Source organism: Hibiscus syriacus, unplaced genomic scaffold, assembly GCF_006381635.1.
Source record: "Hibiscus syriacus cultivar Baekdansim isolate YM2019G1 unplaced genomic scaffold, ASM638163v2 tig00001732_pilon, whole genome shotgun sequence".
Taxonomy (NCBI): Eukaryota; Viridiplantae; Streptophyta; class Magnoliopsida; order Malvales; family Malvaceae; genus Hibiscus; species Hibiscus syriacus.
Genome location: NW_024061886.1, coordinates 215,216 through 326,151, shown reverse-complemented (window position 1 = coordinate 326,151; position 110,936 = coordinate 215,216). Strand labels below are relative to the sequence as shown.

The 110,936-nt window shown below is 35.0% G+C and overlaps 7 protein-coding genes and 6 pseudogenes across 10 annotated transcripts; 9 read left to right on the top strand and 4 right to left on the bottom strand.

Annotated features, from left to right (window-relative positions):
• Positions 1-11,829: 11,829 nt before the first annotated feature.
• On the top strand, positions 11,830-20,209 carry LOC120133385 (protein PAT1 homolog 1-like). Of its 4 annotated transcripts, XM_039149992.1 has the most exons (6): positions 12,417-12,501; positions 12,962-13,893; positions 14,054-14,523; positions 15,270-15,326; positions 16,857-16,929; positions 17,620-20,209. In XM_039149992.1, exons 3-6 carry the CDS (start codon positions 14,521-14,523, stop codon positions 19,623-19,625), a joined length of 2,139 nt encoding a protein of 712 aa, XP_039005923.1. In that variant the 5' UTR covers positions 12,417-12,501; positions 12,962-13,893; positions 14,054-14,520; the 3' UTR covers positions 19,626-20,209. The 4 variants fall into 4 exon arrangements, with proteins under 4 accessions (XP_039005911.1, XP_039005923.1, XP_039005917.1 ...); XM_039149980.1 differs by lacking the exons at positions 12,962-13,893; positions 14,054-14,523 and adding an exon at positions 11,830-12,065 and having other exon boundaries at positions 12,353-12,501; XM_039149986.1 differs by having other exon boundaries at positions 12,962-14,523.
• Positions 20,210-20,579: 370 nt separating this feature from the next.
• LOC120133143 (60S ribosomal protein L27-3-like) lies at positions 20,580-21,017 on the top strand. The gene has a single exon (XM_039149795.1). The coding sequence runs from the start codon at positions 20,604-20,606 to the stop codon at positions 21,015-21,017; it is 414 nt and encodes a 137-aa protein (XP_039005726.1). The 5' UTR covers positions 20,580-20,603.
• Positions 21,018-22,050: 1,033 nt separating this feature from the next.
• LOC120133132 (gamma aminobutyrate transaminase 3, chloroplastic-like) lies at positions 22,051-23,501 on the bottom strand. The gene is made up of 7 exons (XM_039149786.1): positions 23,489-23,501; positions 23,357-23,458; positions 23,207-23,280; positions 22,984-23,111; positions 22,877-22,893; positions 22,527-22,588; positions 22,051-22,307 (listed from the first exon to the last, which is right to left on the bottom strand). Coding segments are annotated over exons 1-6 (336 nt in total). The 3' UTR covers positions 22,051-22,307; positions 22,527-22,586.
• A 573-nt stretch (positions 23,502-24,074) lies between these two features.
• LOC120133122 lies at positions 24,075-26,311 on the bottom strand (annotated as a pseudogene).
• A 3,018-nt stretch (positions 26,312-29,329) lies between these two features.
• LOC120133376 lies at positions 29,330-33,972 on the top strand (annotated as a pseudogene).
• A 4,522-nt stretch (positions 33,973-38,494) lies between these two features.
• On the top strand, positions 38,495-39,426 carry LOC120133246 (annotated as a pseudogene).
• Positions 39,427-48,965: 9,539 nt separating this feature from the next.
• LOC120133111 (choline-phosphate cytidylyltransferase 1-like) lies at positions 48,966-66,502 on the top strand. The gene is made up of 8 exons (XM_039149764.1): positions 48,966-49,084; positions 53,451-53,564; positions 64,959-65,054; positions 65,221-65,263; positions 65,352-65,507; positions 65,799-65,879; positions 66,079-66,219; positions 66,296-66,502. Exons 1-8 carry the CDS (start codon positions 48,966-48,968, stop codon positions 66,500-66,502), a joined length of 957 nt encoding a protein of 318 aa, XP_039005695.1.
• A 147-nt stretch (positions 66,503-66,649) lies between these two features.
• On the top strand, positions 66,650-67,795 carry LOC120133102 (annotated as a pseudogene).
• A 5,691-nt stretch (positions 67,796-73,486) lies between these two features.
• LOC120133237 (36.4 kDa proline-rich protein-like) lies at positions 73,487-74,153 on the top strand. The gene has a single exon (XM_039149871.1). It carries the CDS (start codon positions 73,514-73,516, stop codon positions 74,069-74,071), a length of 558 nt encoding a protein of 185 aa, XP_039005802.1. The 5' UTR covers positions 73,487-73,513; the 3' UTR covers positions 74,072-74,153.
• Positions 74,154-89,438: 15,285 nt separating this feature from the next.
• On the top strand, positions 89,439-90,766 carry LOC120133365 (probably inactive leucine-rich repeat receptor-like protein kinase IMK2). Its single transcript, XM_039149966.1, has one exon. It carries the CDS (start codon positions 89,453-89,455, stop codon positions 90,704-90,706), a length of 1,254 nt encoding a protein of 417 aa, XP_039005897.1. The 5' UTR covers positions 89,439-89,452; the 3' UTR covers positions 90,707-90,766.
• Positions 90,767-91,583: 817 nt separating this feature from the next.
• Positions 91,584-92,261, bottom strand: LOC120133093 (annotated as a pseudogene).
• A 3,297-nt stretch (positions 92,262-95,558) lies between these two features.
• On the top strand, positions 95,559-98,934 carry LOC120133352 (fatty acid hydroperoxide lyase, chloroplastic-like). The gene is made up of 2 exons (XM_039149960.1): positions 95,559-96,218; positions 97,784-98,934. The coding sequence occupies exons 1-2, from the start codon at positions 95,763-95,765 to the stop codon at positions 98,813-98,815; spliced, it is 1,488 nt and encodes a 495-aa protein (XP_039005891.1). The 5' UTR covers positions 95,559-95,762; the 3' UTR covers positions 98,816-98,934.
• Positions 98,935-99,503: 569 nt separating this feature from the next.
• LOC120133082 lies at positions 99,504-100,416 on the bottom strand (annotated as a pseudogene).
• Positions 100,417-110,936: the final 10,520 nt, after the last annotated feature.

Here is a 110,936-nt window from a genome sequence, read left to right as displayed (position 1 = left end):
TTTGAATATTATGAAGGGATATCGATTCCCTATGAAGGGGTACCGATTCCCTCTATTCTGGGCAACCATTTTGAGTATAAAAATCATCCCCAAACGGCTCCAAAACATCCCCAACGGCTATATACAACTTCAAACTCATTCCAAGCTATAAATACAATCTGAGGACACTTGAAGAAGTAAGAGAACAACTATCCAAGCAATCAAACACAAGAGAAGAATTTTCATTCTTATTTCATCTTTCTCTTGTATATATTTTGTTCTTGTGAGCTCAATCTTGTAAACACCTACCTTAGAGAGGTTTTCTTGTTTACTTATTTTATCATTTTGTAAAGGGGAAAAGTTCTAGCTTATCCCGTGTAAAAGCTAGGGAAAGGTTCTAGTTTAGCCCGGAAAAACTAGGGAGTTTGTAAGGTTACTCTTTATCCTCAAAAGAAAGAACAAATTAGTGAATTTGTTGGAAAATCCTTGGTGAGGAGCTAAGGTAGTGGACGTAGACTTTGTTTGAGAAAGTCGAACCACTATAAATCGCTGTGCAATTCTCTATCTTTCAATCTCCTTACTCCCTAAACACAAAACCGTTCCGACCCCTCTTTGCAAATCGTTCCGGTTGTCGTTTCGAGCTTCCAAAAATCCCAACAAGTTTTTAATAAGATATTCCTCTATTTTAAAATTTTGTCTGGACTAAGTCAATAATAAAATACCATAAAAGGTAAAAAAACTGTTTATTTGTATAACATAACTCTATATTAAAAGAGAGAAAAAGTATATTTTCTACTACAACAACAACAATAACAAAACCCTATTCTCATATGCGATGGGATAAAGGGGAAGTAGTATAGTAGGCTGCCCCAACGCCAGGTTGAGAGCAGCTTCCGTGGAAGACCTCCGACAGTCAGAAAATTTAAAATAAAGATACAATACAATGCATGTATAAATAAATATATAAATACATAGTTGAACATTATTCTTATGCAATCTTCATATGCGCGTCTGTAATGGGAAATAATCCTTGCAAATAAATCCCTGCATAAAAATCTTTGCATATAGACAGAAACGTAAGACCTGGCTAAATTTAAAAAGAGGAAACATGAAGATAATGATACACAGAAGTTAGCGATAGCAAGCTACGAGAAGGAATAAAGTCAAATGGGTTAAAACCTAAACTAAGGCAACACTATTCTTCTACTATAGTTCTAAGCCTTCATAAATTCCAATTACAGAAACGTATAAAAAGTAGAAGTCCTGGAAATTACTACAAAGGCATTACAAAGAAGACAGAGATGCTACACCCTATGGCTGTGACCCACACTACTCGGCTACTCTGGTCTTAAGTCTCCATACTTTTCTATCAGAGGTCATGTCCTCGGTAAGGGCTAAATCTTTCAAATCAGCTCTCAAGCAGTCTACCCACTTCCTCCTTGGTTGTCCTCTCCTTCTGGCACCGTCGACTGTAATCGACTCTACCCTCCTGACCGCTTTCGACGGTTGTCGCCTAAGGACATGCCTGAACCACCGTAGTCTTCCCTCCCTCAATTTTTCGGATACAAGCACCACCCCCAAGGACATCCTAATTGCAGAGTTTGGTGTCATATCCCACAGAGTCCTACCACATGCCCATCGAATCATTCTCATTTCTACGGACTCCATCCTCCTTACGTGATCCTTCTTGATTGCCCAACATTCTGATCCATACAGCAGCGCTGGTCTTATTTCAATTCTATAAAAAATTCCCTTTAGTTTTAGAGGCACCTTCTTGTCACACAAAACTCCAGTAGTAGCCCTCCACTTTAGCCATCCCTCCTTTATACGGTGTGTAACGTCATCATCTACACCCCCATCTTTATGTATCATAAACCCTAGGTACTTGAAACAATCATTTGAGGGGAGAACGTGTCCTTCGATGCATACTTCTACATCTTCATCATTTTGGTTCCCACTGAAGTTTGAACATAAATACTCTGTCTTTTCAATATTGATCCTTAGACCTTTTTCTTTCAAAACAGTATTCCAGGTAGCAAGTCTTCTATTCAGTGTTTCAGCAATTAGGACAATGTCATCAGCGAAAATCATACACCATGGAACACCGTCTGGAGTCGCACAATATATGTCATCCATAATCAAGGCGAAGATGTAAGGGCTAAGAGCCGACCCCTGGTGGAGTCCTATTTTCACCGGGAATGCCTCGATGTCGCCAACTGTAGTCCTGACATATGTAGTAGATCTAAAGTACATATCACGAATCGCTCGGATATAAGCAGTTGGGATCCGTCTCGTTTCCAATGAGTTTGAAGTTAAGGAACTTGGAAGATTAAAATATTTCCTTGGAATTAAAGTGACGCATTCACAGCAAGGGATTTTTATATCCCAACAAAAGTATACTCTGGACTTGTTGAAGGAGACTGGAAACTAGGGTGTAAGCCAGCAGAAACACCAATAGAAGTCAATCATAAGCTTGGAGATTCAAAAAATGATGATGCAACAGTTGATAGAAGTTCATTTCAGAGACTTGTGGAAAGGCTTATTTGTTTATCACACACTAGACCAGACATATCATATGTTGTTAGAGTTGTAAGCTAATTCATGCATAATCCTAAGGAATCACATCTAAGGGCTGTGACTCAAATTTTGCAATACTTAAAAGGGACACCAAACAAAGGAATTCTGTTTAGAAGAGGAGGAAATTTGACTCTAGAAGCATACACTGATGCATACTATGCTGAATCCATAGTTGATAGAAGATTAACCTCTGGGTACTGTACTTTCTTTGGAGGAAATTTAGTCACTTGGAGGAGCAAAAACCAAAATGTTGTAGCTAGACCAGGTGCAGAAGGAGTTTCGAGCTATGGCCTTGGGAATTTGAGTTATTATGGTTGAAGATCATTTTAGAAGATTTGTACTCTTTATGTGACCACTGGAGATCAAGTTGTAGATATACTTACCAAAGGTCTACCTAGTAAGTATTTTCAGAAGTTGTCAGACAATCTGAGGATGGAAGACATCCATGCCCCAACTTGAGCGGGAGTGTCAGAGATTAACTTCCTAAATTAGAAAGATTATATAGGATCTTTGTAAATATATTCTACTAATTAGAATCCCTAACTTTAAGAGAATATAATTACTCCTAGAATCAATTACTTACTTAGCTTAGCAATTTTCTAAGACAAGACATCAATATGTGTATTTAAATTTGTGTATTTTTCTACATAAAGAATAATTAATTATCGAGAGGCAAACCAATTTTGTTTCAAAGGTGTACACATGATGCGCAAATTTTGAACTGTGTTATTAGTAATTTAACAAATGTTACTTCCTACTTTTGTTTTTGGAATATTTTGTGAAGATGTGAAATTGATTAGACTTATATTAGCATTAATGTAGTTAGTGAGCTATTCATGTTAAATGAGTAGTTGGTATACTTTATAGTTGTGAGAATATATGAATATTTGATTCCTTTATGTAACGTTTGTAACACAAGGAAAAAACTTAATTGTTACACGAGTTATTACATTAATTTTAAAATAGTTTCTCATATTCAATACAAATTTATATAAAGGTTCGATGTGCTAATATTATGATCTCCTACAATGGTAGTTCAATGAGACTAATTTTTAGGTATATTATTCGTATTCTCAAAATAATGCTTCTCATCGATTGAATTTTTGAACAAACGTCCCAAACCCCTTAAATCTGAGAAAGCCCTTAAATCTCTAAAAATTGTGGGTATTTTGTTTTGTGTGATTTTGTCGACTTTTGGTGGAATTCGTGGAAAACCAATCTTATAAGAAGAAAAAAGAGTGAAATGAGAGTATTTTTATATTGATCTTATCGCGAAAGACAATCGATGACAAACAAACAATGATTGAGTGTTACCAGTGGTCAGAAAAGGGCAATACCAAAAAAATAATTTGTTTAAAAGTTTAGTTACAAAATTGATACACTCCTAAAGTTTAGTGTTCAAGATAATGTTATTTTAGGCATCAGTAACCGCATCAAGACAATTTTATAATTGAAGTTAAAACCAAAATTTAATGCTATACTTAGAGTAATTTAAAGTTCAATAATATATACGACACATCATGTAAAGTTCAATTAGACCGTTTTGTAAAGATAAAAATAAATTAAATTTAATGCTTAATTAAGATTTAATAAATTAAAATAATAATTGAAGAAATATAAAATTACATGTTATATATACGGTGGAAAGGAATTGATGGCACGTTGTCTATTATTGGAGTTTCTATTCCTTCCTTTCACATTCAATCCGTGTAATTTATGAAGGAATTATGACCGAATATTCCCAATATTATAAAAATAACAATTATTCCCAGTTTACAAGCACAATGATTATGCATAATATAATAAAATATTATGTAAAAACACAATTATTGAATATAAAGAAGTAAATGAATTACTTACAAAATAAGGAAGACAGTAGAAAATTTAATACAAACAATCGGAAGGTTCAAGATAAGAGCAAAAGAAGACGATCCATCGGATATTCAAAACTTAAGAGTTTTATTTTATAGGGTAAACTATACATATAGTATGTAAGCTATTAGTTTTGATCTGTTTTAATATCTAAATATTTTTTTTTAAAATTTTATCTAATGTTTAGGTTTTATTTCATTTTAATATCTAGTCATCAAAAACTTAACGCGTTTAGTACTTAAACTATCAATTTTGGTATGTTTTAATATCTAAAATTTTAATTTTTTTCAAAACTTAATGTTAAATTTTTGAACGGGGTACTAAAATGAAACATACAAAAATGAAACAAAAATTAAACTTTAAGTATGATTTTGAGAAAATAAAAGTTTAAGTATTAAAACGAATTAAAATTAATAATTTAAATATTAAACGCATAATTTATCCTATTTTATAATTATCTAAGACTTTTCAAGAAATTTGTCAAACTTCAACTATATGAAGAAACTTATTCTCTTGTTCTGATTGGTTATTGTGAAAGCTTCTTCTAGGCTACCAATGATTAATAGTTCATAGGGTGAAACAAAATCATCTTCAACTTTGATTAATACATATTCTCTATTCTTCTAGGTTTTCATGACACTATTAGTACAAGAGTTAAAGAATATATTCATTGTCGTTTTCTCTATTCAAATTTGTTTTTCCCTAAAGATGTAAAAATATTTTACACGTGATTTATTTTCTTTCCACAATGTATACAATGTAATTGACATTTTTAACTCTTTCGCATGACCAATGTAGATACAAATAATGTTTTTAATGGTGCATCTCTTTTTACACAAATCCTTTTAAATATTTGAAAGTATCAGATTTTGACCTGAGAAACTTTACTCGAAAAAATTATGAGTGACAAACATATACATTCAAAATATTTTACACATTTCCTTTTAATATTTGAAAGTGTCATATTTTGACTTGAGAAACTTTACTCAAGAAAATCGTGAGTGACAACCTATATATTCAATACCTTTACAGAATTCCTTTTAAAGATTTGAAAGTATCAGATTTTGACCTGAGAAACTCTACTCAAGAAAATCGTGAGTAACAAACATATATGTCCAAAATATTTATCAAAATTCCTTTTGAACATTTGAAAGTATCATATTTTGACTTGAGAAACTTTACTCAAGAAAATTGCGAGTGACAAGCATATCTATTCAAAATATTTTACACAATTCTTTTTTTTTTTTTTGAAGATTTGAAAGTATCAGATTTTGACCTGAGAAACTTTACTCAAAAAAATTGTTAGTGACAAACATATACATTCAAAATATTTTACACATTTCATTTTAGAGATTTGAAAGTATCATATTTTGACCTGAGAAACCTTACTCAAAAAAACCGTGAGTGACAATCATATCTATTCAAAATATTTTACACAATTTCTTTTGAAGATTTGAAAGTATCAAATTTTGACTTAAGAAATTTTACTCAAGAAAATCGTGAGTGACAAACATATCTATTCAAAATATTTACACAATTCCTTTTGAAGATTTGAAAGCATTAGATTTTGACCTGAGAAACTTTACTCAAGAAAATCGTGAGTGACAAACATATCTATTCAAAATATTTTACACAATTCCTTTTGAAGATTTGAAAGTATCATATTTTGACCTGAGAAACTTTACTCGAGAAAAGAAAATCGTGAGTGACAAACATATCTATTCAAAATATTTTACACAATTCCTTTTGAAGATTTGAAAGTATCAAATTTTGTCCTGAGAAACTTTACTCGGGAAAAGAAAATCGTGAGTGACAAACATATCTATTCAAATATTTTATACAATTCTTTTTGAAGATTTGAAAGAATCATATTTTGGCTTGAGAAACTTTACTCAAGAAAATCGTGAGTGACAAACATATCTATTCAAAATATTTTACACAATTCCTTTTGAAGATTTGAAAGTATCAAATTTTGACCTAAGAAACCTTACTAAAACAAAATCATGAGTGACAAACATATCTATTCAAAATACTTTATACAATTCCTTTTGAAGATTTTACAGTATCAGATTTTGACTTGAGAAAATTTATTCAAGAAAATCGTGAGTGACAAACATATCTATTTAAAATATTTTACACAATTCCATTTGAAGATTTGAAAGTATCATATTTTGACTTGAGAAACTTTACTCAAGAAAATTGTGAGTGACAAATATATCTATTCAAAATATTTTATACAATTTCCTTTGAAGATTTGTAAAATATTTAGAAACACTAACAAACATATATTCAAAACATTTTACACACCTTTTACGAGTTTCTTACATTTTTTTACTTCTTTGATTGCATCAAAACAAACTAGGTGTTGCATAAATCAATAACCAACCTATCTTAGACATTGATTCCAAACTTCAATATCAAAGTTTTAGTTTTGAAATGGTTTAATATAAAAATAAGTTCATGAATTTTGTCTCAAAATATGTTTTAGTGTCTAAAGAATTTTTCGCTAGAAATAAGTGCCTAGAATTTTCTCTAGAAATAAGTGCCTAGAATTTTCTCGATTATACATTTAGCTGCCTATTGTTTATTTTTTTTAAATTTTTTAATAATAAAAATATTATTTTTAATTAAAAATAAAAAATTAATTAATTTATTAAAAATCCTAATTTTTCATTGAAATTATAAAAAAGACCCTAAAAACTAAAATCTCTCATTTCAACCCTCATTATCAACCGTGGTCAACCATCTCCGGCCACCATCATTATCGACGAACGGTCACTCACCCGTCGCCACCCACCCACTGATCAATCGTCGTCCTTACCGTCACCCAAAATCCTTAAATGTAAAATCTCTAATATTCAAATCTCTAATTCCCAATTTCAATTTCCTAACCCAAACGGTCGCCAGCCATTTTCGATCATCATCGTCGTCGCTGAACGAAAGGGTTTTGATCGGAATAGCACAGTGGTTCAAATGGTGTCGGTGGTGTGGTTTATAGACATTGGAATTAGCCGGAATCGACGAAGAATGACGACAGAGGCTTAAAATTCGACTAACATTTGAACGCACCTCCACGATAAACGACGACATATTATGACAAAAGGCCAATAGAGGTTTAATCGGGGGTCGACGTTGGTGATGACGACTTTTGGAAGGGGGAGAAGGGAGGGGAGTTGCAAGGGGGTTTTGTTTTGGATTTTTTACAATTTTTTTTTAATTTTTAAATAAATTTTTAAAATTATCATAACACAACACTTGTCACTTAACGGAGGTTAACATTCGGATACTTAAAAGTATAGCGTTTAAAACATTAAACACCTATATAAACAAAAAATTCTTTAAATAATAAAACGTTTTTCAATGCATAATTTTAACACTTATTTTTGTATTATGCCTTTTGAAATATCTTATTATTTAAATGACTTTGTAATCATTGTTAAACGTTTAAGTTCAAGTTATTTATTTTTCCGTCTTTGAGAACACAAGAAATTTAAGTAAATGAACAAATATAAGTTGATTTAGTACATATACTTTCGGGATGAGTATGAGGCCCTGTCGGATGAGTTTTGACTCTACTCGATCCAAATAAAATCAATAATTTTTATAAAAAAATTGAATTTTGTTCAAGTCTTTTTTGATGATAATGTTAAATTATTTTAAGGTGAAAAATCTTTCATTTAACCTAAAATGAGATAATAATGATATTATCCTTTATATATTTAGGGATAATTGTAATAATACTCACTTCTCTTTATATTATTTTCAATTGAATTCCTATTTTATCAATAAAAATGAAAATTATACATATTAATCGAGTGAGGTCAAATGCAACCTTCCTAAACACGAATCAAATGATAAGTGGAGGATATAATATTCAGATTGAGTTTGGGTGGGTAAAACTCCGACACATGGTAATTAGGGGTGGGAATAGGCTAGGCTTTAAAAGGCCTAAGCCTGGCATACGTTGAATATTTTAGGCATGAGCCTGACCTGTAGCCTATCACAAGCTTTTATTTTTGGCTCGGTCTGACCTTTTTAAAAGCTTGGCCTGACCTGATAGCCTTTTTAAAAACCTGCTTAATTTTTAATCTAACGTTAATTAAATAATAAATACAATTATTTTGCTCTGCATGAATGATTTTAACTTGCTTATATATGGATTTGATAATAAATAAGATTATTTTGTGAATAAAAATAAGTAATAAATAATAAATACAATCTAAGATTAATGAGTTAAAAGAATATGTAATGTAATGCAATACTATGAGCTGTAAAAAAGAGCCGAGAAAATCGCCTCAGTGACCAAAAATGCCTTATAATATACGATTTTAACCAACTTTTTTTTGATTTGCCAAAATGACCAACAAAATCGCAACGCGATATCAAAACCGCAACGCGATTTAGAAAAGCGCAACGTTGAAAAGAAGATCGCAACACGATCTTCCAAGAATCGCAATGCGATTCATAAAATCGCAACGCGATCTTCCAAGAATCGCAACGCGATTCAGAAAATCGCAACGCGATTAAGAAAATCGCAACGCGATTCCAAGAATCGCAACGCGATCTTCCAAGAATCGCAACGCGATTAAGAAAATGAGTAAATTCTTTCAAAAGTTGTTGCATTTGTTTCTTTCTTAAGAATTTTCTCTAAAAAGATAGTATCCGCGCGGACGTGTCGAAGACACGTATGACCACGACCACGACCACGACCACGACCACGACCCGACCCGACCCGACCCGAGACGAGACGGCGGCGGCGGCGGCGCGCGAGAGTCCCCCTTGTTCTCTTTCACTCAACAAGGAAATGGAAAATCCAAGCCTTAAATACACTTCCCAATAGTGTTTCCAATACTATGTGGGATTGAGCATTACTCAACACTTCAAAGAAAATATAGCAATTTTTGTAGTATTTTCCCACTTAATCCATATCTAAAAATATTAAAACATTTTATCAAGAGAATTAAAAGAGTTGTAGATATCTACATTTCAATTCAAACTTATACATATAGTTTTAATATGATATTAAAACATTTTATCATATTAAAACTATATGTATAAGTTTGAATTGAAATGTAGATATCTACAACTCTTTTAATTCTCTTGATAAAATGTTTTAATATTTTTAGATATGGATTAAGTGGGAAAATACTACAAAAATTGCTATATTTTCTTTGAAGTGTTGAGTAATGCTCAATCCCACATAGTATTGGAAACACTATTGGGAAGTGTATTTAAGGCTTGGATTTCCCATTTCCTTGTTGAGTGAAAGAGAACAAGGGGGACTCTCGCGCGCCGTCGCCGCCGCCGTCTCGTCTCGGGTCGGGTCATGGTCGTGGTCGTGGTCGTGGTCGTGGTCGTGGTCGTGGTCGTGGTCGTGGTCGTGGTCGTGGTCGTGGTCGTGGTCGTGGTCGTGGTCGTGGTCGTGGTAATACGTGTCTTCGACACGTCCGCGCGGATACTATCTTTTTAGAGAAAATTCTTAAGAAAGAAACAAATGCAACAACTTTTGAAAGAATTTACTCATTTTCTTAATCGCGTTGCGATTCTTGGAAGATCGCGTTGCGATTCTTGGAATCGCGTTGCGATTTTCTGAATCGCGTTGCGATTCTTGGAATCGCGTTGCGATTTTCTGAATCGCGTTGCGATTCTTGGAAGATCGCGTTGCGATTTTCTGAATCGCGTTGCGATTCTTGGAAGATCGCGTTGCGATTTTCTGAATCGCGTTGCGATTTTCTGAATCGCGTTGCGATTCTTGGAAGATCGCGTTGCGATTTTATGAATCGCATTGCGATTCTTGGAAGATCGTGTTGCGATCTTCTTTTCAACGTTGCGCTTTTCTAAATCGCGTTGCGGTTTTGATATCGCGTTGCGATTTTGTTGGTCATTTTGGCAAATCAAAAAAAAGTTGGTTAAAATCGTATATTATAAGGCATTTTTGGTCACTGAGGCGATTTTCTCAAATGTTTCTTTGGTATACTTTTATTTAAAAAGTGTTCTTTGTCTTAGAATTCCCAAATGTTTGGTGTTGGGACTTGGGAATAACGCATGCCTTTGCTTTGCTTTGCTTTGCTTTACTTTGTTGTTCCCCACACCACACCATGCCCGACAAACAACGACCATCCTTTGCCCATGCTTTGGCATCACCGAACGCATGAAGAAATCAATAAAATTTCTCAGCATTTTTCATTTTTCTAACACCGATTCAAAAAATATAAAAAAGGCCTCCGATTCGAACTAAAAAAACAAACGGTTGTTAGGGGATTCTCTCCTCATTTTTCTGAAGAAATCAATATAACAAAGCAATGAGCCAATGACACATATTGATACCAACAAAATAATATAAGTATATATATATATATATATATATATATATAGGCCAGACTATCAGATTTATAAGGCTTTTTAATAAGCATAAGTCTGACATATTTAATTTAATAGACTTTTAAAAAAGTCCAAACCTAGCCTTTTTATTAAATAGGTCAATCCAGACCAGACTTTATGTAGGTCAGGTCGTAAGCCCCTGTAGGCCGGCCTGACCTATTCCCACCCCTAATGGTAACCATGAGGGTGCGTTTGGTTCACGGAATGTAAGATTACCGGTGAGAATAAAAGATTACCAGAGAATATGATTACTGGGAATGCTGTATTTTGTGTTTGGTTTGTTTAGCAGGAATGTAAGATTACCATGTTTGGTTAAAGGAATAAAAGATTATTGGAATGTATATTTGACCAAATTGTCCTTATTATATATTTGTATAATATTACAAGTTGAAAAATATTTATATATTTTCTTTAAAAAATTTAAATTCATAAAATTCATATAATTTTTTTACAAAATTAAAAAATATAAAAAATATTTAATAAAAGGGAAAAATTTTATTTTAAACCCTGAACTTCATAATAAAATTTTAATTATAGATTTTTTTTGTAAATCTAAAATATTTTAAGGATAAATTTGTAATTTAACCTTCGTAGAATTTTTATTATTCAATGACAGAAGAATGATATTTTTGAAGAAAAAAATTTAAGGGCATTTTAGTCTAAAACGCCGGTAATATTACAATACCTAAAGGAAGGGAGGTAAAATATACCAAGAAATTTACTATTAATAATAAAATATTACCGAGAATGACATTCACGGCCAAACTAAATGAGAAATATAGATTCAATTACAAGAGGAATCCCACATTTTTCCCATTCAAACACTTTAGACTTTATGGTTTTCAAAACTTGAAATTTCAATTTTGAGTCGTATAATAAAAAGAGACAATATAACTAAATTACATAAAATTATCAAATTGGAAAATAGGAAGTACAGTAAATTACTAGTGAAAGTGATGCAAGAGCGTGGTTATCTCAGCGTGCACATGTGTCTTTCTTCAATCTCTGCGTGCAAAACACACAAATTAATCGATCAAAATATCCCCTTTCCCGTTTACAAAGTAACCCCAAAACCAAAACCCCCCTTAGGCCTGTCTCTCAGAGAGATTTCTCTTCGTTTCCTTATGTATATCTAGGGTTCTTCTTCTTCTCTGCTATACCCAATCTTAGGGTTTTTCCCTTTCACTTTGATTTTGTAAATATGGATCGATCCGATGGCAAACTTTACAACAATTTCTCCTCTCTATCTTCCCCAGGTTTCTTTCCTCAATTGCTTCCTTTTATATTTTGATTCCCAGTTACTTAATAGCTAGCTTTTTTATGACGTGAAATGATATTAAAATTTCCTGGGAAAAGTTTGTATCTTACTTCTTTTTGTCACCTATTGTATTTGCTTTATTACTTGTTTTACTTCAATTTTTTTCTTTTTTCTTTTTTGATATTTGTTTTCTGTTTCTTTCATTTGATAGTTCTTAATCTACTATGTTGGTCGATTAGCATCTGTGGTCCTGTTTAATTGCCAAATGAGTTGGTGGTTTTGCAGGTAATGCGGTTTTTGATGCATCTCAGTATGAATTTTTTTGTCAAAATGATACGGAAGAAGTGGAGCTGGGGGGCCTGGAAGGTGATGAAGAGAATGATCCTGTCTTTGCTTCCACTGAAGATGATGAATACCATTTTGATAAGGGAGAGGTGAGATTTCATTCCTTTGGTTAAGCACTGTGCGGCCAACCCCATGTTTCATTTGCATTGGATTTCTTTTCTTTAGCCTTAGGTGTTCCATAACTTAATATGTGTCGAGCTCACTCTTTGTCATGTACCTTTTGTTTCCAATTACGCACACTCCACAAGTTGTCTATAAAAGTTCTATTCCGTGGTCATTTTGGAAATTAACTTTTTATTAAGTAGATTATGTCTGTCAATTTGAAGTTCCAAACTGCTACTTATTTAAGGTAGCCATACAAAAAATAGGTTTCAAGGTTTTCTCACTTGACGTGTTCCTATTTTGTTGCCAAGTGAAATGATTTATCTGAAAATTAGTTACTCTCTATCCATTTGAACTCTCTTCCCAAAGTTTGATCAATTTGATGGCCATAAGATGCATGAAACATACAATTTTAGATATTTATTTTACAACTATGTGCCCGTGTAGAAGCTTTTGGACAGGGGTTGCACCTCCTCGTGTAGAAGCTTTTGTTTGGCAAGTTGCACATCAAAGATTAGCACTTAAAGAGGAGCTGTTGAAGAGAGGTGTCGTTGGGATTGATCATCCTTTATGTCCGATTTGTGGGAAGTGTGAGGAGTCAATTTCACATCTGTTTCTGCATTGTGAGGTGGTTTGGTTTATGTGATCCAGATTTTTGAGGGACTGGAACGTTTCATTTGTGGTTCCTAAGAATATGACGGATTTTTTTGATTTTGTGGGATGATTTAGTTACGAGATCTAATATTTGGAAATTCATTCCAAGGGCGGTGTTGTGGGCAGTTTGGAAATGCAGAAATGAGATTGTTTTTCAAAAAAAGGTGGATTATGCTATGCTATTCTTTCTTGCTAGATACAAAACTGCTACTTGGTTCGGGGTGAATTTTAAGGATGTTTATATTCCTTTCGATTCCCTAGTTGGGAATCTAAAACTGGTAGATTCGAATGGTAATCAGAAAAAAGGGTGTTCTACTCCTTCTAAGTGGGTACCTCCTCCACAAGGCTTCCTTAAACTCAATGTTGATGGAGCAATGGCTAAGGGTTGGGACAAAGGTGGAATAGGTGGTTTGATTAGAGATGACAGGGGTTTGTTACTGGGTTCATTCTCAGAAAATATTGGAGGTGGTCCTCCAATTCTTGCAGAACTAATGGTGATCAAAAGAGGTTTGACTCTCATCGACGAAGTAGGTTTCTCTCCAAGTCGGAGGATTATTTTGGAAGCGGACTCCACCACAGCTCTGAAGTGGATTAAACATCCTGACCTCTCTACCCCACTATTTCAGAACTTGGTTAGAGGTTTAGCGTCTAAGGTGGAAGGACAGGGCATCATTTCAAGACATATATTGAGAGCCGCCAATTGGGAAGCAGATGAGTTAGCAAAGGTTGGTCTTGGTTGATCAAGTGGTATTCTGTTGAGGTTTCTGTGTTCTTTTGTTTGTCCAGTTTTTTAGGTTCTGGTCTTACTGCTGCAGGTCGTTTTATGTTTTTAAGTTTTATGTCAAGCTGTCTATGACTAGGAATTGGTTGTACGTTATGTTTCAGGGTAATAAAATTCAGAGGTGCTCTTGTCTTCCTTCCGATGTCCTTCATGTTACTGATATAACATGAAGGATATGAAGGGGGTTTTAATGAGGCCTACCTTCTATCAAAAAAAAATTCATTTGAACTCTCTTCTGGGACTGTAAATGGCTCCTCTAATGGACCATGGTGCATTCTATTTGCATCGTTTGTTTGGAAAGTGTGGAAACGACATAATACGGATGCCTTTGATGGAACTTTCAGCACGACAGCATCCTTCCTCAATACGGCCATCACCTGGGCGAAATTATACTCCTTGCCATTGTTGAATTCTGCTATGAATGGTCAAAACAGTGCAGGTGATATCACTTCTTCTAACTCACAGATTCAATGGCAGCCACCTCCAATGAATTGGATTTGCCTGAACTTGGATGCTGCCGTTTCATTAGAATTGGGCCTTGGTTCGGCAGGGGGTTTATTCCGAGACCACCATGGTAATTTTCTTTTGGCTTACAACAAGAATCTCTGTTCGTCCTCTTTCCTTCATGCTGAACTTTGGGGTGTCTTTGAGGGCCTTAAGCTCTCATGGTCACATGGTTTCGAGCGAGTTGTGGCACAAACCGATAACATCAATGTTCATGCCTTGCTCTCCCCTCCATCGGCTGACAGTCCATTCTCCTTGATCCGATCAATTACGTCTATGGTTAATAAAGCTTGGTTTGTTGATTTTGTCTTAATTCCATGAGAAACAAACTCACCAGCTTAGTTCTTGGCTAAACTCTTGCTGAGGTCATGTTACTTCAAGTGATCGAATCTCCTCCAGCTACTCTCTTTCCGATTTTACATAGAGACATGTCCGGTCCTCCATATAGTCGAATAATACATTAATCTCCTGGCTTCAGTCTCATTTGTATTAAGAAAAAAAAATAGTTGCTTTAATTGTTGACAGAGCATGTGATTCCTATATTGAAATGGATCAAGTGCAACAGCTATATATTAGTTCAAACTTGTTGCATTTCATTCTTCTTGTAAGGAATTTATGCCATTTTTTTCTGTATTCATGCACATTGATTTTGTTTTTGCCTTGTTTCTACATTTTAGTTGTTGATATTGTTGCCCGTCCCTTCACCTCTATTCAATAATCCATGATGTGCTAAATTCAATTTGGTTTCAACTTTTTCTACTTTGGATTTTGAATTATGGGCAATTCAGCTCTAATTTTCGTGTTATTCTTTTGCAGGTTTTAGGTTTAGGTTCTCCATCTGATATGGATGATCTAGCTAGTACTTTTGCGAAGGTTGGTTATTTATCTATTGACAAATCTTTTTCATCGGATGAATTTCAGTAGTTAATGTTTCTAACTAACTGTTTGTAAGATTTGGCATGCTAGTTTCCTTCATTTCAGGTGGTCTTTATTTTATATCGACTAGGTTGTGTATTCTGTACTGAAAATTGTGTGATTGTGGCTTACCTTGCGGTTGAGAATGCCAATTGTGAGTAATTTTGGATCTCTGTCTCGATTTTCTTGTATAAGGAAATGGCCAATAGCTAACCCTAAATAAATTTAAAATTTATCAAATGAAATTTGTGATCTGGACTATTACCATTCATGGCACAAGGATTTAGACATAGGAAAAACTAAAAGTATTTTAATGTGTACTTTTTGTTGGGATTGATTTTGACATGTTAATTAAAAACTAAGCAATCAGACTATTATTAATCATAATCCAAAAACTTAGGCATTAAGAAAATGTAACAGAATATTCTTGGATGTGGTATATGACCTCAATATTGGGAAAGAAGCGTAGTTCATCCAACTTTTTGGGCTAAGCGTTAAAATTTAGAAATGGAGGAGTAAGATTGTTTTCTTGGATATATTACATTCTTATTTTGGGATATCAAAGGATGTCTTAGTTCAGTGCTTCAAATCAACCTAATTTCAGTGTTGCTCTTGAACTTAGTTTGCAAATTTGTCAATTAATAAACAAAATTGGCTGAAAAATGTGATTTTCTTTTCTATCTTGTTCAAATTGTTTTGGAAAACATCGATCTTGAATCATGCCCTAGTCCATCAACCACAACTTTTTTTTTGTTTGACCATATCATGGAAAATAAGGGGAGAGTAAATGTATTAGCAGGTAAGAAGGAAGTGAAACTAACTGAAAAATTAATCTGCTGTTGTTTGTTTTATGAAATAATTGTCAACAATCATGTTATAAGAATGTGAATCTAATTGAAAAATTAATCTGATGTCACTTGTTATATGAGATAATTGTCAACAACATTGTTGACTGTGATTATATTGATTGACTTTTAGTTCCAATGATTAGTTTTTTAGGGTTCAATCCTTAGCAACCTCAAATGTAAAAGAAAAAAAGATAAGGAAGAGATTCATGAAAACATAGTTCCAAAGACTAGAAGTTCTCAAGGTAAACTAAGAGTTGATGAACCTAGAATTTCATAATATATAACATATTACAGCAAGACATTTATAGTTACTACTTACTAGTTAATAGTATTGAGATTGACGGAAGGTAGTTAAATTGTGGGTGGAGAGAAAGGTAAACGGAAAGAAAGAGTAAGAAATGTAAAAGGGAGGGGGTGAAGATTTTTCTGTTTTAAAGCTGGTGAGACTCAAAGTCAAGGATGGAAGGAGCAAGCAGATACAGACGTGAAATAAAAAACAGCCCAACCCAAGCTAAGCCTGAAATCAAACTGTCCGAAAATTAACTCGTTTAGCACTTACACTTTCTTGCTATTGTTGCTGTTGTGATTTAATTTTCTATTCATGTGGGTCGGGTTTATAATATTTCTTTTCTTTACACAGTTGAATAGAGTTGTTACCGGGCCCAGAAATCCAGGAGTTATTGGTGATAGATCTGGCTCTTTTTCAAGGGAAAGTGAGTACAATTATGCCATATTTTATGCTTTCATTATTATGATTATAATATTTATTAATAAATGATACTTGAAAGAAATAAATCTTTATCCCACTTATGTGCTTGAAAATCTCCACAACCACCCTTACTCTTTCTCTAGAATAGCAGTTCCACCCCTCATAAATAGTGTTCTTATTCTTTGTTTTCTGTAGAGCTAGAATCAAGATTTGTTGATGACTCTTCTTAGTGTTAAGAAATGTATATTTGCATCACTTTCTTTCTTTTCATATTTTTCTATCCATTTTTTGTGGTTTCTTGGACACAATGTATATTGGTTAAATTAGTCATCTCATTTTCTTGCTGCACTTCTGCAATTTGCCTTGTCTCCGTGTTGGTGCTATTGATGATATTCTTTGACTATGCCCTTTGTTCAGATGACTTGGTCTCAGTTCTTTTCACATGTACATGCTGGATGTATTGTTGGCGACTTTATTCTGTATTTCCTCTTTCAAGGCAATTCATGTAACAGGATAGAGTTTCTCGTTAATGCAAGATGCTTGAATGTTAATTAGAAATTCAGTATATGTGATGTACTGATTTACAGTTAATGAATTTGTGGGATTTTATCCATTTCAATGGTGTTAAGTGGTTGATGAACTCTTTTTTTATATGGGATTGCTTATGGTTCATGTTGTGAACAATTCTTTCCAGGTTCCTCCGCTGCTGACTGGGCTCAAGACGGAGATTATGCATACTGGATCGATCAGCATATTTTTTATGCAGAAGATGCTCAAGAAGGCAAGAGATGGTCATCACAGCCACAAACTTCTGCTCTTCTTACAGATTCAAAGCCTTTGTATAGAACTTCCTCGTATCCTGAGAAGCAGCCCATGCTGCATCGCTTCTCAAGTGAACCAATTTTTGGACCAAAATCAAACTTCACGTCTTTCCCCGCTCCAGGAAGTGGATCCCAGCCACCCTTCTCTACGGCAAGTCTCTCGCCCATGTTCAATTCTGGTCTTCATCTGGCTGGTTTATCTCATGGATTGCATGGTGGTGGTAACATGTCCCAGTTAACATCTCCTGGCCTATCTTTTAGTAACAGGTCACATAATCACTGGGTTAACCACTCTGGCCTATTACATGGTGATCATGCTGGTCTTTTGCATAATATGTTGCAACAGCAAATACCTCATCACAATGGCCTAATTTCCCCACAGTTAATGTCACCACAACAACAGAGATTGCACCATTCAATTCAACCATCTATAGCTCATTTTGCATCATTGCAATCTCAACTGTATGATGCCCATCCTTCACATAAACTTATGCTTGGACAAACTGATCTTAGGGATCAACGAACTAAATCATCCCAAAGAAAACGGCAGAGCATGCGTATTTCTCAGCAAAACTCTGATGCTGGTAGTCAGAAAAGCGAGAGTGGGTTGGTGCAATTCAGAGCCAAGCATATGTCTGCTGAAGAGATAGAGAGTATCCTGAAGATGCAGCATGCTGCCACACGTAGTAATGATCCTTATGTAGATGATTATTACCACCAAGCTTGTCTTGCCAAAAGATCTTTCGGATCCAGGGGTAAACATCATTTTTTTCCATCTCACCTGAAGGACTGGCATTCTCGGTCCTGTAACAGTGGAGAGCAACATTTGCATCTACATGTTGATGCACTTGGGAGGGTACCCCTTTCTTCCATTCGAAGACCTCATCCCCTGCTTGAAGTTGATCCTCCCTTTGGTTCAGGTGATGGAGGTTCTGAACAGATAATGGAGAAGCCTCTAGAGGAGGAACCTATGCTTGCAGCTAGAATCACCATTGAAGATTGTCTCTGTCTTCTTCTTGATATAGATGATAATGACAGGCTCATACAATTCAGTCCACCCCAAGATGGTGGGTTCCAGCTCAGACAGAGGCGGCAGATCCTGCTTGAAGGTATGGCAGCGTCACTGCAGCTTGTTGATCCACTTACCAACGGTATGCCTGCAGTTAATTGTGCTCCAAAGGGTGACATTGTGTTCCTAAGATTAGTCTCTCTTGCAAAGGGTCGTAAGCTGCTCTCCAGGTTCCTTCAGCTTCTCATACCTGGAAGTGAGCTTATTCGAATAGTGTGCATGGCGATTTTCCGTCACTTGAGATTATTGTTTGGGGGTCTTTCTTCTGATCCCGAAGTAGCCGAGACAACTACTAATCTTGCGATGACTGTTTCGACATGTGTTAATGCTATGGATCTTCATGCTCTCAGCGCATGTGTTGTAGCTGTTGTTTGTTCTTCGGAGCAGCCACCACTTAGGCCCCTCGGAAGTCCTGCTGGAGATTGTGCTTCTATCATTTTAAAATCAGTTCTTGAAAGGGCAACTCAAATTTTAAGTTATCCTTCAGGAAATTGCAGCATGCCTAATTATGCTTTGTGGAGGGAGTCGTTTGATGAATTTTTCACTCTTCTTACCGAGCATTGCATGAATAAATATGAAATGATAAAGCAATCAATGCAGAACGAATCTCTGCCAACAACAGAAGGGATTGCTTCAGAGGTTATAAGGCAAGAAATGCCTTGCGAGCTTCTATTTGCTAGTCTTCCTCACACAAATGAAGCCCAAAGGATGCTTTTAGTGGACTTCTTTCAGTGTTTTGTACCCATGAATGGAACCAATTCCCATGCTGGAAGTACCAGCCAAATAAATTCGGAATCAGTGAGGGGTTAAGAAAGGATCAGGTTAGTGCTGAAAGATGTCTGAATTGCAGTTGATGGATTGTGGAATGGGAGGGCAGAAGCCAGGTGCTGTGTTTTACTAAAGGCTTGGGTCTGGTTTAGAGGGAGCAGAATTAAGTTATTATGCGTCGCATTGCACACTTTGTTCTTTGTCCATTGTCAATTTTCAGTTGTCATTGCCTCTCTCAACTCTGCCCACCCCTTTCCACCTCTCTTGTATCTTTTATCGTGCATCGTTTTACCGGTTTTAAGAAAGGTTAAAATCCAGAGAGAGAAGGAACTGAAGAATGTGAAGATGGTGAAACCTATAGTAGCTGTGGTAAGTAGTAGTAAGGTATGAACTGTGTATATTAATTATAATGGGAGTTGTGGAGAGCTTTATTTTGGTGCTCTGTTGTGAGACTCCAGTACAAGTGGAAGGGCTACAAGTTAGAATATGTACAGCTTGCAGAAGCAGTCAACCTTACTTTTGTTTTTAATTAGTGGTCAAACAAACGTGTTATTGTTGTATGAAAAATTTATGAATCCTGTAATAAATTCCAACTCCTTGGCATAGGATGTGATACAAGTTGATGTTTTTCTCACCTACTTTTATGAATTTGAAATATTTGACTGCTTTTTTTATTACTGTTGTTTATGTCTACTAAAAAAGTTACAGGAGCCAACGAAAGGAAGAGTAAAATTAGATGTAAGACTATTGAATTGCCTTGATCTCTTTTATTAGTCTAGAAATATCACATAAAAAAATTTAACCCATTGATAATAATAAATATAAATATCTTCTAGATATTTGAACTCGACATCTTTAAAAGAATAATCATGAGAAAGAATAATAATTTCACTAAAATCACTTAAAGAATAATAATTCTAATATAATCACTTGAGTTCGACATCTTTAAAAGAATAATAATCAAGGTCAAATTCCAATAAGAAAATATTGACCCGAGGAGCAGTCGCGGCCGTCGTCGCCATGGTGAAGTTTCTGAAACCCAACAAGGGCGTCATTGTCCTCCAAGGCCGATACGCCGGTTGCAAAGCGGTGAACGTGAAATCCTTCGACGAAGGCACACGTGACCGCCCCTATGGCTATTGTTTGGTTGCCGGGATAAAGAAGTATCCCGGCAAGGTTATCCGCAAGGATTCCGCCAAGAAAACAGCCAAGAAGTCACGCGTTAAGTGCTTCGTCAAGCTCGTCAATTACCAGCATCTGATGTCCCCGCGCTACACCCTCGACGTGGACTTGAAAAACGCGGTTTCCGTCGACGGTCTTCAGACCGAGGACAAGAAAGTCGCCGCTTGCAAGGCAACCAAGGAGAGGTTCAAGACCGGAAGGAACAGGTGGTTTTTCACTAAACTTAGATTTCATGCTAAACTACATAAGTAAGGTTTGGGTCTCTATGACCACTGAATTATTTAAACGGTTTAAATATAATTAATATTTACATGATAGTTAATAAAATTAGTATAATTAGGATGTGAGTTCTTGTAAAGTTATATTTCGTAGCGTTGGCATCCTTTTTGTTTTCTTTCATTTTGATCACTACTTGTATATAATTTATTTTCTTGAGTTTTCATTTAATGTAATTTGATCTTGATTTTGTTTTTAATTTGTTTAATAATTTAATTTGAGCATTAACTTTAAAATATTTTACTCTAATCATGTATGAAATTTATACAAATTTTATTAACTGTCACATAAACACTTCCGTTAAATGTTAACAACAGGTGGCTATATTGAAATCATTTAAATAGTTTACTAGTTAAATTGACGTAAATTTGAAAATAGTGGTCATTTTGCAACCCGACCTTTAGTTACGTGGTCATTTATGTAGTTTACCCTAGATTTTAAGGGTCCCTTTGGTATTATGTTTTCGTTTTTGAAAAAGAAAAAGCTTGATGTTCAACCTAGTACTTGGAACATTTTGCATTTTAAGGAGGGATTTGAATCCGTTTCTATGATATGTTTCTGAGCTGTTTCTTATACGATGCAATGTTATTTACCCATTTCTCTTAGAAGGTTGTGATTGCTTTAGATTGATTGATGGAAGAAGATAATTGAATCTTTGTATGACAACATTTTTCAATTTTCGTATTATCATTACAGCAGTTAGGTATTAGTTGAACCATAAACCAATAGATCCGTTCTGACAAACGAGCAAGGGAAGGAATGAATAAACAAGAAAACTTAGGTCGTAAGGCTTTCCTAGAATAATACCGACGATCAAAGCCCTCCCAGGATGAACGGGCTTCCAATTTTATCTTGTTTTTCCTCTTTGATGGTGCTGTAAAGTTAATCCATCATCCCTGGATTTCTCCTCTACTCGCACTATTATGATGAGCTGATGTTTTATTCTTCAAAATTTATCTTACCATGATCAAGGTTTAGTCGCTTTATTCGCAAAAATCAAGAAACCAAGTTTGACAGAAAGCAGTTGCTTTATTAAGGCACCAAATATATTTACAGATATGTCATGAGTATGAACTCTACACATATCAGGAGAGTCCACCTCTATTTGCTTACCCACTTAATAGAGGTAGCTTTCGGCTCACAAGAAGCAGCAGTACCATTTTCACCATCATCAACAAAGTCTCTTCACTGTTTCTTCTGCTGGTACTAGAGTCCCTTCACCCTCTCCTCCGCCGCCTTCAACGCTTTGCCATATTTGCTTATCAACTGCGGGTAGTAATGGGTCCAGGATATTATTATTTGTTCTATTACAACCCTGCTTAACTACAGCTAGAACTGCTATTTCCATATGTCAACCAAGAGAAACAGATGAATAACATCGGTTATTATCATTGTTTTGCGGTTTCGGCTCCCAACACCATCAATACTTACTACAATTATGATGATGGTTTTTTTTCTCAAAGAGAAATAGAAAGTGGAACTTACCCCATTCAGGAGGGAACGGATCATTAGGTGAATTGTTGTCTGTAAACTCGGTACCATGAATCAAGCCAGTATCTCTGATGTGCAGAATCAGTGAAGGATAACAATTTCATGTCTCGACGCTCACTAAATATTGACCGAATAAAATGGATACCTCAATCAAGCCAGTACCTCTGATCTGCAGAATCAGTGAAGGATAACAATTTCATGTCTCGACGCTCACTAAATATTGACTGAATAAAATGGATACCTCAATCAGGCCAGTACCTCTGATCTGCAGAATCAGTGAAGGATAACAATTTCATGTCTCGACGCTCACTAAATATTGACCGAATAAAATGGATACCTCAATCAAGCCAGTACCTCTGATCTGCAGAATCAGTGAAGGATAACAATTTCATGTCTCGATGCTCACTAAATATTGACCGAATAAAATGGATACCTCAATTGCAGAACTTACCTCTCCAACAATAGGACTGTCAGAAAGGATTTTAGACCATCTTGAACCGTAGGTGAAATGCTCTTCACTTTCTCAACAATGTTGGAGAATCCTGCTCCCATCACAGGCTCAGCGATGAATGCAGCAATCTAAGATGAACAAACTTGCTAGGTCAGCTATACAAACCCCTTCAAGTTGCAAAAGGATTCCCATTTCATGTTTAAAACATATCAGCTGACATTACCGTTTCTGGACCCTCTTTCAGGATAAGATTCTCTAAATTGTTGGCTAATCTAGTTGAGAACTCTTCCGTCTCACCTGAGACATGAATAAAGATGCCTGTTATTTGAACGCTCAAAAGTATATCTCAGAAAAGACTGGTAAAATTGAAAACCTTCGTGATGATAGCGCCAATAATGAGGGTAGTCGGTGTGCAACACGAATGGAGCTGGAAGGTTAAACTTTTGATGTAAAGCAGGAAGTCTGTAATGGCAATCTAACTGTTACAAACTCGATTTCAAGAAACCAAGCATAAACATTTTGACAAAAAAAAAAGTAAACTTACCAGAAAGACTAGCTGATATCAAAGTTGAACCTTGGTATCTGGAGATATTTAGAGAATAGAAGGGAGGTAAGTACTCAAGAAATAGCACAAAGAGAAGCAAAGAAGAACAATATTGATTGAGTAGTTGAATTTTATGATTTTGCTCGAGCGATAAATTTCTTCTTATTTGGTCTTCCAAGTGCATTATTATAATACCAAACGAGCTTCACCTACATATAAATAATGAAGAAAGTCAAACATCGGCAAGGACCAACTTCACCCCCTTTTCAGTTTACACCTACCATCAAGATATGTCCATTGCATATATGAATGCTTGAAAAGACAATTTAAAATACTAATAATATACTATAAAAAACCTGAGTATCATTTGCTTCGGATCCACTGTTTGTAAAGAAGACCTTTGCCATTTTTCTTGCAGTAAAAGTTTCAAGAAGATCCTGTAAGATCAATATTTCTCTCTTTAAATTTGTTTGTAATGAACAGCTCAAAGGCAATATGAACAATATATATTATGCAGAACACAACATAACTTAATGAGAGAATGATTCTAAGGGAAAAATTTGCATTGGATGGATGAAACCATGGGGTTATGAACTCTGATGAATACCAGTGAAGGTTTTGTTGTACGATTCCAAAACGAATGGTAAAATGGCAATTTATTCAATTGAGCAGTGGCAGCTTCCACAAGTCGAGGCTCATTTCCTCCTACAAAATTTAGCAAACATAAGGGACTGAAATTCTTCTGCCATAAAATCACAGCGTTTAGGCCCATTTTTTCTGTTGATTAAAAATGCTTGGGTAAACAGGAAGATGCAGTGAACATTTAGAAAAGGCATAACTCCAATTTAACACTAATCCTAGAATGGGAACACCGTTAAGAAGTTAAAAGCTCTAACTCAATTTGTGTGGTGCATTTATGTTTCCACATGCAAGAATAATAAAGAATGATTGATCCAGATACAACACATTCTAGAAGGGGCAAACAACAAATATTTAACATGCTAGCATATATGATATACTACATCCCTGAATGGTCATCACAGATTGTAGTATAGACCAAGTGCAACAACAGAGACATCATCAATGGTAGAGAATATTGAACGAGGAAGAGAACGCAAAGAAACAACAGAGGAAGAGAGCTGAGAGATTGTTTTAAAATAACAAGACATCATCAATACCTAATGCCGTACACCATAAACCAACAAGAGCATCTAGATACTTTTTCCCATTGGCATCATAATCATAGTTTCCCTGTGCAAGATCAGTTTTACGTTGGTATCAGAGCAGAAACGAAGAGTAGCTTTAAAAGAAAAGATGAAAGAGCATGTCTTGAGGTATGTTCATTCACCTAAGCAATTTGGATTCAGTAAAAGAAAAGAAATATATCTTACACTCATACCTCAGACCTTTCAATAACCAGGGGATCACGACAGTGGTCTATCACCTTGCTGTAAATGGAGCCAGCATATAATGTCCCTTAAACCTGAGATAAAGGAGATACATTAATACATACCCCATGTGCATCTTCAAATATAAATTGTCAGACACTAAATGAATTTATTTGAAAGAATAATAATCAAGTTATATCTCCAGATTTCATTTCTATATGCATAAACAAAGGTATCCACAATATGAGTAACAACACAAACAAGGGAGGTACACTACTATATGAGATGAGACGAACATGAACATAGGTTTGAATATTGAGTTACCGATACATAAAATATACATACCCTTTACCATCCTTAAAATCTGAATCTTCTTTCTGCAAAGATGGCTCAGTACTATATAATCTTGCTAGCAATGGACCCTTAAGTGGGTGGTCCATAGAACTTCTGTATGCAACAGCATTTTTTTATGTAGGAACCAAGCTGTAAATGGGAAGGGGAAATAAAATAAATACAATGTTTGAGAATCAATACAAAAAACAAAAGGAAGACGAAAATCAAGTGGGCGTTTCTCCACTAAATTTGATATGATCATATCTTAAATGAACCAAATCAAATGCTGCTGCTTAAACCGGTTCCTCCAGGGAGAACAACATTCTCCTTTACCACTGGCGCCACTCAATGAGTAGGTAACGTGATCATTCAGATGTCATAGAAAGGGGTTTCACATTAATGGATTATAAACAAGACATGGCTATGTTATCCAGAAATAACTCTTGCGAAGGTCAGTATTTTCTCAGAAGCCAAGCAGAACCTCAAATTACAGCCAATGAAGTTGAATCTAGAAAATGAGGTAGTAGATTCAGTACAGCAAAACATTTATCAGTACTGAAGATTCCAGTCCATAATTTCCTGAGCATCTCCGATCATATTCCCTTTTAACATTTTTTACTAACAGATACTAAAAGTGGATCCAGGAAAAACAAGAAAGTTAATTTAATTTTAAATTCAAAATGTTTAAATGATGAGATCCATTAACTCTTGTCAGCAAAAAGTGATACATAAAGCCCGGAAACAGTGCAAAAAGTCCAACAAATCATGACAACAACAGTCGGAAAGAAAACACTAACAATTAAGCTTCTTCCTTTACTAACATTCTCAGTTCAACATGATGATCTACAAGTTTTTGTTTAAATCAGAAGAAACGAAAAAAGGGGTTATCTTGTCATCATCCGAACATGGAAGAGAAAACATGAAGGGTGGCTTCAACAAAACAAAAGGTCGATCAAACAGTAGACCAAAAAGAAAAAGAAACATCTGGCTATTGCAAAATTAGAACCTGGGTTTTGAGAGCTGATCGAAGGAGGCTGTTGGGCACCATTTTTCGTTTCCTCTTATTATCTAAAACAAAGACATGAGCATGCAGAGAAGCAAAAGACCAATGAGCGCGCTGGAGAGGAGAGAGTGATGTGAGTGTGAAATGAAGCACTTTAATTTATGGTCTGTTTTGTCCTTGTATGAACCAATAAATAGATGCGGACACATTTGAATGCAGGCCACCACCATCAACACCCTGTCATATTAACATTAAGTTTCCTTTTTCTCTTTTTCATTGAAAAAGAGAGATCTAAATGGAAGATGAGGTGGAGAAACTTGATGATATGGTAGTTAATATGGGCATTACAAATGGTAGGTTGGCTGTCTAGATATATCTCCATACATTTTCTCATGCACGAGGTCTTCCTGTTTCAGGAATTCTGAGCTCCAATCCTCTGTAACTGGCTGAGATACTATGTCTGTCTTCTCATCATCCACTTGGTCAAGAGCTGGTGGATCCTACTGTGGAAGCCTGACACATGAGAAATTAATGGCATGTGAACCAATAAAGCTATGGCACGTTATTACACCCAGCATCCAGGCTGATATGGGTGGATCAACACATTGCAAAGCTTCATACAAGCTTATTATTAACTGTGGTGCGAGTTTGGGTATAAATATGTTTAATTTTCTAAGTTTTCCACGTGTTTAGAAGATCCTCGTAGGGTATATCCTTGTACCCATATCTGCATTTGCATTGGACACAAATTGAAAGTATTTCAAGGGGGGAAAAAGAGTTGGAGCAACATAGCATACAATAATTCATATGTCTGACTCTTCATTTTTTTATGAAGTATCCATGTTCAATACCCATATATGAAGGACAATGTCAAGTCCCTTCAAATACGTAAAATATCTTTAAAATTTTCAAATTTGAACAAATGCATATGTATAACTACTTTGGTAAGTCATTCTTACCCAAATGGAAAGGAGAAAGGAAAGGATGTAAGAGAAATCACAGTCCACATGAAAATCAATACTTGGTTCTGGTGTTGCAAAGACCTAAGCACAAAGCATTTGAAAGCACGCCATACAAAATATTCAGCATGTCAGTGCAGTAACAGATAAGAGATGGGTAAACTTGAAACCATTGATTGGTGTATGCAGAATGTCAACAGAATGAAAATATTACTCCAAATTTTCAGCTACAACTGAGAAGTTCATCGGAACCATCAATGATGCACCACCTCCCATTGAAATTTCTTGGACAAGAGCAACCTTTCAAACAAGACACATTGATTAGACGGCTAGATTTACAGTGATGCAGATCTCACATTCCATGAAAATCCCTGTGCCATGGTATGAAAATACATTCAACGTCCTTGATCTTGTATAAGCTGACCTTGCTCATCTTTTCCCCATTTTTTCAATATTCGAATTTGCACACCCCTAGTTCAAAGTGATGATTCTTACGTGGTCTAATTCCTCTCCAACGACGACCTTAATCGATTAAATAATTCATTATTTCTGGTCTAGTACAATACGAAAAAAACATAACAAGTATCCTTAAATTTTGAAATTAAAACATCGTTCGATTATAAGATAGTAACATATATCATCATTTTATTGGTCTGAATAAAATTAGGGTTAACTACAGGTTCATCACTTGTCTTTATATTTTGTCCACTTTTACTCACTTATTTCATAAAACAAAATATGGTCATTTCATTTATATTTAATTAAGAAATGACACTTTTGTTGTTATTTAATTAAGACGTGGTCATTACAAGTTAATTGCCGTTAACAATTAACATATTAGGCGACGTGATATTTTGATATAATCATACATTTGGTCTCTGTTGTTTATATTTTCTCTCAATTTAATCTTACTTTTTAACAAATTAAACTAAATTTAATCCTTCAATCGAATGATACAATGTGCCACTGGTGCCACGTATCACCATTCGGTTGGAGGACTAACTTTATTTTAATTTAAATATTTATTTTCCACCAATACTTTGAAAAGTTAGTTCTCCAATCGAATGGTGACACATGGTATAAGTGACATGAGGTATCCGTGACACATGACATCTTTTTTTTGGATGAGTAATTTTGTTTTAATTTATTAAAAGTATGACTAAATTGAGAGAATATATAAATAATAGAGACCAAATGTGTGATTATATCAAAATATTTAACGACAATTAACTCATTGTGACCACATCTTAATTGATCATATATTATGTTTTTTTTAAATTAGTGAGAAAAAGTGGACAAACGCAAACATAAGTGATTAATCATGTAGTTAACCCATAAAATATTAAGAAAATAATACGTAAACAGTTGAGGGAAATCACATCTATGCTAATGATGCTTATACAAAAATATAATAATGCTATAAGATTGGTGACTTATAGTGTAATTTACTCTTATTATTATTAGGGTCATTTTACACTATATTGATTGAAATTTTCACTACATATGTATTTAATGTTTCCAATGTTGCCTTTTAAGGTGTTTTGTAAAGTCGTTAAATTTAATTGTTATCTGACATATGTCACACATATAAAATTTTAAAAATTATTTTATTTAAAAGAATTTACTATTAATTTAAAAAATACCAAAAACTTCAATTGTACATCTTTTGATGTCGGTCGATCACCATTGGTCAGTGATATCATCGTTGACACTATTAGAATTATTTCCCTATTACGACCAAAATCCAATCTCCTACCCACCGTGAAATTGTATTGATTGTCATAGAGCCGTTAATGATTTTTGAATTTCTAGATTTTTCGTTACTGTTTTCGATGATTTCGATGATTACATTTATTTGTACGTTACATAATCGCCACCATTGATTTCTTAATCTTGTTCCGAACAAAATCCTACTATTGATGACCTTTTACTATTGGAGTTTGGAGAAAGTAGATTCAAGATTTGATTATTTTAAAAATATAAATTTTATTATTAAAAAACTAAAATATTAGATACTTATTATTAACAAAATATTTCATTATTATCCAATTATATTTTGAGATATAAACTAAACACTAAAATGTGTATTAATCCTTTCATTTACGCAATAACGTGTAAACTTGATTTTTGAAGTTCCAAATTTTCTACTTGGTAAGGTAAAATTCCCAAATTAAAAAGCCCTAAGAACTCCTAAAACTCTCTGGCTCATTTCAGTCTGCAACATCTTGCTTAATCCACAGCATCGCCGACTTTGTGCTTTATTCTCCAGCAATTCCCTTCTTCTGGTATATGGCTTTTCCTTTCCTTCAGTTTATTGAAAATTTATTTTACTTTTTCCTAATTTTAGTTCCTTTAATTATGGGTATCCAGTTCATCAACATTTCTTGCTACAACGTCTAAATTTGTGACTGTTCAATCCATCTAGTTTTAGGTTATCGATCTTTTTGCGTAACTTTTTTTTTGTTAGTATTCTGTATTTTTTTTCTTTGAATGGTTCTTCATTAGAAAGAAGTTTATTTGATTAGCTTGTTGACTTTGTTGCTTTAGATAAAATTTTCTATTTGCTTTTATTTTTTCCTGGCCAAGTACGTTTGAGGCTTAAGCATGCCAAAGAACCCAAATATTTCAGGATAGGGTTATAATTCGTGGCAGTTTAGTTTTTTTTTTAATCAAATGCTTTATATTACTGACATAAGGTTTGTAAAAGTTGTCCTTATTTTGGGTTCACTAGGTGCCACTGGATTGTCTGTTTGAGGAGTGATTTTCTCATGAAAATAGAGAGGAATCTACCATTTGGTGATCATGATAAAGATTGGAGAAACCAAAATGCAATTAGTAATATGGTGGATTGTAGAGACTCCATGCCTTGCAATGATGGGGTGAATGAACATATGGTTGATATTGTGATGAAACGACACGTGGTAGAGATGGGGGATAGTTGATACCTCTAAAAGAGCTGTTGTTGGATTTGAAGGAGATGCAGAATTTGAGCCACATAATGGCATCGAATTTGAGTCACACGAGGCAGCATATGCATTTTATCAGGAATATGCCAGTCCAGGGATTTACTACGTCAATTAAAAACAGTAGGCGTTCAAAGAAATCTAAGGAATTTATTGATGCTAAATTTGCATGTTCCAGATATGGAATCACACCTGAATCAGATGTTGGTAGCAGTAGAAGGTCTAGTGTGAAAAAAACAGATTGCAAAGCAGTATGCATGTGAAAAGAAGGCCGGATGGGAAGTGGATTATTCATGAATTTATAAAGGAGCATAATCATGATCTTTTACCAGCCCTTGCTTACCACTTTCGAATCTATCGAAATGTGAAATTGGCTGAAAAGAATAACATTGACATTCTACATGCTGTTAGTGAACGGACAAGAAAGATGTATGTTGAGATGTCTAGACAGCCGGTGGATATCAAAATGGCAGCTTCCTCCAGAACAATCTAAAAATCAGTTTGATAAGGGCAGGCACTTGGTTGTGGATGAGGGGGATGCCCAAATTATGCTGGAATATTTTAAGCGTATCAAGAAAGAGAACCCTGACTTCTTCTATGCAATAGATTTAAATGAGGAGCAACGCTTGAGAAATTTTTCTGGGTTGATGCTAAAAGCAGGAATGATTATGCTAGTTTCAATGATATGGTTTCTTTTGACACCACATATGTGAAATTCAATGAGAAATTACCATTTGCACCATTTGTTGGGTTAACCATCACTTCCAGCCAATGTTACTTGGATGTGCATTGCTTGCAGATGAAACTAAGCCCACATTTGTTTGGCTAATGAAGACATGGCTTAGAGCAATGGGTGGACAAGCTCCCAAAATTATAATTATGACCAAGACAAAGAATTGAAGGCTGCAGTTGAAGAGGTCTTCCCAAATGCACGCCATTGCTTTGCTCTTTGGCATATTTTAGAAAAGATCCCCAATCTCTTGCACATGTACTTGGGCCACATCAGAACTTTTTGCCTAAATTCAATAAATGCATTTCAGATCTTGGACGGATGAAGAGTTTGAGATGCGATGGTGGAAAATGATAACTCGATTTGACCTTCAAGATGATGAGTGGGTTCAGTCTTTGTATGAAGACCGCAAAAAATGGGTACTACTTTCATGGACGATGTGTTCTTGCTGGAATGTCTACAAGTCAGCGCTCTGAAAGTATACTTTGAAAGAATTTGTGAAACAATATGGAGCTATTCTGCAAAATAGATATGAAGAGGAAGCTATAGCTGATTTTGATACTTGGCAGAAACAGCCAGCACTAAAATCTCCATCACCATGGGAAAAACAATGTCAACTGTTTATACACATGCAATATTCAAAAAATTCCAAGTTGAAGTTTTGGGTGTAGTTGGCTGCCATCCCAAAAGGGAAAATGAAAATCAAGGAACTATACCATTTAGAGTTCAAGATTGTGAAAAGGATGAAATTTTATGGTAATGGAATGAAGAAGTCGGAAGTTTCTTGTAGCTGTCGCTTTTGAATACAGAGGTTTCCTTGCCGGCATGCAATGATTGTTCTCCAAATGTGCGGTTCGCACAAGTATCCCCTCGTTATATATTGAAGAGGTGGACTAAGGATGCTAAGAGTGGCCAATCAACAATTGAAGGAACAGAACGAGTGCAAACAAGGGTTCAGCGATACAATGATTTGTGCAAACAAGCAATTGAACTGAGTGAGGAAGGATCACTGTCTGAAGAGAGTTAACATTGCTTTTCGTGTATTAGTAGAAGCTTTGAAAAATTGTGTCAATGTTAACAACTCTTGCATCAGTGCTGTAGAATCTACTGGCAATGTTCAAGGTCTTCGTGAAGCAGAAGAAGAAAATCAAGGGATTGCTTCAAAAAGTAGCAAGAAAAGCAACACAAACAGGAAACGGAAGGTTAGTTCTGAAACTGGAAAGTGATTGATGTGTATAATCTTATGTTGTAACTTTTGCCACTTGTCCTATGATAAAAATCAAATCATTCAAGATTTATGTTTCAGGGGCAATCAGAGCCAGCTCTCATGTTGTTGATACCCAGGACAGCTTGCAGCAAATGGTGTGTCCTAAGCTTAATTCTTTTTTCTTGATGGATTTATAGCTTCTAGTTGCATTGCAAATTGGGCTGTAAAAATGATTGTACTAATATTGTTCATTGCATGTGTACACTTCATCTATTATCTTTTTAATAAAGAAGTCATGGCTTCATTTAGTTGTGTTGAATGTATATGTTCTATAGCATGGTGCATTGGGTTGTGAAAATGATTATATTAACATATTCATTGCATGTTGTAAAATTCATCTACTTTTCTTTGGTAAAGAACTTATAACTTACAGATACTTATGTTAAGTGGTAAGTAGACATAATGGTTTAAACTTTAAACTTTCAAAATTTTACTGGAAAATGAATTATTGATATGATTCTGCATCTTTCTTTCATGTAGTTTGGTGTGGATGACTGGATTCTTGTAACAAGTTAATTTGGCTTTGTGGCATTTTGGCTTTATATGTGTAGGGGAACCTGAGCTCAGATGGGATAACTCTTAATGGCTACTATGGTGCTCAACAGAATGTGCAAGGATTGGTATTTCATATTTACTAATTTGAAAGTCTGTGGAGATTATAGAACTGTTGTAGTTTAGCACTGATTTTAATTTGGGCACAGGTACAGTTAAACTTGATGGAGCCACCTCATGATGGTTATCATGTTAATCAGCAAAGCATGCAGGGTCTGGTGGGTTTGCTGGACTTGCAACCATGATAATCAGTTTGATAAAATTAAAAATAGCTGATCCAACCAAACAGTTTCCCTTCAGAAACAAAATCATTACCGGAATTGATATGAGAAGTTAAAATCTTGAACTTGGTCTAATTTGAATCCAGCCCCTAGCTCAACTCTACAAAAATGATATAGCATGACCCAGATAAGCTAAACAAATCAAAGATCTAACCTTATTGACCTGAAGGGCCTGATGTGAACTGTTAATACTGTGGCTATGACTACTTATAAGTAGTTATCATTTAGTATTTGTTTGGGTTGCATTTGTAGGGACAGTTGAACTCTATGGCACCTGGCCATGACAGTTATTTTGGCACTCAACAAACCATGCATGGAATGGTATGAAATTTTGTTATTCCATTTTTTTTGTTATTAACTTTGGTTATATAATAATGGTTATGAAAATTTATTTTTATGCTTTCTCTTGTAGGGACAAATGGATTATCGGCCTTCAGCTAGTTTCACTTATGTTTTGCAGGTTAGTTTGTAAACCTTTGTCGGACAAAATTATTGAGCTGCCTTCTCTTAATGCATATTTGTTTCCCCATTGAAGGATGAGCCCCAATTGAGATCAACACAATTGCATGGTGGGGTGTTTCTAGACATCCATGATGAAGAGACACCAATGGTACCTGGAACTGACTTGGTGGATTTGACAATAGAGTCGGGAGCTGTACATAGTAAAGGAAAAGTGAATCCAAGATACTGTATTCAATTCTGCTAATTTCATTGAATTCTAAACTAAAATATTAGCATCCCACAGTTTTATGTGAGACTGTAAGCTGAAACCGGTAGTCTTTGCTGATTCTGATATTCCTCTGCCCAAAAGTTCCGGAGAAATAAAGCACGACTTGCTTTTTTGTATGTCACTTTTAACCGCAATGAAAGAATATTCCTTTTCCTTAAAACTCTTTCATTCAGACAGAAGAGGTTCTAAGGTTGTATCACGAATGGAAAACAAGATGAGGATGCTATTTTTAGATTTGACTTCTCCCCTTTATATACAGTGGAGTGACTAAGCTCTTCGTGAGGCTCATGCTTATAAAATCTGTATGATGTTCATGTTGCATGCACTTTGTTTACCCATGCTAATAGAAGTTTTAATCTCTTTAGCATAACATAGAAATGTCTGGTCCTATGCTCTAGGATATATTTCAGGAGAAAAGGAAAAGCTCAAATTGCTGACTCAGACTAGACAACAGGTACTTGTAATATGTTACTGCAACTTCTTACCCTTGCGTAATGTAAGTTATTAAGTTGAGAGCTTACATGACAAATTTCACCATGGCGATTTAGTGCTATTTTGATATTTGTCTTTTTCTATATGAGATTTGCTATTCTTGTTCCCACCTATTTGCCTGTGGTTGACTTCATGGTAAAAAATGGTTCTTATTATTTTGAAAATAACGTTACTTTATTAACAAATTATTGTGTGGCATTATCTACTTTTAAGGAAATCATGGATACTACTATAAACGAAACAGAGCATACAGTAGGGAAAACAGATGGTGTTTAAATCAAAGAATGCGTAAGTTTAGGATTAAAACTGTATTATATTATTTCATCAATGGTTAAACTCGATGATGAGGGTATCGAAATAGAAATAAATTTAACGTTATATATGATTTTTAAAGGGAAAAAATTAGGTAACCTAAATAAAACTTACGGAAATAAGTGAGTGAGATGCAAATTTTTGTGGGCTTTGCTTGTAATTGTTGGTCTCTGCTTTGGTGAAAGGCTTGTTTTGGTTCTGTTGTTTTCCTTTGCTTTTCTCTGTGTGTTTTAATGATATTCTTTTTTATATTGGTTTCATTGATTAGTAAAATTTAATGTATTGTTTCTGTCTGCTGTTTTGGTTGACCTTTAATTTGGTTGAGTTATTATAAAGTTTTAATAAGATATTCCTCTATTTTAAAATTTGTCTGGACTAAGTAAATAATAAAATACCATAAAAGGTAAAAAAATGTTATTTGTATAACAGAATCTATATTAAAAGAGAGAAAAAGTATATTTGTATAACAGAATCTATTAAAAGAGAGAAAAAGTATATTTTCTACCACAACAACAACAATAACAAACCCTATTCTCATATGCGATGGAGTAAGGGGGAGGTAGTATAGTAGGCTGCCCAACGCCAGGTTGAGAGCAGCTTCCGTGGAAGACCTCAGGCAGTCAGAAAATTTAAAATAAAGATACATACAATGCATGTATAAATAATATATAAATACATAGTTGAACAGTCTCTTATGCAATCATATGCGCGTCTGTAATGGGAAATAATCCCTGCATAAAATTTGCATATAGACAGAAACGTAAGACCTGGCTAAATTTAAAAAAGGAAACATGAAGAGAATGATACACAGAAGTTAGCGATAGCAAGCTACGAGAATGAATAAAGTCAAATGGGTTAAAACCTAAACTAAGGCAACATATTCTTCTACTATAGTTCTAAGCCTCATAAATTCCAATTACATAAATGTAAAAAGTAGAAGTCCTGGAAATTACTACAAGGCATTACAAAGAAGACAAGATGCTACACCCTATGGCTGTGACCACACTACTCGACTACTCTGGTCTTAAGTCTCCATACTTTTCTATCAGAGGTCATGTCCTCGGTAAGGGCTAAATCTTTCAAATCAGCTCTCAAGCAGTCTACCCACTTCCTCCTTGGTTGTCCTCTCTTGTGGCACCTTCGACTGTAATCGACTCTACCCTCCTGACTGCTTTCGACGGTTATCGCCTAAGGACATGCCCGAACCACCGTAGCCTTCCCTCCCTCAATTTTTCGGATACAGGCACCACCCCAAAGGACATCCTAATTGCAGAGTTTGGTGTCATATCCCACAGAGTCTACCACATGCCCATCGAATCATTCTCATTCTGCGGACTCCATCCTTACGTGATCCTTCTTGATGCCCAACATTCTGATCCATACAGCAGCGCTGGTCTTATTCCATTCTATAAAATTTTCCCTTTAGTTTAGAGGTACCTTCTGTCACACAAAACTCCAGTAGTAGCCCTCCACTTTAGCCATCCCTCCTTTATACGGTGTGTAACGTCTCATCTACACCCCATCTTTATGTATCATAGACCTTAGGTACTTGAAACAATCCTTTGAGGGGAGAACGTGTCCTTTATGCGTAACTTCTACATCTTCATCATTCTGGTTCCCACTGAAGTTTAAACATAAATACTCTGTCTTTTCTTCCAAAGCGTTTTCCAGGTAGACAATCTACTATTCAGCACAGTTTTTGTTTTAGCAACTAGGACAATATTGTCAGCGAAAAGCATACACCATGGAACACCGTCTGGTGTCGCATAATAGATGTCATCCATAATCAAGGCAAAGATGTAAGGGCTAAGAGATGACCCTTGGTGAAGTCCGATTTCTACCGGAAATGCCTCGGTGTCGTCAAATGTAGTCCTGACGTATGTAGTAGATTTACAGTACATATCACGAATCGCCGGATATAAGCAGTTGGGATCCATCTCGTTTCCAAGGTCTTCCAGATCGTTTCGCAGGGAACACTAAATTTTGTTTTATATTTAAAAATATATTTTTTAAATTATTTAAAATTTAATTTAAATTTTAATGTTAAATAAAATTAAAACAATATCTTTTTTATCACAATGACATAAGTGTTTAAATATATAATTTTTTAATTGAATTATACTTCAAATTCAAACGATAAGAATTACGAAAATATTTGAATTTTCTTAGTAGAGAGAGAGAGAGAGAGAGAGAGAGAGAGAGAAAGAAGTAGGATGCTGTTTTAATACATGTTTGGAGACCGACGAACAAAGCAAAAGTAATCAATGTCCACCAAACCACATAATAAAAGTCAAGAAATGATTTTGGTATCTTTATTGTTTTCAAATTTAAGATTCAAATTTTATGTACTAATTTTATCTAATTTAATTTATTATGTTATGTTATAATTAATTACTTTGATCAAAGTATTAATATGTTTTAATTAACAATTTTAATAAAGATTATAGTTTAATGAGTTGGAATAATTTTTTAATTAATTATTTTTAGTATAACGGGATGAGATATTGCATTTTTATTATTAAATTTGGTTTTATTTTTTATTAGTATGCAAGTGATTACAATATAATATATGTCAGAATTTTTTAACTTATTGATAGCACACATCTTGCAAATGTTGTTGTTCGAACTCGGACATCTAAGGAGAACTATATTCCCTTTTATCAGTAACACCACTTGATAGGATCAAATTAAGATATTATGAATGAATCAATTTTTCTTTGAACAATTTGAGTAATTACAAGGTAAACATACATTTTATATACTCAACTACCTGAACTCAAATTCTTTATAGAGAACAATATTTTTATATATGAGAAAATGAGTTAAATTAGGAAAATTACACTCATAATTGTTAGGGGTGTTCAATCGGTTGGTTCGTTTAATCGACCGAAGCAAACTTCTAAAATTTCATTAACCAAAATTTTTCTCTTTAATTGTTAATCAAACCGGAATTTTTTTCAAAAATAATTAACCGAACCAAACTAAGTTGGTTAATCGCTCGATTAACCGAAATTTATAAATATATATATTTATATTAAATAATTTTGGTTAATTTGGTCGGTGAATTTAGTTAAAATCAAAGTTTAAACACTCTTAATGTAAACATAATATATATAATATTAAATTTTGGAGAGAACATATTTTTTATATATGAGAAAATGAGTTAAATTAGGAAATACACTCATAATTGTTAGGGGTGTTCAATCGGTTGGTTCGTTTAATCGACCGAAGCAAACTTCTAAAATTTCATTAACCAAAATTTTTCTCTTTAATTGTTAATCAAACCGGAATTTTTTTTCAAAAATAATTAACCGAACCAAACTAAGTTTGGTTAATCGCTCGATAACCGAAATTTATAAATAATATATTATATATTAAATAATTTTGGTTAATTTGGTCGGTGAATTTAGTTAAAATCAAAGTTTAAACACTCTTAATGTAAACATAATATATATATTAAATTTTGGAAAATTTCAATTAAGTTAGTTAACCGATTAATTTCAAACCGAAATAACCGTAACTGAAGTTTGAAAAAAAATTTAAACGTTAACCAACCAAACTTAAAAATATCCAACCGATTAACCGAAAAACAATTCGGTTCGATCGGCTAAATCAATTTTGACCGAAGTTTGAATACCCCTAAACTGATTGTACTGAAAAATGAATTTCGTAAAGAAGGCACAAATTATTTTAACTGAAACAGTTAAGAATGTTAATTATTTGAATTAAATATTGAAACAGTTAAAAATGGTATAAAGATTATATCAAATTTATATAATAGAGAGACCGAAGCGAAATTTGGCCAAAAAAAGGGTAGCGAGGTATTACTATTTAAATGGCCTCGTGGTTTATAAGTTGATTAGCTGCTTCGACGAAACTATCCCCCGACTTCCAGAACCCACCATTTCCGCCAAACATTTCTTTTACCTTTTTTCCGCCACATCTCTCACGTGTCATGTCACGTGCCGTAAAATCTGTTAACCGATATAAACGGCCATGATTTTCCCAATATCTTCCTTTGACCACCATGAAAGCCACCATAAATACCTTAAGCTTACTCTCTTCTTCCCTTCTTACAGAAAGAAAACAGAAAAAAAAAAGTTTTAGCTGATTTTGCGCCATGGACATGAGCGAAACCATGTCTGATTGGCCACAGTTTTACGATCAAAATCTTTCCAATCAGGAGATACCGATCGCTTTCGTGTTCTGACATCGGAATCGGTGTTCGGCGACCAAGGTTCCGATACTTCCGCCGTCCTCAACACTTCCACGGTCACCGCGAGCACGGCTCCGGTGAGCTCGGGACTAGGTGGTGGTGGTCATTTGAGCCCCGATGGCCGCGTCGGGAAGCTAGTCCGAAGACGATCAAGGGCTTCAAGGCGAACCCCGACTACCTTGCTCAACACGGATACAACCAATTTCCGAGCCATGGTTCAACAATTAACTGCGCGCCCACTCCTCCTTTCGCGGCGGGAGGTTCTCACTCCGGTGGGCCGAATTTCGGGTTCGGGTTCCAAGTTAACCCTAGTAACTCCCGATGCTTCCTCCCACTGGTTTTCACTTGCAATCAACAGAATCAATCACTCCATCACCACCAAAACCAGGCGTTGATGTTTCATTGAACAGAAAAGATAACAATCCGGGGACGGGGGAGGCTTCTTTCAAATAGGGGGCGGCGGCAACCCACGGGCGACCATGGAAGGTGGCGGTGCAGTGGCGGACGGTGTTTCTGGTTTTAGAACATCAACCTCGTCCAATGAGAATAGGACTAACCCTAGGCTCATTCTGAGAATGTTAGGTACTGACTTCTCTTAGGGAGCACGTAAATGACCAATTAATGGGATGTGGGATTCTTGTTTTCTAAAACAATGGACCTAATCCAATTTCAGCAAAATAATATATAATATTGCTATATTAATTTTTCTTGCTTTTTATTCAAAAAAAATCTTCTTGCTTATAAAATAAGAAAAATCGATGTGGTTTTACTTGCAAATTAAACTTTCGGGGTACAATACGTATACTTTTTCTTTAGTTATTTATCATATGCTCAACGCAAATAAAATTCAAACTCAAAGAAAACGTGGTCAAATTATTAAAATACATTAGTCCGAAGAATATAATAAATACAACGTGAATATATTTAAAGAAATAGTAAATATGCAATCTATCATCTGATTTTAGTGATTAAAAATATTATTTTGTATAAATTAACTTATCTTGGTGGTTAAAAAAATTGTTGTTTTAGAAGTCACGGGTTCAAGCACGGGCGATTGCAACAGAGTGATTGAGCTTTCATGTCAAACGGTTGAGAGTATTTTTAGAATATACTAATTGTATTACCTTAGCTTCATTAAAATAATTTTAGATTTAAATAATATATTTATAGGAATAAGTATTGTTAATAACTAAAAAAAGTTTGAACATATATCTTATAATCATCTTAAATTATTAAAAAATATAATATATTTTAAAGGTATAGAATATGAAAAAGTCATATTCTTCATGGGAGTATTATTTAATGTAATTTGATAATTTTAATAAAAATATTAACTTGAGTTTTGAGTGTTGATAAATATTTTTATTCATATTTAAGCTCTTTTGAATCATAAATTGACTCCAACTGATGGAATTTGGGAGGAAAAAGTAAGCATTGCCGCTAAATAGGAATATTCCGTCGGAACATATGTGTAAATAAACAATTAATGGATAAGGTGGTCACTTAATTATTTTATTGAAATTCAATGAAAATAACAAATTAATCTTTTAAGCAATTCTTAACCAATGTTTATAATGCAATTTATAAAAAAAATTACAAATATACATATATGATAATTATTTAATATATTAATAAAAAATAAAAAAAAATATAAAAAATTTAAGACACTATTATATATCCTCTTCCACATTCTCACTTCAGAGAAATTCTATCTTAAAAGTCAACATCACTTGTGAAGTTCAATAAAGAATAAGTCGTTGGTTAAATGAATTTACATATAGAATTGTGGGGTAAATATATTAGGCTTGTAATGATTTAAAACTTAATCTTCACATTCTATGTCCACCATTATTACAAGATAATCATGTGGATATCAAATGTTCGAACTATATAATAAAGCACTCCTGAGATTTTTGAAGATAAAAACTAATTTATTACGTACTATTAAAATAAATGATCATTGACTCTTCATCTAAATCAGAAGGATGAATTATGATTTACTGACTTTACCATTTACTTTTCATCATTCAAACCTTGTAAATTACCACCTCACCTATCGTACATCAAATTAGTATGGTGAGACAAATCTTTCTTCCTTCAAAGAGTAATTAATTAGTTAATAGAAAACTCAAACATGCAATCTAGTTATCAGATTTTAATTGCCCATGAAAGCTAACCTAAGGAGAGTATTTGCTCAAGAAGGACAAGTTGGGCACATGCAATCCCGAACTAGCTTAATATAGCGTGAGATAAACACTACAGTTGACGAAAGGTGCATAGTTGTAGAAGAGGCATGTCCGTTCCAAAGATATTTTTTTTAAAACGAGATCCTTAAATATTTTATAATAAAATAAAATATAAAAATTTAAAATAGATCATATTACAATGAAGATGATATGCTATTTTGTTTTTATAAATGAGGCCCCGTTGGAAAGATTATTATGATGTGCCTTCGCATGAAGTTGCAGCTCTAGCTGCTAAGGATAATTTGAGTTCTTAATCATGTCCTCAGTATCATCGAAAAAAAATCCAAACATATGAATTTAAGTTTTCTTCATTCAATTTCTTCACAAGTGTGTATAGTAGTAAAAATAGTTTTTTAGGTTAATAGATTTTTTCAAAGTATATGGATCTTTTGCTTCTAGAAAGTCATGTTATGGAAATGAAAAAAAAAAGTTTAAAAGTGAAATTTGTGGATCTTTGTAAAGTCTTCCACAATTTATGGGAGATGTCTCCGTACGTTATGAGAGATGCCTATGATTTTCCTATAAGTTGTGAGAGATGATTATAAGCCAATAAATGTTGAGATACTACTAGAGACATCGTACTATATCCCATGAAGATGAATTACAATTAAAATATTAAAAGTTGTGAAATTAAAACTGAAAGATTGATAATTACAGTATCCCTACGAAAAAGAACTATTAGTCCTAGTGTCAATAGTCCATCCACTCGAAAATCCTCGTTTGAGTCAAGAAGATGCCCAAACATACTTCATCACTAGATTAGTGCCGAGGACACCCGTGGATGTCTCTAAATGAGATGCCTATGTTTTTACAACATGAGAAGCTCTTTGACCGGAGCCCCTAACTCATAGGGTAAGAGATTATATTAATTCCTTATGATCCCTCTGTAATAGTACAGGAGATGATTATGAACCCATTTACAATTTTATGGGAGATGGTTATAAATGCCTTTACAAGTTATGAAAGATGTCTTAGGTGAGATTTTTCTATTGCGATGCTAGTCATTGAGATAAATTTATAATTCTTATTCTAAATTAAAAAGATTAACCACCAAGTTTCTCATAGTTTTTTTCTTTATAAATACAGACAAAGATGCCCCTAAGACACCTCCATCACTAGTGGTTCGGTTTTTTACATTAAATGTTCTCCTGTCTGTGCTGTCTTCGTGGTCTACAGGTACATCAAGTTGATGTTAATAATGATTTTCTCAAGGGAGATCTGTCAGAGGAAGTCTATATGAGGCAACCAGATGGTTTTCAGCAAGTTGGCAGTCATGGTGAGCCACTTGTATGCAGGCTTAAGAAGGCTGGGCTTCGCCAAGCTCCTCGCAATTGGTTTAACAAACTGTGTGATTATCTGTGTACATTGGCTTTTGTCCCTTCTCGAGCTGATAACACATTCTCTGCTCGTATTTCATCTAATGATGTTATCTATGTTGCAATTTATGTAGACGATATCCTTGTGACCGGGTCATCTGAAAGTTGTGTTCAGCAGGTTATACAAATGCTTAATGCCAAATTCTGGTTGAAGGATCTTGGGCTTGTTCATTACTTCTTGGGTATAGAAGTTGTTTGAACATCCTCTGGATTATTTCTTAGTTAGAGGAAGCATGTTGAAGAACTACTGCGAAAATCTGGTATGGAGTCGGTTAGTGCGGTTGACACTCCGATCTCTGTCTCACCTAAGTTGAGTAAGATCAACAGTGGAGAACCTGGTGATGCGCATCAATATCGGAGTGCTATAGAATCTCTATTGTACGTTTGTCATACAAGGGCGGACATATCTTTTGCTGTTTATAAGGTGGCACAATTTAAGCAGCAACTGCGTGATGCTCACTGGTCGGGTGTAGCATATTCTCCGTTATCTCAAGGGTACCCTTGATTTTGGATTGTGGATAGCTCCACAACAGTTGCCTTTGGTTCTCAAAGGATTTTCGAATGCTGATTGGGCTAGCGACCCAGATGATCGTTGTTCTGTATCTGGGTACTGTGTTTTTAAGACAACACCTGTTGTCATGGAATTCTAAGAAGCAACGGGTTGTTTCTCGGTCCAATGCCGAGGCTGAATATTGCACAGTCTTGTCGACGTTACTTCTGAGATGGTTTGGGTTAAAACTGTGCTAACTGATATGGGCATTTAATTATCTTAGAAACCTGTCATTTGGTGTGATAACACTAGTACTGTTGCCATGGCTGCTAACCCTCTGTTCTACATGCTAAAGTCAAGCATGTGGACTTAGATGTGTATTTTGTTCGTGAAAAAGTGCTTGGTCACTATGTTCCTGCTCAATTCCAGGTCGCGGATGTGCTCACTAAGCCTCTTGCTGCTGTTCGTTTCTAGGAGTTGCGCCAACGTTTGAATGTTGTGTCCTTACATCAACTACAATAGCTTATTTTTTTTCCCTGAACGAAACTTTTAAAGCGAGGTGAATCTTTACATAATTTGGAAATTAAATAATAAAATTTTATACAGAGTGGTTCACTAAGATTACTTTCAAATTAAGTCCTTATTTGGTAAAAGAATCATTATTGGCGTGCTCCTTAATTTCAAAATTATTACGGCAAGTATGTCATGTCAAGCACGTGTATTTATACTATACATATGCTAGGCTCATTTTTCGATTTTACTTTCTTTCAGGTTTAACCCTATCTTAGGCGCAGAATAAACATTAGGATAAATTGCACAAACGACCACTCAATTATTAGTCTTTCATTTTGATCATTAATGTTTCGATTTTGTCAATCAAATCACTCAACTATTTAAATGCTTTAATCAAATCATTGGTCTATAACTTTTAATGGAGATGGTGATATGACAGTTAACAAAATTAGTATAATTATATATTTGGTCCTCGACACTTATATATTTTATCAATTTAGTTCTTATTTTAATTTAATTTTAAAAATTAACTCTCTAATCATGTGGTGGCATGTGTCATGTATAAATGTGTTATAATAATATGTTGATACCTCCGGATTGAAGGGTTAACTTTTTTAAAATTAAATTAAAATTATTACTAAAGTGATAGAATTTGTAAGTACCGACAACTATTGTAACATTATGCCAATTTCATTAATTGCCATAGCACCATCTCTTTTAATAGTTAACAGGTAAGAAGTTGATTGAATCATTTAAATAATTGGGTGGTCTGATTGATGTAATCAAAACATAAGTAATCAAAATAAAATGAGGCAATAGTTGAATTATAACTGGTAGTTTACCTTATACAATTATTCATACACATCTGTTAATGTCTTAAAATAAAAACTCTAATGAAATAACTATTTTGATTTAATGTTAGTAAATGTATTATTGTTTTAAATAATCAAAGGATTGCTCGACATTTCGTTTTTGTTCAATGGTGTTCTAAAGTGTGTGAAGTGATACACGTGTACTCTGTGTTCAGTATGCGATGTTGTCCGACGCCACACTCCGTCCGCCGTTCGCCGCCGTTTTTCCTCAGGAAGATCGTCTTCTCACTCTGATTCCATTTTTGAGATTAGATGTTTGTGATAGTCATTCAATTGGCGCAGGTCTAAACGGAAATGTTAGTCAATGTGGGGTAAAGTTCATTAATCCTACTGGGTCGGCCATAAGGCCGAGAAGCAACTTGATTCCGTCGGTGACGAAATCGAAGTTAATAATATGAGTTCTCAAGGTTTTCTTCCGGATTCAGTTTCTTTGTTTGTGGATAACCTACCAAATACTATTCATTGGAAAGGTTTATGGCAGATTGTGGGTCGTTTTGGTGAGGTTCTGAGTGTGTACATCCCAAAGAAAAGGGTCGTGATGGCTCTAGGTTTGGTTTCGTTAAAGTTGGCAATAAAGTAGAAGCTGAAAGAGTTAAGGAGCGGTTGAATGGTCTTATGGTGTATGGCAGTCGCATATCGGTGAGCTTTGCTAAGTATTATTTGAAGGTTCAGATGGATAAAGGTGCGCTTAGCAAGTCGTCATGGAAATCTAAAATTGTTAGCCCAACCTTTAACGTGAATTCTTTTTAGTAAAGGTGCTAGTAATGTGTGTGCTTCCAGAAAGGAAGTTTTTGGGCATGTTGACGAGGATGAAGTAAATAAGCCGAGGAGATGTTTGGTGGGAGTTATGGCAAGTGTATGCAGTGTTCGGAGCATCGTTGATAGATTACATGCCTGGAGCTTAGGGGATATTAAAGTCCAACGTTTGCGTGGGAAATCTTTTCTGTTTATCATTGAGGACAAAGATTTGTTTCTCATGCTTGAAGACCTTCAGTGGTCTTACTTGAAGGAGATTTTTGTGGATGTGATGCTATGGACAGAGTCTATTTTTCATAAAGAAAGAGTTGTTTGGTTAGAGATAGACAGTTTACCATTGCATTGTTGGAATGTAGTCACTCTGAAAAGATTAGTTGGCTTGTGGGGTAAATTTGAGGCTTTTGGAGAAAATGTTAGTCATCATCTAGATTGTGAGAAAGTTAACATGTTGATTTCTACTTCGTCGGAAGCTCGGATTGATGAAGTTGTTGATGTAGTGGTGGAGAATAGAAAATTTGTTGTTCGAGTTCTTGAAGTTAGGATGCTGGATAATTCGTTAGTGAATCTGTCGATATCTGAGGTTCGGAAGAAAAAAGAAATTGAGGTTGAGAAGGTTGGGGTAGTGGTTGATAATGAAGATGTTTCGCAGGCAAATTTGGACGCGGCTCCGTCGGAGGCTTCTGAGTCGGGAAGTTCATATGAGAAGATTGGGTCACCCTTTCCCGGTTGTGAGTCTTTCGATGTCGCATGCTTTGGGGATAATCTTGCTGATCGTAAGAAGGTTAGTGGTGGGAAGCCGATCAAGGTAGGCTGTGGTTTCGATGAAGGTAGAGAGAGTGCTGGTTTTCAAATTCCTAATCACTCTAACCACGTGGAGTTGCATTGTAGATTCTTTGGTGGTCAAGCCTAGTTCTGCCAGGGTTTTAAATATTGAGGTTGGAGTTTTGGAGGAAGCTTCTGATGTAGGTTCTCCAGATATTGGGCTTCTTCAAGGGTTGGGCTTACAGGCTGAAGAGTTCATGGATTCAAGTAGGGATAATCTTGTGGTTTCAGGGGGAAGTGTGTTGGTATTAATGTGGGTCCTGTGATCTCTACTGAAAAAGGTAATTCAATTATAAAGGAGAATTCTGGAATCGAGCATGTTGAGGGAGCGTGCGAAGATGTGTCGCTCTTTCCATATCAGTTCATGAAGAAAAAAAAGAAGGTGAAGAAATTTGGGTCTCTTTTGGATATTCAGGGGAAGGTTCTCTCGAAAGCTGAGAGAAGAATGAGAGATCGAGCGTTGAAGAGTGCCAAGGTGAAGAAGTCTGATCTTTTAGCCTCTGAATTATCAGGTACTTCTCTTTCAGACTCGGACTTAAAGAAAAGGTGGGATGCTGCTTATTTCGAAGCGGAGGAGACACTGGCAGCTGCTAAGTTGCTTGGTATTAAGTTTGCTGGTCATGATAGTAAAGTTATCGAGGAGTTTGTGTCATTTGAAATGAGTTGAGGGTAGCGACAGAGTTGTGGAGCATGCGTTAGGTCTTTGCAGTTGGTTTTTGAGGTCCATGTCGGGGTCTTTTGCGGAGGTCCTGGAGTAGGTTTTTAATGAGGATTTTTGTGAATCTGTGTTCGTCTTGTAGTGGGGGTTTAGGTTAGGGGAGGTTTGAAGTTTTTTTCTAGTGGAGTAGTCATCTAGTTTTTTTGTTTTCTCTGTGTTGGAGTGTGTTGAAGATTATAGCTAGGCTTATTTGTTGGGAAGGACTTGTTTCTTCGCTTCCAAGGCGTTTGGGTAGAGTCTGTTATTTTTTGGTTAGTTTGCTGTTGTCTAGGATCTATGTTCTTGATGAAAGAGGAGTGAGGGTGTGGTTGATGTGTTGAATCAAATGGTTTTTCAGGATTGTAAGTTTGTATTGTGGGAATTATTTAGAGTTGTAGGCGATTTTGTGGAGGTATAAGTCTGTTCTGATTGGAGTGCTTATGGGGTATTGTTCATTTCTTTTCTTTCATTGCAGTGTTTTTGGTGTATGCTAAGGATTGATCGAGTTAGGGATGGTTCATGGCACCTTAGAGTTTCTGTTCTGCTATTCTTTTTAGGTGGGTATTTAGGTTGTTCCTTGAGCATTTTCAATGCATTTACAGTTGCTGGATGTGTTGTTTAGGGATTTACTCTGGTGTAGGAGGATATTTTAGTATTAGTTTTGGCTTTTTATATGGAGGCATGATGGGTGGGTAGGTGTTGTTGACAGTGGAAGTTATTGGCTTGTGTTTCATTGTTCATGGTAGATGTGGTCTGATGGTGTTGTATTCGCTGGGTTTGGTGGTTTTTACAGTGGAGTGGGTGATTGGTTGGTGAGTGTTGATCTGTTGTGAACGTTTCTCTTGAAGGATGGTGCCTTTTAATAGAGCTTAGTGTTGGATTGTGGGTTGCATCGTTGTTCTAGTTTGGTAGCGGTTCCTTCATCAAGTTTTCTCTTGGGTTGTCCGCTCGGGATTTTTGGAAATCTTTTGATGCCTCTGTTCGCTTTTGGTGATTCTGTTTGCTTAGACATTGTCGAGGAAGCCTGTTCGGTTGGATCTGTTTTGTTGATTTCTAGTTTTTGTACGTTTACATGGCTGCTGTTTCTTGCTCGTTTTGGTCGGTAGTGCTAGTTTCTCTTGAACAACCTTTATTTAGGTGATGGCGATCTTTGTATGTCTGGCTTTCGTTTCTGGTCTTTTTGTGTGTTGTGTTTTCTTATGTTGTGCTCTTTTCCTCCATCTAGTTTAGGGAGGTTTTTAATGAGGCACATAAGTGTACGTCGACTCTTGATTGATATAAATCTTCTTTCATATAAAAAAAAAAGTATGCGATGTTGTAATGGGATTTCTAACTCCCTTGCAAAAGCTGGTTCGTATAATCTCATATGTTTTAAGTTTGATATTCTTTAAGGGATGAGTTTTACTATGGAGAATTGCAAAACGTCATCGCTGTCTCAAGCTCCCGATCTTAAGGCTCTCTATATTCATTTGAGTCAGTGATATTCAATTTATCATCTAGAATTATTGAGTAATCTCAATAATAAAAAAATATTCTTCTTTTTAAAGAATCAAAATTCGAACTAAATAGTTGACATTCGAATCATAAACCCCAGATATGTTACTTACTCTCGGTTGGTATGTTAAAGCTTCCAGCAAGTCCCTTGTATCGTCGTTTATAGCAGCTATGTCTAAGTCTCTGTCTTAGTAGCCAATATAGTCCAACCATGTATATGACTGGTCCAAGCCCTTATAGCACATGCATAAGATCAATGTTGATGAAGCCTGCTCACTGGCGGACAAACATCCCGCTATTGGCATTCTTGCTTGGCATAGCCATGGCTTGGTGGTGGCCTGTCACGTTATCCCCCTCACTGGTCCTAATGATCGTGGAAGCGGTTGAAACGAATTATTCGCAAGTATGTATTGAGAGTGATGCTGGGAATGTGGCACGTCCATTGCTCTCTCTCTGCATGTGGATATGTCCGTGGTTGGTTTCCTCCTTGATGAACTCGGACGTTTATTACGTAGGCAAAGTTCTATTAGCGTCCATTTCATCTGTCGTTCCATCAATGCTGTTGTACATGAATTTGTTCACTATGTTTTATCGCTTTTCAAAACCTCTTATTATGCATATGATTTCCATTCAGATATTTCGGATATTATCTCAAACGATGCCGACTAGATGTCTTCTTTAGAAAAAACAATTAAAAAAAGAGTTTTTTCTTAAGAGCGTGACATGAGAACCAACACAATAGTAAAAAAAGCAACAAATCGAAGAGTCAGTTCTTACATTTTGAAACACAACAAAAATAGCAGCGGAAGAAGCGCATATTCGAAGGCATAGAGGGATGTTTGAAACGGGAGCTCGCTTCTTTGCCTTACGAAGAAAAGATGTAATCCGAATTATAATTATGAGACGCAAGAAATTTTAAATTTGTCTAAATTCTATCATCTCCGTCATGAACAACGACAACACCAGTGATAATCCCGATCCCGATCGCCTAGACCGTGTCTATGATGGCATCTATGATCTTTTCCACTTCGGTCACGCTCGCTCCCTCGAACAAGCTAAGACATCGTATGTTTTCCTCCCTCTTTTATCCACTTTCTTAACTTTTAATCTACATATATTTCTGGGTATCTTTAAAATATTCCATCAGTCCCATTTTTCTGATGTTTCTAATTTCTGGGATTTGATTGGTTTTCCACACTACGGCAAAATAGAGATTTAGAGGCGTTTTATTACTCTTATAGCGACGTTTTTAAGCGCCGCTAAAAGCACTTGCGGCGATAGAAAAAATGCCGCAAAAAGCGCCGGCAATACCAGTGCCGCTAAAATTCGCGGCGTTTGAGAACAAAAAACGCCGCAATAGGTCAAGATCTATAGCGGCGTTTTTGTAACAAACGCAGCAAAAGGTCGATACCTATAGCGACATTTTTGTAACAAACGCCGCAAAGGGTCAGATCTATAGCGGCGTTTTTGGAACAAACACCGTAAAATGTTAGTTATATAGCGGTGTTTCCCGAACAAACGCCGTAAAATGTCAGATATATAGCGGCATTTTTGGAACAAACGCCGCAAAATGTCAGATCTATAGCGGTGTTTTTTTTAAAACAAACGCCGCTAATTATCTTTCTTTAGCTAAGATTAGTTGATTTTGCATATTTCATTTCTGCTCTACATCACCTAAATTTAATATCATGTAGATTTATCTAATTAACAACACAAGTTATGCAGAAAAAGACTTAACAAAATGAATTAAATTTTATAAACATTAAAATTAAATGTAACGTAGTTTTACATTGTTCTCTAGAATTTATTCTAGGTTCTTTCACCTTTAATTAAAAAAAATATTGTTCACTAGAATTTAGTCTTCATTGCTCCTTCTAGAGTTTTGATAATTCGAATGCATCTCTTGCTTATCTGTTCTATTGGATCAATTCCAGCAACTCTTCCTGCAGTGACAACATTGGCATTATGTTGCACAAACTTTTCCTTTTGTAAGGTATTCTGGCAATATCTACATTGCCAAGTACCAGTTGGAACGCGTGGTAGGGATATACACTCTGCAGCCATTAAAAATAGCATGAGCCCAACACGAATTTGTACTGATTACAAACTAACAACTAAAGTGACATTTGCGTGGTAGGGATATTTCACAATCTGTTTGTATGGAGAAAGCAAGAAAAATGCATTTCCCAAAATTCCATTGGTTCAAAATACGTGTAATGAAAAATGTTGCAAAATGCACAAATCATTCTAAATTGCCAAAAGCACAAGGAGATCATAACTATGTAAAAATAAGTCCCAAAATGGGTACAAGATAGTAACTAACTCTCAACTCTCCAAATTAGGTTCAGTCGCAAGTCAAAGAGATAGGGTAAAGGGGAAAGGAGGAAAAAAAACTCCTGAAAAGCAAGTTATGTTCACACATAAATCACTCCATAGAATTATTGCATCCACAAATAATCAATTTCACTTTGCAATAAAAAATATCATTAAACACATAGGTAATTAAACAACTAGAAAATGACAATAGAAAACTATTTTGCCTTCACTAGAGCCTTCAGTTAAGAAATGCATTATGGCCAACTAAGAGCAAAAGGCAAAAGTCTCAACTTGAGGCAAAAGATTCTATGTAAGACTAGTTACAATTTCACAAAATTTAGAAGTTCATGAGGGGAAAAACCAAATAAGTTTAGAATTTAGAATATGGTTTGGCATTCCCTAAAAAACAGAGGTGAGAGTTACTTTCTATACTGACATTGCTTAAATGCATCCAACACATTAATTATTATACAAACAATTGAATCCTGAAAAGTTGCCGATGAAGAGAAAACCCAAGAATAAAGTTGAAAACTAACCTGCGTGAAAAACCCTCGAACATGTATCAATTATTATACCCCATTTGATGTGTAAATGTTTTTAAAAACTGTAAACAAAGGAAATGTTAAAATAACACTCATGTTCATAGATACATACACTAAATGCACCAAGTCATTATTATAAGAATTACAAGATAAAAAAAGACCAAAAACAACGAGGTATTGACAACTAAGACTGAGCAGAAACTTACGACGACTAGAAAAACCAGCATGAGCTTCAAACAGTGAGGGGCTTATCCGTGCTCTTATAAAACAACAAAAACAAAAAATCAGAGAATTTATGATGCAACAAAGTCATTGGGAAAACGAAGAGAAAAGGGTACCTCTGAATTGCAGCAGGTGCACAATATTCCAAATCCCCTTTTATAACCAACAAGCATTTTCTGTACCACATCAAATAACCACTTAGTAGACATAGTTGAAATAGATAAATCTTACGTTTAAGCATATTCACACAAACCTGTCCACAAACAGAATAGCCTAATTCAGTCCCGTCTGGCAACCCATCTTCCTCAAATACCAATTTATGCATCCTCATATCCCTTCAAAAGCAGTATGAAGGAGATTAATTCATATACAGTATCAACAAAAAGATAATGCCAAACGTAACCACCTCAACTATAATCAGCAGAGTGAATATCAAATGTGTAAACACAATACATAAACTCAAAACTAAACTTACTTTCTAGTTACTCTACCCTAACTCTTAGCTTGTGATGAATTGCATTTTAAAGCACTCATTGGAGACTTTGGAAACACAATTGGCTTGGGTGATCTGAAGTAAACCCAAAAATAAAACAAAAATAAAATAAGCGGGTGAATGAGTTAAACTTCAATAGAAATATCTTATCTTTAATCATGCAGATAAGAGAAAAATGATACTAACAAGCAAGTAAATGCAATGTGGAGACTATCTCTTTACATTTAAATCTAAAAGCTAGCATGCAAATTTCATAAGCTGCAAATATAACTTCCAATCCACATTCATACAAATTTGCTACTCTTTTATCGGGAACAATCATAAACCCCCTCAATACTCATAAATTTGATGAAAATTTGCATTTGCATTGCAAAAACACAAGATGCCAGAGCCCTTGATTATTTCCCGAAGGCCATTACTCCCTGAAGCTCTTGTAATGAAAACATTACTACAAAAACAACTCGAAAGGGTTCAATGCCTATACAATTATGTATGTAAAAATGAAATACTAGTGCTTTTCGCAGAACGAAAACCCAATGCTCTGACAGTGAAAAAATCATTGAAAATCAAATTTTACCCAAAAATGAGAACCACTAAAGAAATTTGAAAAATTATTTTTTGGGGGTTAGAGGAAGACGACAACGTTAGGGCTTAGTTGAGGTTTTAGAAAGTAAAAAATGAAATGAGAAAAGAAGAGATAGAATATAATAGAATAGACATTTCGATTCTTCTTTCTCAAGCACCATAAATTTTCAAGTAAAACAAACTAAATAGGGTTTTCGAATGCAAGCTTTTCAAAAACAAAAACAAAAACCTGAAAAGCAAAGAGCGCCATTGGTTCAACATCTTGGTGTTGGTGCGTGGAGCGATGGTAATATGCTCGGCCTCTTGCTCACAATCAGTCAACTTGAAATCCAGTGAGTTTTCCGAATTCGCTGGACCCGTCTCATCTCTAACCAATACAACTTGCAAATTTGGCACAAGACATGCTTCTCTCCCAAAGACAAAATGTCAGCAGATAGTAACAAAAAACAAAAAAAAAACCCATAAAAAGGAAGTAAAAATTATAATCATTAGAAAAAGGAGAAACCCTAGCAATAACAAGAACAAAAACATTGAATGAACCGATCGATTTTCCTCCAAAGTTTAAACTGAACATATTGAACCCACGTGAAATCAAATAAACTAATAACGAAATTAGGGCCACAAAATGATTTAAAAAGAGTGCAAGAAAAGGAAAGGCAGAAACCTAAGTTTTCTAGAGTAAAAAAGAAACATAGAGAAAGTTCGAGCAAGAGAATGAAAAAATAGGTGAAGTGGGAAAAATAGGTGATGTGAGAAAAATGAAAAAGGGTTAAAGGGGTGTGGGATTTAAAAATTGTAAATTTGCGGCGTCTGTAAACAAAAACGCCACTAAAGTAAGACTCTATAGCGGCGTTTGTTCTAAAAACGCCACTAAAGTTATGAGTCTTTAACGACGTTTGTATACAAACGCCACTAAAGTACGATTCTATAGCGGCATTTGTTCAAAAAACGCCACTAAAGTACTAGTCTATTGCGGCGTTTGTATAAAAAAGCTACTAAAGTACTAGTCTATAGCAGCGTTTTTATAAACACGCCACTAAAGTACAGTCTTTGGCGGCGTTTGTATAAAAACGCCACTAAAGTACTAGTTTTTTGCGGCATTTGTTCTAAAAACGTCACTAAAGTACATTCTTTAGCGGCGTTTGTCCAAAAACGCCATTAAAGTTCAAGTGTTTTGCGACGTTTGTTCTAAAAACGCCGCTATAAACCCATTTTGCTGTAGTGCCATTTTCTTTTTTGATTATATATGTGAATAATTTTTGCGAAACTTTAGGTTTCCCAATACATATTTAGTTGTGGGATGTTGCAATGATGAAACAACCCACAAGAACAAGGGTAAAACTGTTATGACCGAAGCAGAGCGCTATGAATCCCTTCGCCATTGCAGGTATTACTTCTTTCCATAACTCTCAACCATAATACTAAATTGTGGTTGCGGCTGCAATGTTATGGTTGTGGATTTGCCGACTTTAGGACCAATTTATTTCTTAAAAATAACTATATTTTTAATTTGCGGATGCGGTTGTAATGCTACTATGACCTTGAAAAACAATATTTTGCAGTCATTATGTCGCATTGCAGCCGCAATTTAATACTATGCAGTTTTAACCTATTCTAGTTTCTATATTTAAAAGCATTAAAAGGAAAACCACAACTAGGATTAGCTCATTTGAAGAACACTTTGGTTGTTGTCAACACACCTTTTCGTCCTACTAGGATTCAAACTCCTAAAAATAGGATAGAATTTTGCTAGGATTTAAACTCCTAAAAATAGGATAGAGTTCTACTATGATTTAAACTCCTAAAGATAGGATCCACAAGCACTATAAATAGCAATTGTAACTCACTATTGTAAGACACGATTTACAGACAAAATACAGAGGAAAACACGGAAAATACAAAGGCAAAGCTATTGTAAACGATTCGAAGTAATAAAGGTGAAAGCTTTTTTTATCTTTCGTTTGTTTCTCTTTACTCTTCACTTGCATGCGTTGTTAATCGTGTTTTCCTTTGGAGAACCCCAAAGACAAATGTTTAAGCCGATGACCCAGAGGGAGTTTTTTCGAAACTTTGATTTCAGATCTACGCTCCCTAGAGGCTATTTCGTAAAAACAAATTACATTTTTGGAATGAGAGTACGAAAATCTATCAAAAAATGAAAACTTTTTTTATTTTTGCTGGTTTTAATTCAATGTTCTTTGACATTTACCCACTTAATTTACATTCCTTTCATTTTAATCCCTTAATTAGTTTTTATATATATATATATATACATACTTGCTAATTTTATTTTTAATTTATCACTTTTTTAATTTTTCTCTATTTATATACGTTATTACCCATATATATATATTTATTTTCTTTGCATTTTTATTATTACTATTATATTTATTATTATTTTTACTATTATATTTTCCTTTTATTCTACTTATTTATATTATATATGTATATTTTTTATATTTTATTATTATTATATTTTTTACTTTCTCTTTCTTTTTATTATTCTTGTATTATTACTTGTATTATTTTTATATTATTTATTTTGTTATATATATATATATATATATATATATATGCGTATGTTCTTTTTAAATATTTTAGTTTTTATACCTATTATTAATATATATTTGGTTTTTTTTTATTTTAAGTGTTATATTTTATAATATTATACATATATTTTTCTATTAATTTTCTATATTTTTTTATTATCATTATATTATATTTATTTTCTTTTTTTATTGATATTATTGTTGTTATATATACAATTTACTATTTATTATATATATATATATTCTACACAAGTTAATTATATCTACCTACTTTGTCCCCACCCCTCATCATTTTTTTCTTCCTGTCAATTATACTTCACCAAACCTTACTTTCTTTTCTTCCCTTTTCGGTGTGCTTGTTTTTTTAACTACTTATTATCATTATTAGTATTGTTACTATATATATATATTGTAATTATCTTTATCTGTTTTTTTACCATTATATGTGTATATGTTCTTTTCGTCATTTAATTTATTAATTTATATATATTTACTTTTTTATTTATTTTATATATATATATATATATTATTCGTACTTTGTTATTATTATTTTATTTATTTTCTTTTTCTTTTTCTTTTTTTATATATTTTTTTATTTGTTTTTTTACTTACTATTTTATCTTTGCTTTCTTCATTTTATCATTTTACTTAATTTGTTTTCTTTTCATTTTAATTTAATTAATTAATTTCTTACAATTTTATCTAACATGGCTTTTTTACTTTCTTAAGGGTACATTTTCAATCAATCAAATGTAAGTTTTGGATCGTTATTTTACCTTTCAATTTAAACTTTCAACTTTCTTAATTAAAGACAACTGGAAATTACATAGTACCGAAAGGGCGGTTCAAGGGTGCTAATCCTTCATTGACCGTAACCGACTCCCAATCCATTTTTCACGTCGAAGCCCAATTACGGGGCACAACCGAAAAACGGTTACGACAGCTGAAGACACTCAATTTCGACCGCATAAATTATAAATTATGATATGTATATAATATTATATAATAATTTATAATACACATTGTTATTTACATTTTATTATTTATGTCTACAGGCCTAAATGTTATAAATCCCAGCAGACACATGTGCAACCCACCACGTGGCCCATATCCAACAGCAACACACGGCAGCAAAACCCTAGAGCTCCATCAGCACCGTTTCCAAGCAAGCAAGTCTCCACGATGCTGTTTCCCTCAACGACTCTTCCTCACCCACGCCTCCAATCTTCACGCCGGTTTTCTCGGTGCCGTGAACTCCTCAACATCAAACAACCATCAACGACGTGACTCAGAGGGATTCATTCACAACCAACCAAGCAATGATTTAGTCCAAGTAAAATGCTAAGAAGTCGGGACTAAGACTAGTATTCTTAGACTATAAATATAGGTAATCAAACACACTGCAGGGGGGTTGTACACGATTTTGTAGTGGAAATACAAGAAATATACGAGTAAAATCCCAAAAATATTCAGAGCATTCGAAATCCTTTTTTTTTCTCTGTAAAAATTCGATTAGAAAATCACTAAGAAAAACGGTAGAGAAATCATACGAGCAGAGAGGTTACATACGGGATATACGACGTGGGATTTGAAGTAAGGCAAAAAAATACATACGAAAATACACAGGAAAGCGAAGAGGCGAAGACGAAACAAAGGGTAACCCGAAAACTTACCGTTTTCATTCACAATGATCGAAAACTATTCTTGAAAATCCGAAGATTCGAAGCACGCCCAACACGAGGAACGACATACTCCGTCCATAGCTCGATCCAACAATTCAAACTCACATACTCAAGGTAAAATTACCAAGATTTTCTTTCTTCTTTCTCGTGTTGAAGTTCGAAATGTGGCTACTGCAGAAAATGATGTTTATGGGTAAAAACCCTTTAAATTGCATTTCATATGGGACCCACGAGCTAATATAGGGGTATTTGAAAAAAAAAACATAAGAAGAGTTGGTCTTCTTTTGTGTTGACCCAGTTTAGCCCAACACTGAGCAATGAAAATAAGCGCCCGATGCAAGTTCCTTGATTGATTTTATAACTCTATCTATTTTAAATATTTATGGTTTAGTTCAATATTACCTCTGAATGATGCTTATACTGTTTTTGTTCTAATGAAAGGATTTTACTTGGATATTCATACTAAACCCATACTAAGAAAAAGCAGAACTGGAATTTTCATACCCATCACCCTGTTTTGGATTTTCTAAGGATTAATCCATGATTTAGCCATGCCATCTTTTAATATCATTCATTTTGGTCCTTTTATTTTATTTTATTTTATTATTTTATTATTTTACTCTTTTACTAACTTTTATTTTCTTTGGTATCTATTTTATTTTATTATTATTATTATATTAATATTTGTCTCTTTTTATATTTATTTTTATTTTACAATCTAATAATATTTTTGACTTTAGGGATATTTTTTCAACCAATCAAGGGTGAGTAATTTGAATCAGATAATTTAAATTTTAATTTTCAATTTTCGCAAATAAAGACAACCAACAAATTAATTGGTACCGAAAGGGCGGTTTAAGGGTGCTAATCCTTCCTTGACAGTAACCGACTCTCGAATCCGATATATCTCTGGTAAGACGCAGATCAGATAAGAAATAAGGTATCCTATCAACCCACTTTTCGTAAAATAAATGATCGGTGGCGACTCCAATCCATATTTTTCAAGTCGAAGCCCAACTCTAGGGCCCAACCGAAAGACGGTTACGACAGCTTGGCGACTCCGCTGGGGACAGGTAAGTGAGTCAGGCCGAAATTAATTTTCGGTTGTCTTTTTTTTAGCAAAAATTAAATTTAAATTTTTTTATTCGATTCCAATTATTTATCTTTGATTATTTTTTTTCAAATAAATAGTTGTACTAATATTTTTTCAATGATTTCATATTTTTGGAAAAAAATTTCATCTCAGGCTCTATACTCGAGCTCCAAACTCTTTTAAGTGGGGGGTGAAAGCGACGTCTTCGTGTGAATTTATTCACCGTGCGGGCCTAGCAAGTAGCCTTCAGGATTCATATACCTTATGTCTTCGTGTGAACTTATTCTTCGTATGGGCATAAGGGAATGTTTCCTCTCGAGTTTAACTTAGTCCACACAAGCTTGTAATGGGCTTAGGACTAAGGGTCGGCAAGCCCAAGGGGGCACCAGCAAGGAGAAATCGAGTACCTTTTTAGAATCTAAACCGGGAGAGTACAGGGAATTAGAGCCCACCCCAAAACCTCATTCCAAACCCTAGACTGTTTTGTTTCCTGCTTTATTTTCTATTCAAAGCATGCAAACTAGACAAATATGCGGTTAGGATTTGTTTAAAATTAGCATGCGGGATAGAAATCATGTCCGAGTAGGAATATTAAGCATGTTCGGGTAGATATCATGTGGGGTAGGACTTTTATTTTTCATGATTATTTTTTATTATTTTTACCTCACTATTTTTTTTCTCTTTCATTTTATTTTCATCATTTGCATCATTTAAAAGAGGTGTTGATCCACCAAAAGCGTCTTTGCTAAACATGAATAATCTGCATTAATGGACAAAGGGGTTGTAATACAAGAGATGAAAATACAGAGGACAGTCTACAAGGAGACTATGTGTCACATTTAATCCAGAAGATGTGGTGCTCGCAATTGAAGAGTACATCACTATATTGCATTATAAAGGACTCAATGAATCGGGTCTACATCAAGCATAATGAAAGTCTATCTTTGAAGAACTGACTGGCAGAAGTTACAGGGGCAAGATGAAGACCACTGATCTTAGAAGTCACTTCAAAGAAGACAATGGAAAAATGATAACTGAAATTGGAGACCATTGTTGACAAATTCAAAAAATAGACAAATGGACTTCACATAGTTCCTATCAATTAAGGGCTCCAATGATGTATTCGTTGGGAACAGGCTCAACAAAAGATAAATGCCGGAGGTGCAGTCCTTCGAGACTTTTTTTGGGGCAAACAACTCGTCATTTACACGGTTCATCCAGAGAAGCCAGAGCGGTTCGAAAGGTTATTCAACTGGTGACGGATGAAGGCGGAAGACTAGTCAACATGTCAGAATATTTTTTGTCTCTTAAAAGATAAAACACTTTTGTCCCCAATAAGGATTATTTCTAATAACAGACACATTTTTGGATCAATGCCTCGAACAATTCATGCATTTTTTGCATTTTGCATCTTAATTTTATGTTTAAGCATTTTCATAAACATGAAATTTCTTCATGGCGGATTCTATGAAGTGGTCTTAACCACATGACACCACATAGAAGCAAGTGAAACAACAACAAAAAACTGAAATCAGTACAATGGGAGCCCGATCAGCTTGTTGTATGACTAAGTCTGCCAGGATGATCTGAGAATAGAGTCCATATATCCTAAGGGCTACGATGTTGAAGCTGTTTGCAGTTGCCACATAGGATGCTCCAAACATTCCTCTGAGAACTATAAGGCGCTGAAGTGTAAGATCTAAAACCTGATGAATTCAGGGGCATAAACGACCGAAGAAGGGGGCATGGCATATACCATTTGCACTTAGAGGATTGTTTTGTTTAAACACGTCTCTAATCTTTCATCGTTTGCTTAATCTTTTAAAGGATTGAATTTATGCTACTTTCTAAGGTGGAGCAATTGAACAAATTCTAATCTTTAGTTCTTCGAATATTAAATGAATTAAGGATTCTTTTAATTCTTCAAGAATTATAGATTTTTGACATATGGCAAGGTTAGACCTTTCTTATCCTGTCTCAAACCCCAAAATAAAATACCTTGATTCTTTACCCAAAATAACTCATGGTCATTACCAAAAAGACCAAATTTTGACATTACCTCCCTTTGAAATTCTTTAACATTACATTTATCTTTTTGATACACCCACACCTTTCTTTGAGTCAATAAGATCACACCATTGTCTTTTTAGACTCAAAATTGACATTTTTACACCATTAAAATCCAAGGCATTGAGTTGTTCATTTGAACAGGAGCATTCTTCTAAATTGGGGCATTTCACAGATAGCCTGGACATTGAGACATCTGGGGAACAAAAAAAATCATTCGAAATAATTCTATCACGTATTAACCACAATGTTTCCATGTAAATAAGAATTAATCCTGAAAATCTATCCCCTTGGGGATACCTCTTCTGTGAAGACTTACATGTATAAAATGATGAACGGCTTCCTTTCTTTATCCCTTCACAACAGGAGAAAATATATATCCCTTGTGTCCCCTTTTGAGCCTATAGTATTTTTCTTCTGATTCAACCCTAACCAAGGATCACCCTCCACACTAGGGGGTAATGTGGAAGAAATCTGCTCACATGAGTGAAGACATCAATCCAAAGGAGATACCAAAAGGTGGACCAAATGGCAAGTGCGAAGATCCAATCAAGAACAAAAAAGAAAAGAAGCAAAAAAAAAAGAAAAAAGAGAAAAGAGAAACAAGAACAAAAGGAAAAAGAAATCAAAAAGAAAAAGGGACAAAAAGCACATGCAAAGATTCCCTAAAGATAAATAGCACATCAAGCTTCAAACTATGAGATTGATCAAGCACAATCATTCCCGAATCACTGAATCACTTCACTCGAAGATCATAGAGCATCAAGACAGAGAAACACATATGAGCAGATCCAAATTGAGCAAGACATGATTGAAGGCATAAAAATGAATTGATCCTTGGTTCAACACCCTGAAACACTTGTTTGGGCCTATTTACCCTTTTCTTTCATAACCATGAACCATGGCCTACATTACGTGCCTTAAAAGTCCCTTCTAATCATACATGGATTTCTAAACGCAAGAGACTATCTTCAGATTTCATCCCGCCCATCAGGATTAATCTTTGTTTGCAAAACACAATGTAATTAATGCATGGTAGAGAAAAATAACAAAGGGGGTTCAAGACGTAAATCCTGAATAACGTCTTGAAACCAAAGGAGGGTTCGAGTTGAAAACCTGAAAAGGTGGCTCGAATATAAAAATTGTGCAGCTGAGGGATCACACAAATTCCTTGATAAGGCATCTCACAATCCAAGTGTGACAACGAAGTTGGGAGTCAGAGAACACTTCCAGTAAAGAAGCATACAAGCTACCCCATCAAACCTTTGAGCATCAAATAAACAAAAATGTCAAACCTTTGACCAAACACGATAACCTGAGACTTTTTTTCCTTACTTGACCATCTCCCAAAGATAGCTTTGATCTTGGCACTTGTCAAATAGCTACAATTTATTGAAGGATTAACATTGTAATTAATTCATTGATATCCGATGAACTCTAGTTTTATGGTTCGTCTCAATTGTAAAATAGTGAAAGTGACAATATTTTCAAAACTTTGGATCAAACATTTTTCAAAACTCTTTTAATTGATATTTTCATAACTTTGAAAATAAAAGAGAAAGAAAAACATTTTTTTTCAAACAAGACAGTTTCTTTAGAGTGGATCTTGGTAAATGACATGTGACTCTTAGACACAAAACTCATGCTCATAATCAATGCTGAAGCAAGAAACGAGGAACATTTGGGGCATCTTTGGGGATTCAACATCCTAATGCAGATTATCAAACCTTTTTCAGGAGATAAAATATAACCAATTCATGTTACATGCATCTTATGCATACATTTTAGAGCATCATATTTATCATTTTTTTCACATACATTATTTTTGCAGCTTTTAGAGTCAAGTTTCGACTTCAAGACGAAGGATACTCGATTCAAAAACACCTTTTGATTGCCTAACTAAGCAGCAGGAAGCTATACTTCAACCAACTCGACAGATTGAAAGATCGACATTCATCTTCAGATTCAACATTTCCAATATAAATTTTATCTCGCTTGAGACATTCTCATTTAATGCATATGATTATCTCACTTGGGATTCCTTTTTTAAAACAGACTTTGTCTCACTTGAGACTGTTTTACTCGAAAGAAGATTTATTTCCCTCAAGATTGCTTTTCTTAAAAGAAGATTTTGTCTCGCTTGAGATAGTTTCCCTTGAAACAAATTTTGTCTCCCTTGAGACAGTTTCTCTTGAAAAATAAACTTTGAAAACAATTTTCCTTGAAACAAAATCTTTGAATATGTTTTCCTTCAAACAAATTTTGTCTCCCTTGAGACAGTTTCTCTCGAAACAACACAATTTGCTCGAGAGTATATTTCAACTTCACGACGGAGGATATCTAACTCGAAGCCAAACTTCACAATAAAGGGGTCTCCACGGTTTCAACTTCACGGCGAAGGGAATCGTGTCCACCCGCAACATACAATAATTGGATTTCAACTTCACGACGAAGGATATTCAAGTCAAGGCTCAACTTCACGACGAAGGGGCCATCCGCGATTTCAACTCCACGACGGAGGATATCGTGCCATTCAAGACAACACAAGTTCAACTTTACAACGAAGGGACGGCTGTTTGTCAACAAACAATTTCCCAATTTCAGAGCCAATTTCAACTTCACAGCGAAGGATATTGGACTCAAGACAACACAAGTTCAACTTCACAACGAAGGGACGGCTGGTTGTCAATAAACAATTTTCCAGTTTCAGAGCCAATTTTAACTTCACAGCGAAGGATATTGGGCTCAAGACAGTACAAGCTCAACTTCACAGCGAAGGGGCGGCTGACTGTCAACAAACAACTTCCTAATTTCATAGCCAATTTCAACTTCCCAACGAAGGATATTGGACCCAAGACAACACAAGCTCAACTTCACGACGAATGGGTGGCTGATTGTCAACAAAATTTCATTCAGAGTCAATTTCAACTTCACAACGAAGGATATTAGACTCGAGACAACACAAGCTCAACTTCACAGCGAAGGGGCGACTGACTGTCAACAAATAATTTCCCAGTTCCAGAACCAATTTCAACTTCACAGCGGAGGATATTGGACTCGGAACAATACTTAGATTTCAACTTCATGTCGAAGGATATCCAATTCTCAGGCTCAACTTCACGACGAAGGGGCCCTATACGATTCCAAATTCACAAACAGGTTGACCCAACTTCACGACGAATGAGTCATCTGCAACACATCAACACCAAAGTCTTCAAGTCGAGTTTCAGCTTCACGACAAAGTATCTTTGGCTAGAAGACGATCCATGAGCTACTTCCCAATACTCTGAGTTCGATTTCAACTTCACGAAGAAGGATTTCGTACACAGAATTTTCCAGTTTTGACTCAACCTCACGACGAGGGAGTCATTTCGTGATTTAAAAACCAGTTTCAACATCGAATTTCAACTCTACGACAGAGGATATTCGATAGGGACAAAATTTATGTCTTTTAATCTTTGCTCTATTGTCGTTACACGACAATGAGCAAAGAACGACAATAGAGCAAAGAGGGGTAGCTGAAGACACTCAATTTCGACCGCATAAATTATAAATTATGATATGTATATAATATTATATAATAATTTATAATACACATTGTTATTTACATTTTATTATTTATGTCTACAGGCCTAAATGTTATAAATCCCAGCAGACACATGTGCAACCCACCACGTGGCCCATATCCAACAACAACACACACGGCAACAAAACCCTAGAGCTCCATCAGTGCCGTTTCCAAGCAAACAAGTCTCCACGATGCTGTTTCCCTCAATGACTATTCCTCACCCACGCCTCCAATCTTCACGCCGGTTTTCTCAGCGCCGTGAACTCCTCAACATCAAACAACCATCAACGACGTGACTCAGAGGGATTCATTTACAACCAACCAAGCAATGATTTAGTCCAAGTAAAATGCTAAGAAGTCGGGACTAAGACTAGTATTCTTAGACTATAAATATAGGTAATCAAACACAGTGCAGGGGGGTTGTACACGATTTTGCAGTGGAAATATAAGAAATATACGAGCAAAATCCCAAAAATATTCAGAGCATTCGAAATCCTTTTCTTTTCTCTGCAAAAATTCGATTAGAAAATCACTGAGAAAAATGGTAGAGAAATCATACGAGCAGAGAGGTTACATACGGGATATACGACGTGGGATTTGAAGTAAGGCAAAAAAATACATACGAAAATACACAGGAAAGCGTAGAGGTGAAGACGAAACAAAGGGTAACCCGAAAACTTACCGTTTGGATTCACAATGATCGAAAACTATTCTTGAAAATCCGAAGATTCGAAGCACGCCCAACACGAGGAACGACATACTCCGTCCATAGCTCGATCCAACGGTTCAAACTCACATACTCAAGGTAAAATTACCAAGATTTTCTTTCTTCTTTCTCGTGTTGAAGTTCGAAATGTGGCTACTGCAGAAAATAATGTTTCTGGGTAAAAACCCTTTAAATTGCATTTCATGTGGGACCCACGAGCTAATATAGGGGTATTTGAAAAAAAACATAAGAAGAGTTGGTCTTCTTTTGTGTTGACCCAGTTTAGCCCAGCACTGAGCAATGACAATAAGCGCCCGATGCAAGTTCCTTGATTGATTTTATAACTCTATCTATTTTAAATATTTATGGTTTAGTTCAATATTACTTCTGAATGATGCTTATACTGTTTTTGTTCCAATGGAATGATTTTACTTGGATATTCGTACTAAACCCATACTAAGAAAAAGCAGAACTGGAATTTGCATACCCATCACCCTGTTTTGGATTTTCTAAGGATTAATCCATGATTTAGCCATGCCATCTTTCAATATCATTCATTTTGGTCCTTTTATTTTATTTTATTTTATTATTTTATTATTTTACTATTTTACTAACTTTTATTTTCTTTGGTATCTATTTTATTTTTTTATTATTATTATATTAATATTTTTCTCTTTTTATATTTATTTTTATTTTACAATCTAATAATATTTTTGACTTTAGGGATATTTTTTCAACCAATCAAGGGTGAGTAATTTGAATCGGATAATTTTAATTTTAATTTTCAATTTTCACAAATAAAGACAACCAACAAATTAATTGGTACCGAAAGGGCGGTTTAAGGCTATTAATCCTTCCTTGACTGTAACCGACTCTCGAATCCGACATATCTCTGGTAAGACGCAGATCAGATAAGAAATAATGTATCCGATTAACCCACTTTTCGTAAAATAAATGATCGGTGGCGACTCCAATCCACATTTTTCATGTCGAAGCCCAACTCCGGGGCCCAACCGAAAGACGGTTACGACAGTTGTAAATCTTTTATTCTTTAATACAAGAAGTTTGTTAGAACTTAGAATTGATATCGTGTTATTTGTTATTCATTTCTTACAGGTGCGTCAACGAAGTCATTCCCGATGCACCATGGGTTATCAATCAAGAATTTCTTGATAAACACAATGTCGACTACGTGGCTCATGATTCGCTTCCGTAAGTATAGACCGTGGTTGCTTGTTTTTTAGACTAATTTGTTCATTGTGAATGCTGCATTGTATTACATTACACATATAGGGCTTTTAGTTACTGAAAAATATACAAATACTTGGCATTCATCACATCATGTAGTCTTTATACTTTGCCACAATTTATTTTACAGCTACGCTGATGCCAGTGGAGCTGCCAATGATGTGTATGAGTTTGTAAGTTAATTGAGACATTTCTTTGTAGTTAATGCATTAGGTGCTCTATTAAACTTTTTTTTATATTAAAGTAAGCTCTCGTTCTTAGGTTAAAGCTGCTGGGAAGTTCAAGGAAACTAAACGAACTGATGGGATTTCGACGTCAGATATAATAATGAGAATTATTAAAGATTATAACCAGTATGTGATACGTAATTTGGACCGTGGATATTCAAGGAAATACCTTGGAGTTAGCTTCGTGAAGGTATGGTCTTGAATCCTAGTGAAAATGGAACTTTACCTTGAGATACTATATAGGCAGGGATGGACTGAAAGGGAAAATCGCCCCGTAAAAATTTCAAATTCTCATATATTTTAGATATGTTGTATTTTATATTAATAATCTATTTTTACTCCTCGAATTTTATAAGTAGCCACTTTAATATAAATTCTTGTATCCGTTCCTGTATATAAGGGCAAAACAAGTATAAGGAAGCTTGATTACCCTTTTTATTATCAATGCTTCTATATTGATGTTCCCATATAATATCAACAGGGAAAGAGGTTAAGAGTGAACATGAGACTGAAGAAACTACATGAAAAAGTCAAGGAACACCAAGAAAAGGTGGGAGAAAAGGTATATTCCCTCATTGCCATGACTATCTAGATCGATTATATTTCACTCTTCTTCAACGGTTAATGGTTGGAATCTAGTAGTTCACTGGAAGGTAGATGCACATCTTTTAATTTTTCATTGGAAGGTAGTAACATTTATGAAGTTTGTTGGAATAATAATTGGATGGAATTCTCTTACCTTTACCTGAAAATACTTGCAGATACAAACTGTTGCTATGCACCGTAATGAGTGGGTGGGAAATGCCGACCGCTGGGTCGCCGGATGTAACGAGTTGGTGGAAAATGCTTATCGATGGGTTGCCGGATTTCTTGAGATATTCGAAGAACGTTTCCACAAAATGGTAAGCAAAATCTAAGGAACTCTATTCTTATAGTAATGATAAGTGCATGCACATATAAACTTTGGGTGCTTTTCAGGGCACTGCAATCAGAGAACGAATCCAGGAGCATTTGATGAGGCAACAATCAAGGGGTTCCACATATCTACTGGAAATCAGTGATGAAGTTGAAGACGACGATGAGGAATATTATTATTATGATGATGACGAAGTTGACACTGACGATGATAATGAGAAATACTATGATGAAGATGAATATTATGACCAGAAAGACGAGAAAAAATGAAAATAGAAAAACAAAATACTGCTTCTTTAGTTTACTACCGTAGGGTTTGAGTAGAAAGCTTCGTTACGTAATTTTGGCTATTCATATCATACCTGAAAATGCTGTTCCCATGGGTGCTTCTTTTCGCCTAAAATTTTTGCCTTAGTGATGCAAGGGCTTGTACATCTTTCTTTGATCACAATGTGAGCATTTTTTTTTGTTTTTAAAAAAAAAAAGAATTGTAGTCTGGATATATATAAGATGTATCGAAATAGATGTTAGTTATTTACTTATTTACATGATTGTATCTATCAATTATATAAAGTACATTTTAAATGTAAAAAGGCTTAGGTTTTTCCTTTCCGAAAGAGTTGAGAGGGTTTTAGTATTTTTAAAATTTTAGGTGGGTGAATTTAAAAAATTTTAATGGTTAAAATATAGAGCCGTTTTGCATGGGAAGAAGGTTCACGTAAATTCGGTCATGCACGATGCTATGCATGCAGAAGCTATGAAGAAACGTTCACGTTGTGCATCAACCCCAAACCTGAGAGGAAAGTGGAACTAGCTTAGGTGTTTGTCTTGCAACCGAGACGAGCTGTTGTCTGGTTCCAAAACCGCCATGCTAGGTGGAAGACCAAGCAATTGGAAATGAGCTATGCCCTTCTCAAAATGAGTTATGATTACGATACTCTCTAAGGCTAATTATGAAGCTCTCCAGAATGACAATGAATCTCTTCCCAAGGAGGTAATCATAATAAATTATATTTCACTTATATTTGTGAGAACATATGGGACGATTAGATTAATTGTGTTCAATTTTTATGCATATAAGAGGAGGAGCACCGAGATCGCAATGTTGCAATGGAAGAGGAGGTGATGGTGGTGTCCGAAATTACTTATAACAAAACATAGGAACAAAGTGAACCCTTTTCGGCTACTTCATCAGAACCTGCAGGTCTCAACTATGAGAGCTTCAACATCCGCGATGAATCAATTAGCTCCACCCTTCTCCCGGACTCGAAAGACGGGTCATGGGACAGTGACTCGAGTGCTATATTAAATGAAGACATTATCATCATCAACAACAACATTATCCCCAACAACGTGATTATTTCTTCAATGTTTATATCATCAACATCTTCCTCACCATCATCGATGGATTGCTTCAATCTCTCCAAAATAACCTATCAACCTCAACGGTATGTGAAGATGGATGAACACAATTTCTTCAGTGTAGATGATGAAGCTTGCAACTTCTTTTTGGATGAGCAAGCTCGGAGTCTTCACTGGTATTGTCATCAACAATGGAGCTAAATGGTGTCAACTGCCAACGTAGCCAAATATGCCAACTCAACCATCCAAACGTACCACATCAAATTTTTGTGGGTTTTTTTCCCAATAGAGCATCCAGATTTTTTATTTAGCCCAATAGGGAAACCGGTTTTTTTTATTTTGGAGAATACGACAAATGCTATGGTGTTTAATAAACTTGTCATCTCGATGTGACGAGTCACTTTAATTTTTTTTAATTATAAAAATAATTTAAATTTTGAAACGTAAAATTAAAAAAAAGAAATTGTCACATCGAGGTGACGTGTTCCTTCAAATTAAAAAAAATAGTTGTTTATAGTTGTTGGTCAACGGGTAACAACAATGGTCACTTGGACAACGATCCCCATGAAACTTGTCACTTCGACGTGACGATGCCGAGGAGTGGTCGAATGATAATAGTGCGGGGCTCGTCGACGTCGAGTACGCCGGGGTCGTCGGCTTTAATCGTCATTGTCTTCATCTTCACCTTGGTTTGGTTGTTCAAAAGGAGGTTTACTTAACACACTCTGAGATCTACCTACGAAATACAATTATTAGCTTATAGTGTTTGACGCCATCATTGTCGTTACTGAATCGACTTGGCTACCTTGTTGACTATATATGATATGATCTCATTTATCTTCACCCGCATGTTATGTAGAAGATGCTTGATGTATTGCATTGCATCCCATGAAGCTCCAACCCAAGTCGGCTGAGTCTCGGTTGAAGTATGATATGTAGTATAGAAACTGAAACTAACTTGAGATGTATAATAATAATCTTCAAATGCATATGCTAAAGCGGAAGATGACAATGATTTCTTCGACTTGGCAAATCTGGCCTTGTGTTGTTATCATTCTCCCATCTCTTCCGTTGTCATGAGATATAGTTTCACATTTGCTCCGTAATTTCAGAGATAGGGAGATTGATAGAAATCTAGGTCCATCGGTGTAATCTCGTAACGTATGAAGACCTATAACTGATGTTGATTCCATTGCTTAATGTAGATATCGTGCTTCCTCGGCTAATATTCGTTATGTATCCCACGTAAATCAATTCTATAGAGCGCGTCCATATCCCATATTTGCGTAGGAATATGTTGATAAGACGCAAACCGTCGCAACACTCTATCAATTAGAAAATGTAATAATGGAGTTACGATATACCATAAATCAAACCTATAAAAAATCCCGCTGGTAATAATCAGTAGATCTCTTTGTCGTAATATGGAAGCCAAGAAAACTCTAAATATTAACTATAAAATTGAAGTTAAAAATATATTAAAAACGATTAAATATATATATATATTAAAAAATTAGTTAAAAAGTGAAGTTAAAAAATTACCTTCAAGTCAGAGGAAATTAAACCAGGGTTGTTATAATTGGCATAAAAAACGACAATCAATATCATTCCCATGACTGTAGCAAAATTAGACAGCCTGCTACATTGTCTTTTCAACCCCGATCGACGATTGTAGCCCTGTAAAGCTCCCAATACAAAAACGCTAAAATCACCTAGCCCCAATTGGTATTAAGACACTCATTGAAATTATTTAATATAGGCAGATATTTTGTGTGCAACAAATTATCGAATTTATCTTGTAATAATATCCTTTTGATCAGTTGGAGAAGTTATGTTCGGGATGCAAAAATAGCCTTCTCTCCGGTAGAGTTGTTAATCACTTGAAATTCGGACTCCAACCACGTCATCCATATCCGATAGTTGTCCATGAACTCGGATGGTAGCAACCTTCCCAAAACTTTATTGACCTTATCGATGGGTTGTAATCGTTCCGCCTGACGACAACGACACCATTCATAGGAACACCGAGTTGGTAAGTGATGTTTTCCAAAGTAATCGTCGCTTCACCACTCCAAAAATGGAAAGTGTGCGTCTCGGGCCTCCAAAGTTCAATCAGAGTCGAAATCAACGTCGGGTACACCTTAAAGCCACATACAAATATGGTTGAATATAGACCAGATTGCTGAAGATATAGAATCACCCGCTTATGCAAATCTCTCGATGTCATTTTGCGTTGACGAATGCTATGTTCTTCTTCCGGACAGAGTTCGATCGACAAGATATGAACATTATCGATCGGGTACACCTTAAAGCCACGTACAAATATGGTTGGATATAGACCAGATTGTTGAAGATATAGAATCATTCGCTTATGCAGATCTCTCAATGTCATCTTAAGCTGATGAATGCTCTGTTCTTTTTTCGGACGGAGTTCAATCAACGAAATATGAACATTATCGAGGCATAACATCTCCATTTTTCAAGATTTCTTTAGGAAATACGAATTTTGCTCAAATTTGTTCATAACAAATGATGGTAAAAAATCTAAACCCAAACCCCTATTTATAGCCTCAATCCCAACAGCTAGAATTTTCAAAAAAATAGAGGGAACTCGTCACGTTGAGGTAAAAAATGTTATCATTGGACACTTTACCGAAAATGTTTAACATATCTAGTAAAGTGCTACCTAAAACATTATTTTTTCTACCAGAAATATTAATATTGGGCACTATACCGGAAATGTTAAAAAACATTAATGTTTTAGGTAAAAATAATAATATTTTAGATAATTTTTTACCGAAAATATTAAAAAATATTAACATTTTCGGTAACGCATTTTATTAGTTGTATATTATTAAGGTTGTCGTATGACGTAACTACCCCTAAAAAACTTATATCTATCATCATTATAATAGGCGATATTTTACCATGTCGGAATAATCAATATTATTATACTTTTGAAAATTTCTCGTCTCCAATTGGCCTACATCTTCTGAACACAAACTTATGATAAGTTACGATACATAAACAAGTCTGACAAACTCATATGATGAGTCAGGATGAATTTAAGATCTCATCACCAAATTTATCTAATTTGTTTAATCTACAAATAGATATCATGATCATAGGACTCACAGACACATTAAGGTGGTGTTTGTTTTTACTGTGTGAGGTCTGCAAAGTTCTTATGTTTGTGCCGTGTAGATCACGCGCAGACATTGAGCTTCGCAGACCGTTTGTTTTTTAGAAGACAGAAGCTCTTCTAACGTCTACGTGATGTCTTCTTGGTGCAGACATCGTTTTATGTCTTCAAAGGTCTTCAAACCTCTTCAAAGAAATTAAAATTATTTAAATCTATTTTAAAATTTATTTTAAAATATAGATTGATTTATTTTAAAATAAAGAAAAATTTATTTTAAAATATGGATTTTTTATTTTAAAATATAGATTGATTTATTTTAAAATATGGATTGATTTATTTTAAAATATGGATTGATTTATTTTAAAATATGGATTGATTTATTTTAAAATATGGATTGATTTATTTTAAAATACGGGAAAATTTATTTTAAAATATGGATTGATTTATTTTAAAATATGGATTGATTTATTTTAAAATATGGATTGAATTATTTTAAAATGTGAAAAAATTTATTTTAAATTATGAATTGATTTATTTTAAAATATGGATTGATTTATTTTAAAAAATTTATTATTGTAGTTGTATGGATTATTTAAATTTCAGTATTATAAAACTAAAATTATTTAAATTTCAGTATTGCAAAACTCTTTTAAGTTTAAAAAATCAGTTTATTTATATTTCAGTTTATTTTAGCAGTCTGCAGACGTTAAAAAACAAACAATATTCTTCTTACAGACTGCAGACTTTTGGTTCACCTCTTCTGCTGCAGATGCCTGCAGATGTGATTCGCAGACTGCAGACCTTTTATCTTTGTAAAAACAAACACAACCTAAATATCATTACAAATACTCTCAATCATGATCGTAAAGAAGGATGGGCCGCCCATAATTAATGGATCATTTTTTATCTTTTCCAAACTAACTTACTCTTTCTCATATCAACCAACCAACCAACGATTGTTCTCTCATTGATATGATAAAAAAAGGAAGAATCGCTAAAGGTGGAGTCGTCAAAATTTTTCTTCAACAAATATAAATAATGAGAATAAATAAATAATGTATCTGCCATGTTAAGCTGATTTGTTTCCAAGAGCATGTATCTGCCATGTTAAGCTGATTTGGGTACATGGACGAGTGTAAGATATGGATATTTTCCAAGTTTATCATGTGTTCTTACACAATGTGTAAATATACCAAGTATTTAAAAAGAAAAAGAAGTGCTCATGGGCCTGAAAATTTATTAAGTTCCTCTCTTCCACATAAGGTAGATAAATGAAATAACAGTGGCAAAGATTCCCCTTTAATCTTCCTACTGACCCAACCAAGCTCTATATTTTAACCCATAACTTCTCTCTGCAAGGTACAAGTTCGCAATGCACCAATCCACACATTTTTAGAGTAATTAGAACATATGATTTCTTGTTTCTTCTTCTCTTTTCAGAATATCATAAAAGATCGACATATATTTAGTAGGCAACATGTTTAAAATGACTATTCAAGCAATCACTAAATGCTTTGGAATATGGAAGGAATGCCAAATTAGTTTGTGCCATAGCGACTTCTCTTTCTTCTGTCTAATAACTTCCTAAATTTTTCCAAATTTTAGATTAGAAAAAATTAATATCGGCTGAAACAACAGATCTCGGCTTCAACAATCTCTTTGATACTTGCCAAAAATCGGGCCCCTTTAGAATATATTCATAACTTGAAGCAACTCAGACAGAACTTTCTCTTTTCTGAATATTCTTGATGAGATGCAGTAAGTGTGCATTACTCAGGTCACCAAATCTTTGAGTCCAAGACCCCCCCCCCCTTTAAACTTAGGGTAGCAGATAGCACTCCAAGTCATTCTTGCACCTCTCGCTATTGAGTCATCATTCTTTCAAAAGAACCTTGCACAAAGTTGATTAATTCAGAGCAAAACAGCTTTAGAAAAGGTCATTTGTCTGCTCCAAAAATTCTGTATACAAAAAATGACAACCTGTAAAAGTTGAATATTACCTACATAAAACTAGTACCTAGCAGTCCAAGTTTAAAAATGTGCCTCTATCTTATCCAGCAAAGGTTTACTGTTAGCAATTGTAAGGTTTCAGGTAAGTAAGAGAATTCCCAAATATCTTCATGTTCATTTCTTTTTGTTGAGCATAAAATTTACAATTTATATAACATAAATTTATCTTAAATATTTATAGAAAATAATCAACGCAACTGTATTATAAATATAGTGTAAATTATGTATATGCTATTATTAAATTATGGATATATTTCCTATTTCTGACTATCTAGGGTTGTGCAGTGTTTGTACATATCTGGCCGACAAGGAACATGGGTCACAGTGTGGTCTAAATTTCGGAGGGCCTCTCATCACTGTCGAACGTGTTAATTACGTGAAAAGAAAAGAAAAGAAAAGAAAATATCCGGTGGGTGAGGATGGAGGACATGTCGTTGCGATCGTAATATTTGCAAACATTTGTCGGAACATGCAAATTGCAAGGCAAGCAGGAAATCATGGGTCCAACTGGGCACTACCAGTTAAAATCAACCACGCGGTTTCTCCATCGCCTTGTCCTTCAAACGTAGAAAATCTTCTCATTGAAATAATATCATGATTGATCCCTGTCTGATAATGAATTGAGTTTGTATGATAAAATTTTGCAACTTGGAGATGGAGTTTACCAAAGTCAATAAGTGATCCAAAAACAAATGTTACTTTGCATGATTGATCTATCTATAAATACATCATTTGAACGAGTCATTGAGCATAAACTTGGGAGCTTAATGACGGGGAAGTATAGTTTACTCATTTTGCTGCTTCTTAACTTGGGAGCTTTGCTCACTTGTCTTGCCTGTCCCGAATGTCCCCTCCCGACTCCGCCGCCAAATTGTCCACCGAAACATCCTCCCATTGTAAAGCCTCCATTTCACCCTAAACCACCAAAGCCACCGGTTGTGAAGCCCCCAACTCTGCCTCCAAAGCCTCCTGTATACCCGAGTCCTCCAGTCTTGAAGCCACCTCCAGTGGAGACCCCGTGTCCGCCACCGCCACCCGTGCCATATCCACCACCTCCGGCGAAGCAAACATGCCCCATCGACACTCTCAAGTTAGGTGCTTGTGTTGACGTGTTGGGTGGCCTAGTGCACATCGGTATAGGCAGCAGCGCAAAGGATACATGTTGCCCGGTGCTTCAAGGGCTGTTGGACTTGGATGCCGCTATTTGTCTTTGCACCGCGATCAAGGCCAAGTTTTTGAACATCAATGTTCTATTACCAATTGGGCTTCAGGTCCTCGTCGATTGTGGCAAGACTCCACCTCCAGGATTTCAGTGCCCAGCATGAGTATCAAGTACAAGTGTAAACTAGTTACAAATAAAAAGTTTACTTCTAAAATATTATAAAAAGATATTTTAATTATTATCAGAACTCTAAATTTTTATACAATTGTAAACATTTTGATTACATCTAAATATATCTTTTGATGAAATTTTGAGTATTTATCATTTTTTTCTCTGTAAAGTTTTCTAACATTTTAGATTAGGTATTGTTATATCTAGACGACCTATGAATTGTTTTACTCTCCATCAAACAAAATCCACATGAATTGTCAACTCTACACCAACCAGAGTCTCAAGATCTCTCTAGAGCCTCCGACTAACTGACATTCTTCAAAGGTTATTTTTTTTAGCCAACTATAATATATAGACAATATTTTTTATAGGTCTGTGTGACTTATTAAGATGTAATTAAAGGTCTGATAAATAGAACTATCTAGCACGTTAGTCTACAAATAGTTATAATAACCCTGCAATTGAGACGCACACTAAAAGTTATTATAAATATTCTAAATCAAGATTGGAAAAAATGTTGGAACCCTCACGATCTCTATATTTTCTTTTTCATACTTCATGACCAACTCTCCTCTACAAAAATACGGGCTAACAACCATTCCTTCATCGACTGTACTCTTCACCTAAATTAGAATAAATGAACCGCTAACAATGGGTAATACAAACCTATTGATTATTTAAGATATAATTACTTTTAATATTTGATCATTTTAAGTTATGAATATCGATATTTATAAAAAAAATAAAGAAATTTATTCAAAATATGCTTTCATCAAATTTGACATATGCGTGATTGAAAGAAGAATAAATATGAACTCAATTAATTTATCCAGTGATAATCAAAGGATTTAAAGTTTAAATTCTTAAGTTTACAAGTTATCTTTTTTCAAGGATTATGCGATTTGAGAGAAATAGGATGTGAGTTAATCTAATTTAGTGGGTAAAAAATTGCTACTCTTTAGTTCTTGGACTAATCTAAATTCTTTTTTAACTTGAAAGCAAACTACAGCAACCTTCTTCAAACTTAATCAAGTCATTAAACGAAAGAAAATAGTTGAGTCAGTCAACTTAAATGTGTTTTTTTCGATTTTGTTTCCACTTGGATCCTATACAAAGATAGTCGAGTCACCCAAGGCTTTATACGGGCCGAGACAAACTCATTTCCTCCAATCTTCAAATCGAATAAATAGCCTTTATTCTGGTGTCCAGGGATAGGATCGAGGGAGACATGTGGCAGCAATCGTCCACTAATTTTTTTTTAATATAATTTCTATTAAAAATGTTTTTGTCCCCTAAAATTTTCATCTCCTAAAATTTTAGAAGTTCACTCCAACATAAAATTATACATACGTTCCTAGTTGTGTCACTTATTATTTTTTAACATATCATATATAGTCTCATAGTATTATCTATATGTTACATGATTAAATAAATTTATGTATATTTTATAGATAATATTTTTCAAATTCGAATCAACGGAAGAAAACATACCGTCTTACCACTAAATTCAGTTTTTGAATTCCATTTATTTTTTTAAGATAAAATGTTTTGGTTAAAAAATATTATTTAAAACAAATACTATCATTTGTAAGCATCCTAAATTAATTTAAAAATATTGTTTAAAATAAAGTAAGAAGGACTGTGTGATGCCACCAAGAAACTCATTTCTTACCTAATGATGAGAAACCAAAATATCTACTTCTCTATATTTATTTGAAAACCTAAAACGAAGTGGCTAGGACATTTTATCATGATTCAAGTATTTTCACATGACACAGTTGAAATTCAAGATGAATCGAAAATTTGTTTCAAGTTGAATGGTCAATGGTTAAAGAATTTTTATGAGAACCACCAAGCTTGTATGGTCGAAGAAATCATTCTCGAAGAACCTGTAGTCAGAACCAGGTCCTTGAACAAACGATGTTAAACAAAGGCACTCTAATGAGAGGTAGCCCATTTTTGTAGTTTTCTTCACTTTTCATTAAGTTATTTTTCATTATTTTTCATGAAAACCTAGAATGAAACTAACATGGTCAATCGTACGTTGTTTCAATCGAACAAGATTTACAAGGCTGCTTGCAATTTGAAAATGAAGAAAAAGTTCGGTTTGACTCTATTCGGGTTTGTAAATATATTCCAAAACCTACTTTGGATTGATTATAATTGTGGGATGTTTTTTTGAAAAATGGGTACTTTGTATTAGATATCGCAAAGTACACCACCCCAAAGACCTCATTAAAAAACCTCCCTAATCCTAAGTAGAGGAAAAAGAGTGAACCTTGGGATGGAAAAAAGGTATCATCATGAACCCTAATAACACAAGAACAAAAGCCGAGAACTACACCACTAGAACAACCCGTAACAAGCTACCACAATATAGCTACATACTAGCCCCTGTAGGAAATACAAAAATAAACTACACACATCCAAAAGTTGAACAAAACCATGCTACAACCTCCGAAACATAAGACAATTGAGCATAAGCCTATCAATGGTTACTAGACAAAACACCACGACTTAATAATCTAGAAATAAGGTAAGACAGAACCCCGACATATTAGAACAAAATACATGAGATAATGGACCTTTGGCAGATAACACCGAGCAAGAGTCGAGACAGCATGTGATTAGAGAATTCAGAGAACTGAGCAGAAACAAAAACCTGGATACAACGCCACTGCACCACTATGCGTAGCCCCAGCATGGCTACTAGAACAGTAAAAGAGAATGATGAGCCATGTATAGATAAGCATCTTGATTAACGGAAAATTAATGCAACCACCGATGGAAAGACTCTCGACAGAAGACACTGTCGAAATCAAGAGTTCTGGATCAGAAATGAAAGAACCAAAATCAAAAGTAGGATAAAAAAAATCATTTACCCACTTCTGAATGTACCAGCACCGAACCAAACGAGCACCAAGTGACCACACGAGAAGATTCAACTTTTTCTCTATACCAAATATAACATAGCTGAATTCTTCTAAGGCAAATCTAGCACTAGAAACACTTGTTAAGAACTTCATGACCAAGCGGTAAACAACCTGTTCTCAATTCAGAAACACTACCCGAAATGGACCACCATAAGCTGAATCTAGCAGCACTAGAAATCTCCATCAACACACACCACGAACGATAGTTACCGGATTTCAAATAAAATCAGACACCATTGGTAACCACCTTGGCCATAAGTAATTCGCCCATAACCCCATTTGATCAAAGCGCTTCTAACCTCTTCAAGACGTCCCTTCTCGACCCCACGAATTCCACCCCCAAAGCCTCTGCAACAGCAAGTGCCTTCGCCGCTTCAGTGGTTACGCCCTCCTTGCCACCATCGTGCTTCCCATCTTTAAATCCATTATGCTTACCGCTGCTACTAACATTTAAACTTGCATCTCTACCCTAGAAACCGTGCTTCTGCCTTTTTGCATTGAATAACCTCTTGGAAATTTTAAGACTGACCTGATTCGCCCCCCTCGAGCTTGAATTTTGTGACTTATCAACAAACGAATTAAGAGGATCATTATTCCTCTTCTTTCCATTCCCAAACCTTCTATCACGATTTTCGATAGAATTAACCTCATCCAAAAATCTGATGGAAGACACCTCAGCAATAGGCACCTCTAGAAACCTTGAGCAATTGGAAATAGAATTGGACGCCCATATAAAATCCGGATCCCTATTAATTGTTATTATCCCAACATTCTCATCAATAACGTGCTGCTCCACTGGCTCACTATTAAAAAAGATGGGAACATCGTGCAACCCTTCTTCAGAGACACCCATACCTTCCACGTTAACTCCTGTATGCACCGCACCACCTTCCAAGAAACCATAAATATTATCACACCTCTGACTGCTCGACACAATCTGCTCCTGCCCATCCAAACCTTCCTTGAGACCCACGCCTGCAGCACGCACAACCTCGAAGATTGGGAGATTTGTTCATTCTTCATATTCAGCACACCACGCTCCACCCCCACCATGGTTCCATCAATGAAGGCTCTAGTCTCTTCCTGCACTTCCGTAGAAATTTTAATGGAATAACAATTTCCATTGAACATAATGGACATTTTCTCAGGAATAGAAGATTCAGACTGAACTTTCAACAACACTCTTGCAACGTCAAACCTATCGCGATCAGAAGTTTCTTTATCGATCAGAATGACTCTTCCCCACAAGCTACCAATGACATATAAAAAAGCTTCACACTCCAAATAGATAGAGGGATATCCTTCTAAGAAACCCAAACTTTAACTTTTACTCTATTCTCATATCCTTCCATTAATTCCAACTCATCGAACCATAAACGAATCCATTCATCTCTATTAGACCAACAAACCTGGCGATCGAAATCATTACGAAACTGAATAATCATTAACAGATCATGCCAAACACTCACTTTCACGTCCATACCTTTAGCTTTAAAAGTTGGTTCGATAATAACATCATTATAGTTGTTTTTAATTTTACCAACCAAACTTCTCTTTGCCCACGAAAGCTCCTTCTTGGGGATTAAAATGTTCCTGTAAACACCCTCGGGAATTGAAGAAGAACTAGCATCTTTATCATCAACAACATTTACATGCACAACCAGATCAACGCCTCAATAGTTTCCAGCTTGTCCATCAAATTTCTCACATGGCTTCCCACCTTCAACCTGAACACCTTCCGTAACTTCTCTGAAAGACCTGGCGTCTCTAAAAGCTGGTTTCCAAACCTTTTTAACACTTTTTTCAGCAACTACCCTCTTCCTTTGGCTACCAGGCGATTTATCATGGAAAACTCTGATCTTGTACCTATCCATCATCCTACCGTCCGCTCTAAAAAACAACTTTATTTGCTTCAGATATACTATTGAACCTTACGAACGTAAACGTAGAACCCTCAGATTGTCTTTTACTACTCCTATACGCAATGAAAACACCCAAAACAACACCATATGCCTGAAATGCTTCCTTAAGAGAGGAGACGTGAATCCTCTTGCTAACATTGTTAACGAAAACCGATAAAACAGTAGGGAGAAAAGTGCAATCATTCATTGGGTTCTACCGGAAGCAGAGGGGTACTCTTGGTTGAACTCTTTATTATGAAATTAAATGTGATGCATTTTATGAATTGAATTACGAGTTTTATTTCATTTTTCAAAATCAAAACTCATAACTATGAACTCTCCAGATATAGTGTCTTTTAGACTGGGGGCAATATTTTTTACGTGTTTATTTTTTAGTTTAATGTGGCAATAAGATTCATGGTTGATGTCACGTCATATGATTATATGATTGCTTTGCTTGAGATGCTTAAGGGTTTTAATACTGATGTTGTCGATTCAACCCTTATCGATTCAGTAGTTGATTGTTCGATGTCAAAACATCAAATGCACTATTGTTTACCCATTCATGATTCGACGCTATGGTGCATATATCGGTTCCTCACATTTAATTACTCAGGAAGAAACTATTATTCTTCCTTGAGTAAGATTGAATTATTCTTCATTTGATGTATGTTGATCGGTAAAAAGGTAAACTTGAGATTCTGGTTTGCTAGGGTCTTTGAGGCCGTCATTAAATCTCGTCATTCTCTTATCTAGGGTCCTTACATTACTTATCTAGTTGCTTGATTATTTGCATCCACTATTGATTTTGCACAATTTACTTGTGTCTTTCTATTAATTCTTTAAATGAGTCTTTCTTGGATTCAAGGAGGTTTCTTGTCAACACCCCCACTTCGTTTTACTATGTCCCTCCAGGCACTATCACCCGTAGAGGAAAGTGCGTTTACCTGTTACGCAACGCCCTTCCACAAGCACAAGAGGCTCCTTAACGCAAGAGTACATTTAGTGTGCATGGGTAAGGTGCCTCTTGTGCTTGTGGATGAACGTTGTGTCGCAGATAAACTCGCTCTCCTCTAGGATCATAGTGCTTGGAGTTGCAAAGTAAAACGAGAGGGGTGCCGACAAGCAACCTTATCAAGTTCAAGCAAGGCTCATCTTAAACATCAATAGAAAAAGCGTAAGTAAATTATGCAAAATCAATAATAGATGAAAATAATCGAACATCTAGATGAGTAATGTAAGGACCCAAGATAAAAGGGCGGCGAGATTCAATGACGGTCTCAAAGGCCCTAGCAAATCAGGATCTCAAGTTTATCTTTTTACCGGTCAACATACACTAAAGGAAAAATAATTTAATATTATTCAATGAAGAAGAAGAATCGCTATTTTTGAGTAACTAAATACGAGGAATTGATGTATATATTGTAGCATCAGATCATGAATAGGCAGTGCCTTTGATGTTTTGGCATCGAACGATTGACTTATCGAACTGATAAGGGCTGAATATGCAGCAATGACATCAAGGCATCTCAAGTAAAGCAGTCAGATAATCATAAGTCATGGCATCAGCTACGAATTTCATCATTATATTAAACTCAGAAATAGACATGCGAAAATAATACCCACACAATCTAAAAGACACTATATCCAGTGAATTCACAGTCATGAGTTTTGTTTCCGAAAAATGAAATGTGGCATAAAACTCAAAAATCAATTCATAAAAGGCACCGCATTTAATTTCAAAATAAAGAGTCCAATCAATAGCAACAAAATAGACATATCCAACTTCTCACAAATGTAATCGATTCAAAATAGGCGTAGGGATTACTTAGAAACCCAAAAAGGTCGATGTCAAATAGAGTTAAACCGAACTTTTTCTTCATTTTCAAATTACAAGAGGCCTTACAAATCTTCTTCTATCGGAACAACGTACGACCGACACGTCAATTTCGTTTTGGGTTTTCGTGAGTGACTAATTGTCTAGAGGTATGAGAGGATCTCCCAAACTCAAAATAAGTAAAGGCAAAGGGGTCTGCTCGACATGAAATTGAGAGGATGATGCGTGATCGGGATTTATATGTGCCAATGATCGTCCACCAAAAAGAAAATCAAGTACTGATATACTTTGTTAACTAAAATAAACATGGTACATTAATAACGGTAATGCAGAAAAGAGTTTAGAATTTACTTCTGAATAATGATCGGGTTCGGTGATGTGCATGGAGTACGATAGTACGATAGTTAGTATTGACTGTAAAGAGGCGGTAGTAGGCAATGAATAAAAATAGTACGAGGCCTGGAAGTTGGATTGTGCGACATTCTTGGTCTGAGCTACTGAATTTAGTCGTAGGTTACTATGACCAGCAGCCTCATGTTGTCGTAAATGATGGCTACGGTGACAGGCTGAAGGTGACCGAAGGACATGGGTAGTGAATGGCTCGACGAAAGGGGTTGGTTCATATGGTACAGTGGACGAAACTTGTTATCAATGTTTACCACATTGAACGAGATGTGGTGGAGGTGATTCGGAATCACTAAGAATCTTTATGACCGACGATAAAATGGTAACGGTCGTGGTTAACCGGTGGTAGATAGTTAAAAATGCCAATTTGACAAGCATCGAATTATCAAATAAATATATTCATATTCTCAAATAAATATGAAAAGTAGTATAGAAAAGTAGAATTGATCCATAGAACTAGAGAAATTAACAATGTCATTTTCTATCTTGATTAACCTGCAAAAAAAATAATAAAAAGGGATTTCAATAATAATAAAAGTGATAAGGGAAAAAATAACTTTGAATGAAAAATTACGAAAGATAAATAAAAGTAAAGAATTTGATAGTGGGACATAGTCATGCTTAGCTAAACTTCCACTTAGCTAAAGGTTTTGTCAAGCCTAATTCTAATCGTGAGAATTGAGTCTTATTTTTCATACCTTCATATTGTATTTTTCGTCTGAAAACTAGGAGTGACAATCGACATTCCCTTAAAAGTTATTATATCTTTAATTCAAAAAGTGTACGTTAATTTGAAGATTGTTTTTGTTTGAAGCTTGGAAGTCAAATCGATTGGTCATGATTTGGCTTATTGTGAACAAACTTAACGGTGATTGGCTAAGGAGAATCAAGATTGGGTTTAATTATCGATTAGACGCTATAACTTGAGTCGGGCTTTATCAAAACTTAAAGTTATTTTGGATCTAACAGCGATCGACGTGGTTAGACCAACAGAGACCAAATTTTGGAGATTTCAATTAACACGAGAGAAGAGTTATCTATAGAGGTTGGGCCATGTTAACTGTAATCAATATACATCAAAGAGAGAATATTATATTTTGATGATCGATTAGAATGGTAACTAAGCAAATTCTAAGTCTAAATCAATCTCATTGAATTTTTTCGTTATTTTAATAATTTTCCATTTACTTTATGTTTACTTCTCTTTATTTATTTATATCAATTCTAAATCCCATACTTTTAATTTTGTAGTTAAAATTGAATGATCGAAACAAGCATTATTTATCAAGCTTCCTTAGTCCATGTGAATTGAAATCTATTTTTCTATATTACTTTCATAATTAACTTGAGATTATAGTGTTTATTTATTTAGAAAATAAATATAACCACCCCGGTTAGACACCATTGAAGCAAACGTAGCATAAATCTTTTCTTATCTTCGGTCTCATCGAGGGCGAGCCTATCGATAGACATTGGGAGTTTTCTATCCCTTCCCCTTTGCTTATTTACTTCGTATTAGAACGATACTTTTAAAGTGGGGGTAGAAGTTGAATTTTTTTCTTTCTTTTCTATGCTTAGAATTTTAGTATGCTTTAGTTCGAATATGTTTGAGTTTTCCCTCGATTTTTTCTTGAATCTTTGCTGAACATCTTAGAATGCCTTGAAAGTTTTTAATATATTTTTCTTTGGATTGAAATACATGAAAATGGATAGTGTGATTAGTATTTTTGAAATATTATGATGACATCCCGTGAGTGTATTAGTTAAAAGTGCACTTGACTTGATGCTAGTTACAACTTTTGGTAAATTTTAAGCATGTAGGGCAACTCCTTATATTCTTGCTCGCTTTTCTTATCTTGAGTGTGTCGAACTTAGCATATATATTCTAGAACTTGCTTGTGAATACATGTTGAGACTACAGTTTAGATTGATGCTTTGAAATAATAGGTCTATACCCATGTGTTCTCCCTTAGTTAGCCAAATTGAGCTCATTTTTCATTTTCTTTATTTTACCATATTTTAAATTCCGAGCCTTTGTTTTTATTTCCCCTGTTTGCTACCTTTATCGAGACAAGAGAACAAGTTGTTTCACGAAAAAAAAATCGAAGAACTGAAAAAATGTGAAGAAAAAAAAGAGGTTGAAGTCTGTTGGTTGAAAGTTGAAATTCTTTTGTTGATTGGTTGAGTTTTGTTTGTTATTATTTTATGAAATTTGATCTTATGTGCATCTCTTGTCTTGACTATTGTGAATCTTTATATTTTCTTTTTTTCTATACCCTTATCTAAGTCTCGTTACAATCCTTGATTAAGGTCCTTTGGTTTTAGCATCATATTCATATACAATGGTGGGAATTTGATTCACTTGCAAGCTTACAATAATATTGTGTTATGTTTTGACTTTGAGAGTTGATTACACCTAAACACTTTGAGAGTATTGAGTGAACTCATGCAAGGGTGTTGAGTCTTGCATTTTAAATTAATGGATTAATGGGATGTTCTGATTTTACCATAAATTTATCCTATCCATGCTCTTCTACTTGATTGTTATTTTGGTTCAAATATTTGGTGTGGACTTGACGTTGTTGGTTTTCTTGATGATGGAAGGTAAATGGAGAAGTTAGTATGTTGAATTAAGGTATACTTGAGGACAAGCATTGAATAAGTGAAGGGGAATTTGATGAGTGTTGAATATTGCATACATTTATTGTTATTTACTCATCGTTTACCGTTGAATATTATTGATTTATTTCTATTTTGACTTATTTTCGTGCAAGAACTTCATTTAGATTAACCGACCAGAACCAACACTGAAAAGGCAGAATCTGTAAAAAAAAATTGGAATCGTGGTTGAAGTCATGGGCACAACATGAGATATGACATTTTCTGATGTGACAAACTTTGATGGTCTAGTCAACAACTTCTAGAAGACGGTCCAGTTAACATCTTCGAAAAGGTGTGCAAGTACTATCTTGAAGATTAAAATTTGGAATTAGTTTAAAGATAAATACTTGAGATAATTTGAGGTTTTTAGGAAGATAAAACTAAATTCAAAATGAGTCACAAGTTTTAAATATATTATCTTATTCTTTTGTGATAAAACTTTAAATTTAAATTTAGGATTTTATTTTAAATATTTTTATATTTATCTTAATCTTCTAGTTATTTTATCTTTTAGGGGTTTTTAAGTATAAATACTTCTTAGGTTCAAGCTTTGAAAACATATTGAATTTTATATTTCATTGGTTATTTAATATAAGTTCTCTTTTTCTTTTCTATCTTTTTACCTTCTTTAATTTTTATTTTTCCATAAAAATGCTAAGCATGATCCAATCCATGCTTAGTTAAACTTTCACTTAATCAAAGGTTTTGCGAAGCTCAATTCTAATCGTAAGAATCACGTATTATTCTTCAGAATTTCGAGATAGCATTATTCAGTTCTTTGAAAACTAGAAATGGCAATCTATCATTCCCTTAAAAGCAACTAAATCTTCAATTCAAAAAGTACATTTTGATTTAAAGATTGTATTTGCTTGAAGTTTGGAAGTCGGATTGGTTGGTCGTAATTCGGCTTCCTATGAATAAACTTGGGGGTGATCCGCTAAGGGGAATCAAGATCGAGTTCAATTATCGATGATATATTATAACTCGAGCCAGGCTTTTTAGAACTTAAAGTTTTTTTGGATCTAACAGCGATAGATATGGTTAGACCAACAAGGACCTAATTTCAGAGATAAACTTGGAAATTTCAGTTAACCGAAGAGAAGAGTTAGATGTAGTGATTGGGCCCTGTTGACTATAACGGCGTGCATCAGGAAGGAAAAATTTTATTTCGACGATCAATCGAAATTGAAGCTAAGCAAGCCTAAGACTATATCATCACTATCGAATTTGTCCTATTATACCTTTCTTAATTTTTCATTCATCGTTTATTTTTTCTTTTATCACTTTTATTATTATTGAAACTTCTTTTTTATTATTTCACATATTACTCAAAATAGAAAATGACATTGTTAATTTCCCTAATTTCTGTAGATCAATCCTACTTCTTTATATTATTTTTCATATTTAGTTAGGAATAAGAATATGTTTATTTGACAATTCGACACTTATCACCTAACAAGTCATTAACATAAAATCGGCATTAACATAAAATTTTACGTATAGTCTCCTCGTATATCATAATATTTATCGGGCTTGATCTACAGGGCCACTGCCGACATCCAAGAGATAGTCTCACATGCATTCCAATCCACCACATAAGCTTCCTTGCAGCAGCCACTTACACTTGGCTTGGCTGCTTCAAAGATTCCAAAACTCACCCTAACCACTGCCCCAAAAGCCATCGCCTTACCCATCCACTCTCACTTTCCCTTTAATTATATTAAAAAATTATCATCGAACATAATGATCTTTTAATTTGTATAAAATAATTAGTTTACAATTTACTGATTATATTTTTAAAGGTAGCTGCATAAATTAAAATTAAAATTAAAACTTTTGAGTTAATATAATGAAATAAGTGATTGTTACGGAGAGTGGATATCATGATTTTGAGAATAAAAAGGACTGTAGCGTGACGAAATGTGCACCATAAATTTTGATGAACCCCAAAACAAATCTGTCCACACTGACGACTCACTCATCATCCCATGCCAGTTGATCTTCCATTGCGCTTCCCTCCCGTCTTTTTGGACCCTTTCTTTCCTGCCCGTTGTTCAACCTATACCACAGTAAACTGAAGCCTAATCTTATCCACATTTCAACAAATGTGGTGGTCCTTGGATCATGCCAACAGCAAGTGGATAAACTTTATGTTTAGTACCTGAATTATTATTTTTGTTTTGTTTTGTATCCAGAGTTTATTTTTTAAAATCATACTTAATATTTAATTTCATTTTTGGTATCATGCCGTTAAAAACTTAACGGTGATATTGATGTGTTACCATAAGGTAATGCGACGTTATCATTGAAAAAAATAAAAAATTATCACTGCAGTAGTTCTATTAATTCTTTAACAATTAACAATTTGAAACTTAAACTAAACATTAGATATGATTTTATAAAAATAAATTTTAGATACAAAAAGGAAGTAAAAGTAACAGTTTAGACAGTAAACATGTAATTTACCCATTCTAGTTTTGGAAAAAGATTGGGGGGATTTTAAAGAGTGTGTCAGATATTGATGAATTGACAAGTTGAGGGGTTATGTTGGTATATACCCAGTAGCAGGCAGTGATGAAATGCCTTTTCCCCACTAAGTTAAAGCATTGCCCCCATCTGCACCCACTCTCCTTGACATTTGTTTTCCAAAGCAAATAATGCACAAGTCTGAGGTAAATACCATCTAAACATGGAAAGAAGTGGAGAAGTTTTGACGCCATACTTTGTGATGATGGCTGAGAAAGGAGAATCTGACTGAGGCGTGAGGGAATTGAATATACATACATGTCCATCAAAATCAACCATATAGAAAAAGAGGGATGGGGTCAAAAAGCTGCTGAGAAGGTAACGTATATGTTGGAGATGTTACTCTTTTATCACCCGACTCCTTTGTCGCAATCTGTACCATAATAATCCCCCATTCCTATCATTGTTATACATACGAGTTTATCTCTACTTACATCCCCATCTACTTCCTAGCCCCAATCGTGGTTTTGAATCGATGAAGCATTTCAATAGCTGATTGTTATTTTAGGATCCGGATTGGCGAAAATGATAGCTACTCTAAATATGTCTCAATTATTTAATATTTAATGAGATAAAATTATAATTAGGGTAAACTATTCAAATGGTCCCTTGATTATATCTCTATGCTTTATTGAGCCATCCGTCTATTAAAAGTTACAAAAATTCATTGACTATAAGACATTATTTTGTTGAGTCCCTCAACCATTAAAAAGTTACAAAATAATCACTCAACTATTTATATGTCCTAAACTCATCATTTTTCTTTAAAAATTGACAACAATCTAAGTTGGACGTTAACATGCTGATTATGATATAATAAAATATGATCCTAAAATCCCAAATGACTACCTTATCTCAGTCAATAATTTCATGTAGCTCAGACTACTATAATTTTTTAACAAAAAAAGGGACGAGTTTAGTATATATAAATATCCAGATGATCATTTTTTAACTTTTGATAGTTAGGGGCTCAACAAAATAATTTCATATAGTCAATAGACTATTTCATAATTTTTAATAGTTGAAAGACTCAATAAAATAATATCTTACTATCAGAGATCATTTATATACTTTACCCTTATATTTATTTATTATGGTTATTATTATTATTATTATTGAATTGTAGAGATGAAAGCAGAAACTCAAATTTTATAACTGAAATGTAATCAAAGTATCATTAAGCAGAAGCTGCGACAAGTCTGCTGGTGGTTCTTCGAAAATATGAGTATGAAAGCTTTGAGAGATCCACTGGATAGTAGTGACCCAAGCTGGCTTTCGAGGCTTCTCGATGGCACGTACCAAAGGGAGAGGGTTGGAATGAGAGTCCGATTTGTTCAGAAGGATAACGGCTTCCATGGAATCAGATTAAATAACAAGAAATTCAAACCCATGGTCCCAAGCAATCTGAAGGCCAACGTAAATTGCCCTTTATTATGGTTGTTTAATTTTAGTTTTAGAGTACTATTAAAGACATTATTTTATGTATATTTATTGTTGAACTTACTGTTTATAAAAATATAGAATTTAAAAAGTTAACAAAAATATAACACAAGTCTATTGTCATCAATCCTGTAAAAATTGAATTGATAGTTAGATTAGAAAATTTAGTTGGCAAGATAATTTAGGTAAATTTTTTTTGTAGAAATTTAAGTGTTAGAAAATTAATTTGAGATATAAACTATTTATTATAATATATTTGAAATTCATCCTATAAAAATAATAAATTCTATATAATATAATAAATGACTAAAACTCATCATTTGAACATAACAAACTCAATCAATTATTTTTTATCTTTTATTTTTTGCATTATATAGTTTATTAATTTATTTAAATTCTATATAGTTAGTTATGTCGCAAACAAAATAGTTTCACTAGAATTAAATCTTGTCCGTACATCCCCTCCCAAATGGCACCACTAATTTTGGGAATAAAAAAACACCAACAAGTTGACCCCTTTCTGTCTCCTTCTTCCCCTGGTTTAATTTCTTCTTCCTCTCGCCATTTGTTAAGCTATATTATTATTTATTTGGCGTCTCTTCTCCTCTGTTTTGAAAACCGGATCAGACCGGATCGGTCGATTTAATCGGGAATCATTGTTTAATTCGGTTTAATCTAAACCGATTGAATCACTACTAGTGAACCGGTCAGAACCGTTGAACCGTTCAAATCGGACCGGTTAAAAATCGGAAAAAACCGGAAAAAATCGAGAATTTTGTTTTATTTAAAAAAATTAAACCAAACAACGTCGAACTTCAAAAGCTAAAAATTATCAAGTTCAACTCAAACTCGAAATATAATATTGAAACTTGAACTCAAAAAGGCTTAACTCAAAAAAAAATTAGAAGCTTGATTGAAGCCTAAAATTCGAGCTTAATTGAAGTGAAAGAATAGTTCACTCAATGCTCACCAAAAGGCTCCATGATTTTGAATGTCAAATTACCTCTTTTATTTATGGAAGTTAGTTGTGATGCACTTCTATGCTTCTTAGCAATGTGAGATTATTTTATTCTCATATTTTTACTCTTTAGATTTTTGGGATGCTCTTTTATGTTTCTTAGCCACGTGGGATTGTTTTTAAAAAAAAATTAAACCAAACAATATCATTTTGTTATGATTTTTTAACCCTAAATTTATTTTTAATTATAGTTATATAATTATATTTATTATTTAATATGTTTTACCTTAAATATTATGTTGTAATTAATTTAAATCATTTTGTTTCACTTGATTTTATAATTTTTAATTTATATATGTTATGACTTACTTTGAATATGACTTGTGATATAAAAAATTATTTTTTATTAAATATTTTTTGTATTTTTATTTAATTTTTTAAATAATTATGACGTCGTCCGGTTCTTTCGATCGATCAGACCAATTCAATTGATTGAACCAATAAATTGATAATATGACCGATTCACTAACCGGTCCGATTCTAAAAACCATGCTCTTCTCTTACTTCTCATTCATTCAGCTTACATAGTTATAAAAACTTGTAATGCGTAATTAATAAAATCACGTACGTCCAGTCGTCCACCGCCTCTCCCTCCATCTTCTCTACTTAAAGAGCTTGTTTTTAGGGTATTTTTTTTGTTCTGCAGTCAACAATGGCTCTCCGTTATCAACCACGTCTTCCTCTTCTTCTTGTTCTTCTTTTGCTCTTTTCTGTAAGTTCAGCTGTTTCATCACTCAAGATCAGCGCCATTGATCTGGCGGCGTTGTCGGCCATTAAAGACAGCCTGACAGACATTCCAGGCTCAAGATTCTTCTCCACTTGGGACTTCGCCTCACCGGATCCTTGCTCCTCGTTCACCGGCGTCACATGCGGTTTCAACGGTCGAGTCAACATTCTCTCGCTCGGCACTGGCCTTTCCGACTCGCCAGGCCTCGCTGGCTCACTCTCCCCTGCTCTTTCCAACCTTACCATGCTAACCCAACTCATCCTCTTCCCTGGTCTCGTCACCGGTCCTATCCCTCCTCAGCTGGGCCAACTCACTGGTCTCCGAGTCATTTCCTTGACCAACAACCGCTTAACAGGACCCATACCATCCTCCTTCTCCAATCTCCCTTTCTTACACACTCTGGATCTGAGTTCAAACCACCTCTCCGGCTTCATCCCACCGGGTCTCACAAAGCTTCCATCTTTAAAAATCCTGGTACTGAGTTCAAACGAGCTGACGGGCGAGTTACCGTTAACAGTGTCGGCGCGGCTATTAGACCTGGATTTGAAGAAGAACAAGATCAATGGACCGTTGCCACGGTTGCCGTCAACCGTCCGTTACCTGTCAGTGTCGGATAACTCGATGTGGGGTCCACTAAGCTCACTGCATTCACTATCCGAGTTAGTATACCTCGACATTAGCATGAACAGATTCAGTGGGCCCGTCCCCGCTTCTCTCTTCTTTAATAATCCCTCCCTCACCTCACTGTTCCTGCAACGGAACAATCTATCGGGTGGGCTCCCATCGATCAAGGTGGACCCCACCACGGTTCAATCGTACGGCGAGGTATCAATCGTCGACTTGAGCCATAACTTCATCACGGGGGAGATAACAGCATTGTTGGCCGGGGTGGAGACTCTGTTCTTGAACAACAACCGTCTGATCGGATCTGTCCCGGAGGAGTACGTTAAAAGCGTGTACGACGGCACCACCTCAACATTGTATCTGCAACATAACTATTTATCTGGATTCCCATTACCTCGAGGTTCGACTCTTCCTGATACGGTGTCGGTGTGCTTGTCCTACAATTGTATGGAGGCGCCGGTAGGGATATCAGCCTGCCCGGCCAGTGCCAGAAGGGAGCCTTCTAGGCCGGAATCGCAGTGTTCAGTATTCAGCCATCATGGCTCAGTGGACTGAAATCGGATAAGGTGGAAATGGTTATACGTTAGACAAATAGACATCACTTGTAAGCAATATTAGTTGTGACTTGTATACTACTATACTGTTCGTCTTTGTTTCTTTTGGTTTTCATTTACATTATAATTTGTTAAGGCCTTTTTATTATGTTTTTCATCTTTCAAAAATCCATCACCGGATAGTTGAGGAGCCATATTTAAAAATATTTTCTAAAATAAAAATAAAATAAAATAATTTAAACATATATTATCTTATATTTTAATTTTAAATTTATATAAAAAATTATTTTTATAAGAGATATAATGATAGGATTGCCCTTTAGTACAGTTAATCCTATCAATAGAATTCTTTATATAAAATTGAATATTGGATAGAGTTGTTTTGTTTGTTTTGTTGTATAGGTTGAGACGACGGATTGTATTATTTTGTTCTATAAAAGCACACATTTATTTAAAAGAAAAACATAAGATGTAAGGATCCTATCAGAATCAACGTCATAAAATTTCAAATATTTCAATATTAACAAATTAAATGACCATTTTACCTCTTTTAGACCAGTATCATTTACCTACTCCTTAAAAAAAATCATTTTTGAATCTATTTTTTTTAAAAATGAACGACCACCAATATCATTATCAAAACAATCTTTCCCATATGCATAAATTTCAAGTTTCTTCCTTAATAAAACCAAGAAAATAAAAGGAACAAAAAATGGGCTTGCCCTTCTTTCTCAATAAAAAGATATATAGAAAAGAAAATAATAGAAGATGATCATTTTGGTTTCTTTTAATTTGCATTGAAACTGGAATTATTCCTGATTTCATTGTTGTTGCTGTTGCCAGCAGTAGCGGCAGACGTGAGGTTGGCACCACTGTTATTAGGTCTGCCGGTGTTGTTGGGTTGAACCACCCATGATAGAAGTGACAGTCACGGCCAACGCCACGGTGAACTTAGGATCCGCCGCAATGGCTGCAGTGGCGGCCTTTACAGTGTCAGCAACCGAACTTTGCTGTTGCTGATGATCCAACTGAGCAGATGCTTGTTTCCCATTCCCTGACATTTGCAAACCAGAGAACTTGGATTGGTTGTAAAGTGCTTGACCAAGAATTTGAGGCAGTAATGCACCAGCTGGTAAACTAAGATTTTGTGGTGCGTTAAGAAATGGGACCCTGGTGAACTTTGAAGGGTTCAATGTAACCGTGGGGAATGGCGCTCAAGCCGATATAGTCATGCTAGAAGAACATGGTGGGATAGTCCTCGTAAGAAAATTCGAGCTCATTAGTCCATCGGAACTCGAAATGGAGCCCGACAGAAGCATTCATGCCACCAATGATGTCGTGGAATCCATCTCCATTGCTGCCGGAGGCAAAGGGTGGTTGGGATTTCCTTCATATGATGTAATAAGGATTGTTTGATCCCCTACACATCTTTGAACATGTTTTCTAACAGGACAACCAGCAGTCATGGTGCATCAGTAATAAGCTTGAGGACATGGATTTCCTTTTGCCATATTTTGTCCGTACTTTCTCCATTGACATTCATCCGCGCATCCGATGTGGTTATATCATCTATGCGTTTTGGGGACTCCAAATATAAAAGTTGAGGATCGACAATGTTGACCTTTATGTTTGATGTTGTTGATCCGGACAGACAAGTAATTGGAGGTTGTTTGATGTTGCTACAATCTTGGACTTGGTTTCAAATATTGTTTTTGTAGTTGATTTCTACACAGTTGATTCTATTTGAATTTTCTCTACTTCAGAGGTAATTAAAAATAAACTACGTTTATATATTTAAGTCATTATGTGTGTTTTAGGGTTTTACAAATAATTATATTTTAGTATATGAATTATAAGTGGATTGTTACACTAACTCATGCCCACTTATCAATAACTCTACGTGATTTTAGATTATTGATCTATAAGATGACATAAAAGGTAATCTATTTTATAAATTTTTTTGTAATTTAAATATTAATTTTTAATTCGAGTTTATCTAACTTAATTTAAAAATATTTGTGTAGTTCTTATGGACGTCGTAGAATGATGATGCTATTAGATTGTGTACTTCAGCTGAAATAAGTCTCAGTTTCGGACGTTTAGATGTCAATGATCTCGTTGATAGTCTATGAGATAGTCGACTGGCATCCTACCAATCACGTGCTACGGTAATTTAATTGTGTCCAAATGATTTCGCTAACACCACCAAACTAGGATGCCTTGCATCACGTAAAGCGATAGAGGAAGACGAATGTTAGTTGGGAGATACATCATGCGGAATGAGTGTTGCAGTGGATGGCGAGACTATATAGGCGATCCATTTCTCAACCCATTTTCGACTAGAGTGTTTCAAATGATTACATGCTGTGGTACAAACAATATGGGAAGCCGCATATACTAACCGAGGAGGAGTGAGCACGAGAAATTTATGTGTCTCTCCAAAACCGTCCGCTGACGCAAGTCCCCTGACGTAACGTGGAGTTAGAGGGGAATCAATTCAAAGTAGAAGAAAATACGTTACAACCTCGTCATCAGAAATGACACAGGAACCTATATAGTATCAGATACCGTTGACACCACCTACATTTTCCCACTCGAATCAGTCAACGTTTCAGCATATGACGCCTCCAAGAAGGTTTTTTCACCAAGACATTTTGTTCATGTTTGGTGGTTATTGTCCCTTCCCATTGTCTTCCTACACCAGTTCAACCATATTATTCATCACCTCCATCTGGATCTGTTTCACCATTGGCAATAGACTTAGGCTCTGGCAGTGTTGAGCAGATGCCACCGCAGAGCATGCTCTACACCGGTCTTGGTCCTAGTGTTAGTGGTGGTATTGGACATGTAGATGGCGATGGAGATGACGACGACGACGACGATGACGATGGTGGTAATGATGTAGGTTTCTAAATTATAAGCAAGGTTTAGACTTATAAGGGGCTCCTCTTCTAGTGGCATGACTTGGAACGAAACTTAGAAATCCTTATGTCAATATCGGTGCTATAAGTTATGTCACCCAAAGAAAATTCATTTTATAAGGATTTCACCCTTTGAAATTCATGGGTAAATCTTTCATATTTCTTTCGTCAAACATGACCTTATTGAGAAACTTTTTGTTTCATCAAAATCGGCTTTCACATGGACATAGTGAGTTTTCATTTAATAACGCCCTTAAAAGGCATCCTCTTCTTTGGCATCCTCAACCGGTCGTCAATCCAAATAAACATGTAACATGCCCTTTTCGAGAAATTTATCATTTCTCAAAAGGTATCATCTTCTGGTGGCATCCTCTTCTTCCATCAAACCGGTCGTAGATCCAAATAAACAAGTTATTAAAGGGATAAGGTTGTTGTTGCAGTCGTGGCATGATTTCTGAATTCCATTTTTAAGCCCGGTTCACTCTCCATCAAATACGTCGGTCTCGTGAACTTTCTTCAACATGAGTAATTGACATTCTCGAGAAATTTATTATTTCTAAAAATGCATCATCTTCTGGTGGCATCCTCCATTCAAGAACCCAGGGCTTCCTCTGTACATGAAATTCAAGAAACTTCTAGGGAAATTTCTTATTCCATCAAACCCACTTGAGAACCTAGGATCAAGAACAACGAAAAACATTACTTCGTTTGCAATTTATGTAGCATAATTATGTAAATGTATTTTCTAATATTGAAATTTATGTTATTTTAATATTTGGTATTATATTTATTATTATGTTATTTTATGTTATTTTTAATTATGTGAGTAGGATTTACTATGACGAGAATTTAGTCGAAGAAAGAACCGAAGAGCCAAAATTATGTACTACTTTTGTAGCTAAAGATATGTATTCGTTAATTTTCAATTTTGTTTGGTCTCGAACTATTTTGAATGCAATTTTTACACCGTTTATAATGTCTTATATGTACGATACTAGCCTCAATTGAAACATAAGTATCAATACTACACTTATAATCTTATAAATGACGAAAAGTTTTAAACTAGCTTTCCGAAAATACTCCCCTAACATGCCTATGAAGCCATGCTAGTTTCTTCTTCTTGTAGAAAACCAAGCTTTGGAATCATTTTAAACGTGATTTTTACCCCTCTTACAATGTCTCATATGTATCAATATTACTCTCAATTGAAAGATAAGTTAAATACTACGTCTCTAATCTTATAAATTATGAAAATTTTCAGATTAACTACCTGAAATACCCCTTGCATATGTCTATCAAACCATTTTAGCATTTTTTTTGCACAAAATAAGCTTTGGAACAATTTTCAACGCGATTTTTAACTAGCTTACAATGTCTTGTTTGTCTTGATATTGGTCTCAACTGAAATATAATTTCAAATACTAATCCTTTAATATTATAAATTACGAAAATTTTCATATTAAATAACCGAAAATACCCCTTGAACATGCCTATAAACACTTGCGGTATGGGTTGGAAAATTATATACCTCGCGTTTTGTATAGAGTGAAGTATGTGAAATACTACTCACGATAAATTTCTTGAGAATCTCGTGTTATCAATCACACGAAGTCATTAAATGAAATATAAAATTGCATTCTCTGAAAAATGTATTCACGTTGAACGAACCTCCCCCTTGTATAACACGAGATCTTTTCTCTCTTTTCTTAGGACTCAAGATAATCCTCCTTATACAGTTTAAAAGATATGTTTCTAACAAATCTTGTTTAAGATAAAATTCAAAAAAATTAATTTATGAAAATTTTAAAATAATAACATCATTCTTATAATTTTTCAAGTAAATATTATTCTTATAAAAATGCCTTATATATATAAATGACACGTACTCCATTACATTTAAACCTTTATCACCGCATCAGCATAACCTCCGATTCTATTCCCCCCCCCCCCCTTCCTATTATTCGAAAGAAAAAATCTCCGTACATAATCTTCCAAAATTTCCCCGGTAACGAGTGTAGCTCATCACTATCGAACCCAAACTTACCTTCTTCCCTCTAAAACGTAAAAGGCAGATAGATCACTGAGAATCCTTAGAACAGAAACAAAGACGAAGTTAAACACTCTAGCTACAGCTCCATGAAGGCCATGGCAGCCATGATGAGCATGCCACCACCACCACCTTCATCTTCTTCGCCGTTGGCAAGTCAGTCGCTGTCAGTACCATCAAGGCAGGCAAGCAACCTCCCAGTCCTCACAATCCCGGGATCCCACGGCTGGCCTTTGGTAGGACCAATCTCCGACCGTCTAGACTACTTCTGGTTCCAGGGACCCGACACCTTCTTCCGGTCAAGAATGGAGAAGCACAAGAGCACCGTTTTCCGTACGAATGTTCCCCCGAGTTTCCCTTTCTTCCTCCGAGTGAACCCCAAAGTCATCGCGGTCCTTGACTGCAACTCCTTCGCTCATCTGTTCGACATGGAGGTGGTTGAGAAAAAAGATGTCTTGGTTGGGGATTTCATGCCTAGCACCAGCTACACCGGAGATACCAGAGTTTGTGCTTATCTTGATACCGAAGAGCCGAAACACGGCCAGGTACGTATCCCCTCTAACTCTAGCTGATTGAAAATAATTCTTTCATGATTCTGGGTCTTTCTTCTGCGACAGAATGAAGTGATAATTGAGACGAAATGATTGGTGAAGAATTTAGTTTAAATCCGGGAAGATTTATGTTAAATAGATATATTTTTTCAATAATAGTTAAAAGAAATCTCAATAAAAAACAAGTAATTAAACTCAACAAATAGAAAAATCAACTTTTTTTGCCTCCACCGATTTTGTAACAATCTTTCTCTCCAATGCAAACGACTGCTTGCATTTAGGATTTGACAAACACGTGTCAGCTGAGTGAACCATGTCAGATCAATCAGTCCCTTCTATTTTAATAATATAGAAACTTCAATTTTAGAGGATGGATGACGATAAGATTTCTTTTGTTTGAGCTGATTATTATAAAGACACGTGGTGCTCTGTTATATGACGTGGCACTTTTGGAATAACATATGATTGAAAGATATAAGAATGATTGAGGGATGCATTAGTAATTTTACAAGCGTGGTTAAAACTTAATATTCTATTCTTCTCATTAAATTTATTCATTTTGGATTTTAAATTGTTTTATTTAAAATAAAAAAATTAATAAATAATATATTTCCATCCTTAGTCTTTTATACTTTTCAAAATTAATTTATCAATTACTTTGTGAGAGATAATTTTATTATTTATCTTATTCTGAAATAAATGTTGAAAAATAACTTAGATTAAAAACATAAATTCAATTAGATTAAAGTAATCTAAAGGAATTATTACGAGGAGAAGACAAGACAAGCTTTTTCCCATCCTCAAGTTATGGCCGCACATCGGGAGCTGATTGCATTTACCATAAATTGGCGGCATGGCCCCAGTATTATATAAATTTGAAATGACCTTTTAATCCAAGATATTAACTAATATAAGTTAAAACAATATTTTTATTTTTTATAACAAATTTCCAAACTCAAAAGATTTGTTATTAGTTTCAAGGATAAATCATTTATTTCGTTAAAACAAAAATGAGTTTTTATGTAATTAGCTTCAGTATGGTCGAGTTGAGTCGAGTTTAAATATTATTGAGTTCAATTTAACTTAAAAGGTTTAAATTTGAATCTAATTAAACTAAAAAAATTCTTGAGTTTAAAGTTGTCAAGTTTGCTTTAAATTAAGAAAAAACATAAATTTGAATCATTAACAGACTTAGTTAGAATAAAGCTCAAATTTAAACTTTAAATATATGAAATTTTATATTATATTTTTTAAAAATAACAACGTATAAATATTAATATTATTAATAAATTAATTTTCTTTTTAAAATAAACAAAAATAATATATTATTTTTCAAATTATTTGTAAGATTTTCAAATCGAGTATTAAATAACTTGTTTCTGTTCGTTTAAAATTCGAGTTTAAATCACGTCTAATCAATTTAATTTTTAGCCGAATTTAACTCAAATCGAACTCAAATAAATTACTATCTATCTTCTCAAACTTTGTAGGATAGTTTTTGTTAAATACTTTTTATGTATGTTTGAATAACCGTTGTTTGAGATGTTTGAATTGAACAGCTCAAGAACTTTGCTTTAGACATCCTGAAGCGTGGCTCCAAGGTGTGGGTGGAGGAACTCCAAGCCAACCTGGACGTATTCTTCGACACCATTGAATCCGACATCTCCAAAAACGGCTCCTCCTCCTTCCTCTCACACCTCCAAACCTTCCTCTTCAACTTCCTCAGCAAGTCCCTCGTCGGAGCCGACCCTGCCCTCGATCCTGGCGTCGCCAATTCAGGTCCCTTGTCGATCGACCTATGGCTCGGCCTCCAACTTCTCCCCACCGTCCCTATCCTAGCTTTTCAGCCCCTGGTTGAGATATTTCTTCACTCCTACACCTACCCTTTTGCACTCGTAAGTGGAGGCTATAGAAAACTCTACAGCTTCATCGAGCAGCACGGTAAAGAAGTCGTTCAGCTCGGCGAAAAAGAGTTCGGCCTTTCGAAATCCGACGCCATCCACAATTTGATCTTCACCCTCGGCTTCAATGCGTATGGTGGTTTCTCCGTTTTTTTACCTACATTGTTAGGCACCATAGCTAGTGATAAAACCGGGCTACAAGCTAGGTTAAGAGACGAAGTGAGGAAAGTATGTGGGACATCAACAGGTCTGAGGTTCGACTTGGTTAAAGACATGGAGCTCGTGAACTCGGTCGTTTATGAGACGTTGCGTCTGAACCCGCCGGTACAACTTCAATACGCTCGAGCCAGGAAGGATTTTCAACTCACTTCTCATGACTCTGTTTTCGACGTTAAGAAAGGTGAGTTGCTTTGTGGATATCAGCCTTTGGCCATGAGGGATGGTAAAGTTTTCGAAGATCCAGAGAGTTTTAAACCAGACAGGTTTGTGGGGAAAGGGAAAGAATTGCTGAATTACTTGTTCTGGTCGAACGGACCGCAGACCGGGACCCCGAGTGAGACGAATAAGCAATGTGCAGCAAAGGATTATGTGACACTGTCGGCTTCGTTGATTGTAGCTCACATGTATAGAAGGTATGATTCAATCAGTGGGGATGCTGGTTCAATCACAGCCGTCGAGAAAGCAAATTAGAATCAGTATTTAGGAGCACAGAGTATCTCTGGACCAATATGTTCCTTTCTTCAAATAAACTGGCTAAACTCTTGAGATAACGTTCTCGAATAAATTAATTCACGAGATAATGCACTCCTCAGATTAATTGCTCAAATAGGGTGAAATCTACAGTGTTGGTCGTAGGTCGCCATGCCATCCGGGCGACCTACTAGGTCGTCATGTCTTCCCGGCGAGCTATGAGAGAGATTGCATGTGTCATGCACGTTCCAACACGTTGGGCATCCGAAGCCATCTGACCGAGGGCATCCGACCGAGGCCATTCGAGCGAGCTATGCGAGGGCATCCGAGGGCAAGAGGAATCACGCGAGGAGCAGGAGGAGTGCATGGCGACCTACAAGGTCGCCAGGAGTGCATGACGACTTACAAGGTCGCCCGGAGTGCATGGCGACCTATGCTGGGAAGCTGCCACGCCGTAGGTCGTCCGGAAGGCATGGCGACCTACGGCCAACACTGTGCAATTCGCCCTATTTGAGCAATTAATCTTGGGAGTACGTTATATCGTTAAATAAAAAATTCGAGAACATTATCTCGAAAATTTTGCCAAATAAACTTGATATTAATTCTTATTAACACTACTGAAATAAAATATATATCCCCAAGAAAGTTTTCTAATGATGTTCTTCCTACATGGCCATGGTCGATGGTTTTAGACGAAGAGGAGATTATCTTGTAACTGTGTGTGAGATTTGGTAACCTTTTCTCTCCAACCCTTTTTGTCGAGCTCTAATTTCCCACATTGCTGTCTGCTTCATCTGAGCCGACAATGCTTCTTCGGCTTTCTCCCTTGCTTCCTCGCATGTCTCCATGCCTGAATTGCATTTGTCTGCTTCCTTTTGATACTGTGATGCTAATTTCTTAGCCTCCAGTAATGCCATGTCCGCATGTTGCTGACTTTCCAAAGCTCCAGCTTCTCTTAGCTTCAGCTCCTGTCTAAAGTTCTGCAAACTGCTTTTCAGTATCCTCGTTCACCTCCGGATCATGTTTTGCGCAATCTGCAAATAGAAAACATTATACGTCCAAAACACCCGCAACTGCATCCGTAACATACATCTTAATCGTAATAGTACTATAGTGATTATTAGAGAGTAAAGAGAGAAGATAAGAAACCCAGAAAAGATAATGAGTGTTGAATTATGTCAGTTCTATCTTCCAATAAATACATCACTGGGAAAGGAACTGCAAACTAACCTGAAGCGGAAGCATTGTTCAGTCCTGCATAAATTAAAGACGGGCCACGAAATTAAGTTGATTTTGCTAGGCAATTTACCAAGATCATATAAGAAAAATTTAAGAAGAAATGTTAACAGCAGCTCGCCATGCATGGCAAAAGTTTCAACTCCGAACAATTAACAGAGTTGGAGCCAACCTTCAGGGATAGTGAGAAGAGGCTGAGAAGAGCAATCACAGAGGCAAGGTGGGCAAGTGTTGGAAGTGTGGCTGACGGCTGCTAATCCTTCAATGAAATGCCAATACAGTGGTGGACCCACTATGTAGCCGAATAAACACAGCCCCGGTATACACAACCCCGCCTTCAACAACGCCGCCTGATTCGCTGCCATCTCCTTTATTGACACTCACTTTTCTGAATGAATCAAGACTTAAAAAATTTGAAGCAGTAGTTGACAAAATGTGAAATTCTATTCATTCTTTCTCTGATTCAACAGATATATGAAAGTAAAAAAATTCGAGGGTGGGTTCGTCGATCATTCATCGAAATGAGCTTCTGCAAGTGTGAATGAAAATGAAGTCGCTAAGGCAACAGCAACGCATTGGAACCATAGTTGAGTGGGCCGACACTTCTTCAAGGAAAATATTGTTATTGCCTAAAAAATATCAATCTTTTGGCCAGACATCGTCTTAACTCATAAGCCAGCCGAAAATAAAGATACTAATAATTTACTGGTTAAGATGGAAGAAAGCTCATAGGGTTGTTACAAGATATTCAACTCTCTCTCTCTTTCACTTTTAATTTTATAAAATGGCATAATAGCCTCATAAATCCCCGAAGGCTGCATGATTTACAGACCAGTCCTCCTACCTTGCACACTCAATAAAGTAGAAATGAAGTGACATAGAACGCGGTATTCATTTTGTTTTTTATCTCATCTTTCGATTATTTCTCTGAATCTCATCGATAGTCAAGTATTGACACAATCAACCCTATTATAAACGAAAATGTCAAAACTTCATATTCACAATTCTATAGAGCATGTTGAGTTAATACTAAGTTAACATGTTCCAAACATCACGTAGATTAATCAATTTATAGCTCATTACTAGAGTATTGTATTATCAATGAAAGCTTGAGAGCTGGAAATCTTAAAGAACATGATCTGAGATGAATTCATCGGTTACATGAATCCTTCAACATCAAAGATATCTTCTACAATTATGCTACATGTTGTGGAGAGAAACATCAAGGCTTGTTTTATCATCGTTCTCTTTGATATATTACGTTCACATAAATGTGCTTCAAATGTGCCAACCTCCATTATTGAAGATAAATCTCACCATATGAACGCCCTTTCTCCTTGTTATTAAGACCACACATTGTAATGCATGTTGTAGTTGATAAATTATCAATTCAATTTCTTTCTCCAGCAATGTTAGTATCAGTATCTTTTTGATCTAAGATTCTCAAAATATTGTCCAACGCATCTGTGGCAGCTCTGTTATGTGCAATTTCCTTCTTGAGACTACATTTCCCTCTTCCCACAAGTTGGTCATCTACAAACACATCAAAAACTGTGTTTTCTTTCCATAAGTCCACGAATTTAACTTTCATGTTTCTCTTTTGGCACACTTCATATAATTGGGTCACCGGATGTACCTTTAAAGTGTCTTGTCTGATTATAGGTGAAGACACTAGTTTTTTATTTCATTTGTTTCATTTATTATTATTATTTTATTTTAATATTATTATTATATTATATTTATTAAATAATTAATTAATTTTAATACATTGCAAGCCCAAAACCATAAGTCCGATTACAAACCAGACTGGCCCAAATCTAACAACAAACCCTAAACCCTCTTAGGGTTTCAGCATCATCTCTCAGTCGCATTTCTTCTCAACCGTTGGATCTGGCCTTGATCCAACGGTCCCCAGATGTGCCAGAAGAAACCCTAGGGCCACGTTGTCGTTTCCTCTTCCACGCCATTGCCAGGTGCTTCAACCACGACGCTGCCGCCCTCGTCGAAGATTTCAGCGGCTGCCACAACCTCTCCACACGTCAATGCCCAAGGGGTGAGTCACCACAAGTTCGGTGACTCACCGAAAACTTCCCTTTGGACCGGTTCGAAGAGGATACCGGTAATGGCTATAAAGCCTCACCATATCCTGCAAAAGAGAAGAGAAGAGAGGAACCGAGAGATACCGAGCAAAACAGAAAAAAAAGCCAAACACAGAGAACAGCAACAGAGAGAGGAACCCAAGAGCAAGCAAACAACCAACAGAGCATAACGAAACAACCACCAACAAAAAAAAAAGAAAAGAGAAGAGAGGAACTTACTCTGTCGTCGGAGAGCTCCAAACGTCGCCAGAGAACCAAAACGCCGAAGGTGAAAATCGTAGATTTACGATATATTATGGGGTTTTAGGTTAAAATAACCTTAGATTGAGCCTTAGGACGTTTAGAGCTCTGTTTTAGGGTATTTTGGGGTTTTTTCGGCCACCGTCAACAGTGGCCGGCGGTGGTCGACGGTGTCGGAGCACGGCTTCCGGCCGATGGTCTCCCTCTCCGTTTTAGAGAGAAGGCTGAAATGGAGAAATGAAAGAAATGGCTCAATGGAGCCGATTTTTAGGCTATTTATACCCTCATCAAAACGGCGTCGTTTTGATGAGGGATCTGGGTGTAATTTCAAAATAATTAAACTACACGCGCAGTCACCAGAAGTTTTTAAACTTCCATTTTAGTCACTAAAATCAACTTATATGTCTTTTTAAATTGGTGTTTTAATTTTATTTTATTTATATTTTCGCCACTGATTATACGTTTATGTATATATTTAAAATTAAGGATTAATTATATTATTAATATACATATTATATTAATATTTCGAATTATAAATTGTAAGTTTTAATATTTTACATTTTAATCTCGTATATATTATTAAGGCTAAATTACACTGTAGGCCTCTGGATTTTATGATATTTTGAAGTAGAGTACTAAGTTCAAATATTCTACATTTTAACACTATATTTTTAATTTATTTTATTTTAATCATTATTTATTTACAATATTATTACTTTTATATTTCAATTATTGCTTTAATTATTATTTTATTATTATCTTAGTCATATATATATATATAATAAATAATATTTATTTATTTGTTTTATTTGTTTTCTATGAAATAAAAATCCTATTTATGAACTAGATATGTTTAATTTATTATTATGTTTTAGTTATTTATTTATTTTTAAATATTGAAGGAAAGAGCTGTCTTAAAACAACTAGAAGCTATTTTCTAATATTTTTAAATAAATAAATATCTTACTATATTAAAATAATTTTTTTTATTATTTATTTATTTTTTAATATCAAAAGAAAGAGCTGTCTTAAAATACCTAGAAGCCCTTTTCTGATATTTCTAAATAAATAAATATGTTATTTAAATATATATATATATATATATATATATATATATATATATATATTCTTTAAATTATAAATAAAAATATTATAAATTAAATATATCTTTGAATTTTTAATAATAAAGACAATTTATAATTAATAAGTACCAATTTTGGGCGTTGTAGGGGTGTTAATCATTCCCCAAACGTAATCGACCACAAATCCCTTTTTATTATTAAAAAAATGAATCTTTGGTTAAAAAGCAGGTCAGTTTATATTTTAACTAATGTTTTCTTAAAAACTCTTTTAAAAGATAATTTTTAGGTATTTGACCTACCTGATCCAAAAGGTCAATGGCGACTCCCAAAATATTTTATAAAAAAACAAAATCATTTATTTATTCGTGTTTTTTTTCCGCCAAGTTAAAAATTTTGTGCCCGGGCAAAAATCGGTTACGACAGCTTGACGACTCTGCTGGGGACCGATCAAGCTTTTAAAATCAATTATAAATTGTCTCTATTAATTATAAATTAAAAATTTATATATTTAATTTATAATTCTTTCTTTTCAAAATTTTTATATATACTTATTACTTTCATAGTATTTATATATATTATTTTATTAATATTTCATTTTATTTGCAAGTATTTTATTTCATTATTTATTTTTCTTTCAGAGGTTTGAACATTTCTCCTCACACACAACACTTGTATTGCATAACATAAAGCCCTATAATTGAGTTTGTCCCTTTTAAGTGGGAGTGAGAGCGACGTCTTCGTGAGAATTTATTCTCCGTGTCAGACCTAACAAGTAACTTTCGGGGTTCAGATGCTCTATGTCTTCGTGAGAATTTATTCTCCGTGTCAGACATAAAGAAATGTGTCCCCTCGAATTGAACTCGGTCTGCTTAAGTCTGTAATGGACTAGGATTGAGGGTTGACAGCCCAAGGGGGCATCAACAAGGACAGTTCGAGTACCTTTACTCCTAGAACTAAAAACCTGCATATAATAAACCCTAGAAATTCTCCTAATCTAAGACAATACTGAAACCATGTCCATAGGTGTACACAAAGGAGAAATAAGCTCTAGCTTTTAATTTATTTAATTTATTATTTTTCTCTCTGAATAAATGCATGCGAACTAGTAATCATGCAGTTAGGTTAATTTTTCCAAACAAAGCATAGAACTAGAAAGCATGAGGTTAGGATATATTATATACCATGATAGGTAGAATATTTTCTTTTCATTAATTGGTACTTACCAATTTATTTATTTTCTTTCTCATTTTTATTTTTCATACATTTTGTTTTGTTTAACTTGTTTATATTGATTTCTTTTGTTTTGTGCCTGCATTACATGATCATGGCATAACCAAAAGGTGTTGACTTAAAAGACTGTTCATCAAATTGGAAAGAAATCGTAAATGGACAAAAAGTTTTATGATCAAACAAAATATGATGCGGTCAATGAAAGACATCCTGAAGAAACTCCGAGGATCGAGAGAAGTTCTGTATATAGAGAACCGGTTATATTAATACCAAAAGTATTACACAAAGATCCTACCAGATTGATACCAAAAGCAGTCTATGGTAAGAGCATCAGTCAGGGCATTCAGAGTAGTGGATGTTTTTATGAAGCTCAAGCATGTTATTTGAAGGACTTGAACGACCAAAACAAGAAATTGAGCACATAAATGAAAACCATGCATGAAGATTTTCAGAAGATCAGTCAAGCCTTTCAAAATGTTGGCCTAGGAAGTACCCCAGAAGAGTGGATCACAGGGGTCACCAAGCTGAAAAAGAACTGCAACATATATGAAGATCTTGTTCAAGAACTTCTTGGACAGAAAGGATCTCTTACAAGGGAAAATGAGCAACTCCAAGAAGTGACACAGAAGATGAAAGAGAATCTCATGGAAGAAGTTGCAGTCCAGACAAGCAATATGGTTCTTAAATGATAGATTTAGCTGACTTTACAAGGAGATGAAGCAGACTGAAGACTCAACTTTTGAGCATGAATGGAAACTAAATGGGCTTTGGAGAAGTTAGAAGTGAAAGATATCCCTATATGTAAAGTTTTGTTTGATGTACCGAAACTTTTGTGTTCAATGAAATCTTTTCTAAGATGATCACTCTTGAATAACACCTTTTCATACATACATTTTCATTTTGCATCCTTGCATTTTTCATTTTGCATTTATACTTTTATGTTTCCTTTTGTATTGCACAATTTACATTTTTATGGTTACATTCACATTTTTTATTTGCATTTTTACGTTTGTATTCATATTTTCATTTTTTGCGTTTGCATCTTTACATATTTACATTTTGTTTAAAAATATTTTGCATACATTTAAACATGTGGAATAATTCGGGGAAGATTCCATGACAGAATTTTTGAAATCAAAGTGGAGCTAACTTGGTCTTCTAAAGAGAGATAATAGCTATGAATGAGATTTTAGCAAGGGTTGGTAGAATTGAGAAATTGCAAGAGCAACTTATCAAGACTCAACAAGAGATGACCGATCATGCAAAAAAGTTTCAGGATGATTCAAAAGAGCAAATGACCAAGCTGATGAACCTGATGAATGTTGTGATACATGGAGAGAAACCCTTAGAGGATTCTGTTGTTAAAGATTTGAATGGAATTATGAATGATATAGCTGACACAATGGAAACAAATGACCAAGACTTTGTCAGGGAATGTGGAAATCCAATAAATCTACAAAAATCGGGTATGACCCCAGAAAATGCAACAGAGATCAAGCTGAAGCGAAGTAAAGAAGAGGTTCAAAAGCCATTGAATAAAGCTAAGAAGGGAAAAAATAAAGTGATACCTCTCATTCCAATTCTAATCCCATATTCAGACTTGTTACCATTTCTCTTTGAAAGTGGTCTTGTAACACCCATTCCTCCTAGAGCATATTATTGGCGTCCAGATTGGCAAGAGGTCAAAGATTTATGTAATTATCATTCTGGAGATTTTAGTCACTCTGCGGAAAATTGTATAACCCTGAAATTAAAAGTCCAAAATCTTATCGAAGAGGGGTTGCTATATTTTGAAGATAAGAAACCTAAATTCCTCAAAAACTCAAAGTTGGTTGAAGAAAAGAGATATTTAAGTCATCATCTTCCTCATGATGTTGGTCAAGAATCAAACATTCAAAGCAAATATATTAGTCATCAGTCACAAGGTCTTCAAGAAAGCAAAGTAAACAATTGTAAAGAGACAATGATGTCAGGGGAGAATCTACCATGTTTTCCTTCAGTTTCATGCAGCAAGATATATTACAAGTTGCTCCAGGCCCAAATTATTGCTCCATGTCGAGCTAAGCCTTTGTTGCTTCCATATCCAAGTTGGTATAATGAGAAAGTCTTTTGTGACTATCATGCTGGAGCCCGATGACACTCCATTGAGAATTGCGTTAACTTCAAACGACGGGTTCAAGACCTTTTGGTTTGGGGAATCATAGAAGTGGATGATTAGTCTATTTTGGTCAATCAATTGGGAATCAAACCCCAAAATACAGTGGGTAGCATTAAAACAAGTGAAGTACATACAACAGAGGAAGAGGAAAACAAAGCATTTGAGCCAAAGATAAAACGTTCAATTTTCAATACCTCTCTGATTATAAATGATAAAGAAGTAAAAGGAGAGGTAATTCGAGATTGGCCCATAGGTTTAAAAATGAATGAGAAAGATGCAACTCTAAAGAAAACTCAAACACATGTATCAGATTTTCTAAGGACAAGTAAGGCAGTGGGCAATATAAAGAGTCTGGTGAATACTACTCCAATCATAGCTGCAAGATGCATTCAGAATCAGAACAAAACTGTCATCACCAAAGAAAGTTGTTCTGAATATAAGCCCAATTTCCACTCGAAAAAAAAAGATGATAGAGTATGTTCAAGAAGAATGAGAGATTTGTGCATCTGAAAGTTAATCCAAAGAAGTTGACACAAAAAATGATCAAGAAATGGGGGGCAAATGAGGACAAGAACTCTGGTCCAATTGCACATTTAACCTTATAGGAGTAATGAGGCATGATAAGATAAATAAGTGGAAGTGTTATCTACCATTGTAGTACTTTCTATTTTCAGCATCTTGTTTGAACTTGTTTTTTGTTCCTTTCTCCGCTTTTTGTGCAATAAATAAATTTGTTTTGCTTTTATGGTTATGAGCAAGGAATAAAGTTTTAATCTTAAGATTATTGAGTATCAAGTAGATTAAATATTCTTTTAAATTTTCAAGAGTTATAGATCTTTGTCAAGTGGTAAAATTATATCTTCCATATCTCATTCAACGCCAATTACTCGACCCTTACCAAAACCAAATCCTTACACTACATTTATCTGAGACTCTGAAGTAATGTCTCCACCTATTTTTGAGACACCAACTCTAGATGTTTACTTTTTCGGGTGGAGTTGATCGATTCATTATACTACCTTCCACCATATACATGACTTTAAAAGTCACACATTTGTCCTTCCAAACACAAAACCATCATAAACCAAAAGACCTCAAATGAACCAAACTTTCAATTATCCGTGAATCTTACTACAAGAAGAGACGAGATGAGGCATCATGACCAACTCATTGAAAATAATTTCGAGTGATTAGGGCATACTCAAGAAGAAGGAAAAAGTGATTAATTGAAATAAATATATCATGCATTAATTGCATTTTTTCATGTAAGTAAAGTTAATCTTGAATATTCATCCCCCTGGAGATACCTCTTTTTACAAGGACTTCTATGTATGAGATGACTAAACTTCGCGCACAGATCAAGCATGCCAACTCAGTGTCATATCACCCAAAGATGAATGGGGCATTTGCAGGAGAAAATAAGAACCTTAAGAGGATCATTACAAAGACCACTGAAGCTTACAAAGATTGGCACGAGAAGCTAACTTTTGCCTTATATGCATATTGAATTACTGTGCGAACATTTACTGGGGCAACACCTTATTGTTTAGTCTATGGGATGGAAGCAATATTACCAATTGAAGTTGAGATCCCATCATTTTGTATCCTAAAGGAGGACAAATTGGAGAAGACTGAATGTATCCAAGCTCGATTTGATCAATTAAACCTTATTGATGAGAATCAATTGAAAGCTATTTACCATGAGCAAATACATTAGAAACGGATGATGAAAGATCACATCCTAGAGAGTTCCAAGAGGGTGATCTAGATGTGATCTAGTGTTTAAAAAGATCTTGCCTATACATAAAGATTTCCGTGAGAAATGGATGTCTAATTGGGACGGGTCAAATATTGTAAAAAATAGGCCTTTTCCGGAGAAGCATTGATTTTGGCAGAAATGAATGGGAAAGTTCTGAGAAACCAAATAAACTCAGATTCTGTCAAGAAATATTATACTTGAAAAAAAAAACAAAAGGAAAAAAGGAAAAAAAAAAGGAAAAAAGAGAAAAAAAAATTGGCAGTCTAGAAGGATCCAGATGATAGAAAAATCCCCAGCAAAGCAGATCAAAAGTCAAGCAAAACAAGATTGAAGGCATCCAATTAAGAGAGAATATCTTCATAATTCATTCCGCCTCTCAAGATTAATTTTTATTTGCAAAAATTAGTTTTTAAAATCCTTAATGCATGATATGAAAAATGATAAAATGGGGGTTCAAGATGTAAAATTTTAAATAACATCTTAGAACCAAATGAGGATTCGAGTTGAAAACCTGAAAAGGCGGCTCGAATATTGAATAGTGCAACAACGACATAAGAGATGATCTTAAGCTCTTAATGAAGCACCACACATCCCAAAGATGTTTCTGAGAATTTGGAAATGAGAAGCATCTCTACAAGATGAGCATAACAACCATTTCTTCAAGTTAGTGGAAGCTCGAAGCGACATACTGAACCAACTTGAAAGAACCTACTTTACCAAAAACAACCTACACCTCAAATCAGTCAATAATTTTGACACTTGCCATAGGACTATGATTTTTGAATGATTTAAAAGTGTAGTTGATTTATTTGATATTCATTAAATTCATTGTTTATGATTTGATTATATTGTGAACCTGAAAGGGGTAATACTTTACAAAATTCTTTCATTCTTCAATAAAGAAAGGAGAAAAAACATTTTCAAACAGGACAGTCTCAAATGAGGAAGGTCCTTGAAGCAATTGTTGCTTATTCTACCTCTATTGTAGAAAAAGAATGAACGAGGCCAGAATAATGAAGCACTTCACATTTTTGAAGGCAAGTGGTCCAAGAAGCCAGAAAGTCTGAAAAATTGAACTTGTGACACTATCCTATGACATTATTAGCAGCTCATCAAGAAAGATTATCGTTTATCTCATGCTGAGGGCGATAAGCATCACCAGACAGATTATTTTCCCCAACCATCAATTCATGTTCTCTAGAAGATTACATCATAGAGCCATGAACAAGTCACTACCTGCACTCTGGTTATACCGTGATGCTGGCTCAAGTCTTGATACATCATTGCTACTTCTTCTATGCTGATCATTTTCTTTGTCAAGATGATATCCATTATGTCCTTCAGAAGATTGTTGAATTTGAATTTGAGGACTTATGGCACATAATAAGACATTGGAACAGAATCTACCCTTATAGGCCTTTTATATAGGGTAACATTGGTTACAGGATTCCAAAAGTTGAAGATGACTAGTTTTACTGTCAACTAAACCATTCCATGATTCGAAAAGAGTGGGATATATTGGAGCAGCAGAAGAGACAGTTGTCGTAGCAGTCATTGCAAGAAAATGCACCAACAAAAATCTTCTAGTTCATCCTGATGATGTATATTTCTTCCAGTAAGGTTGTTACGCTGGATGCCACTGACAACAAGGTCGAATTCGACAAATCTACTCATCAATTGCTCCAACCGAATATCATTCAGTTCTTGCACATCTGTTTTCAAAGATATGCTAAGACAGTAGAAGGCGACCTGTGCATTACTGATCCCAGAAAAAAAAGATAGGACATTGATATCACCGGAGAACATGTCTCTAACAGCTCCTCATGTATGGTTTTTAGGGAAACCTAGAAGCATTTCCATCTCATCAGGTTCAAGTGGAACAATTTTATTCCTTCCAACCCATACCAGATTCCATTTTCAGCACTCATCAAGAACATACTTCTGGACACTCGAAGGTGACTCATCGTCATAAGTTTCAAGAGCCTTACGGATCATTTCTGTCAATTTGGCACTTCATGTACATATTTGTAAACAGTTCAACTTTATCCCAGGAAGGTCACCAGTTTTTTGTCAATGGAAAAGCATCATGTATGGTGCAATAAGAAAGTAGAATAAGAGGAAATTTGATCTCAATTGGCAGATTATGAACATAGCCCCTTTTCAGTGTAATAGCATGAAAATACTTCGAATCTACAAATTCTGACTCTACATCAGTACTGTGACATTTCAGTCCAAGCACCAACTAGAGCAAGTGCCACTTTCTCGTAGTAGAAGTAAAGAGGCCCAATAGCATCATCTAGAAGTGTTCTTTGAGTTA

Coding starts and splice junctions, on each gene's coding strand:
- LOC120133385 (XM_039149980.1), top strand. CDS start 12,011: ATGGATCGATCCGATGGCAAACTTTACAACAATTTCTCCTCTCTATCT. Junction 12,066..12,352: donor CTCCTCTCTATCTTCCCCAG/GTTTCTTTCCTC, acceptor GTGGTTTTGCAG/GTAATGCGGTTTTTGATGCA. Junction 16,930..17,619: donor TGGCTCTTTTTCAAGGGAAA/GTGAGTACAATT, acceptor AATTCTTTCCAG/GTTCCTCCGCTGCTGACTGG.
- LOC120133143 (XM_039149795.1), top strand. CDS start 20,604: ATGGTGAAGTTTCTGAAACCCAACAAGGGCGTCATTGTCCTCCAAGGC.
- LOC120133132 (XM_039149786.1), bottom strand. Junction 23,281..23,356: donor TTGGCGCTATCATCACGAAG/GTTTTCAATTTT, acceptor TTCATGTCTCAG/GTGAGACGGAAGAGTTCTCA. Junction 23,112..23,206: donor TGAAAGAGGGTCCAGAAACG/GTAATGTCAGCT, acceptor TGTTCATCTTAG/ATTGCTGCATTCATCGCTGA.
- LOC120133111 (XM_039149764.1), top strand. CDS start 48,966: ATGAACAACGACAACACCAGTGATAATCCCGATCCCGATCGCCTAGAC. Junction 65,508..65,798: donor TTGGAGTTAGCTTCGTGAAG/GTATGGTCTTGA, acceptor TAATATCAACAG/GGAAAGAGGTTAAGAGTGAA. Junction 66,220..66,295: donor AAGAACGTTTCCACAAAATG/GTAAGCAAAATC, acceptor GGTGCTTTTCAG/GGCACTGCAATCAGAGAACG.
- LOC120133237 (XM_039149871.1), top strand. CDS start 73,514: ATGACGGGGAAGTATAGTTTACTCATTTTGCTGCTTCTTAACTTGGGA.
- LOC120133365 (XM_039149966.1), top strand. CDS start 89,453: ATGGCTCTCCGTTATCAACCACGTCTTCCTCTTCTTCTTGTTCTTCTT.
- LOC120133352 (XM_039149960.1), top strand. CDS start 95,763: ATGAAGGCCATGGCAGCCATGATGAGCATGCCACCACCACCACCTTCA. Junction 96,219..97,783: donor AAGAGCCGAAACACGGCCAG/GTACGTATCCCC, acceptor TGAATTGAACAG/CTCAAGAACTTTGCTTTAGA.